The sequence below is a fragment of the Gopherus evgoodei genome, unplaced genomic scaffold (assembly GCF_007399415.2).
Source record: "Gopherus evgoodei ecotype Sinaloan lineage unplaced genomic scaffold, rGopEvg1_v1.p scaffold_34_arrow_ctg1, whole genome shotgun sequence".
NCBI lineage: Eukaryota > Metazoa > Chordata > Testudines > Testudinidae > Gopherus > Gopherus evgoodei.
Genome location: NW_022060016.1, coordinates 2,976,824 through 3,098,198, shown reverse-complemented (window position 1 = coordinate 3,098,198; position 121,375 = coordinate 2,976,824). Strand labels below are relative to the sequence as shown.

General features: G+C 47.6%; 3 protein-coding genes across 7 annotated transcripts in view; all 3 read right to left on the bottom strand.

Annotated features, from left to right (window-relative positions):
- Nucleotides 1-12,419: 12,419 nt before the first annotated feature.
- LOC115641411 (phospholipase A2 inhibitor and Ly6/PLAUR domain-containing protein-like) lies at nucleotides 12,420-22,662 on the bottom strand. 3 transcript variants are annotated; one of them, XM_030544552.1, is made up of 6 exons: nucleotides 22,592-22,662; nucleotides 19,104-19,261; nucleotides 18,448-18,564; nucleotides 14,325-14,477; nucleotides 13,720-13,860; nucleotides 12,420-12,931 (listed from the first exon to the last, which is right to left on the bottom strand). In XM_030544552.1, the coding sequence occupies exons 2-6, from the start codon at nucleotides 19,150-19,152 to the stop codon at nucleotides 12,552-12,554; spliced, it is 840 nt and encodes a 279-aa protein (XP_030400412.1). In that variant the 5' UTR covers nucleotides 19,153-19,261; nucleotides 22,592-22,662; the 3' UTR covers nucleotides 12,420-12,551. The 3 variants fall into 3 exon arrangements, with proteins under 3 accessions (XP_030400412.1, XP_030400413.1, XP_030400414.1); XM_030544553.1 differs by lacking the exon at nucleotides 22,592-22,662 and adding an exon at nucleotides 21,251-21,326; XM_030544554.1 differs by lacking the exon at nucleotides 12,420-12,931 and adding an exon at nucleotides 12,970-13,137.
- An 18,734-nt stretch (nucleotides 22,663-41,396) lies between these two features.
- On the bottom strand, nucleotides 41,397-52,451 carry LOC115641410 (phospholipase A2 inhibitor and Ly6/PLAUR domain-containing protein-like). The gene is made up of 6 exons (XM_030544550.1): nucleotides 52,417-52,451; nucleotides 45,012-45,169; nucleotides 44,333-44,449; nucleotides 43,419-43,571; nucleotides 42,861-42,998; nucleotides 41,397-41,852 (listed from the first exon to the last, which is right to left on the bottom strand). The coding sequence occupies exons 2-6, from the start codon at nucleotides 45,058-45,060 to the stop codon at nucleotides 41,434-41,436; spliced, it is 876 nt and encodes a 291-aa protein (XP_030400410.1). The 5' UTR covers nucleotides 45,061-45,169; nucleotides 52,417-52,451; the 3' UTR covers nucleotides 41,397-41,433.
- Nucleotides 52,452-109,250: 56,799 nt separating this feature from the next.
- Nucleotides 109,251-121,375, bottom strand: part of AP2S1 (adaptor related protein complex 2 subunit sigma 1) — a 12,689-nt gene continuing 564 nt past the window's right edge. Inside the window, exons 2-6 of one of the 3 annotated variants that reach the window (XM_030544565.1) lie at nucleotides 118,409-118,596; nucleotides 112,855-113,004; nucleotides 111,842-111,955; nucleotides 111,137-111,196; nucleotides 109,251-109,815 (exon numbers count right to left, since the gene is read on the bottom strand). In XM_030544565.1, coding sequence (XP_030400425.1) covers nucleotides 109,714-109,815; nucleotides 111,137-111,196; nucleotides 111,842-111,955; nucleotides 112,855-112,947 — 369 coding nt within the window. In that variant the 5' untranslated portion in view covers nucleotides 112,948-113,004; nucleotides 118,409-118,596 and the 3' untranslated portion in view covers nucleotides 109,251-109,713. The remainder of the gene's footprint in view (nucleotides 109,816-111,136; nucleotides 111,197-111,841; nucleotides 111,956-112,854; nucleotides 113,005-118,408; nucleotides 118,597-121,375) is intronic. The other 2 variants (XM_030544564.1, XM_030544566.1) reach the window with 2 other exon arrangements.

Sequence of the window (121,375 nt, the reverse complement as noted above, 5' to 3'; positions counted from 1 at the left end):
AGGGCACTAAAACCCCTAGCGCCGGTGCTGCCATGACTCCCCGTGCACAGGCGTCCCTCCCTGAATTCTCACATCAGACCACACTCGCCACCCAAAGCCCCTCATCCCCCGTGTGCCATGTGACAGGGACACATTGCTGATGACCATGACGCCGCCTCCATGCGCTTAGCCCCTGCGCCTCCAGTTCCATCACCGCACCCAACCACCAGATCCACTCCCCTCAGAAATACCTCAGAGCACATAGCCAACCCCAAACTGAATCTGTTGCCCTGCCTGTTAGCCAGCGGCTGGACGGTGTCTCCCAACTATCGGCGCCTGTGTCTCAGCCACACACCTGCCACCACCCAGCCACCCAACCGTGCCTCACAACTGCCACCATCCAGCCACCCAACAGTTACTCCCAACTGCCATCTCCCATCCAATAGTGCCTCCCAACTATCACCACTTGTCTTTCAGCCACACAACTGCCCCCACCCAGCCACCCAACTGTGCATCCTAATTGCCACCATCCAGCCACCCAACAGTTACTCCCGTCCCAACTGTCACCTCCCCCGATGGTGCCTCCCAATTGTCAGCGCCTGTCTCTCAGCCACCCAAGTTATCTCACTAGCCACCCAACAGTTTACTCCCATGAGTCACAACAGTTACTCCCACCTGCCATCCCCCATCTTCCAGCCACCCAAATTACTTCCACCTTCTACCTCCCAGCCACCTAAGTTACTCCCACTAGCCACCCAACAGTTACTCCCACCAACCACACAACAGTTACTCCCAGCTGCCATCTTACTTCTCCCACCCACCAAACTGCCACCTCCCTTCCACCCAGCAGTTCCTCCCAGATGCATTCCTTCAGCCTCCAGCTCCTACTCAGTTGTTACCCCCAAATGCTACTTTCCAACTCCCATACCCAGCTTCCCACTCCCCAGGGGGCATTCTGATTAACTCTCAGTCTCTTCTGCTGCTCCGGAGCATCACCCTAGGCACCAGGCTTGGTGCATGACTAGCAGTACCTCTGAGAAGGACATATGGTTGCCACCTCTGAGGGCATCCAGGATGATCCTGAGCCCTTAAAACTGGACAAGTGGCATTGTGCGCTGCACAACATTACAGATTCCCCAGTACAGCTACCTCAACAAAAGGACAATCCTGGGAAAACCTGGGCAGGTGGCAACCCTAGACTAACTCCCTGGTTACTCAGTGAGGGAGGAAGAGGACAGTGGGCTGGGAGAGAAGGAACAGCTATAAGCACAGAGATGAGAAGGAATGGGGAAAAAAAAAGAGAGAAGAGAAGAGGATGGAGAGGATGCCTCATGGCTATGAACAACGAGGGCCTTGATGGACCCAACTCAGACCTGCCACCTGGCCTCAGGTAGGAGAATTGACAGTAACAGGCAGAAGTGAAGGAGAATGGGAAACGTGTGAGCAATATTTCGAGACATTCTTTTTCTGGGTAAGACTCATCACTCCTCTTCCTATTCCCTGCATCAACTAGACTTGTAGGGCCAGACCCTCAGCTGAGGTAAATTGGCATAGTTCCACTGAAGTCAATAGAGCAACACCAACATTCAACAGCTGAGGATCTGGCTGATTATTCACAACTTCAGCAAATTCTGCATCTTTCCCTCTGTCAGAGTTCCTGGGCTAACTGTCTCTCTGACTCCTTCCTGGTCTTTATGGGTGCACTTCCTCCAGGTCTCATGGATAGAGTCATCACATCTTTCAGGGTGGAATCACACAGTTCTCCCACTCTCAGACTGGCCTTGAGCTGCAGTCCACTGGTATTAATCTTGATTATCTCATCAGATTCAATTTAGGCTTAGTACCTACAGTCCACTCCTGTTGGGAGCAATGACCACAAACAGCCTTTTAAAGCAAAGTATTGTTTATTTAGAATAAAAGCATTTCAGGGGAAAAGATCTTAAAATTACAAACAGACTCTATCCATGTCTAGCTTACCAGATGCCAATCTATGTTCCACCTGGAGATTCTGGTAAGTTTAAGCTGTTTACAGACATCCCAAGACCTGTGGGAACTGGGTGACAGTCTGTTCCCTCAACTCACAAACCAGTTCACTCTGTCTGATCCAGTCCATCAGGGCTTTCAGACCGGACCACGGGATTGCCAGTGCTGTGGCGCAGCAAGGCTAAGGCAAGCTCCCTGTCTGCACTAGCTCCGCGCCACTCCCAGAAGCAGCTGGCACCACATCCCTGTGGCACCTGGGGGCAGGGGGGGCAGAAGGTTCCATGTGCTGCCCTCTCCTGCAGGCACCGCCCCCCACAGCTCCCATTGGCCAGGAACAGGGAACTGCGGCCAATGGGAGCTTCGGGGATGGTACTCACAGGCGAGGGCAGCATGCGGTGGAGCCACCTGCCACACCCCACCCTCAGGAGCCACTGGCGGACATGCTGGCCACTTCCAGGAGTGATGCAGGGCCAGGGCAGGCAGGAAACCTGCCTTATCCCCGCTGTGCAGCGCTGCCACCCTGGAGCCACTCAAGGTAAGCAGCACCGGGCTGGAGCTTGCATCCCGACCTCCTCACACACTGCACCCCAACCCTCTGCCCTGAACCCCCTCCTACACCCCAACCCCCTGCCCCAGCCCCAGCCTCAGCCCTACATTCATGGCCCTGCATACAATTTCCCCACCCAGATGTGGCCCTTGGGCCAAGAAGTTTGCCTACCCCTGGTCTAGTCAGAAAGGGAGAAATGGGTTTGCTGCAGAGACTAGTGCAAATTCAGACCTGATGTCCAGGAAAGTTGCACCTACTAACATCAGAGTTGAATCTGGTTCAGTGACTCTTTGCTCAAGCAAAAGAGTACATCCAATATTTTGTTTACAGATTCCATCCCCTCCCTTGTCCTTTTGCAAGACTGTGGGTACGCCTATATACCAAAAGCTCTTTAGCCTATCCATGTTAGCTGGATTCAATCTAGCTCAGGTAAACTAGCCCATACACAGATTTTCTGTGTGGGGACCCATCCTTAGTCACTCTTCAGTTCAAATTATGAACATGGAACCCTTCTGGCAGGTGTTGTTGGCAGCAAAAAGAGCCAGGCTCAATTTTCTACTTGTTCTTTATAAAGATTTAAATAACAGAGTTGAAGCCCGCACTCAGAAACCTGGGAAATCTATACACCACCCAGGGTGTCTGAGTAGGCAACGACTTCTCCATTTGCAAGTATTGTGTCCAGGGGGTTAAAACAAAGAACTTTATGCAAGGGGGCACAACAGAATAAACCTGGGAAAGGCAGCAATTAATAAATTAACAAATTTTCTGAGGTAAGACTCCCAACTGTCCAGCATGTTTTAACAATAATCTCAACCTCTGTCCTCCTCTTGCAGTTGTGAGCTGCTAATGGGTTCTAGCATCACACAGTTTGCTATCCTGGGTTGGTATATTGCAAGGATTCTGGAAGGTCAGTGCTGCTTTGTCACCTGACCTATCTGAAATTATTTCAGCTTTGATTGCTGGGTAGAGAGACCTGCATCTGAGTCTCTTTCCCTTAGGTAAGCTGTGGCACTCTGCAAGCCATTTCAGTTCTGCACTGTCCCTTACCTCAAAGCCATCTCTGCTCTGGGTTGTGTGTTGCCTCCAAACTCTCTTAATTTAAGTCTTTAAAGAAGAATCATTTGTGTCAGGGAGCCTTGACTAAGTCTTTATCACCAAAGAGACAATTGTAGCAGAAGATAAAAACCACTTCTCAGTCTTGCCCAAGCCCCCATATGCCCCTATGCATGACTACAGCTTACTCTCTAGGTGTCAGGGCTTACAAAACTATATTGGCATGATGTGTTATAACTGTTTCCAAAGTGTAAAAAGACCAAAACATCAGGTCCGTCAGAGGTGGATACAGTGCTTTAAGCACTCATTAAGACTGTTTTTCCTTCTGCCTGCAGACTCCAGCAGCCCTCCTCAAACCAGTGCAAGGAACCCCCTGTCCTCTCCCCACTGCATTAGTACAGATTGCTATTGGCATTTTTTATAGTTAAAGAGTTCTTCAAGGGAGCGAGAGGAGGAAAACATCCCACGCAATATCACAATATTGGCCTGTGAGAAGAAATTATTTTTCCATTTTAGGCGCCAGGCAATTTAACTCAATTTCCCTCAGGAAAGGCAATGCAAGACATGAAGCGCTACAGAAGCCCTAAATTGGTTCTGGGGATGATTAACAAGCTGTAAAGCCTTTCACCGCTAGCTTAAGGGATCAGCTCCAACCCCAAGCCCTTTTGAAATGGATAATTTGAAAGAAACAAACCTTTCATCACTGGTTGTTAGTATATTTTGAATGCATCCCCCTAATCCACAGCCTCCAGCCATCAACATAAGACCAGCCATACTGGGTCAGAACCATGGCCCCTCTAGCCCAGTGTCCTGTCTTCTGACAGTGGCCAATGCCAGGTGCTTCAGAGGGAATGAATAGAACAGGTCATCATGAATCATCCCCTATTGCCCACTCCCAGATTCTGGCAAACAGAGGCTAGGAATGCAAACCTTGTTTAAATAAACCTGTTGGTTTTGTGATGTAGAGGAGCAAGGCAGGTGGGTTATTAGCCACAATGAAGAGCAACTGATAGTGAGTTTTGTCTGGTTTTAACTAGGAGTCAAGACATCTGGGGCCAGATTCTTGGTTATTCCGTCCCTGCATTTGGGAGTGGGGGAAAGCCACCTTTATGCTTCTCATATTCTGAAGCTATGGAGAGCCGGGCCGGCCTCAGGGCAGCTCTAACTTACACTCTGTTTCCTATGGCCTCCTATGAGCGTCAGAGAATAGTCACAGCATACTGTACTCCACCGAAGCCCCTGTTCCACCCTATATGGGCCCTGGAAAGCAGAGAATAGCCATAGCAGTGTGCTCTGACCCTGCTCCCAATCTACCTCCTGGGGGCCTTGGGAGCACAGAATAGTAACAGCACAGTGTGCTCCACCCCGACCTATGAGATCTGGGGAGCAGAGAATAGCCATAGTACAGTGTGTTCTGGCCACACACCCCAAACCATATACACCTGGGGCTGGGAACGAGGTCAAGGCAGATCCCTTATGCCAGCTGTATACCAGCCAATGGGCTGTTTGTGCCCAGTTTAAGATCAGAGCAGGGTAAAAGGGCCTTAGTGTAAACAAGAATCCATTCCTGGCTCTGCCACTGATTCACTGTGTGACTCAACAACTCAGTTCCTCCATGTCTGTCATGGTAAAATGGGGGAACTATTACATAGGCGCCAACTTTTCCCTGCACTGTTGGGTGCTCAACCCCCCCTCAGCTGTTTCCTGGCAGGAAGCGCTGGCAGCTAGGGGGAGAAGCGGGGAAGGCACCCTCAGGGGAGGAAATGGAGGTGAACTGGGGCAGGGCGGGGAGTTGCTGGTGTGTGCAGAAACCCACCAATTTTCCCCCTGGGTGCTCCAGCCCCGGAGCACCCATGGAGTTGGCGCCTATACACTATCACACTGGGGAGGTTGTGAGGCTTAACTCATTCATGTCTGTAAAGCTCTCTGAAATCCTCGAACAGAAGACACCAGAGAAAGGGGAAGTGCTTTATTTTATTAAATGATTCATAATCACAGGTTCTACTCATTGTACTACTGGGGTCACAGGTTCTACTCATTGTAAAGATAGAATCACAACTCAGTCAGGATTAGATTGTGGAACTCACTGCCACAGGAAGCAATTAAGGCCAAGAATTCAGCAAGATTCAAATACAATTGGACGTTTATGTGGATATCAACAACATCCAGAGTTATCATAATTAATTATAACAAAAACATTGGAAGGGGTATAAACCTCATGTTTCAAGGCTTAAGACAATCTCTAAGTATTAGATACTGAATGAGACCTAATGGGGGGGACCAGAATACCACAAATCTGTTACTATGGGGATCTTCTACCTTCCTTTGTAGCATGATTGGGTTTGACACAGGAGTAGCTGAATGAAATTTGAGGGGCTGTGCTATACAGGAGGCCAGACTACATGGTCTGTTAGTCCCTTCTAGCTTTAAACTCTATGAATCTGACATTGGCTATGGTCAGAGACAGGATACTGGGCTAAATGGACCTTGGGTCTGATCCAGTCTAGCAATTTCTCATTCCTAGAATATCTAGGATCACAAGATGGGACATGGTAGGTCACCAGTGCCAGCCCCGTGAACCTACCTACTGCAGAATAGCTTATAGAGTCCTAAAATGTTACCATTTCCCTGTAAGTGCAAGGGAGGACAAATCTGACCAACTGCAGTTTTTTATTGCTGGTGAACTAACGCAGCAAGCAACTTCTGCTCATCTACAAAGAAAGGTAATGATACATGCAAATATTAGGCTTGTGAGCATTTATTTTTGCTAAGATTAAATACACAAATAACACAAATTGGGTGTGGCTGCTCTGGCTCTTGACAAGTAGCCAAAATGGCCATACTATTCCTCTGAGATATCTCATATCTTCTTTGACTCTTTCCATTGCTGAAGCCTCAACACTCACTCAGTTATTGTTCCATTAAGACAGTCTCATCTCAAGATGGGTGTGAGCTGTGCAGTTCTTTCAGACCCTAAGGGCAAGTCTACACTACAAAATTAAGTTGACCTATACAAAAACCTGTAGGAGAACACTTCAATCTCCGTGGACACACAATAGCAGATTTAAAGGTCGCCATCCTGAAGCAAAAAAACTTCAGGACCAGACTTCAAAGAGAAACTGCTGAACTTCAGTTCATCTGCAAATTTGACACCATCAGCTCGGGATTAAACAAAGACTGTGAATGGCTAGCCACCTACAAAAGCAGTTTCTCCTCCCTTGGTTTTCACACCTCAACTGCTAGAAGAGGGCCTCATCCTCCCTGATTGAACTAACCTCGTTATCTCTAGCCTGCTTCTTGCATATATATATACCTGCCCCTGGAAATTTCCACTACATGCATCCAACGAAGTGGATATTCACCCACGAAAGCTCATGCTCCAATACATCTGTTAGTCTATAAGGTGCCACAGGACTCTTTGCTGCTTTTACAGATCCAGACTAACACGGTTACCCCTCTGATAGTTGACATAAAGACACCAGAGTAAGTACTACGGTGGCTCATGTTCACACTATGTCCCCTCTGTCGGCGGTGTGCATCCTCACCAGGAGCACTTCCACTGACTTAAATGTGTGAGGCATTGTGAAGCACTGACAGCTGGAGCCATCCCACCTCGCCCTGGGGCTGACAGCCTGATTTATTAACTACAGAAATATAGATTTTAAGTGATTATAAGCAGCAGGCATAGAGATCAAAGTTGGTTACTTAAGAAATAAAAATAAATTTGCAGTCTAAGTTCTACAAACTACACAGGATTTATCTCAGGCAGTGTCTCCCTCTGACAGGTGGTACAAGCAGGTTACTGGTCTTCAGAACACAGGCTTGGGACTCATTTACAGCCTGGGGCCACCTTCCTCCAGTTCAAAGTCTTTGTCCTCCAGCCGTGTTTCCTGGTGTTGAGTTGTGGGGGGAGTGAGGTCAACTGATGATGTCACTTCCCCTCTTTTATAGTTTCTTCCAGACTGTTGGAAAGATCTATGCTGTGATGTGGGGGTCAATCAGTCCCCATTGGTCAAGCAGTCTCCATTGCATACATGCTTTCTCTGAGAATTCTCCATTGCATACAGTCCCTGGGATAATGGATTCTTTCCCAGATGGGTGTTGATGAGCCATTAACTCTGTCTAGCTACTCCACTGTTGTACCTGAAAGGCTGGTTGTGGGTGTTCCCAACCTCAAAACATATGTCAGTAACATATATTGCAATTACAATCCAACAGAATGCTAAACAGATCAAGACTTTTAAAATGATACCTCGCAAGGTATACTTTGTACAAAACCTGTCATAATCATATCACCATGGTGAATATGGGGGTGCCGTGGTGCTACTATGAAGTGCAGAATGTCACACTCTCCCTCAATCTGCCTTTCCTGTAGGAAGCCCCAAACTATGTTCATCTCCACTTTCTGTCTGTTGCTGGCAGCAATTATACTGTGGCTTGGGTTTGTAGCTTGGGCTAGTAAAGTAGTAAACATTAGAGCTAGTCAAAATATTTCCAACACAAGAGGTCCCTCCCTGTCTCCACTCCCCAGAAAATGCTGAATCATGAAAATCAAAACTTCTGAGGTATCAGATTCACTAAAATGTTTGACAGCAAAATTATCACAATATTTCAACAAGGTCAAAACTTTTCATTTTGACTTTTTCATTTGGACTTTTATATTATAACATCATTTAGAATGAAATATAAAAGCCAGAGGAAAAAACTGGAAATAGGAAATTTTTGGTTCTATCAACCTTTTATTTCCCTCCCTCACGCCCATTTTGCTGCTGAAAAAAGGAGTGGAGAAATGGGTCAGAAATGGGTGGATGGGAGGGAATGTTTCCCCACAGACAATTTTTTTGTTGAGAAAACATTCCATTGCAAAGGTTTTCTGGACCAAAAGCTTTCATTCCCCCTCCCGCCCCAAATACACATACACACACACACACTCCCTAATTTTATCTGTCGATGTCAATGGGACAACTCATGTCAGCAAAATTAAGCATATCAGTGAAATATGTGCAGGATTAGGGTCATGATTAAGGCTATTAGTCATGGAATCCATGACTTCCAACAACCTCCGTGACTTCAGCCTGTGGTGGTCAGGAGCTGCAGGGTCCCCCACACCACCCCCAGGGGCAAGGAGCTGTGGGGTACCCCCACTGCATCTGGTGGCCCCCAGAGCTCCCAGCCTCTGGAGGAACCCCCAGAGCTCTCCCGGACGCCAGGAGAAACCCGACAGCTCCTGGCCATCAGGGGCAGCGGCAGCAGAACCCCCAAGCTCCCGGTGGTCGGGAGTGGCAGTGGAAGAACCCCATAGCTTCTGGCCCCCAGAGCTACGGGTGGTGGGGTACCCCACAGCTCCAGCTGCCTTGGGCAGTGTGGGAATCCCTGAGCTCCCAGCTGCCATGGCCCCTGGAGCTGTGGGCAGCAGAGGTACCCCACAGCCCCCAGCTATTGCAGGCAGCTCCTAGCCCCTGCACAGCTGCCCCGCTTCAGGCAGTGTGGGGACACACAGATCCCCATTTTGTCATGGATATTTTTAGTAAAAGTCACAGATAGGTCACAGCTTCTGTGAATTATTCTTTTTTGCCTGTGACTTGCCCATGACTTTTACTAAAAATATTCATGACAAAATCTTAGCTTAGTCATGATCTCCAGAGATGGTTGAAAAACAGAATAATTTTGGGGGAACATTTTCAAAATAATTTTTAAAAGGGAGATTTGTTTGTTTCTTTTATTATTTTTTTTGGTAGAAAATTTTAATCAGAGGTTTTCTGCTTTCAAAAAATGTTCAAAATGGACATGTTTTAGTGTTCTCCTCGCACGCTTCCTTTTTTTCCATTTTACTGCTGAAAAAAGAAGAAAGGAGGAAACATCCCTGGAATTTGGAGGCTTCATCCCCAAAACATGGAGAGTTTTAAAAAAAATACAAAAATTTCAGTTTTTTTTTTTAAAAGGCCAACTTTCAACATAAAGACTGTCGAAAAAAATTCAACCAGCTCTAATCATGGTGTTTGTTACACGGGAGCTGATTGTTCCTGGCATAGGCACTGACTTTTATTTTTCCTGGGGGGGCTCCACCCCTGCTCTGCCCCAAATCCCCATCACCACTCCGCCCCTTCCCTTGAGGCCCTACCCTCCACCTCTTCCTGCCCCGCTCTGCCTCCTTCCCCAAGGCCTTCGCCTGCCCACCCACCTGCCACCACTCTCCTCCCCGCCCACCAACCTCTCTCTGTCCTCCCCCAAGCACCTCCCTCAGCCACCAAACAGCTGATGACAGCAGCACAGAACAGTTGTAGCTGGTGGGTGCTGAGCACCCACTTTTTTTTCCCATGGCTGCTTGAGCCCCGGAGCACTTATGGTGTTGGTGCCTATGGTTCCTGGCATGGGAAATTTCCCAGAACAGAAATCCTCCTTCCCCCTTATTCTATTTGCTTCCCCTCCTTGTCCATCTAATTATGCTCCCTCCACCTGCTTCTGTTGCTTAGAGGAGACTAAGTGGGAAAATCAAGGGCTTTTTCTTACCACAGAGAAAAGCTCCATGTGCCGAAAACATGAGCTAATATACTGCCACCTTAGATCCCCCTTCAGGAAGCTATTTAAGGGTGATGCCTAAGTATAAACATGAGTAACTCCAATGCAAGTGCTCAGGTGGGGCCTGGGAGGCTAGGGTTCTGTTCCCAGCTCTGCCACAAAAATCTCTTCCAGATTTTGAAAAATAATTTCCAGATTAGACTGTAAATTTACAGCTCCCTACTGTAGGGTGCACCACCAGTAGAAGTGGCAGGACTTGGCTTTGATGAATAGAGGATCTTTCATTAAGGCTGCTGGACACAGGCACTCCCTCAGGGTATGTCTACACTATGAAACTAAGTTGATTTTATAGAAGTTGATTTTTAGAAATCGATTTTATACAGTCGATTGTGTATGTCCCCACTAAGCGCATTAAGTCAGCAGAGTGCGTCCTCACTACTATGGCTAGCATTAACTTATGGAGCGGTGCACTGTGGGTAGCTATCCCACAGTTCCCGCAGTCTCCGACACCCATTGGGATTCTGGGTTAAGCTCCCAATGCCTGATGGAGCAAAAACATTGTTGCGGGTGGTTTTGAGTACATGTCGTCAGTCGCCCCTCCTTCTGTGAAAGCAACGACATACAATTGTTTCATGCCTTTTTTCCTGGGTTACCCATGCAGACTTCATACTACGGAAAGCATGGAGCCCACTCAGCTCACCGTCATGCACTTTAAAAGCTTGCTGGCGCTGTTTGCTGACTAGGTCAGACCTTAGTGCAACCAACATTCCCATTGTTATTGCTGCTTGCTATGTGCTCTATAATATCTGTGAGAGTAAGGGAGAGACATTTATGGCGGGGTGGGAGGTTGAGGCAAATTGGCTGGCATCCGATTTTGAGCAGCCAGACACCAGGGCGATTAGAAGAGCACAGTAAGGTGCACTGCACATCAGAGAGGCTTTAAAAACTAGTTTCATGACTGGCCAGGCTTCGGTGTGACAGTTGTGTGTTGATGCAAACCCGCCCCCTTTGTTGATTTTAATCCCCTGTAAGCCAGCCACCTCCCCCCTTCGAAATAAGGGAACTATTGTTTTGAAACCATGCATTTTTTCTTTATTAATTAAAAAAGAATGAGATAACGGACAAGGTAGCCCCAGTCGGATGGGGGAGGAGGGAAGGACAAGGCCACATTTGTTATTGTAGCCACACTAAAAATCAAACTGTTTGAATGACAGCCTTCTGTTGCTTTGGCCATCCTCTGGAGTGGAGTGGCTGGGTGCCCAGAGCCTCCCCCCCTCGAGTTCTTGGGCGTCTGGGTGAGGAGGCTATGGAACATGGGGAGATGGGTAGGCGGTTATACAGTGGATGCAGCGGGGGTCTGTGCTCTTGCTGGCTTTCCTGCAGCTCCAACAGACGCTTCAACATGTCCGTTTGTTCCTACATTAGCCTCAGCATCACGTCCTGCCTCCGCTCTTCACGCTCACTTAATTCTTTCCTGGCCTCTGCCACTGAATGCCTCCAGGCATTAAGCTGTGCCCTATCAGTGCGGGAGGACTGCATGAGCTCGGAAGACATGTCATCGCCAGTGCGGTTTTTCGCCTTCTCCTCTGCGATAACCTCAGGGACTGAGATGATAAGGGGAGCAGAGAAACATTCCATGCTCTACGATTCTGGGAGGACTGCATGGTCACCTCTGCTGCTGAGTGCAGCCGAGTTCACCATGCTGACCAAACAGGAAATGAAATTCAAAAGTTCCCGGGGCTTTTTCTGTGTACCTGGCTAGTGCATCAGAGTTCAAAGTGCTGTCCAGAGCTGTCACAATGGAGCACTCTGGGATAGCTCCCAGAGGTCAGTACCGTCAATTTGCATCCACACTACCCCAATTTCAACCCTGCAAGGTTGTTTTTAGTGCTACTCCCCTTGCCGAGGTGGAGTGCAGAAGTCGATTTTCAGAGCCCTTTAAGTCGACAGAATGGGGTTGATTGTGTGGATGCATCAGGACCACCCAGAGGATTCAGGGGGCCTAGGGCAAAGCAATTTCGGGGGCCCCTTCCATAGAAAAAAGTTGCAATATTATAGAATACTATATTCTCGGGGGGCCCCTGCGGGGCTCGGGGTCTGGGGCAAATTGCCCCACTTGCCCCCCCCCCGGGCAGCCCTGGGATGCATTCATTTTAAAATCGACCTAACGTGGCTAAATTAGACCTAACTCTGTAGTGTAGAGCAGGCCTGAGTGTACTGTCTAATTTCATCACTAGGGGTCTCCATAAATCTAATCACCTTTTTGACAATTTTTTCCTGTCAAAATAATTCAGCCAGTTCCAGAGTTTTCTGATTTCCAGTTTGTTTTATTCACTGCAATAAACTAAAGGGGAAACAAATCCGTCCAGAAAGGAAAAGTCTCTGGAATGGAAAGGCAGCAGCTGAGAAGGGCAAATGGAAGCTGAACAGGCGTTCTTCAGTGCAGTGTCACCAGTGCATGGTGTGGGGATCAGGAGAGGAGCTTCAACAGGAATAACCCTGTGAGGACTGGGAGGAGGAGAAGCCCAGATGGTCCTGGAGTCGTGCCAGCCGCAAAAAGGGCTGGACCCCTACTTTGGCTGGCTGCACCGGAGGCTGGTCCCTTAGCTGTGCCACTTGTACGGGGGGCTGGTCCCTTAATCGGGCTGGTTACACTAGGAGCTGGTCCTTTAGCTGTGCCACTTGCACCCGGGGCTGGTCCCTTAGTCGATTCAGACTTGCCAGGGGCTGGCCTGCATGTGGCCGTGCTTAGGTCTATGTTGTCTCCGAAGATCCCTGAATTTCCTTTTAAATGGGTGCAGACAGATTCAGTGGCACAACCCTTCATGGTGATCTGTACAGGAAATAAAACTGGCCCAGGAAAAAGAAGCAGCTGGTCAGTGTCAGTCCCCCTCCTCTGCTCTGATGCAGGCTCACTGTGTGCCCTTCGACAAATCACTGGGATCCCAAATCTAAAACCCACTGACGACACCCATTCACTTCAGTAGGCTTTGTATTAGTCCCATTCTTCATTGAGCAACGAAACAATTCACAGTTGGTGGCAGGGAGAGGGATCTCTAAGAGGAGAGTCTTTGTGTTAATGAAGGGACTGGGCTAGGACTCAGAATATCTGAATTCAATTCTTGGCTCTGCCACAGATCCCTGATTGGCCTTGAGCACATCACTTAGGTGCAGATTTTAGGAGTGTAACATAGGCGGGAGTTTAATTTTAATGGGATCTGGGTCCCTAGTGCCCCAAACTCCTTTGAAGATTCCAGCCGTAATCTCTCCATGCCTCAGTTTCCTCATCTGCACAATGGAGATAATAATCCTTCCTTTACTATTTAAATGGTAAAATCTGTGCAACGGTGAATGGCTGTGTCTGTGCAGTGTCTGGCACAATGGGAGACCCTTCCAATCTCAGTCAGGATCTGTGCAGCGCCTAGCCTAACAGGGCCCCAATAGCAAGAGATCTAGTCCAAGGGAAAACAGACACAGAGGGTTGCCTGAGGTGAGACAATAGGCTGGTTGCTGTCTAATATTAGAACTCAGGTGTCTGGAGTCCAAGCCCAATCCCTTATCTACCAGCCCATAGGTGTCATCTGAGAGAACATAATAAGAAAGCAAATAGCATACCAGAATAAATAAATTCCAATTACCTATTGTTATGCTTCCGGTTACTGCGATGCAATGGGTCTCAGATCCAGTGCAAGCTAAGGTCTCTTTGCTGCATGGAAAGTTAAACACAGAAGAGCAGGCGGGGCAATGCTGACCATTTGGGATTGTACTTGCTGGGGGCACTGTGAAGAAGACAAGCAAATGCAGTCAATTTAGGGGATATTCCAAAATAGGCTTCAGGACAGAGAGAGCAGGTTAGGGTTGAACGGCTCAGCCCCACATCCCACATACAGGAGCTCAGGAGACACTGGAGGTAGCAAAGTTTGTGGCATCAGTTTGCAGCACAGACCAGTTGAACCATGCCCCATGTGGAATCAGCTGCAGTTTTTGGCAGTCTAGAGCCACATTCACTTAATTCCACCTCTTCCCCCAGGAACCTAGTGCTATTCACTGCCGGCAGTGGGACTGTTCTTAGCGCTTAGTGTAATTCACTGCAGCACCCCCTGCGGGGTAAGAGACTGTTCTCAAGGGCTCATTGCTGAGACTGTTCTAGAAAAGAGGGGTGTAGGTGGGCAGAGGGGGAATGAAGAGGAAGAATTGGTGCGGGAGTGGTAGTAGGAGGGAGGATAGAGAGAGGGATACGTACTTGTAACGGAGGCTGTACTGCAGGCATCCCCCACACAACAGGTGGTGCTCTTCCTTATTGCCATTCCCTCCCCAAACCTCGTAACAACAGGGCTCGTTCCACACTCACTGGATGCCATGCAGGACTTGATTACTTTCTGTATATCCAATCCCACTGTACAGAAGGAGAAGACCAATGTTTACTCACCAACTCTGTCACCCTGTCCCACATGCTCCTCAAAAAGATGTCTGTGTCTTTATCTTTAGTCTACCCAGGCGGAAACTGAAGCATGGAGACTTGCCTGAGCTCACGGAGTCAGTAACAGAACCCTGGAGGCCTGAGTCCTAGCCCACACCTGCTCCACCCCAGGGCTGGCCTTTGGGAAAATGGTGCCATGGGTGAACTTGTATTTTGGTGCCTCTGGCCCCCGTGGGCACGGTGCCCCCCCCCCATTTCCCCTGGCCACCATGGGCTCCCCACCCCCCCATCACCTCTGGCCCCCAAGGCTTCCCCCTCCACCAGGGCCCTGCTGCCTTTACCTCCCCCCCCCGCCCACCAGTGCTTAATTGATTTTGAAAGAGGAGCTCAGCCCCAGCAAACCTCGGCACAAATTAAGCACTAGCTGGGTGCCTGGAGAGCGGCAGCTGCTAGCTGGGTGCCTAGCTATGAAGACCGGCACCAGCAGCAGCAAAGTAAGGGTGCCATTGTATATGGTGTATTGCCACCCTTACTTTGTGCTGCACTGTACCCCCTTCACCCCAATCCCTGCCCCCCCTGCTGTGCCTCTAAACCCTGCACTGTACCCCCTTCGCCCCAATCCCTGCACCCCCGCCTGTGCCTCTAAATCCTGCATCCCCCTCCTGTGCTCCTAAACCCTGCACTGTGCACTTAAACCCTGCACTATGCCCCCTTTTTCCCGAACCCATGCACCCTCCTCCTGCGCGCCTAGCCCTTGCACTCTCCTTCTGTGCCCACATGGGGAAACTGCCTTGGATGCAGGGAGCAGCTGACACTGCTGCTCACTCCCCCCACTCCAACACTGCTCATCCATGCACCCCTAGCGAGTCATGGGTGGAAGCGACAAGCAATGTCAGGGCTCCCTACACCCAGGTCACTTCCCCCCCCTGCATAAGGGGAGAGTAGGAGAGCCACAGCTCCTGATGCTTGCCTCACAGCACAGCTCAAGTGGGGAAAGTGACCTGGATGCATGGAACCCCTAGCGTTGCTTCACATTCCCCCACATAGGTGTTGACTGTGTGGGTGCTCTGGGGTTTGAGCACCCACCAGGAAAAAAAGTTGAGTGCTGAACACCCACCAGCAGCCTTCCTATTAGCTTACGCCTCCTCCCCAGCTACCCCATGGATCAGTATCTCTCTCTCCTTCCCCATGCCTCCTTCGCGCCACAATCAGCTGTTTTGTGGCATGCAGGAGGCTGGGAGAGAACAGGAAGAGTATATGTGTGTCACTCTTTGCACCCCCATTCCTCCGCTGGGAGAAAGCAGGGAGAAATCTCGGCACGTCCCTCCATGTGTCATAAGAACATAAGCACGGCCATACTGGGTCAGATTAAAGGTCCATCTAGCCCAGTAGCATGTCTTTCAACAGTGGCCAATGACAGGTGCCCCAGAGGGAATGAACAGAACAGGTGATGATCAAGTGATCCATCCCTGGTTGCCCATTCCCAGCTTCTGGCAAACAGAGGCTAGAGACACCGTCCCTGCCCATCCTGGCTAATAGCCATTGATAGACCTATCCTCCATTATTTTATCTAGTTCTTCTTTGAACCCTGTTATAGTCTTGGCTGTCACAACATCCTCTGGCAAGGAGTTCCACAGATTGACTGTGCATTGTGTGAAAAAATACTTCCTTTTGTTTGTTTTAAACCTGCTACCTATTAATTTCATTTGGTGGCCCCTAGTTCTTGTGTTAAGAGGAGTAAATAACACTTTCTTATTTACTTTCTCTGTACCACTCATGATTTTATAGACCTCTATCATCTTCCCCCTTAGTCGTCTCTTTCCCAATCTGAAGAGTCCCAGTCATACTAATCTCTCCTCATACGGCAGCCATTCCATACCCCTAACCATTTTTGTTCCCCTTTTCTGAATCCAATATCCAATATATCTTTTTCGAGATGGGCAACCACATCTGCATGCCGTATTCAAAATGTGAGCATACCATGGATTTATATACAGGCAATATGACACTTTCTGTCTTATTCTCTATCTCTTTCCTAATGGTTCCCAACATTCTGTTCGCTTTTTTGACTGCCCTGCACATTGAGTGGATGCTTTCAGAGAACTATCCACAATGACTCCAAGATCTCTTTCTTGAGTTGTAATAGCTAATTTAGACCCCATCATTTTATCTGTATAGTTAGGATTATGTTTTCCAATGCGCATTACTTCGCATTTATCAATATTACATTTCATCTGCCATTTTGTTGCCCAGTCACTCTGTCTTGAGAGATCCTTTTGTAGCTCTTTGCAGTCTGCCTGGGACTTAACTATCTTGAGTAGTTTTGTATCATCTGCAAATGTTGCCACCTCACTGTTTACCCCTTTTTCCAGATCATTTATGAGTATCTTAAATAGGACTGTGTCCAATACAGACCCCTGGGGGACAACACTATTTATCTCTCTCCATTCTGAAAAATGACTATTTATATCTACCCTTTGTTTCCTATCTTTTAACCATTTACCAATCCAAGAGAGAACCTTCCCTCTTATCCCATGACAGCTTACTTTGCTTAAGAGCTTTTGGTGAGAGACCTTGTGAAATGCTTTCTGAATATCTAAATACACTATATTCACTGGACCCCCTCCCCTTGTCCACATACTTGTTTTATCTGTATTCAGTTTTCTTACTGTACTAGGCTTAGACTTGCGTGTTTTATTTTATTTTGCTTGGTAATTCACTTTTTTCGGTCTATTATTACTTGGAACCACCTAAATCCTACTTTTTGTGTTTAATAAAATCACTTTTTACTTATTAATTAACCCAGAGTATGTATTAATACCTGGGGTGGGGGCAAACAGCTGTGCATTCCTCTCTATCAGTGTTATAGAGGGCGAACAATTTATGAGTTTGCTCTGTATAAGCTTTATGCAGGGTAAAATGAATTTATTTGGGGTTTGGACCCCATTGGGAGCTGTGTATCTGAATGCTGGAGACAGGAGCACTTCTTAAGCTGTTTTCAGTTAAGCCTGCAGCTTGTGGGGGATGTTATCCAGACTTGGGTCTGTGTTTGTAGCAGGCTAGTGTGTCTGGCTCAAACCAGGCACTGAAGTCCCAAGCTGGCAGGGATAACAGCTTAGAGGTAGTCTCAGCACATCAGTTGGCAGTCCCAAGGGGGTTTCTGTGATCCAACCCATCACAGGCATCACATTAGCTATCCTCCAGTCATTTTGGTACAGAAGGTTAAAGACGACAGTTAGTAGTCCTGCAGTTTCCCATCTGAGTTCTTTCAGAACTCTTGGATAAACCCCGTCTGGTCCTGGTGACTTATTACTGTTTAGTTCAGGGGTCTCAAACTGGGGGTCTGGACCCCTCAAGGGGCCATGAGGTTATTACATGAGGGGTCGCGAGCTGTCAGCCTCTACCCCAAACCTCGCTTTGCCTCCAGCATTTATAATGGTGTTAAATATATGAAAAGGTGTTTTTAGTGTATAAGGGAGGGGTCGCACTTAAGCTTGCTGTGTGAAAGGGGTCACCAGTACAAAACTCTGAGAACCCCTGGTTTAGTTTATCAATTTGTTCCAAAACCTCCTCTTATAACACCTCAATCTGGGACAGTTCCTCAGATTTGCCACCTAAAAAGAATGGCTCAGATTTGGGAATCTCCCTCACATCCTTGAGGGTCACCTCTGTGAGTTTGTGGCCCTCTTCTACCAGTCAGCAGCGCACACCTCTGCGCTGCTGCACAGCACCCCCCTGACCATATCACCCTTGACGGTTCCTCAGGTGGTCCACCCCTAAAACTATCGCTGCTCCAACCCACTGGCCCCATTCCCCAAGTTCAGAATAAAACCCAGTCTATCTCCTGCTCCAACCCACTAGACCTCATTCTTCACCCAGAACTGGGAATAGATCCGAGTGTGCTCTGAGCACTGGACCAGGCTGATGTGAGATCTGGCTGATCTACCTATTAGGGTTTCAAACACAGTGATGGCACAGGAATCTTCTCCAGAACTGCAGGTCTCCATGCTGCCCCTGCAGTCCCTGCCGAACTCAGAGCAAACCTCACACTGCAGACAGGCACCTAGAAAAGGAGAGAGACATTTGTGTAGATTTGTCCCTTGCCTCCTCACCTTCCCCTGGGTTCTTAGGGAAACCGTCTGGTGCAACCTGCCAGTGCTTTCTCTCTCTCTCTCTCTCTCTCTCACTCTCACACACCAGCTCTGACCCTGGCTACATAGTCCCCATTTTTTAAATTTCATACAGGAAAATCAGCATTTCCCAACAGGGGATTTTCAAAAGTGGATTTTTTCCACAACATTTTTTGTGGGGGATGAAACACCAATTTTCCAGCCATTTCTAAAAAGGAACCAATCAGAACATGTCTTGGAGGACCTCAAGTATCAATATTTCCTCTTATTTCTAGAATATTTCAATGTGTTGTCATGCCAACTAGGGACTTCACAAGGAATCTGTTCTTTTCCCTTCGACATGTCCAGTTGGCCCATTTTTCCCGATACTGGCTTTTTGGTGACATTTATAAACAAATTTATACGAAGGACCAAGTTGCTATTTTATACAAACTAGATTGCAAGTTCCTGCAGAGAAACAGCCCTGACTCACCCAGACCTAGGAGAGCAAAGAGAATGCAGAAAAAGAAGGGAGCCTTCATGGTGATAGGAAGACCGTGAATTGGAGCTGGGGTCTCTGATGCAACAAATTCTCCGTCCAGAGGATTTATACAAGCAGGGGATGAAGAGAAGTCACAAGAGGAATTTCACCTGCAAAAAGGAAATAAATTGAATGGTGTGATGTAAGTGTCATTAATAGGGCTCTATGAAATCACAGTCCATTTTGGTCAATTTCACGGTCATAGGATTTTAAAAATGGTAAATTTCATTATTTCATCTATTTAAATCTGAAATTTCATGGTATTGTAATTGTAGGGATCCTGACCAGAAAAGGAGTTGTGGGGTGGTCACAAGGTTATTTTTTGGGGGGTTCTGGTACTGCTACCCTTATTTCTGCACTGCTGCTGGCATTGGGAGTGTCTTCAGAGCTGGGCAGCTGGAGAGCAGTGACTGCTGGCTGGGAGCCTAGTTCTGAAAGCAAAGCCATTGCTAGCATCAGTGCAGAAGTAAGGGGGGCATGGTATGGTATTGCCACCCTTAATTTTGCAGTGCTGCTGGTGGGGTGCTGCCTTCAGAGCTGGGTGACCCCCCTGCATCTCCGTTTTGGATCAGGAACCCCAATTTGGGCAACGCTGGTCTCCCCCTGTGAAATCTGTATAATATAGGGTAAAAGCACACAAAAGACCAGATTTCACAGGAGGAGACCAGATGTCATGGTCCATGACGCATTTTTCATGACCGTGAATTTGGTAGAGCCCTAGTCATTAAACATCAGATTAAAGGTGCCCAGGAACTATTAGCATTTCCTGTGGCAGGGAACTGCACAGGTTAATGACAGGTTGTGTAAAGCACCCAAAGGTTTTTTTCATCTGCCACCTTTACGCTTGTTGCCTTTTATTTTCATAGGGTGCCTGTTTGAGAAGAGAGAGTGAATGCTCATTCTCAGCTCTTGCCCCCTTGCCCTGATCTCAGGGCCATGTACTCGGCCATGCACCGAGCATGTGTGCTGGGGCAATATTATCTATAATTATTACACTCACCATCTTCCTGCACCTCTGCATAGCCCTTTGCTGAAGCACAGGCCAGAGTTCTGTCTTTTGTGAAACCATTTACACAGAGTTCAACTTTAGGGCTATATGTAAACCCCTGATAAATAGGTGTTAATAGTTCCCAGTCAACCACAAAGAGTACCACACAGTTTCTTAGGTCAGGTCTACGCTACAGACCTATATCAGTATAACTGTGTCGCTCAGGGGTGTGGGGTGATGTAGTTTAGTTATACTGACCTAACCCTCTGTGTGGACAGCGCTTTGTCAGTGGCAGAGCTTCTGCTGTCGACATGGCTATTGCCTATAGGCACCGACTCCGTGGGTGCTCTGGGGCTGGAACACCCAGGGAAAAAAATAGTGGGTGCTCAGCAGCCACCCACTGATCAGCTGTTCAGCAGTCCCCACCGATCAGCTCCTCCTTCCCCTCAGCACCTCCTGCCCATCGCTGATCAATTGTACGGTAGTGGGTGGGAGGTGCTGGGGCAGGGGCAAGAGGCAGAGCGAGGGCAGGGTGCTCTCGGGGAGGGGGCAGACTGGAGGCAGGAAAAGGTGGGGATGGGGCCTTGGGGAAGGAGTGGAGTGGGAGTGGGATTGGGATTGGGGGTGGGACCTCGGGGTGGAGTGGTCGTAGAGCACACCGGGGGAAAGCTGAAAGTTGGCACCTGTGTGTACTGCCTCTCAGAGAGGTGGATTAATGGTGCAGTAGCATCTTCACTAAAGTGCTACCCTACCGCAGCGTTGTATATGAAGACAAGCACTCAGTAAAACAAAGATTTAATGCTCAAGAAAATATTGTAAATAGCATTTGGAACACTATCAATAACTTCAACAAAAACTGTTGGGCAGTAAATGCACTGGTGCTCCTTACAGAGACAAGATGGTTCTTTTACTGAACAGACCTGACATGCTTTTGAGCCACACAGAGCTCTTCCTCAGGTCAGAGGTCTCTATTATCCTGGGGACTAACACTGCTATACATATCCTGCATACAATTCGTGCACCTAATACAGACTTCCTTCACACTTTGTTCCTCTCATATACATTCAAATATAAGGTTTCAATCTAACATTTCCTATATTTTAGTACATACATCAAAACACCCCTCTGATGATGATTTCTCAGTCTGTAATCATAATATGCAAGCGTGTGTCCAGGGCCGGCTTTAGGAAGTGTGGGGCCCAATTCGAACAGTTTCAACAGGGCCCCAGCAGAGATGACTAAAAAAAAAAAACCACACACATGTAAAAAAACATATGGGGCTTATACTCACCGGGCAATGCTCCAAGTCTTCAGAGGCACTTTGGCTGCAGGTCCTTCACTTGCTCCAGGTCTTCGGCAGCACTAAGACCCAGAGCGAGCGAAGGACCCGCCACTGAAGTGCTGCCGAAGACCCAGAGCGCAGCCAGGTGAGTAAAAATTAAAAAGGCGCCTCTAGCCAGGGAAGGGATTCTCACTGGGTGCAGGGCCCTCTTAGACGCGGGGCCCGATTCGGGGTAATTGGTGGAATAGGCCTAAAGCCGGCCCTGCATATGTCACCTGAACTCTTCAGAGTTGGAGGAGAATGGCAGCATCTGAGTCTTTTAAAATGTCTGAGAACCCTATTAGTAAACAAACTGTCTGGAGTAATCTCCACAGCTAGCAGCATTCCAGCATTTGGGCTAATAGCTGACCGGTCCTCTCAGTTGCAGGTGATACAGAAATCTATAGCCTGTACTCAAAGGGGTCTAGGCATTGGGAGCAGCATATAAAATATCCATTCCTTGGATTCTATAAGACTCTCACTCCACAGGGCAATATCTTTCCCCCATAAACCCAGCTATGTCAGGCAAGAATGTACAAACCCCCACCTCTCTAAGTGCTGCCCCATGCTCTTTAACTGAGACAGAATCTCCAACTAAAGCATTAGCTAATAGCTAAATGTCAATTCCACCGGTTGTACAATCCCCTCAGAGTTCTCCCTCTAAAGCAGGGGTTCTCATTCTTTTTCTCTCAATCCCCACCCCCCAACGTGCTATAAAAACTCCACGGCCCACTTGTGTTGCAATAACTGGTTTTCTGCATATAAAAGCCTGGGCCAGCATTAGGGGGTAGCAAGCAGGGCAATTGCCTGGGGCCCCGTGCCAGAAGAACCCCCACAAAGCTACATTGCTCAGATTTTGGCTTCAGCCTCAGATGTCATGGCTCAGGGCCCAGATTTCAACCCCATGCAGCAGGGCTTCAGCTTTCTATTCTGGGCCCTTGTAAGTTTAATGCTGGCCCTGCTTGGTGCTCCTCCCCCCGCCCCCCCTCTGAAACCTGCTCTCAGGCCCCCACGGGGCCTTGGATCCCAGGTTGAGAACGACTGCTCTAAAGGTCTGTAAGACACACTGTGGTGGACCAACCATTTTAATGGAGGGCTTTCATAGTAAAGTAAAGCTGGAATAGCACTCACCTATAGCCAAAGTAATACCAGTATTGGGAACCAGTCCTCACAGCAGACACATCTCCTGGTCCTGAATTGATAAGCCACAGAGTCTACCAGGCTGTCTTTTATTTATAAGTGTAGCCAGACGCGCCCCCATTCCCCACTCAAGTGCAGTTTGCACAGTTTCCTGTTGTGCTGTTACAAAGCCACAAGCAGCGGAAGCTCCCCAATGATGTTAGATGCTTGCATGGGGTAAGGACAGGGAGGAGACCCTGACACTGAAACCCATTGCGACTCTAGACCCCATGGGGATCCTGACCCCAACATTGTGGGTCTGGGGAGCAGCCAGGATCCCAACCCAGGACCCAACCAAGATCCCAGACTCAACCGGGGCCCTGGACCCCAAGCTGCTGTGCAGGGTCATGCAGCAGTCTAGAGCTTGCAGCCTTTAGCACACAGCTAAGCTGGGCCGCGCCTGCAGCTGTCTGCTAATTGAGCTGCATGCAACCCATGGGCTGCAGGTTGAGAACAATTGCTTTACTGTCATACCCATTTTTAGGATAATTGGATAATATATGTAGATTGCTGAACACTTAAAATCAGATTGTAACAAAGAGCCTGATGGAACCTTAACTATGGTAGGGCTGCTTCCATCCCAAAAGTAATAATATTTAATGAGTGGCAACTCTTCATTTAAGGGGGAAATTTTTCATGAAAAATTTCAAGCCATTTGCATTCCGTTTCTTACTTTTAATTTCATTTTCACAAAAAAATCCTGGAAATGTTTTAGTTTGACATTTTTTGTTTTTCATTTCCCCTCCCCCTTTTCAACCCTCCATTTCACTGTGAAATGGGGGGAATTGGAAAGATAACAAAGCAAGGAATAACAAGCAAACATAAAAGGCCCAAACAGGCCATGACTTTTTTTTGTTTTCTGCTTTTGCCCAGAAAACTGATTCTAGTTGAAAGATCCATTGTCAAACAGCTGTTAATCTATGGAAGAACAGAATCCCAGAATAAAATAGTTCTGGGGCAATTGACCCTATCAGGATCATAAGGGAAAGCAAAGCTGACTAACCTCAGCGTTGTGTTCCCAGCTCCAGACAGGGAATTGAGACTAAGGTTCAGAGAAGGGGAGCTTGAGAGTAGTATAACCTTGATAGCATTCATCACCATGTATTTTTGACAGGTGTCTATGCCTCCTTTAATGCTTATGTCCTGCCCTCCGTTCCTGTTTCCATTGATATCGAGGTTTGGCAGTGTCTGCCATTTTGACTTTTTTTTAAATTATTTTTCATGTTTGAATAGGGGGAATGTTGCATGCTTGTGCTTTGATATATTTGGTTGATTGTTTAGAGCAGTGGTTCCCAAACTTGTTCCACTGCTTGTGCAGGGAAAATCCCTGGCGGGCCGGGCCAGTTTGTTTACCTGCTGCGTCTGCAGGTTTTGCCTGTTGCAGCTCCCAGTGGCCACGGTTCACTGCTCCAGGCCAATGGGAGCTGCTGGAAGGGGCAGCCAGTATGTCCCTTGGCCTACGCCGCTTCCAGCTGCTCCCATTGGTCTGGAGCAGCGAACCATGGGCACTGGGAGCAGGCAGGTAAACAAAGTGGCCCAGCCCACCAGGGGCTTTCCCTGCACAAGCGGTGAAACAAGTTTGGGAATCACTGGTTTAGAGAAAAAGGTTGAAAGAATAGAGTGAGAGAGCTTAAAGATTTAAAAAAAAGAAAGATTTGGTAAGGTTTAAAGGAGAAAAGGAAAGAAAAGTTATTAAAGAAAAGAGATTTTTGGTTAGGTTTAGTAAGGAGAGATTATTTTAAAGGCCTAGTTTGGCATGTTATTAAAGAATAAAAAGAAATTAAATAAATTAAAAAAGTTGATTAAATATAACATGAGGTTAAAAAAGAACACGGCAAAAAAAAGGAAACTGTATAAAGCAGAGACTGTGTAGTAAGCACATGGTAAAAATATAAAGGCAGGTTAAGAAAGAAACATTTAAAATATGAAATATAAGGATAGGTTAAGAAAAGAGTGTTTTAAAAGAGTTAAATAAAAGAGAAACATATAAAGATAGGATAAGAGAGAACAGGGCAAGAAAGGGGAAAAGAAAGCCCCTTTGCAAAGGGCAAAGATAGACAGCACATGGTTGATTAATAGGATGACCAGATAGCAAGTGTGAAAAATCAGGACGGGGGTGGGAGGTAATAGGTGCCTATATAAGAAAAAGCCCCAAAAATCAGGACTGTCTCTATAGAATCAGGACATCTGGTCACCCTATGGATTCAGGGAGAGAGAGAGCTTACCCCTTGTGGCTGCTCCTGGGTAAAGAAAGTGCTTCCAAGACTCACAACTCCTCAGGCTAGTTATGACTACCTTTGGATCGGACCAATCAGATGCTTTTCTACAGATGTGTGATAGAATACATTTTCCTGAACCAATCCTATAGTCCCAAGACTTTTAAACAAGAGCCATTTCCTTCTCCTCCCACTCCTTTACCTGCCTTATTCTTATCTGACAAAACTGACCCCAAGCATCTTTCCTGCCATGTAGCACTTTTACACAGGTGCTTTAACAAGGGTTAAAATCATAAGCCCTTAGTAACAAACAATTTTTAAAAGTTTTCCCCTATGTTTTAGACTAACATTGGTCAATTTTTAGTGAGGACAATTTGAAGCTGCAGCAAAGCCCTTGTTAGCAAAAACAGCGTCTTTGAGTCAGTGGATCAGAGATAAGAAGGCTGCTTCTTCCCCCATTTTTTAACAAAAGCAAATAAAAGTACTATTAAGTTTTGTAAAGGAATAAAGCTCTGCTTTCTAATCACTTGAAAAGACAAGTCTATATGAAGAAACTGCCCTTTATTTAGCACATTTGCATATGTTTTAATAAAAAATGAGCATGCAGAAACACCCCACGGTTAAACCCACAAACCCTTACTACTAAAGTTTTTAAAAGCTTTTCCCTCTGCTTTTAGTGAGGACAATTTGAAACTGCAGGAAAAACAGCATCTGTGAGCCAGTGGATCAGAGAGAAGAAGATTGCTTCTTCCCCCACTTTTCAACAAACACAGGTGAAAGTTAAATTAAATTTTGTAAAGGAATAAACACTAGAAAAGACAAACCTATATGACGACAGAGACCTTTATTTAACATTTTTACAGGCGTGTTTCAATAAAATAGAGCATGCAGAAACACCCTAGGTTTAAAACTACAGGTCCTTAGTAATAGCCAGTTTATATTCCCCTTATTCTGTAATGCAGTGGATCAAAGAGAAGTGTAGAGATTTAAGTAAAGACTATAGTGCATGGATCACTGGCTAGCCTAATTAGTCGTATCTGGTTTTAAAATATAGAGAAAGCCAAGGCTCCAGCCTGTGATGTATTATTTTAATAAAATCTATAGACCCAAAACAAACATAGGAGCGTGTACCTGTGTCTCAGCACATGGTATTTCTTTAAAAATAAAGACATTCTGATAATGTAACAGAAAAATTCATACTTAAATCTAAAAGTCCTAAGAAACTGAAAGCTTAATATAACTTTTGTTAAATTTGTTAAAAAGTGTGGAGGAAAATAAACTTCTCTCTGATCCACTGAATTACAGAATAAGGGGAATATAAACTGAGGACCTGTGGTTTTAAAGCTGGAATGTTTCTGTATGCTCTGTTTTATTGAAATACACCTGTAAAAATGTTAAATAAAGAGATGTGTCTTCATATAGGCTTGTCTTCTCAAGCGCTTATTCCTTTACAAAACTGAATATACCTTTCAGTAGTATTTGTTAAAAAGCGGGGGAAGAAGCAGCCTTCTTATCTTATCTCTTATCTTCTTAACTCTGATCCACTGACTCACAGATGCTGTGTTTGCTAACAGGGGTTTTGCTGCAAAAGCACACTGCTTCAAATTGTCCTTACTAAAAAATGACCAATATTAGTCTAAAACATGGGGGGGGGATCTATTTTATCATTATAAATTACTTGTATAAAGAGATTCTCTGTGTTTTTAACCCTGGGATGTTTCTGTATGCTAGCTTTTTATTGAAACACGTGCAAAAGTGCCAAATGAAGGGATGTGTTATCATATAGGTTTGTCTTTTAAAGTGTTTATTCCTGTACAAGACTTAATCTAACTTTCACCTCTATTTGTTAAAAAGTTGGGGAAGAAGCAATCTTCTTCTCTCTGATCCACTGGCTCACAGATGCTGTTTTCCTGCAGCTTCAAATTGTTCTCACTAAAAGCAAAAGGAAAGGCTTTTATAAATTTTTTGTTAGTAAGTGTTTGTGGGTTTAACCCTGGGGTGTTTCTTCATGCCCATTTTTTATTAAAACACATGCAAAAGTGCTAAATAAAGGGCAGTTTCTTCATATAGTCTTGTCTTTTCAAGTGATTAGAAAGCAGAGCTTTATTCCTTGACAAAACTTAATATAACTTTTACTTGCTTTCATTAAAAAGCAGAAAAAGAAGCAGCCTTATCTCTGATCCACTGACTCACAGATGCTACTTTTGCTAACAGTGGCTTTGCCGAAAAAGCACGCTGCTTCAAATTGTTCTTACTAAAAAGTGACCAATGTTAGTCTAAAATATAGTGGAAAACTTTTTAAAATTTTTTGTTACTAAGGACTTATGGTTTTAACCCTTGTTAAAGCACCTGTGTAAAAGTGCTACATGGCGGGAAAGATGCTACAAGTCTGTTTTTTAGATAAAAATAAGGCAGTTAAAGGGGGGTGTAAAGAGGGGAGGGAGATGGTTCCTGTTTAAAAATCTTGGGACTATAGGATTTGTTCAGGAAAATGTGTTCTATGACACAGCTATAGAACAGCATCTGATTGGTCCCACCCAAAGGTGGTGACAACTATCCTGAGGGGTTGTGAGTCTTGGAAGCACTCTCTTTACCCAGGAGCAGCGGCGAGGGTAAGCTCTCTCTCTCTCTCTCTCTCTCTCTGACTCAACCACGTGCTGTCTATCTTTGCCCTTTGCAAAGGGGCTTTCTTTTCCCTTTTCCTGCACTGGTCTCTCTTTTAACCCATCTTTATATGTTTCTCTTTTATTTTATGTTTTTAAATGCTCTTTTTTTAACCTACCCTTATATTTAATGTTTTAAATGTTTCTTTCTTAACCTGCCTTTATGTTTTTATCATGTGCTAACTAAACAGTCTCTGCTTTATAAAATTCCCTTTTTTGCCATGTGTTCTTTTTTAACCTAACTTTATATTTAAAAAAATTTTAAATTTATTTAATTTTTCTTATTCTTTAATAACATGCCAAACTAAGCCTTTAAAATCATCTCTCCTTACTAAACCTAACCAAACACTCTTTCTTCTCTTTAACAACCTTTCTTTCCTTTTTTCCTCTAAACATAAGATCATAAGAACGGTCACACTGGGTCAGACCAAAGGTCCATCAAGCCCAGTATCCTGTCTACTGACAGTGACCAATGCCAGATGCCCCAAATGGAACGAACAGACAGGTTATCATCAAGTGATCCATGCCCTGTTACCCAATCCCAGCTTCTGGCAAACAGAGACTGGGGACACCATTCCTGCCCATCCTGGCTAATAGCCATCGATGGACTTATCTTCCATGAATCTATCTAGCTTCCTTTTGAACCCCCTTATAGTACTGGTCTTCCCAACACCCTCTGGCAAGGAGTTCCAGAGGCTGACAGTGTGTTGCATGAAAAAATACTTTCTTGTGTTTGTTTTAAACCTGCCACCTATTAATTTCATTTGGTGACCCCTTGTTCTTGTATTATGAGAAAGAGTAAACAACACTTCCTTATTTACTTTCTCTATACCACTCATGATTTTATAGACCTCTATCATATTCCCCCTTAGTTGCCTCTTTTCCAAGGTGAAAAGTCCCAGTCTTATTAATCTCTCCTCGTACGGAAGCTGTTCTATACCCCTAATCATTTTTGTTGCCCTTTTCTGAACCTTTTCCAATTCCAATATGTCTTTTTTTGATATGGGGTGACCACATCTGCACACATATTCAAGGGGTGGACATACCATGGATTTATGTAGAGGCAATATGATATTTTCTGTCTTATTATCTATCCCTTTCCCAACATTTTGACTGCCACTGCACATTGAGCAGATCTTTTCAGAGAACTCACCACAATGACTCCAAGATCTCTTCCTTGAGTGGTGACAGCTAATTTAGACCTCATTATTTTGTATGTATAGGTGGAATTAAGTTTTCCAGTGCCCATTACTTTGCATTTATCGACACTGAATTTCATGTGCCATTTTGTTGCCTAGTTACTCAGCTTTGTGAGATCCCTTTGTAAGTCTTTACAGTCTGCTTTAGACTTAACTATCTTGAGTAATTTTGTATCCCCTGCAAACTTTCCCATCTCACTGTTGATCCCTTTTTCCAGATCATTTATTAATATGTTGAACAGCACTGTTCCCAGTATAGATCCCTGGGGGATCCTGCAATTTACTTCTCTCCATTGTGAGAACTGACCATTTATTCCTACCGTTTCCCATCGTTTAACCAGTTACTGAGCCTGAAACCGAATGTCAGTGCAAGTGCTCTCCACTGGTGACTTTTCTCATGCATTGAAATCTCAAATGGAGTGAAGCAAGGCTGCGTACAAGCACTAAGTGTGACTGATGCTTGTGTAGAATTACTCGAGCTGGCTTTGATCTGCATGCTTGTGCTATTCTGTTGTACTCATTGTGACAGGTTCGGTCACAGAGACCCCCTTGGGACTGTCACCTGATGTGCTGAGACTACCTCTGAGCCCATTTTCCCTGCCAGCTTGGAACTGCAGAACTCTGCCTTGTTGAGCCAGACAGACTAACCTGCTGCAACACAGACCCAGGGTCTGAACCATGTCCCAATGCTGCAGACTTAACTGAAAACAGCCTAGCAAGTACTCCTGTCTCCAGTACCCAGACACCCAGTTCCCAATGGGATCCAAACTCCAAATAAATCTGTTTTACTCTGCATAAACTCATAAATTGTCCGCCCTCTATAACACTGATGAAGAGATATGCACAGCTGTTTGCTCCTCCAGCTATTAATCACTTACTCTGGGTTAATTAATAACAAAATTGATTTTATTAAGTATAAAAAGTAGGATTTAAGTGGTTTCAAGTAATAACAGACAAAACAAAATAAGTTACCAAGCAAAATCAAATAAAACATGCAAGTCTAAGCCCAATACATTAAGAAACTGAATACAGATAAATCTCACCCTTAGAGATGTTCCAATAAACTTCTTTCACAGACTAGACTCCTTCCTAGTCTGGGCCCAATCCTTTCTCCTGGTACAGATCTTATTAGTTCCAGCAGGCATCTTAAGTGAAAAGCAGGGGATTCCACATGACTGGGCACCTTTGTTCTGTTTCACTCCATTTTATAGCTTTGGCATAAGGCAGGAATCCTTTATCTCTCTCCAGGTTCCCACTCCTCCTTCTAAATGGAAAAGCACCAGGTTTAAGATGGATTCCAATATCATGTGACATGGTCACATGTCCTGTGAGACCCCTAGTCTCCATTCTTCCAAGGCTGGCTGGCAGGTACCCAGGAAGTTCTGCAAGTAAATAGAGCCATTCACAATAAATTGTCCTAGTTAATGGAAGCCATCAAGATTCCAAGCCACCATTAATAGCCTACACTTTGCATAATTACAATAGGACTTCAGAATAATACTTCATATTTCTAGTTTTAAATACAAGAATGATATATACATATGTGACGGGACAGAGTGGCCCCGCACCAGTACCACAGAGGTTAACCCTTCGTTCCTAGCAGAGGGAGCCACGCCCCAGAAGCTCTGCTGGGCATGCTCCAACTGGAGAACAGGTATAAAAGCCTGCAGAGCTGCTCTGTCTGCGCAGACTGCTGGAGGGGAAAGAGGCATGCTGCCAGCTCCCGAGGAGGGACAGCCTGTGCTCCAGGATCCGAAGGCCATCCAAGCTGGGATGCACCCTGAGACCCAGAAGGAGTATGTCACAGGAGAGGAACAGACCAAAGGACCCCTCTGAGAAATGGAGAACCCGACGTTTATGATAGGAAACGACCCAGGGGAACTTTGGAGGCAAACGGCATTAGAGCTGCACAGATGCTCAGTGTGTTGCAGGTGGATTCCCGCTGGGCGAATTGCAAGGGGAACTTGCTGCTATCAGGGCTCTGGGTGGGGACCCAGTGGAGAAGGTGGGCCCGGGTCCCCCTATCACCTCACGTGCTCACACACATTGGAAGTATATGGACTCTGGCCATTGGGCCACACTGCCCTGACACTTGGGGTGATTTACATGGACTGTGGCTGCTAGGCTGCATTACCCACCTGCAAGGGGGGAGTTGTATGGACTCTGGCCATTGGGCGACATGGCTCTGACTCTTGGTGTGAGCTACTTGGACTCTGGCTGCTAAGCCGCACTACCCCACCTGCGAGGGGGGATTTATATGGCCTCTGGCAGTTGGGCCACACAGCCCTCACTCTTGGCGCGAGCTACATGGACACTAGTTGTTAGGGACCACTACCCCGACTGAGGGGCAATTGCATAGAGACAGACCATTAGGCTGCATCAGGCTGCTCACAGAGAGGTGAGCGCGTGAACTTGGGAGTGATGAGGTTCCGACACCCCATCCCTCCCTGCCATAAAGGGGCGATGTGGTGCCAGGCCCACCACAACATACAAATAGGATGAACGCACTCAGTAGATCATAAGTTTTGTAATGATACCTTACAAGAGACCTTTTGCATAAAGCATATTCCAGTCACATTATATTCACAATCATAAACATATTTTTATAAAGCATATGGAGTGCTTGTCACACTCCTGCTTAGCAATTTGTCTTTAGTTTTTCTACAATTCCTTTTTGATTTTCAGGTCAGTAAAGAGCTGCCATATTTGTCTCTTACTATTCTTCCTATCTTTTCCTCCCCAGCGGGGTACTTTGCTGCTGTGCTTTTTATGTTTGTCTCTTGTAGAAACTGCCAGCTTTCCTGAATTTATTTATCCCTTAGATACCCTTCCCATGGGACCATCCTACCAGTGCTCAGAGTTTGTTAAAGTCTGCTTTGCTGAGGTCCACTGTCTTTATTCTGCTGCTTTCACTTCTTCCTTTCCTTAGAATCATGATGAAATCTACAATTTTGGGGTCACTTTCACCAATTACCTTCTATCATCAGATTCGCAACCAGTTCCTTCCTAGTAGTCAGAATCAAATCTAACATAGAAATCCCTCATGTTACTTCCTCCATCTTCTGAAACTAAAAGTTCTTCTTCGAGTGCTTGCTCATATTGATTCCAATTAGCGGCACTTAACCCGGAGCCTTTGGTACCACGCGCAGACCAGACACCATCGGTCCGAAACGCACCTCTGGCACCGGAACGACCTAGCACCAGCAAAGACTCTCGGCGCTGGACATCTCTGGCACCGGTACAGTCTCGACATTGTTCACTGTCTCTGTGGCTCAAGAAACAGCACAAACCACTTGCTGCTTCCATACGGTTGCAGACACCTCCTGTGGCCCCATTGGAGCAACAGCCTGGATTGGACCATCCCACTAAGGCTCCAACTCTGGCACTGCTGATTTTGGCACCATCGATTCCGGCGCCGCAAGAGCCGTTGAGTCCGGTGCACACAAGCTCCCCAGTGCACACCGTGATTGAGCTTGGCCTGCCGCCCACCCCAGGGACCTTCTCCACCACTCGCAACCTGATTGTGCAGATAGAGCCTGGACCGCCTCAGTCCCCGGCACTGCCGGTGTGGACTGTTCAATCCATACAGAAACCTGCCTTCATGCGACTCTCCTCACAGAGTAGGACAGCTCGGCACCAATCTCAGTCCCGGTCCAGGTCATGGTCCCGATCCCGTCAATGGTCCTGGACCCAGCACCACTTGCAGTCCCGGCACCGATCCCCATCTCTGCACTGGTCGTACTCGTGGTGCCGCTCCGCCTCCCGCAGATCTCCCTCCCAGTACGATCGGTACCAATCCGGCTCCCGGCACCGGTCCTGGCACCGGTCGCCTCGCAGCTGATCCCGACACTGCCCAGACCATAGATTCTCATCCAGATCTAGATTGGCCTCCCGGCACCATTATGGCCATTGGTCCCGATCCTGATCGCAGTACCGCCGAAGATCCCAGCACCAGTCTCTAGCTCCCAGGCACGAACTGTCCGAGCGGAACAGTGTAACGCCACATGGGCATTTGGCTCCTCCTTGGCCTTCACGACCGAATTCATCGTCGTCCCAAGCGGGGAGTGGCTACCACACCCAGGGCCATGACGCTGATGGTGCTAGACAGGGACAATATGAAGGACACGATCCTGATTAGGGACCCCCACGATGGTCCTTCTGGACTCCTTGGGCATACCACCAAGCCCAAGGTGTCCCCTCAGGCACATCTCGATCCGCTCATTTGGAGCATTGGATGCCTGAGGGCACTGTGAGCTGCCCTCTCCCGGTAGACTCGAAGGCGACTGTCCTGCCACCAGATCAGGCCCATGCCACCAGCGCAGCAGGACCCTCCCCAACCAGACCTTTCCCAGGATCTGCTTGTCCTAGGGGTATCCTCTTCCTCCTGACCTGACGAGGCAGTGGCAGGCATGTCCTCCTCTGGCCCACCATCTATGGATCTTCGTGTACACCAGGATCTCCTGCGAAGGGTGGCACAGAACATGAACTTGCAGGTGGAGAAGGTGAAGAAATTGGAGGATCCGGTGGTGGACATTTTATCAGCCGATGCCCCCACACGTGTCGCCCTACCTTTCATTAGGACTATCCAGGCTAATGCCGATACGATCTGGCAGTTCCCAGCATCTATTCCTCACACAGCCTGAGGGATGGAGAGGAAATACATGGTGCCCTCCAAGGGATATGAATATCTGTATGTTCACCACAACCCTTGCTCTCTCGTGGTGCAGTCGGTGAACGAGAGGGACAGACGTGGCTATCAAGCGCCCGTCCCTAAGTCCAAGGACGCTAGGCGCTTGGATTTATTCGGGCGCAAGATTTATTCTGCTGGTGGTCTACAGCTCAGGGTAGCTAACCAGCAGGCCTTCCTGAGCTGTTTAACTATAATACCTGGACCTCGATGGGGAAGTTCAAAGAGCTGGTCCCCCAGGAGTCCAGAGAGGAGTTTGAGGCCTTGCTCGAAGAGGACAAGAAAGTGGCGAGGACATCCCTGCAGGCATTTTTAGATGCGGCAGACTCAGCGGCTAGAACTCTAGCCTCTGGCTGGCTATGTGCTGCATCTCATGGCTACAAGTATCCTGTCTTGCACCGGAGCTACAGCAGACCATTCAAGACCTGCCCTTTGATGGCCAGGGGCTATTCTCTGATAAAACTGACCCCAGGCTTCAGAGTTTGAAGGACAACCACTGGGCATGCATACCCCGGTGACGCAAAGCAGACCCTTCCATCCCCAGCTGCAGCACACCTACCCTAAATCTCGACCACGGCAAGACTTCACTAGAAGGCGTGGCCGTGGTAATAGGAGGAGACAATCTGGACCGCAATCAGGCCAGAATCAGGACCCTCCAAAACCATCAGCGGGGCCCAAACAAAACTTTTGAAGGTGCTTGAGGATGGAGCACCAGTCTCCTTGCAGGATCCATTCCCACCTTTCTTCAACCACCTCTCCTATTTCCTCCCTGCGTGGTCTCGCGTAACATCAGATTGCTGGGTACTATGCACGGTGGAAACTGGATACCATCTTCAGTTTGTTTCGCCCTCCACTTCCCACCCTCTCTCCCTGTCCCTCTTCAGGGACCTCTCTAACGAGCAACTCCTCTTACAGGAGGTTCAGGCACTCCTAGCTATCGGAGCGGTAGAAGAGGTCCCAAAGGATTTGAGGGGCAGGGGGTTTTACTCCCATTACTTCCTAATCCCCAAGGCAAAGGGGGTCTACTGCCCATCCTGGACCTGCACGGACTCAACAAATTCATGGTAAAGTTGAAGTTCCGCATGGTTTCCCTGGGGACCATTATCCCTTCCCTGGATCCTGGAGACTAGTATGCCACCCTCAACATGAAGGACATGTACTTCCACATAGCGATTTACCTGCCTCACAGGCAATTCCTTTGCTTTGTGGTCAACCAGCAGCATTTCCAACTTACTGTCCTTCCCTTCGGTTTGTCCACAGCACCAAGAGTTTCACAAAATGTATGGCTGGCGTAGCAGCCTCGCTCCGCCGACATCGGATACAAGTGTTTCCGTACCTCGACGACTGGCTCATTCGAGGTTCCTCCGAGCTGCAGGTGCGGTCTCATGTTCATTTCATCATGAGCTCGTTCAAGCAACTCGGCCTGCTGCTCATCATTGAATAGTCCACTCTGGAACCTACACAGAGAATAGACTTCATTGGGGTAATCCTAGACTCAAATCTTGCCAGGGGACCATCATTCATGGCCTCCAAAACTTCCCGACCTCGACAGCACGCACGTGCCTCACTCTTCTGGGCCACATGGCCTCGTGCACTTTCATGACCAGACATGCCAGACTACGCCCCCATCCACTTCAGATCTGGCTCTCATCAGTGTACCGTACAGGCCAAGACAGCTTGGACACAATTCTCACTGTACAGACGGAGGTCTTAACCTCTCTGGGTTGGTGGCTAAACCCCACCTTGGTTTGCGGGGGGATGCCATTACATGCCCCACAGCTCTCTGCAGCCCTGACCACGTACACGTCATCTCTGGGCTGGGGCGCTCACTTTGTGGGACTTCGCACACAAAGTCTTTGGTCCGCACGAGAAATAACCGTACACATCAACATAAGGAAACTGAGAGCAGTACACCTCAGGTCAGGTATTCTGCGAACACCTTCAAGGCCGTTGTGTCACAATCTTCACAGACAACACAACGGCCATGTTTTACATCAACAAGCAAGATGGAGTGTGGTCGTCCCTCCTTTGTCAGGAGGCCATACATCTCTGGGAATTTTGCATAGTCCACTCAGTCGACTTGGTGGCGTTGTTTCTCCCAAGAGTCCAGAACATCTTGGCAGATTGCCTCAGCAGGTCCTTACTAGCTCACGAATGGTCAGTTCTCCCGGACGTTATCCACTCTGTTTTCCGGAAGTGGGGGTTTCCCCACATAGACCTTTTCCCCTCTCGTGAGAATCGGAAGTGCCAGGTGTTCTGCTCTCTCCAGGGATGCTGTCCGGGCTCCCTGTCAGACGCCTTCCTGATAATGTGGAAAGACCACCTGCTCTATGCCTTTCCTCCATTGCCACTTGTCCACAAAGTCCTTTTCAAGTTACCCAGGGACAAGGCTCGCTTAATCTTGATCACTCTGGCGTGGCCCAGGCAGCACTGGTACACCACACTCCTTGATCTGTTGGTGACCAAATCAATTCCTCTACCTTTGTGGCCGGATCTGATCACTCAGGAACACAGCAGGCTCCGCCATCCAGACCTACAGTCCCTCCATCTCACAGCATGGATGCTGCATGGTTAACTCAGTCTGAGCTGCGTTGCTCCAGTTCAGTGCAGCAAGTACTCTTGGGTAGCAGAAAGCCCTCCACGAGATCCACATACCTGGCCAAATGGAAATGCTTCTCCTGCTGGTGTGCCCAGAACGATGCTGTCCCTCTGGAGGTGCCAGTGCCTACCATCCTAGAGTATCTCTGGTCTCTGAAACAGGAAGACCTAGTTGTCTCATCCATCAGGGTACACCTAGCAGTGGTTTCCACGCTGGCAAGAATTGGCGCTCAGTCTTCTCCAATCCTATGGTCAGCAGGTTTCTCAAGGGCTTGGAAAGTCTGTACCCACAAGTTCATCATCCACTCTCTGTGTGGGACCTCAATCTGGTCCTATCTAGGCTCTTGGGTGCCCCCTTTGAACCGATGGCCACTTGCTCGCTTCTGTATCTTTCCTGGAAAACAGCTTTCCTCATCACTGTTACATCGGTGAGGTGCTTGTCGGAACTTCGGGCCCTCACAGTGGACCCACAGTATATGGTGTTCCATAAGGATAAGGTACAGCTGCGACCACACGCCGCCTTCCTCCCTAAGATGGTGTCTGCCTTCCATGTCAACCAACCAACCAACCTCCCAGTCTTCTTTCTGAAGCCGCAGGCTTCACGATGAGACCAACAGCTGCAATCTCTAGATGTTCATAGGGCTCTTACCTTTTACATCATGCAAACAAAACCTTTTAGAAAAATATCCCAACTGTTTGTAGCAGTGGCAGACCGGATGAAGGGCCTCCCAGCCTACTCACAGTGAATCTCATCTTGGATTACGTCATGCATTCATGCGTGCTATGACTTGGCTCACATCCCAACTACCTGCCTCACTGCCCATTCTACTCGGGCTCAATCTTCGTCTGCTGCCTTTCTGCCCATGTGCCCATACAGGAGATCTGTAGGGCAGCGACTTGGTCATCTATACACACCTTCGCTTCCCACTATGCCATAGTGCACCAGTCAAGGGATGATGCAGCATTTGGTTCAGCGGTCCTTCACTCCGCAACATCTCACTCTGACCCCACCACCTAGGTATGGCTTGGGAGTCACCTAATTGGAATCGATATGAGCAAGCACTCGAAGAAAACATGGTTACTCACTTTTGTAACTGTTCTTCAAGATGTGTTGCTCATATCCATTCCAAACCCACCCTCCTTCCCCACTATTGGAGTAACCAGACTCCTGTACTCCACCGGTCTGGGTCTGTCACACCGGCAAGAAGGAACTGAGGGGGTGCTGGGTCAGCAGGGGCATATATCCGGCACCATAAGGGTGCCACTTCAGGGGACGCCTCAGCAGACCCATTGAGTGTTGCTAAGGTAAAAATCTTCTGACGATCATGCACGCGGCATGTGCACACCTACTTAGAATGGATATGAGCAACACATCTCGAAGAACAGTTACAAAGGTGAGTAGCCGTCTTTTGTCCCCAACACATCTTGTGTCCTGCTGTGTTGTTTTTCCAACAGATATATTGGTAGTTAAAGACCCCTATTACTATCAGGTCCGGTGCTTTGGATACTTCTGTTATTTTTTCTAAAAATATCTCATCCAACTCCTCCTGATTAATCAATAAATAAATAATAATAGTATCTACTGTGTCAACTACAGGGAACAAATCCTTCTGCTTGAGGCTTTTTACCCAACAAACTTCAATTCACGTCTACCACCTCCAGTCTTGCTTGATGACTTACCTAGTGAACAGGATTTTAAAGAAAGTCTATAGGCACCAGATGTCACAGACTGTTTCTATTTGGGGAAAGTCTGTTTCAGAAAAATGTTGATGAGAGCTTCTCTCTTTGATAGCTATCAGTGTTTTTCATGATAGGAATTCCCTGCTAGTGTCTTATTACCAATGATGTGCAAAAATGGCAACAATTTTGAAAAATGTTCCCCTCCTCCCTACTTCCTCATAATTAGTTTTCCCAGTTTTGTTGCAGGGCCAGAAATTTCACAAATTCTTGCACAATGGCTGATTTGACACAGAAATCTCATAGCTTTCAGTCTAAAAACTGATCTTGGTCCAAACTGAATTTGGAACACTTTGAGGGTTTTTTGTTTTTCATTTTTTTCTCTGAAATGAGATTTGTTTCTTTTGAAATTAGTCCTGTTGATGAATCAGAAAAACTGAGACATTTTACAGGTTTTTTAAAAAAATAAAATTGGTCTGTTTTGGAGAATTCACAATTAACTGCAGAAACCTCAAGTCCTGAGGGTTACAAGAGTTATTGCAAACATTTTGAATGGTCCTAATCTAACATTTCTTGGCTCTTTCATGGCATCTTGTTATCATTAGCTAATAGCTAGACTAATCTTTTGCAGGGTTGTCTGGATGACAAGGTTGCCCTGAGGTCCCTTCCAGTCCTGTGTTCCTGTGGATGTTTCTCAGCTTCTGACTGATCCAGTCCAGTCTAACTTGGACTCACATGCTAATACAGACCATAAATATGCAGGCCGACATCTCATTAATTTATCATAACAATCTCTAGCTCTTATTAATCCATGGATCTCAAAGCACTTTATGACGGAAGATCAGTCTCATTATCCCCAGTTTAGAGGTGAGGAATCTAAGCGACAGAGCTGTAAAGTGACTTGCCCAAGGGCACTCAGAAGGCCAGGGGCAAATCTGGGAATAGAAGCCAGTTCTACAGAGTCCCACTCCAGTGCACTAGCCGCTAGACCACACTGCCTCCCTCAGTGGGGCCCACATTATGAAAAGTGGTCTTTGATTCTCAGCACTTCCGTTTCTGGCTGTCTGTAACCAGTGATGTTTGGTCTCCAGCTTAAATAGCACGCCTCTTTTGTATCCAGTCCCACTATCATTGACTTATCCACAAGTCTTTCACTCTACCCTGTATGACTTTCATTCACCTAGCCGTGTCTTTCAGTTAGTCTGTTTCTCAGCAACCTTCCCCAACTTGGTTGGGTGGCATCATCTGATGGGACATCCCTGTTAAGCAGCATTCAAACAGAGAGACAGACAGAAATAGAAAGCATTGGATGGGGACGGGGCAAGATGATCTGTAAAGAGAAACATGATGAGTCAGGAACAGAGGCACTGCTACTCCTGTTTTATATTTTTTCTGTCTCTTGGATACTGTCTGCTAATAACCACTGAATCCTTTGTGGGACTTGTCAACATCATGAAATGTACCAGAAAAACTATACCAATGTGATTACATCCCTAAAGCTGTGCCAGTGTAACTCCCCATGTGGAATTCCTAAATCCCAAAAAAGTTACATCTACACTTTGAGCTGGAATGGTGATTGCCAGCTCAAGGAGACATACCCGTGCTCAAGCTTATCAAGCTAGCATGCTAAAAATAAAGTGCAAGCAGCAGGAGGGGCTAACCGCCCTGAGTATGTATCCATCCAAGACACTAGGCATGAACTACAGGCAACTAGCCCCTCCCACTACTTGCACTGTCACAGGGACACTGTTTTTACTATGCTAGTTCGATCAGAGCTAGCGCAGGCATGTCTCCTCGAGCTGGAATTTACGCCTCCAGCTCCACATGTAGACATGCCCTAGATCCGGAAAGTGTGTGTCCACGAGGGCAGTTACAGCAGCACAGCCCTAATGTACAATCATACCAGTAGAGCTCTACTGGTAAATGTCTCTGTGCAAACCGGGGCGGCTCCAGGCACCAGCGTACCAAGCATGTGAGGGTCGCTGTGAGGGCGGTAGGCAGGCAGCTTTCAGCAGCATGCCTGCGGGAGGTCTGCCAGTCCCGCCATTTCGGTGGCAATTCAGCGGCGGGTACACCAATGGCGCGGCACTGGTGGACCTCCCGCAGGCATGCCGCCGAATCTGAGTGACCAGCGGACCTCCCACAGGCGCGCCGCCAAAAGCCGCCTGACTGCTGTGTTTGGGGCAGCAAAAAACATAGAGCTGCCCCTGGTGCAGACAAGCTCTCCTTCCCTTGTGTTTCTCTTTCACTCAGGAAACAGGCAGAGTCAAAACTCCATAAACCACTTACATGACAGTTCCCCTTTCACCAAACAAGGCATATGCCCGTGTCCAAGCCTGGACAGGCATTGCATCTGGTTAGCAGGCGTGAAGGGGTCCACTCACTTCAGATGCACCTCCTTGTAGCTGGGTCTGGGAATTAACTGTCACCCCACCTGGCACCCCTTTCCATTGGCCGTTCACGTGTGCCCACCCCTCAGCTCAGGGTGCCCCCTCTTCATGCCTCAACCCTCCAGCCAGACCACTATGTGGTACCCTCCTTCTAGGGTAACAAAGTCTCATCGGGAAAACTGTCCAAATGCTGCTCTGCTTCAGGCACTGTGGGGAAACCGCAGATCCCCATTTCGTCACAGATATTTTTAGTAAAAGTCACGGACAGGTCACGGCTTCCATGAATTTTTATTTTTTGCCTGTGACCTGAATGTGACTTTTACTAAAAATATCCATGACAAAAACTTAGTTTTGTGGGAACATTTTCAAAATAATTTTTAAAAGGGAGATTTCATTTTTTTCTTAGATTTTTTCGGTAAAAAATTTTAATCAGCTTTTCTGTTTTCAAAAAAATTTCAAAATGGACATGTTTTGGTGTTCTTGCACGCTTCCCTTTTTCCATTTTGCTGCTTAAAAAATAAGAAAACAGGAGATACCTCCTGGAATTTGGGGACTTCATCCCCAAAACATGGAAAGTTTAAAAAAAAACCCACAAAATTTTCAGTTTTTTAAAAGAAGGCCAACTTCCAAATAAATTCAACCAGCTCTAATCACAGTGTTTTGTTACACAGGAGCTGATTGTTCCTGGCATAGGCACTGACTTTTATTTTTCTGCAGGAAAATATTCCACCCCTGCTCTGCCTCAAGGCCCCACCCCCACTCCGCCCCCTCCCCTGAGGCTCCACTGCTTGTTGCCCTGCCTGCTCCATGTCCTCCCCTGAGGCCCCTGCCACTCTCCCACAAGCACTTCCCTCAGCCACCAAAGAGCTGATTGGCAGCAGCATGGAACAGCTATAGCTGGTGAGTGCTGAGCACCCACTATTTTTTTCTGTGGGTGCTGGAGCTCCAGAGCACTCACGGAGTCAGGACCTATGGTTCCTGGTATGGGAATATTTCCCAGGGCAGAAATCCTCCTTCCCCCTTAATCTATTTGCTTCTCCTCCTTGTCTGTCTAATTATGCTCCCTCCACCTGCTTCTGCTGCTTAGAGGGGACTAAGTGGGAAAATCAAGGGCTTTTTCTTACCACAGAGAAAAGCTCCATGTGCCCAACACATGAGCTAATAGACTGCCACCTTAGGTCCCCCTTCAGAAAGCTACTTAATTTTTTCTGTCAAAATAATTCAGCCAGTTCCAGAGTTTTTTGATCTCCAGTTTGTTTTATTTGGTGCAACAAAATAAAGGAGAAACAAATCAGTCCAGAAAGTGAGAGTCTCTGGAATGGAAAAGCAGCAGCTGAGAAGGGCAAATGGAAGCTGAACAGGTGTTATTCAGTGCAGTGTCGCTGGTGCAAGTGTGTGGGGATCAGGAGAAGAGCTTCAACAAGGAATAACCCTGTGAGGACTGGGAGGAGGAGAAGCCCAGATGGCCCTGGAGTCGTGCCAGCCGCAAAAAGGACTGGACCCCTAGTTTGGCTGGCTGCACCGGAGGCTGGTCCCTTAGCTGTGCCACTTGTACGGGGGGCTGGTCCCTTAATCGGGCTGGTTACACTAGGGGCTGGTCCTTTAGCTGTGCCACTTGCACTGGGAGCTGGTTCCTTAGTCGGTTCAGACCTGCCAGGGGCTGGCCTGCATGTGGCTCTGTGTATCTTTACTTTGTCTCCGAAGGTGCTTGAATCTCCTTTCGATTGGGTGCAGGCGGATTCAGTGGCGCAACCCTTCAAGGTGGCCTTGAAAGAAAATGAACCTGCCCCAGGAAAAAGCAGCAGCTGGTCAGTGTCAAGGGAGTTTTGTCTCCTTCTGTCGCCATTACCCATAAATCCACAGCTCCTGCCCTTCTAAACCACAACAGCCTCAGCCTTCTCCTCTGCTCTGTTCCCTGAAGTTCCATCTAGGCCTCTCCTTTGCTCCATTCCCCAGATCTGCATGTAAGCACTCCATGGTCTTTACTTCTTCGTCTGCTCTGCTTCCCCCTTCTCATCTAGGCCCCAACAGCCTCCCGCTCTGCAGCTCTGATGCAGGCTCACTGTGTGTCCTTGGACAAATCACTGGGACCCCAGATCTAAAACCCGCTGACGACACCCATTCACTTCAGTAGGCTTTGTATTAGTCCCACTCTTCATTGAGCAATGAAACAATTCACGGCTGGTGGCAGGGAGTGGGATCTCTAAGAAGAGAGGCCTTGTGTTAATTAAGGGACTGGGCTGGGACTCAGAATATCTTGATTCAATTCGTGGCTCTGCCACAGACTCCCTGATTGGCCTTGAGCACATCACTTAGGCGCCGATTTTTCAGAGGAGTGTAACATAGAGGTCGGTTGAATTTTAATGGGATCTGAGTCCCTAACTCCCCAAACTCCTTTGAAGATCTCAGCCTTAAATCTCTCCGGGCCTCAGTTTCCTCATCTGTACAATGGAGATAATAACCGTTCCTTTGCTATTTAGATGGTAAAATCTGTGCAATGGTGAATAGCTGCATCTGTGCAGTGCCTGGCACAATGGGGGACCCTTCCAATCTCAGTCAGGGTCTGTGCAGCGCCTAGCGTAACAGGGACCCAATAGCAAGAGATCTAGTCCAAGGGAAAACAGACACAGAGGCTTGCCTGAGGTCACACAATAGGCCACTTGCTGTCTGACATTAGAACCCAGGTGTCTGGAGTCCAATTCCAATCCCTTATCTACCAGACCATAGGTGTCGTCTGAGAGGAAATAAAAAGAAAGCAAATAGCATACCAGAATAAATAAATTCCAATTACCCATTGTTATGCTTCCGGTTACTGCGATGCAATGGGTCTCAGATCCAGTGCAAGCTAAGGTCTTTTCGATGCATGGAGTAAACACAGAAGAGCAGGCAGGGCAAAGTCGACCATTTGGGATTGTGTTTGCTGGGGGCACTGTAAAGAAGCAGAGCAAATGCAGTCAATTTGGGGGATATTCCAGAATAGGCTTCAGGACAGAGAGAGCAGGTTAGGGTTGAACGGCTCAGCCCCACATACCCCATACAGGAGCTCAGGAGACGCTGGAGGTAGCAAGGTTTGTGGCATCAGTTTGCAGCACAGACCAGTTGAACCATGCCCCATGTGGAATCAGCTGCAGTTTTTGGCAGTCTAGAGCCACATTCACTTAATTCCACCTCTTCCCCCAGGAACCCAGTGCTATTCAATGGAGCACCTTCTGCAGGCAGTAGGACTGTTCTCAGGGGCTCATTCCAGAAAAAAGGGGTGCAGGTGGGCAGAGGGGGAGGAAAGGGAATGAAAACGAAGAATTAGTGCGGGAGTGGTAGTAGGTGGGGAGATAGAGAGAGGGATACGTACTTGTAACGGAGGCTGTACTGCAGGCATCCCCCACACAACAGGTGGTGCTCTTCCTTATTGCCATTCCCTCCCCAAACCTCGTAACAACAGGGCTGGCTCTGCACTGACTGGATGCCGTGCAGGACTTGGTTACCTGCTGTATATCCAATCCCTCTGTACAGAAGGAGAAGAACAATGTTTACTCACCAACTCTGCCACCCTGCTTGTTGACTCCCTCAAAGAATTCTAGTAGATTGGTGAGGCATGATCTCCCTTTACAAAAACCATGTTGACTCTTTTGTTCTTTACTATGGTTTCAACCAGTTTGCCCAGTACTGAAGTCAGGTTTACTGGCCTGTAATTGCCAGGGGCTCCTCTGGAGCCCTTTTTAAAAATTGGCGTCATATTAGCTGTTCTCCAGTCATTTGGTACAGAAACTGATTTAAATGACAGATAACAGTTAGTAGTCCTGCAATTTCACATTTGACTTTCTTCAGAACTTGGGTGAATCCCATCTAGTCCTGGAAACTTATTACTGTTTAGTTTATCAATACGTTCCAAAACCTCCTTTAATGACACTTCAATCTGGGACAGTTCCTCAGATTTGTCACCTAAAAAGAATGGCTCAGGTTTGTGAATCTCCCTCACAACTTCTGTGAGCTTGTGGCTCTCCCCTACCAGCCAGCAACACACATCTCTGCACTGCTGCACAGCTCATCCCTGACCATAGCACCCTTGGTGGTTGCTCAGGTGGTCTACCCCTGCTCAAACCCACTGGTCCTATTCCCCAAGATGGGAATAGAATCCAGGAAGCCTGATTCCCAGTCTACCTCCTGCTCAAACCCACTAGACCCCATTCTTCACCCAGAACTGGGAATAGAACTGAGTCTGCTCTAGTCACTGGACCATGCTGGTGTGAGATCTGGCTCATCTACCTATTTGGCTTTCAAACACAGTGATGGCACAGGAATCTTCTTCAGAACTGCAGGTCTCCATGCCGCCCCTGCAAGTCCTGCCGAACACAGAGCAAACCTCACACTGCAGACAGGCACCTAGAAAAGAAGAAAGAAAATTATTCATGTAGATTTGTCCCTTTCTTAGCCCTCACCTTCCCCTGAGTTCTTCGGGAAAGCATCTGGTGCAACCTGCTTTCCGGTGCTGAAGTTTCTCTATTTCACTTCACACACACACCAGCTCTGACCCAGGTCTCAGCTGGATACATATTCCTCATTTTTAAAATTTCCTGCAGGAAAATCAGCATTTCCCAACGGGGGATTTTCAAAAGTGGATTTTTCCCACAACATTTCTTGGCGAGGGATAAAATACCAATTTTCCAGCCATTTCTAAAAAGGAACTATTCAGAACATGTCTTGGAGGACTTCAAGTATCAATATTTCCTCTTATTTCTAGAATATTTCAATGTGTTGTCATGCCAACTAGGGACTTCACAAGGAATCTGTTCTTTTCCCTTCGACATGTCCAGTTGGCCCATTTTTCCCGATACTGGCTTTTTGGTGACATTTATAAACAAATTTATACAAAGGACCAAGTTGGACTTTTGCTATTTTATACAAACTAGATTGCAAGTTCCTGCAGAGAAACAGCCTGACTCACCCAGACCTAGGAGAGCAAAGAGAATGCAGAAAAAGAAGGGAGCCTTCATGGTGATAGGAAGAGCGTGAATTGGAGCTGGGGTCTCTGATGCAACAAATTCTCCGTCCAGAGGATTTATACAAGCAGGGGCTGAAGAGAAGTCACAAGAGGAATTCCACCTGCAAAATGCAATACATTGGATGGTGTGATGTAAGTGTCATTAATAGGGTCCTATGAAATTCACAGTCCATTCTGGTCAGTTTCATGATCATAGGATTTTAAAAATGGTAAATTTCATTATTTCATCTATTTAAATCTGAAATTTCACGGTGATGTAATTGTAGGGATCCTGACCGAAAAAGGAGTTGTGGGGTGGTCACAAGGTTATTGTAGGGGGGGGTTGTGGTACTGCTACCCTTATTTCTGCACTGTTGCTGGCAGCCCCACTGTCTTCAGAGCTGGGCAGCTGGAGAGCGGTGGCTGCTGGCTGGGAGCCCAGTTCTGAAAGCAAAGCCATCGCTAGCATCAGTGCAGACGTAAGGGGGGCATGGTATGGTATTGCCACCCTTAATTTTGCAGTGCTGCTGGTGGGGTGCTGCCTTCAGAGCTGGGTGACCCCCCTGCATCTCCGTTTTGGATCAGGACCCCCAATTTGGGCAACGCTGGTCTCCCCCATGAAATCTGTATAATATAGGGTAAAAGCACACAAAAGACCAGATTTCACAGGGGGAGACCAGTTGTCATGGTCCATGACGCGTTTTTCATGACCATGAATTTGGTAGAGCCCTAGTCATTAAACATCAGGTTGAAGGTGCCCAGGAACTATTAGCATTTCCTGTGGCAGGGAACTGCACAGGTTAATGACAGGTTGTGTAAAGCACCCAAAGGTTTTTTTCATCTGCCACCTTTACCCTTGTTGCCTTTTAATTTCATATGGTGCCTGTTGGAGAAGAGAGTGTGAATGCTCATTCTCAGCTCTTGCCCCCTTTCCCTGATCTCAGGCCCATGGACCTGTGCTATGCGCCAAATTTGTGTAAGGGGGTATGGGTGTGCTAGGGCTATATTATCTATAATTACTACACTCCCAGTCTTTCTGCACCTCTGCATAGCCCTTTGCTGAAGCACAGGCCAGAGTTCTGTCTTTTGTGAAAACATTTATACAGAGTTCAACTTTAGGGTTGTATGTAAAACCCTGATAAATGGGTGTTAATAGCTCCCAGTCAACTACAAAGAGTACCACACAGTTTCTTAGATCAGGTTTACACTACAGACCTATATCAGAGTAACTGTGCCACTCAGGGGTGTGGGGTGACGTAGTTACACTGACCTAACCCCCTGTGTGGACAGCACTTTGTCAGTGGGAGAGCTTCTGCTGTCGACATAGCTACTGCCTATAGGCATCGACTCAAGCAGCCACCCGCTGATCAGCTGTTCACACTTGCACCAGCAACACTGCACTGAATAACACCTGTTCAGCTTCCATTTGCCCTTATCGGGGTATGGGCTACACTTGAAATTTCAAAGCGCTGCCACGGCCGTGCTTTGAAGTATGAGTGTGGTTGGAACGCCAGCGCTGGGAGAGAGCTCTCCCAGCGCTGCACATAAACCACATCCCTTACGGGTGTAGCTTGCAGTGCTGGGAGCTGTGCTCCCAGCGCTGCGGCACTGATTACCCTGAGGCTTTACAGCGCTGTATCTTGCAGCTCTCAGGGGGGTGTTTTTTCACACCTCTGAGCGCAAAAGTTGCAGCTCTGTAAAGTGCCAGTGTAGCCAAGGCCTCAGCTGTTCAGCAGGCCACACCGATCAGCTCCTGCTCCTTCCCCTCAGCACCTCCTGCCTGCCCCTGATCAGCTGTTCGGTGGCGGATGGGAGGTTGGGGGGGAGTGAGGAGAGGAAAGAGGCAGAGCGAGGGTAGGGCAAGCTCAGGGGAGGGGGCAGAGTGGAAGTGGGGTGGGGCAGGGCGGGGCCTTGGGGAGGGGGTGGAGTGGGAGTCAGGGTTGGGCCTCGGGGTGAAGTGGGGGTGGAGCACCCCGGGGAAAGCTGAAGGTTGGCACCTGGGTGTACTACCTCTCAGAGAGGTGGATTAATGGTGCAGTAGCATCTCCACTAAAGTGTTACCATACTGTAGCACTGTATATGGAGACAAGCCCTCAGTAAAACAAAGATTTAATGCTCAAGAAAGTATTGTAAATAGCATTTGGAACACTATCAATAACTTCACCAAAAACTGTTAGGCGGTAAATGTACTGGTGTTCCTTACAGAGACAAGATGGGTGAAGTAATATCTTTTACTGAACAGATCTGACAAGCTTTCGAGTCACACAGAGCTCTTCCTCGGGTCAGAGGTTTCTAGTATCCTGGAACTAACACAGCTATATACCTGCACTGCATACAATTTGTGTACCTAATAGAGACTTCCTTTCCACTTTGTTCCTCTCATATACATTCAAATACAAGGTTTCAGTATAACATTTCCTATACTTTAGTACATACATCAAAACACATTCCCCGCTGATGATTTCTCAGTCTGTAGTCATAAAATAGGGTGACCAGATAGCAAATGTGAAAAATCAGGACAGGGGATGAGGGGTAATAGGAGCCTATAAAGAAAAAAACCCCAAAATCGGGACTGTCCCTATAAAATCGGGACATCTGGTCACCCTATCATAACATGCAAGCATGTGTCACCTGAACTCTTCAGAGTTGGAGGAGAATGGAAGCTTCTGTCTTTTCAAACGTCTGAGAACTCTGTCAGCAAACAAACTGTCTGGAGTAATCTGCACAGCTAGCAGCATTCCAGCATTCGGGCTAGTAGCTGACTGGTCCTCTCAGTTGCAGGTTATACAGAAGTCTATAGCCTGTACCCAAAGTGGTCTAGGCATTGGGAGCAGCACATAAAATATCCATTCCTTGGATTTCTATAAGGCTCTCATCCCACAGGGCAATATCTTTCCCTTATAAACCCAGCTATGTCAGGCAGGGCCGTCCTCAGGATTTATAGGGCCCTATACAGTATTATTAAATTGGTGCCCCTATTCCTGATGGCAGCCCAGGCTTGCATGTGTATTTTAGATAAGGGGGTCTTTTGAAGGATTTATTTAAAAACTATAGGTCTGAAGATCCAAGCCTTTAACTCTAAAGAAGAATACTCAGATTGTGCATCTAAAAATCTATGCAAGGATTTTTTTTAGAGATGTGATTTTTATAATCTTCAGCAACACACCAATGAAATATTTTTAAAACAAATTTTAAACTAAGGTCCTGTAGACTAACATGTTCTGAAGAGTAAGCACAACTGTTTTTGTCAATACATTCAGAAACTGACAGGAGATACCTGGGGGTTGGCAAATGCCTGTTAAATGGCTTCATTACCACTTGAATGGCTCTTTGACAGTTTCAGTGTTGTGCTAATAGGTCTCGCAGGCCTTTTAAGTACTAGATCCCTTCCGGAGGAAGACTCACCAGGGTGCAGCAGCCAGCTGTGGTGGGAGCCTGCAGGAAGGGTCAGGACAGGGATAGGAAGAAGTGGAAGAGTGGACACTAAGACCCAGGGGTGCCCCAAATTTTCAGGTGCCCTACGCAGCGTATGCTGCGTATGCCTAAGGATGGCTCTGATGTCAGGCAAGAATGTACAAACCTCCACCTCATTAAGTGCTGCCTCATTTTCTTTAACTGAAACAGAATCCCCAACTAAAGCATTAGCTAATAGTGAAATGTTAATTCTGTCAGTCTCTAGGGGCAACAAGTTCTTCCTCTAAAGCAGGGGTTCTCAACCTTTTTCTCTCTGTGGCCCTCTGAACATGCTATTAAAACTCCATGGCCCACCTGTGTCACAATAACTGGTTTTCTGCATATAAAAGCCAGGGCTGGCATTAGGGGGTAGCAAGCAGGGCAATTGCCTGGGGCCTCATGCCACAAGAATCCCCACAAAGCTACATTGCTCAGGCTTTGACTTCAGCCTCGGTTGGCAGGGCTCAGGGCCCAGGTTTCAACCCCATGTGGCAGGGCTTCAGCTTTCTATCCTGGGCCCTTGTAAGTCTAATGCTGGCCCTGCTTGGTGGCCCCCCTGAAAGCTGCTCATGGCCCCCCAGGGGGCCTTGGACCCCTAATTAAGAACCACTGCTCTAAAGGTCTGTAAGACACACTGTGGTGGACCAACCATCCTAATGGAGGTCTTTCATAGTAAAGTAAAGCTGGAATAGCACTCACCTATAGCCAAAGCAATACCAGTATTGGGACCCAGTCCTCACAGCAGACACATCTCCTGGTCCTGAGTTGGCCAGCCACAGAGTCTACAAAGCTGACTTTTATTTATAACTTTCTTCCCCCCTGCGCTCTGATTGGCTCCACTCTATAAGGGTGATTGGGAGTGACCTGCTCGGTGAGTTGCACACAATGAAAACTTCCTATACAGCTTCTGAAACAGCTACTGAGCATCTTTAGTAACCACCCCACCCTATTTCTCTATGGTCCTGTGCCCTTCTGGCCAAGTTATCCTGCCTTGCACTAGTATGCATGAGCACCCGACACGGTGTGTCTACAATGCAGCTAGGAGCATGCTTCCCAGCATGGGTAGAGAGATGTGCTAGCTCTATTTGAGCTAGCGTGTCCACAGTCATCCACCTCAAATCCACATTCCCTCTATTCTACTTCTCTTACTTTTTTTGAGCCAAAGTCAAATGCTGCAGTACAGTAAAGCCTGTGGGTTACACACACTCATTCTCAGCAGTCTCTGGTCTCGGTACTGTGCCGTGGACTGACCGTGCTCTTGGCTCTCCCACAATCCCAATGCAGAAACCAATTTTCCAGCTTACCCAACTCTGCATTTAAATTTTAGCACACGTTAAAAATCAAAAGTAGATCATTTGGGGTGGGCCTGTATTTCAGGGATCCCTTGATCAAGTGACCCAAATTTACATCAAAAGCTCCACTCTGGGCTCTCAACTGGCATAGCAACTATCAAGTCAATCTGCATCAGCATGGGGATTTCAGATTTCATTTTAAGGAGGCTGTGTTTTGGGAACCCTTTAACCAAATTACTCCAAATTTGTACTCCAATGTCTACGCTGGACCCTCAACTAGCATAGCAATTTTCCAGCCAATCCAATTGTGTACGTGCATTTTAGAGCACTGTAAAAATTCAAAGGATGTTGTTTTAGGGAAGCTGTATCTCAGGAACCCACAGTCCAAAATACCCCAAATTCACTCCACTAATTTGTTGCAGTTTCGCATACGTGACCCACAAAGTGTTAGCTGGGCCATAGGTTGAGAATCACAGTGCCCTCCACCTAATCTCGCCCCCAGACTCCTATATTCTGGACTCTCCACCCAGAGACCCCTCCACAGAGTGGGGCCAGGAGCGGAGACCTAGGTATGGGGCAAGGGGCAGGGAGGAGAACCCGACTCTGGACCCCACAGGGACCCTGACTCCTGCCTTGTGGGGCTGGGAGGCAGCCAGGACCCCAACCCAGGACCCAGTTAAGATCCAAGACCCTGTCAGGATCCTGGACCCCAAGCCGCTGTGCAGGGTTGTGCAGCAGCCAGAGCCAAGACCCCACCGGGACCTCAGAGGCCAGAGACCGCCGCACGGCAGCCTGGAGACGACCACGTGGCAGCCCAGAGCCTGGAGACCATCACATGGAAGCCTGGATCCCAGAAACCACTGCGCAGTAGGGCAGTCCAGAGCTAGCAGCCTTTAGCACACAGCTGAGCTGGGCTGCAGTTGTGTGCTAATTGGGCTGCATGCAGCCTGTGGGCCGCAGGTTGAGAACTGTTATACCCATTTTTAGGACAATTGGCTAATATATGTAGATTTCTGAACACTTTGAAAAATCTAATTTTAATAAACAGCCTGATGAAATTTTAACTATGGTAGGGCTGCTGCAATCCCAAAATTAATAATATTTAATGAGTGGCAACTCTTGGTTTAAAGGGGAATTTTTTCATGAAAAATTTGAAACCATTTGCATTCCATTTCTTATTTTTAATTTCATTTTCCCCCAAAAAAATCCTGGAAATGGTTGTGTTTGACATTTTTTGTTTTTCATTTCCCCTCCCACTTTTCAACTCTCTATTTCACTGTGAAATGGGGGGAAATGGAAAGACAACAAAGCAAGGAACAACAAGCAAACATAAAAGGCCCAAACAGACAGTGACTTTTTTTTTATTTTCTGCTTTTGCCCAGAAAATTGGAGAGTTGGAAACAATTTTTTTCCAACAAAATTTCCCATTTTAAAAAAGTCCATTTTTCATGTAATCATTAGCTGATTTTAGTTGAAAGATCCATTGCCAAACAGCTGACAATCTGTAGAAGAGAATCCCAGAATATAATAGTGCTGGGGCAACTGACCCTGTCAGGATCATAAGGGAAAGCAATACTGACTAACCCTAGGGTTGTGTTCCCAGCTCTGAGCAGGGAGTTGAGTCAAAGGTTGAGAGAAGGGGAGCTTGAGATCCAGGATTCCTGTTTTTTTCCCCTTTAAAGTCTGGAAGGGGAGTGGTGTCTCAGTGGTTAGAGCAGGGGGCACTGCGAGTCAAGATTCCTAGGTTTTGTTCTCAGTTCTGGTGGCAGGGAGGGGTCAACTGAAATAGAGAAGTGGGGCTGGCAGTCAGGACCTCTGGGTTCCATTCCCTTGCTCAGGATTAGCCCTAATTAGTTCCTTATATTTTCTTAGGATAGTGAGAAGGGGGTCAGTATATATGGGGATAGACAAAGTGACAGCCAGGCCCCACTCTAGTAATTTAAAGAGGCCGGTTTATAGGCTGAAATGTATTTAATCCCACTTGAATACTCCTGATTGGTGCAGGGCTGTGTTAATGGCAATGCAGGTTACACCCCAGGAGAATAAGGCACAGACTGCTAGGGAATCACTTACCCAACACTCCTAAGTCTCCAGTCACTGCAGGGATGGAAAAGAATATTTGTCTGATGGGGATGAAACATGTCAGTTTCTTAGTTACAGGGTGCTCTCTCCATTTATATCAGGATTGGGTGCTGACTGATTGCATAACAGGCCCTTTCCACCTTCTATATATGTTTTATTTTCCCCCACTTTGGCAGTTTCTGTTCCCCTGCCTTGCCCTTCAATGACTGCTGCCAAAGTTTCATAACTAAAGAGGAAGTTGAAAAATCCCCTTTTCGTATATATATTGTGACAAAGTTCCTCCTCTACCTTGGTGGGTCCTGCACTTATTGGCAGATTTGCTCACCTCAGTGATCTTCCCCACAGTCTGAATCAACTCCTCCTGTGTCTGATCAGGAGTTGGGAGGTTTGGGGGGAACCCAGGCCTGCCCTCTACTCCAGGTTCCATCCCAGAGTCCTGTGGATTGCAGCTGTCTATAGTGCCTCTTGTAACAGCTGCATGTCAGCTATAACTCCCTGGGCTACTTCCCCATGGCCTCCTCCAAACACCTCTTTATCCTCACCGCAGGACCTTCCTCCTGGGGTCTGATAACGCTTGTACTCCGTAGTCCTCCAGCAGCACAGCCTCTGTCTCAGCTCCTTGTGCCTCTTGTTCCCAGCTCCTCACACGCACTTACTTCCTCTCCTCTGGCTCCTCCCCACCTGACAGGAGTGAGCTCCTTTTTAAACCCAGGTGCCCTGATTAGCCTGCCTTGATTGGCTGCAGGTGTTCTAATCAGCCTGTCTGCCTTAATTGGTTCTAGCAGGTTCCTGATTACTCTAGTGCAGCCCCTGCTCTGGTCACTCAGGGAACAGAAAACTGCTCAGCCAGTGACCAATATATTTGCCCTCTACCAGACTCCTGTACCCCACTGGCCTGGGTCTGTCACATATCCCTCCCCCCTGCTCAACACCAAGGGGTTGGGCAGCTTGGGATGCCAAACAGTGGACACGTGACAAGCCATTGGCATTACCGTGACGGCTCCCTGCTCCGTGTTGCACACGGAACTGGAAAGGTTGGAGGGATAAGAACCACCTGGTCACCCTTGCGTTCTTCTCCTTGTTCCGCTGCATCCATTAAAGAGGGGCATGGTAGGTCACGAGGACAAATCTGCGCCCGAGCAAGTAGTGCAATGCTTCTATTGCCCATTTTACGGCGAAGCACTCTCTCTCCACCACTGCATATTTTTGTTCCCTCGGAAGGAATTTCCTACTGAGGTAGAGAATTGGGTGTTCCTCCTCCCCGACCATCTGTGATAGAACGGCCCCCAACCCTACTTCCGATGCATCTGTCTGCAGGATAAATTCCTTGGTGAAATCAGGGGCTATCAGTACAGGGTTACTGCAGAGCGCAGTCCGTCGGTCTGTGAATGCTTCCTCTGCTGCGTCAGACCATCTCACCAGATCAGGTCCACAGGCTTTCACTAGGCCTGTCAGGGGGCTTGCTCTTGTGGCAAAGTGGGGGATAAATCGTCAGTAATACCCCACTACACCTAGGAATGCTAGGACTTGTTTCTTGCAGTGTGGTCAGGGCCAGTTTTGGATGGCCTCCAACTTGTTCACTTGGGGTTTTACCAGACCTTTTCCCACAATGTAGCCAAGATATTTGGCCTCTGTAAACCCTACAACGCACTTGGCAGGTTTTGCTGTAAGGCCAGCTCTCCTGAAGGTATCAAGTACTGCCTCCACCTTCTCTAGGTGGGTTTCCCAGTCTGGGGTATGAATGACGACATCGTCCAAGTAGGCAGCAGCATAACTGTTATGCGGGTGTAATAGCTTGTCCATGAGGCGCTGGAAAGTAGCTGGGGCCCCATGTAGTCCAAAAGGGAGGACAATATATTGAAAAAGACCCTCTGGTGTAGAGAACGCAGTCTTTTCCTTTGCGTCTTCCGCAAGGGGAATCTGCCAGTACCCCTTTGTCAAGTCTAGGGTAGTCAAGTACTGGGCATTCCCCAGACGGTCCACTAGCTCATCTATGCGAGATATGGTGTACGCATCGAACTGGGATACTTCGTTTAGTCACCGGAAGTTGTTGCAAAACCTTGTGGTGCCATCAGGTTTGGGCACCAGCATGACTGGGCTGGATCACTGACTGTGGGATTCTTCGATGATCCCCAGCTCCAGCATTTTTTTTACTTCTGCTTTTATTTCCTCTCTTTTGGCTGCTGGCACCCAATAGGGCCTCATTGTTATTCTGGCCCCAGGGTTCGTGACGATGTGGTGATATGTCTCGGTTGTTCCACCTGGTTTTGTCGAGAACACATCTTGGTTCTGGAAGATCATCTCAGACACCTCATTCTTCTGGTCTGGTGTTAAATCGGGAGACACTCTCACCTGTTTGGAAGGCTTGTTTTCCTGGGTTAGATCTTTTCAGATAGTTATGCATGCCTCTTGTGCATGCCAGGATTTCAGAAGGTTGATATGATAAATCTGTTCTTGTTTTTGGCATCCTCGCTGCCGCACCTTGTAGGTTACTTCCCCCATGGATTCAACCACCTCATAGGGCCCCTGCCATTGGGCCAGAAGCTTGCTTTCTGCCGTGGGTACCAACACCATCACCCGATCCCCTGGTTGGAACTGTCGGACTTTTGCCTGGCGATTGTAATAGGTTCTCTGGGCCTCCTGTGCCTTTTCCAAATGTTCCCGTACAATAGGGATGACACAGGCTATCCGGTCTCGCATCTGTATTACATGTTCTATTATATTTCTCCCCTCATTGGGTTCCTCTTCCCAAATCTCTTTGGCGATATCTAGTATGCCACGGGGGTGACGTCCGTATAATAACTAGAATGGGGAAAACTCAGCTGAGGCCTGAGGTACCTCCCAGGTAGCAAACATAAGGTAGGGCAGTAAGGTGTCCCAATCCTTCCCATCCCGACTTACCACCTTCCTTATCACAGCCTTGAGGGTTCGATAAAACCTTTCTACCAACCCATCAGTCTGCGGATGGTAAACTGAAGTTCTCAGGGTATGTATATGGAGCAGTGTACAGAGGTCCTTCATTAGCTTTGACATAAATGGGGTTCCTTGGTCAGTTAATATCTCATTTGGTAGCCCCACTCGGGCAAAGATACCCACCAGCTCTTTGGCTATCATTTCAGAGGCTGTGTTCCGCCGGCGGACAGCTTCGGGTAGCGAGTAGCATAGTCCAAAACAACAAGTATATATTGGTGGCTCCAAGCCGTCTTCTCCAGGAGTCCCACTAGGTCCATGGCTATTCACTCAAAGGAGACCTCTATGATGGGAAGGGGTACTAAAAGTGTTCTCAAGTGGGGACGGGGACTGTGCAGCTGACACTCCAGGCAGGACGCACAGTACCTCCGCACTTCTTCATGTACTCCGGGCCAGAAGAATCGTCGTAGGACTCATGCCAGGGTCTTCTCTACCCCCAAGTGCCCCCCAAAAGATGACTATGTGCAAGACTTAATACAGCATTCTGGTGTTTTTGAGGTACTAAGATCTGCTGTACCTTCTGCCCCTGTACTGATGCAACTCGGTATAAGGGATTCTTCTTCATTATGAAGTAGGGTCCTCGTCCCTGTGTTCTCCCTTCCATGGGGACCCCATCTATTTCAGTCACCTCCTTTCTAATGTTGTTGTACCTTGGGACTTCAGCCTGGTCCCGTCCAAAATTTCCTCTTCCGGGGCTAATCTGCCCAAGATCTAGGGGCCCAGTCTCTATTGCCTCTACTGGTTCAGAAGCATTAGGGTGGGGGTCAGACTCATGTGCTTCTCCCTCCTGGGTGGCCTCCTTTTCAGCTGCTCGGGTCCGCCTACCTATGAGAGCGACCCTCTGGCTTTGGGCCAGTATTCGGGTTCCCAAGGCCTTAGCTGCCCTCCTTTCCCTTTTCGACTTTCTACCCTGTCTGGGAATGGAAAATAAATCTGGGGATATTTCAGAGAAAACTGGGGGTTGACAGTCTACTGTGGATGCCTCACTAACTTCAGGGTTCCCCTCTTTCTCCAATCCTCCTACTAGGAGTAAGTCTCCAAACCCTGGGAAGTCCAAACCTGCTGGAAAGATATAACAAGTGGGGTTCCGCAGGGGTCTGTTTTGGGACCAGCTCTGTTCAATATCTTCATCAACGACTTAGATGTTGGCATAGAAAGTACGCTTATTAAGTTTTCAGACGATACCAAACTGGGAGGGATTGCAACTGCTTTGGAGGACAGGGTCAAAATTCAAAATGATCTGGACAAATTGGAGAAATGGTCTGAGGTAAATCGGATGAAGTTCAATAAAGACAAATGCAAAGTGCTCCACTTAGGAAGGAACAATCAGTTTCACACATACAGAATGGGAAGAGACTGTCTAGGAAGGAGTATGGCAGAAAGAGATCTAGGGGTCATAGTGGACCACAAGCTAAATATGAGTCAACAGTGTGATACTGTTGCAAAAAAAGCAAACATGATTCTGGGATGCATTAACAGGTGTGTTGTAAACAAGACACGAGAAGTCATTCTTCCACTCTACTCTGCGCTGGTTAGGCCTCAGCTGGAATATTGTTCCAGTTCTGGGCACTGCATTTCAAGAAAGATGTGGAGAAATTGGAGAGGGTCCAGAGAAGAGCAACAAGAATGATTAAAGGTCTTGAGAACATGACCTATGAAGGAAGGCTGAAAGAATTGGGTTTGTTTAGTTTGGAAAAGAGAAGAGTGAGAGGGGACATGATAGCAGTTTTCAGGTATCTAAAAGGGTGTCATCAGGAGGAGGGAGAAAACTTGTTCACCTTAGCCTCTAATGATAGAACAAGAAGCAATGGGCTTAAACTGCAGCAAGGGAGATTTAGGTTGGACATTAGGAAAAACTTCCTAACTGTCAGGGTAGTTAAACACTGGAATAAATTGCCTAGGGAGGTTGTGGAATCTCCATCTCTGGAGATATTTAAGAGTAGGTTAGATAAATGTCTATCAGGGATGGTCTAGACAGTATTTGGTCCTGCCATGAGGGCAGGGGACTGGACTCGATGACCTCTTGAGGTCCCTTCCAGTCCTAGAGTCTATGAATCTATGAATAAGTCCCTCCCTATGAGCACCGGGTATGAGAGTTTAGGGACTACACCTGCTGCTACCTCAGTAGTGTTCCCCTGAATCTCAATTTTTACTGGGATGGTGGCGTAATAACCAACTGTCCCATGGATGCATGTTATCCCTGTACGCTTAGCCCGCAGCAGCTGACTACACTTCACAAGCTTCCCCGAGACAAGCGTGATAGCACTCCCCGAATCAACCAGTGCTGTGGTCTCTACCCCATTTAGCTTTACTGGTCTGGTGTACATATGTGGGGTTAGTGAGACCCCCACAAGGTGGATTAGGAAGCATGGGTCTGCCCAGTTCCCCAGGTTACGCTGCATAGGCTCCTCAGCATTGGGACACTGTGCAGCTATATGTCCCCACTCCCCACAGGCATAACATCTGTGTGGGGCCTTAGGGATTCCCCGGTCTCTTGGTTTGGGCAGTCTAACATCATGACCCTCTTCTCCCGCCGTGCTCCGACTCTTTGTGGCTTCTGGTGAGCCTTCAGCCCCTCTCTTTTTCCACTTGGGCTCTCCTGGTGGCCCCGTCACTCGAGCTCTAGGGCTTGGTGCTGCTAGTTTAACCCGGGGTGCCTCTTCCTTAACTGATCGGGTCAGCTCCCTTGCTGTCCTTCACCTTTCTACCAGTGCAACAACCTCATCGTAGGTGGAGGGTTCGTTCTGGCTTACCCAGGCACGAAGGTCTGGCGGTCGTCCCCTCATGTATCGGTCGATGACCAGATCCTCTAGTATCTCTTCTGGATTCTGGGACTCCGTTCACAACCACTTTCGTGCGAGGTGGATGAGGTCATACAATTGGGACCGCGGGGTTTTATATTCCTGGTACCTCCACTCGTGATACCGCTGGACCCTACCTGCAGTCGTTACCCCAGATCTGGCCAGGATCTCTGCTTTCAGCTGGGGGTAGTCTGCTGCAGCCTCTTCAGGTTGATCATAGTAAGCCTTCTGGGCCTCGCCACACAGGAATGGGGCAAGGATGCCAGACCACTGATTTAGAGGCCAGGCCTCCCGTAGGGCTGTCCTCTCAAAGGCCAGAAGGTATGCCTCTACGTCATCCTCCTGTGTCATTTTTTGCAGCCAATGGCTGGCCCGTATGATCTGCGTCCTATCATGGCCACGGTTCACCTCTGTAAGGGTCTTTACCTGGTTTACCAGTTCTCGCAACATACCTCGGTCTTGAGAAGCCTGGCCCATCAGCAGGCAATTAGTCTCTTGCTGCAGCCACACTGCCTCCTGTTGGGCAGCTGCCTGGACACATGGGTGGCCTCCTGCTGGGCTGCTGTAGCTTGTACTCCGTAGTCCTCCAGCAGCACACCCTCTCATTTTCAGCTCCTTGTGCCTCTTGCTCCCAGCTCCTCACACGCACTTCCTCTCTTCTAGCTCCTCCCGTCCTGACTGGAGTGAGCTCCTTTTTAAACCCTGTGACGAACTGGGAATGTTCTTAATGTTTGCTCTGAATACTGTGTTGGTGCCTCAGTGTCCCCTATGCAGTTCTTAATATCAAGGTGGTGCAATAAGGGTGTGTGATTGCTGCAGAGGAAGGGGCCAGTGCACCTAAATGTCTGGCACTCTGTCTCCTAGCAACTGATGGCCTGGGCCCCTCCTCTGCAAAGGTGCCAGCTGAAGGTGTTGGAGACAAAGAGATTGGGTGACCTCCTGGCCCGGGAAAGGAGCTGAGCAGAGGAGAAGGGGCTGGAGGGGGTGGTTAGTCTGGAGCTGGCTGGGGATGAGGAGTGAAGTGCAGATGTGGGGGTCTGGCTCACTGCCCCCCAGAATGGACCCAGCCGAGGGGTCCGGTTCGCTGTATCTACAAGCTCTGTTTTAGACCCTGTTCCTGTCATTGAATAAACCTCTGTTTTACTGGCTGGCTGAGAGTCACGTCTGACTGCAAAGTGGGGGTGCAGGACCCTGTGGCTTCCCCAGGACCCCACTGGGGCGGGCTCACTGTGGGAAGCGCACGGAGGAGCAGAGGATGCTGAATGCTCCAAGGAGAGATCCAGGAGGTGAAGACGTGTGAGCTTCTTGCCCTGAACAAGTCTGCTCCAAGGGAGAGGAGGCTCCCCAAAGTCCTGCCTGGCTTGGTGGGGAGCAGTTCCAGAGCATCGCCCGGTGACTCCGTGACAAACCCAGGTGACCTGATTAGCTTGCCTTGATTGACTGCAGGTGTTCTAATCAGCCTGTCTGCCTTAATTGGTTCTAGCAGGTTCCTGATTACTCTAGTGCAGCCCCTGCTCTGGTCACTCAGGGAACAGAAAACTATTTAGCCAGTGACCAGTATATTTGCCCTCTATCAGACTCCTGTACCAAACTGGCCTGGGTCTGTCACAATATCCTAGGACTAACAACACTGCAAACAACAACGGATTTCATAAATGTCTATCCCACCTCTCAGTCTTTGAGAGGCAGTGCAACATGTTGGTTTAAGCACCTAAAGGCTTGATACATCCCAACAAGTGCAGAAGGGAATGTCTCAGAGATTCACATATCCTGCCATTGACATGAGCAATAGCTCTTGTTCCAGGCTGTTCATAATCAGCACATGGACTCCATAGCCAAGTTGGTCTAATGGTCAGGGCCTGCTACTCCAGTCTTACTTTTAGTTCCATGTGTTCAGGACCTGCTGAACAGGGTTCACTTATCCGGCCTCCTCATTGGTGATCTCCTAGGCAGGGCTACGCGTAGGGAAATCTGAAGTAGGTGGGGGTCCCTGGGCCCTCGTGCTCCACCAGGTCCCAGTCCGGGACCCTAAAAGTGTGACAGCTTGGGCTGGGCTATACTCGGCCCAACTTCTGCTCACCTTCCCCTGGGCTACTTCTTCCCTGATGCCTCAGTTTGGGACATGGCTGCTGTTTAATAAGAGTCCTTTGCTCCAAACCCAGAGACTTGGGACTGATGCAGGTAACCCTCTGGTGCTCCCACACATGGTTCTCCCTACCACTGGGGGGTAATGGCTCAAAGGAAGAGAAGGGAAAGACTCACAGCCTGGCCTTCTGTCATAAACATACAGCTTAGGGTAGCATAAAATCCCTCCTTTACCTGTAAAGGGTTAAGAAGCTCAAGTAACCTGTTTGGCACCTGACCAGAAGGATACTTTCAAATCTTCAGGGGAAGGTTTTTGTTTTGTGTTCTTTTGTTGTTCTCCCCAGGTCAGCAAGGAACCAGGGCAGGGAAAATACACCTCCCAAAGCCATATCTGAACTAAAGGCCTCCAAGATTACAAATTGTTAGTAATAGCAAGGAAATGCATTAGATTATCTTTTGTTTTAGCTTGTGAATTTTCCTTGTACTAAGAGGGAGGTTTAGCCCTCTTTTTGTAACTTTAACGTTTTGCCTAGAGGAGAAATCCTCTGTGTTTTGAATCTTTTTGTTATCCTGTAAAGTTATCTTCTATCCTGATTTTACAGAGGTGATTTTTTGTATCTTATTTTAAATAAACTTCTTTTAAGAACCTGATTGTTTTTCAGTGTCCTAAAGACCCAGGGGGGTTGATCTGTGCTCACTTTGTAATCAATTGGTTAGGATATTATTCTCAAGCCTCCCCTGGAATGGGGGTGTAGAGGTTTAGGGGGATATTTTTGGGGAGGTAGGGCTCCAAATGGCCCTCCCTGAATCTTTGTCTAACTCACTTGGTGGTGGCAGCAGTATTCATCCAAGGACAAGGAAGGATTTGTGCCTTGGGGAAGTTTTTAATCTAAACTGGAGAAATACGCTTAGGAGGTCTTTCATGCGGATACCCACATCTGTACCCCAGAGTTCAGAGTGTGGAAGGAACCCTGACACCTCCTCAGTAAGAGCTTCTTCGTCATCTGTCCCAGGGCAGTGCTTCTTTTCTCCCCTGCCTGGGCTGCTGGAGCTCCCCTTCTGCTTCTCTTTTCCCCAGGAGCATGGTTGGCAGTGCCTGAAGGCTGGAGCTTGCCTGGCCCAGTACTACTCATGCCTTTTCCCTGCCTCGGCCTTAGTGAGGGGTTTGTAAACCTCACCATGTGCCCTCTCCACCACGACTGTCACTTGTAGGATTGCCTCGTGCAATCGAGTCCTTGCAGTCTCTTGAGAAGAAGTCTGCATTTTTATGGACCTTACCTGCTCGATGTAGTACTTCAAAGAAATATGGCTGGAGCGCTAAATACCAGCTCATTATTAATGGGTTATGGTCCTATGATGTTGCACCCCATGATGCTTTATAGAAATATGCTTATGAATGTAAATATGACATAACTGGAATATGTTTTACGCTACATATGCCATATAACATATCTCTACAAAGGCTATGATCTACTGAATATATTCATCCTATTTGTATGCATGTATCATTTTTGTATTCGAAGTTATGAATATTGGCTGTGTACTTGTTTGATTTTAAGTAGCCTCTGTGAAGCATTTGGTCAGCTTCTTGAGAAAAGACTATTTTCAGTAAGTGCCCAATCAAGAAACACTTAATCTGACAATAGTCTTTCATAGATGCCAATCCACATCTGCGGTTTCCTGGGAACATTCCTGTAAAGAACTAAGTCATGCATGGACATGTGACTTGTCCAGATGACTTCAAAACTCCATCTTGTAGAGGGGATTCTACATAGGAGGAGGCAGGGAGGGGTTTCCACCCACAAAAGATAAACTATATAAATTCATGGGAGACCCCTCCATTTTGTCTTGTGATAAAGAAAATGGTGATCTATTATTATCCATATCAACCAAGGGTAGGATAAGAAGAATCAGCTACATGTGCAGCAAGGGAGACTACCTCTAAGCCCATTTTCCCTAGCAATTTGGGACTTCAGAACCCTGCCTGGTTGTGCCAGACATACTAGCCTGCTATGAACACAGACGTAGATTTGAACTGAAAGAACTGTCCAGTGAAATGTGATCCCTGGTCCAATTCCACCTTTGCAGGGATCCCCCATCAAGAGAAGACTTGCTCTATTAGGACTTCAGTGGTGGCTTTTGCAGTATTGGCTTTAAGTATTGGCCCAATTTGAAAAAGGATCAACAATCACTAACAGGTATTGTTTACTTCTTTGAGTCCTTGGCAAAGGACCTACAAAGTCAATCTGCAAAGCCATTCAAGGACCTTCACATACATGAGATTTTAATGGCACATTTCTTGTGGATGGAGTTGGATTGGCTTGAGCACATGCCAGACAGTTATCACAATATTGTTGCACATCCATCCTAAGAAGTGGCCACTATTCCACAGATGCAAGACACTGGAGAGTTTTGTCCACTCCCTTGTGTCCTCCTATAGGAGTGTCATGAACCATGTACATCATTTTCCTCCGTAAGTGAGCTGGAACTACCCATACAGGGAAAGGACCTTCTGTACATAGGAGAACTCCGTCCACTACCTGCAAATGATGCTCATATCTTCTGTACAAAGGATCTACTGTTAGCAACCCTTCTCCTTCTGTCTTGGAACGCTCTCACTATGTCTCTATCTGATTTTCCATCTCTTTTAAATCCAGTATGGCAGCCTGTACAACTTTAGTTGTGGCAATAGGGCATCTGGGACTAGGAGTAGTAACAGAATATTCCTGATCTTTTTCTTCCCTGAATTCCCTTGATCAGGCTCCTTCTTGGGCTAATTTATCAGCCTTCCCATTTTCTGTAGTGTAGGGTTCTAATTTCTAGTGAGCTTTTATTTTTTTTACTTTAATCGGCCACCCTGAAACAGTGATTGTTACTGCTAACCAAAGGATGTATTTCACCAGTGATGCATACCTAATAGGTGAGCCATCAGAAGATGTGAACCCATTTGTCTCCCAACATGGTAGAAACTCTGTGAGAGAATTGCATACCCATGTGGAGTCTAAAAACAGACAGATACTTTGGTATGTTGTGGTGATGGAGAATTGCACGCAATACTCCAGCACACAAGCCACCGCTGCTAATTCAGCATATTGAGCCAAATGTGGAATGCATGAATATGCCTTTTTCCAAGGGCTCTCCTTTCTCCTTGGTAGGAACTGCATAGATTCCAAACCTGTTATAAGATTTGCCTTGATGGTAATAACTAGAACCGTCAACAAAGACATGATATCTCTTAACGGAATCTGTCTTCTGGATCAATGGTCGGAAAAGCTTTCTTTTTTCCTCCCTCCTTAGATCCAATTGATCAAGATCAGGGCACACATCTGGCTCCCTTTGGTACAGTAGGGCAGTTGGTAACAAAGATGGTGTCCTAACAGGTTTCACTGCAATATCTTTTCCTTGCAGCAGCAACGCCCTGTGGGCTAGGTGAACATTCTTGCCCATCTTTTACCCTATTGGACAGTAAGAACTGGAGTATGTGATGAGTGTAATATGATTGGGCTGAGGACAATTAGAAAAGAAAAGTGTTGTATGGCCCAACTGGTGGCCAATAGGTTCTTTTCACAATTGTCATACTTAAGTTCAATTGATGACATTAAATGTGATGCATAGGCCACATGTTTGATTTTTCCAAGTCTCTCTTGTGAAGCCACAGCTGCTAATTTATTAACGCTCACTGCTACCACCAGATGATAGAGTATCTCAGGATTTGGAGTGATCAGCACTAGAGCCTTGACAATGGCCAGTTTCAGCTGGGATACTGCTTCTGTGTGTTGCTCAGTCCATTTCCATTGGACACTCTTCTTTAACAGTTGGTACAAGGGACCTGCAATGGAAGCAAAATTGGGAATGAAATCCCTGTGGTATTCAGTTAAACCCAAAAAGGATCTTAAAGCTGTTGGGTCCTGCGGTAAAGGCAATGTTTCGATTGCATCTGCTTTCTGTTGCGCTGGGGCTCTTCCCCATTTTGTCAGGATGAGGCCCAAGAAAGAGACACAGTTGGCCATTAGCTGTGCCTTGGCCGGATTGCATTTTAGCCCTGCTTCCTTTAGGATTTGCAGGAGCTTGTCAAGCCTTTCCAGATGCTCCTTCTTGGTCTGTGTTGCTAAACAATGGTCATCTACATATTGAAACAGAACAGATGGTTTAGAAAATTGCGACAGTACCTGCCTCATTTCTGCATGGAATAAAGCTGGAGAATTTTTATACCCCTGGGGTAAACATTTCCAGGAATATTGGACCCCCTGGAAACTAAATGCAAAATGCTACTGTGAAATGCAGGCCAATGGTAATGTCCAAAAGCTGTGACTGAGGTCAAGGACAGTAAACCACGCAGCCTCTGGATCAAAGGACTTGATTAGATTCAGTATCTTAGCCACTGTAGAGGCATACATGGGTGTGACCTTATTCAGGTGTCTGTAATCAATTGTGAGACACCAAGAACCATCTAGTTTCTTCACAGGCCAAATAGGGGAATTGGCAATGGAAGTACATCTATGTAGTACTCCCTGTGTCAGTAAAGACTTGATAGTCTCTCCTATGTATGAGTTTGCCTGGTCTGGGTAAGGATATTGTCTTTGGGCTGCCAGACTCCACAGTCATGCTTGTGTATAGCAAAGGCATCTGCATGCTTGTGAAGTAAAGCCTGTAACTCAGGTTGATCTGCACGATTAGCCACTATTTTGTTCAAATCATACCCCTCACGTTCAGAGTCCTTCACTGGAGACACCATGCCACACTCAGGTATGATCACTGGTGAGTCATCCTTGCCTGTTCTACAGTAAGACATAACAATCGGTTAACCAAATCAAGAACACATGCCTGTTTGTATAGGAAATCAGTTCCCAAGAGGCAGTTCCTTGGGTCTGCTAATTTCATCAGTGCAAAGGTATGAACCTTTAAGTGACCTTTCTGTACTTCATTGGGTTTAGAAAGTGTAGTAACAATCTGATTGCTTGCAAAAGTTGAAAGTGTTTTTGTGCGCCCTGATGACAGAGAAGAGGATCTAGGATCCTCGACATGGATAATGCTAATTGCTGCCCCAGTATCTATAATAAAATACCTGTGGTGGCCGTCTTCTACTGCAGATACTGTGGGTCTCCTGCTTGCATCCCTGCCTAAAGGGGCTATGATTATCCACGGGGTCAGTTGGCATCATGCCGAGTAATTTGTAGAGTATGCAGACAAATAATCTACTGGGTTTCCTTCTATCTATTCAGAGGCAGCCAAGTCTAGAGAAGGAGAGGCTGGGAAATGAGTCAACGGAGGCCACCAGAATTTAGGAACACCTCGGCCTAACCCTGGGGGTCCCTCAATCCTCACAGTGGAATTAGCTTCTGATTCCTGAAGTATTGCAACAGGGCCCTCTCAATAGCTAAGGGTTAATGTCTCTTTCACCTGAAGCACCTGACCAGAGGACCAATCAGGAAACCGAATTTTTTTCAACTCTGGGTGGAGGGAAGTTTGTGTCTGAGTCTTTGTCTGTCTGCCTGCTTTCTCTGAGCTTTGGAGAAGTAGTTTCTGCTTTCTAATCTTCTGTTTCTAAGTGTAAGGACAAAGAGATCAGATAGTAAGTTATATGGTTTCTTTTCTTTGGTATTTGCATGAATATAAGTGCTGGAGTGCTTTGATTTGTATTCTTTTTGAATAAGGCTGTTTATTCATATTTCTTTTAAGCAATTAACCCTGTATTTTGTCACCTTAATACAGAGAGACCATTTGTATGTATTTTCTTTCTTTTTATATAAAGCTTTCTTTTTGAGACCTGTTGGAGTTTTCTTTTCTGGGAAATTTCAGGGAAATTGAGTCTGTACTCACCAGGGAATTGGTGGGAGGAAGAAATCAGGGGGAGATCTGTGTGTGTTGGATTTGCTAGCCTGATTTTGCATTCCCTCTGGGTGAAGAGGAAAGTGCTTTTGTTTCCAGGACTGGAAACGGAGAGGGGGAGTCACTCTGTTTGGATTCACAGAGCTTGTGTCCGTGTATCTCTCCAGGAGCACCTGGAGGGGGGAAGGGAAAAAGGATTATTTCCCTTTGTTGTGAGACTCAAGGGATTTGGGTCTTGGGGTCCCCAGGGAAGGTTTTTCAGGGGGACCAGAGTGCCCCAAAACACTCTAATTTTTTGGGTGGTGGCAGCAAGTACCAGGTCCAAGCTGGTAACTAAGCTTGGAGGTTTTCATGCTAACCCCCATATTTTGGACGCTAAGGTCCAAATCTGGGACTAAGGTTTGACAATCATGCCGAGTAATTTGTAGAGTATGCAGACAAATAATCTACTGGGTTTCCTTCTATCTATTCAGAGGCAGCCAAGTCTAGAGAAGGAGAGGCTGGGAAATGAGTCAACGGAGGCCACCAGAATTTAGGAACACCTCGGCCTAACCCTGGGGGTCCCTCAATCCTCACAGTGGAATTAGCTTCTGATTCCTGAAGTATTGCAACAGGGCCCTCTCAATGACCTCTTTTAGAGCCTCCCTGAGAATATGCCTTGGCCAATAAGACTAATGCCTTACTGAAAGAAGTACTATCATTTATATGCATGTTAACCTTTTCCTGCAAATGGGCGAGAGAGTTATTGACCAACAAACTAACATATGGTGGCTCCTCTGTTTCCGCTTTCATGTGACTGTGCCATGCTGCACTTAACCACAGGTGAAATTGATGTGTGAACTCATTAGGTCTCTGCTTTAGGTTAGACAGGATGGCCACTCCAGCTTGCCCCAGATACTGATTATGTTCCAGTTGGGCTACTGTGTCTTAAAAGATCTCTCTCCTACCCTAAACGCAGGTGGCAAAGTACTCCATAATGCTCGATTCACTGTGAGTTGTAAGATTTTAATCCAAACTTCCCTTGGTAAGCCAAACACTTTTGCTGTTTTTTGTACACATTGTGCATGCATTGCAACCGAAAAATCATCCATCATCTCTACTTGCTTAGCTACCGGATCTAGGGTCTTAATATCTGTAACAACTGCTGCAGGGCAATCAGAATTAGAAACTGAGGATCTTCTCTCCAGATCGGGATCTGAGCTTCTATCTGAGTTTGAATCTATAATTTCTGTGTTTTGACTTCTCCTACCCAAATCCACATTTTCCTCATCAGAGTTATCAGAACTTTCCCCTGGAAATAATCCTGGATGAGCAGGGTAACTTTTCATAAAACCTCTACGTCTTACACTCAAGGCATCTCCACCCTGACACAGGACATCTCTCAGTCCATTTAGATCTGGTGTAGTAGGGTGTTCTACTGGTACAGCAGGCAATACCAGCATATACTAAGGGGGTGTAGAGTGTCCACGAAATTCTAGGGACCTAGTCAATGTTGAAGATCACCCAAATGTCAGTAAGTGTCCACCCAAAGGGGCTGGGTCTCCTGATCTATATGGTGCCAATGTAACACTGGGAGGAGGAGCAGGAATTGCATCCCTTGGTTGTTGTACCTCTCTCTGTTGTAACCTAGAGATTACTACATCACAGGCACTAGCTACTTGTGTCACTTGTGACACTGCATCTTCTAGTCCCTGATCAATCACAGTCTCTAAAGGCACTCCCTCTTTATTATCAGGGGCAGACACTAATAGAGGAGAGAATATCTCCTCCCCCTTTGCTCTGCTCATCTCATCCTTTACATCACTAGTTGTCTCCTCTATGATGACACAACTCCACCTCTTGTGATGCCACTCTGGGACTTCCTTTTTCTATCTGCAGACTGCAGGGCCACCCAGAGGATTCAGGGGACCTGGGGTCTTCAGCGGCTGGGGGCCTCTGCTGCCAAATTGCCGCCAAAGACTCGGCACTGCGGCAGGGGGGTCCTTCCGCCCCAGGACCTGCCGCCACAGGTCTTCGGGGCACTTCTGCGTCGGGTCCCAGAGCGGAAGGACGCTCCGCCGCCGAATTGCAGCGGAAGATGCTCTGGGGGCCCAGACCCTGCAAGAGTTTTCCAGGGCTCCTATAGCGAGTGAAGGACCCTGCTCCAGGGGCCCCGAAAAACTCTCGTGGGCGCCCCGTGGGGCCCGGGGCCTGGGGCAAATTGCCCCTCTTGCACCCCCCCGGGCAGCCTTGGCAGATTGCTAGTAGCTTCTGCACTGCTAACTTCCTCTTTTGACTCTTCCTGTGGCTCCTGAGACTCAGTCTCCAACTCTGCTCTTAAAGGTACTGTATCAGCCTGAACTAACTCTCTTGCCCTACTTCTAGTAATTGGCCCTGCAGGTTTCTCTATCTCCATCGGTTCGACCACGCCAATAGGGATGGGAACCGATTCTTTGTCCTCCTCTAATACATCTCCTATCTTTTCCAACTCTTTAATTCTTTCCAACAGCCAACCTCAGCCTGATTTATAGCTGTCCAGCGATTTTAAGCTGGCATCCACTCACTCCTGCCAACAACGTGTTCTTCTCCTGCTTCCTGTATCTGGTACCTACATCATTCTAATGTTTTCTCTAACTCCTACTTCTTTTGGAAAAGTACTGATTGCTCCTCTGATGCTACATGTAGCCAATCTATTAAATCCTGAATAACCTTTCCTCCCTCATGCCAAGTTTGCAGGGCTTTCCTGAGTAACTCTAATTTTTTTATTCAATTTCTTTCCCAGTGAACTACAAGCCACGAGCAGACATTTGACAGCTATTCCCTTCACCAGTTTAGCCTTTCTTTTTTTCTGCTCTGTTTCTACATCAACTACCTCACTCACAAAACCCCATGGGTTACAATGCTCAGAGATCATTTCACTATTTCTTAGTTGTACTAAACCTCCACCATGTTCCTGAATGTATTTTGTGGCAAAGTTTTCTAAAGCCAGACTGCAGGTAACTCCAACAGACTTTACTCTTGCCTTTGCTCCACTCATCTTAACACGTAACATACAACTCATTTCAATTCTAAAACTTCACTATTGACTAGCAAACTACATAATCAACACTCTGCTGTTCTTTACTTTGAAACCAAAGGTATTCCTTCACAGAAATAACAGGAAACAACAAACCGGTTTTTACATTTAGTTCAATAAGTCCCAAGTAAACAATAGAGGGGTGGGAGCGCGTTCCCCTCTCTTCCCTTGATGGTGCATAGCTGATTGAGAGGTCTCTTTTCCTCTGTTGGGATCTGCCAAACAAGTGTGGGAAACTGAGGCAGACAGATCAGACGTGCAGCCTGGGAGAGTTGAGAGGACTGAAATAAAGTAGCTCGAACCATCTGCAGCCTCTACTGCGGTCTCTTAATACATAGATTTATGAAATCCCTCGCTGCCACTAGTGTGGGTCATTGGGTCTGATGCTACTTCTAATATCTTATCGGTACCATCTGTTATAATTTCAACTTTCAACAAAGCCCCTTAAACATGCGTATCACTTTAAATAATAACGCCATTACTTTTTCTCTTGTAAGATTAAATTCAAAACTTCTAAGCTAAAACTCTGAGGCCTTGGCTACACTTGCACGTTATTCCCCAATAAAGCCTCTCAGAGTGCTCTACCTTACTCCCCATTCGCACTGGCAAGACACATAAAGCACTCTGACTCCCTGGCTGGAGCGCTCCTAGTACTCCACCTTGGCGAGAGGATGAACGGCTGTTGTGTATTGGGTGAGATGCTTCAGTGCCAGTGTAAATGAGAAGTAACGTTACAACGCTCTAATTGACCTCCGGAAACGTCCCATAATCCCCTTAACTGAAGTGGCCTCTCTTGTCTTTGTTGTGAACTCGGCATGCGGAAGTGCCCTTCCAAAGCTCCGTTTCGGAGTGCCGGCTGCTTATCTGGTCTGGGAAAAAAACAAACAGCTTATGTTTGCCTTGAGTGAGTGAGAGAGAGGCAGGGGAGGTAGCGGGGTCTGAACTTACAAGACAACATGCTGACAGACTCTCAGCACCCCAAAAACCCACTCTATCTCCCCCCACACTCCCTGTCACACTCCACCCCCCCCTTTGAAAAGCACGTTACAGCCACTTGAAAGCTGGGATAGCTGCCCATAATGCACTGCTCCCAATGCAGCTGCAAGTGCTGCAGATGTGGCCATGCCAGTGTGCTTTCAGCTCTCAGTGTGGACAGACTGGAATGCTTTCCCTAGTGCACTCTCCGAAGGCTGGTTTAACTTAAAGCGCTCTACAGCTGCAAGTGTAGCCAAGCCCTAAGTCAAACCACAGTACATAACAGGAAATTCTGGGATTGCTGCCAAGGAGCAGTCACAGGAAATTGGGTTCCTGTGTTCTTAAGAATGAGTGAGTAAGACACACAAAAAGATTCTTGTCCCAAATCAAACTCCACAGAATTTACAAAGGATCCTCGTGGGTATGACAGGAAGCTCACACTAAGACAGAAATAGCCTTTAAAACTTTTTATTAAGATAAATGAAGTAGTAATTATATGGTAAAATAATCTGTTACAAAGTTACAATTGTATTACTGCTATTCAAAAGATACATATGGTATTATATGCTACAAAGCTTTGGTTAATATACTCACACCCTTCCTTGATAACCTGGTGGTGAGAGACGCAGGACCAGCCTCACCTCTGGCGGTTCAGGTTCCTCAATTCTTGAGTGAGAGGTGCAAAGCTTAGAAGAAGCTAGAGCTAAGAGCTGTTGAAGCTAACTTTGAGTTTACTTAACTAGCTTAAACTTAAAATCAAAACCTAATACACAAAACTAAGAACAAAAGCTTAGGGAAACCAAGCTTAGCCTAGCCCCCTTGGAGCTTAGAAAGTTTTAAGAAAAACAAGTACAGGCTCTCTAGCGAGGCCCTCTTTTATAGGGCTCAGGTGTCTGAGCCCTCCTTCTATGCCCAAACTTCATTTCTCACCCACAAAAATGTTAGGGTCAATTACTCCATAGGCTAGTATGTTTGTATGTATTAATGACATGTACATACATTTTAATAACATTAGATCATACACACATATGTTATTTTTGTTCTCCCGGTTATTTCGGTTCTTTCCTTGTAGTGTACCTGTTAAATTTGAGTGTACAGACTTGGAAACCCCCTATGCCATTCTACCATTATCTATCTATCTAGATGAAAGGTCTCAGACATATGTATGTGTGTGTGTGTGTTGACTTTGCTATCAGACATAGATATGCTAACTTTGCCTTAGCTCAACATACAGGATATGGCCTGTAGGTCCCTTGCATTACAGCTGAACTTACTTTAATATAAATCTACAAACCTGTTACAATAAACCAAATAATTAAACTATAAGAAAATATATATATATATACATACACACAAGCAAGCAGGTTAATCCTATAGGCTACACAAGGCTGCATACTTGCTCCAGTGCAGTTCAATTTGTTCTTTGCCTGTGTCCTCAGCCATGCCACAAAGGACTTGGATCAAGGACACACATTCACTACTGACTCAATGGCTCCCTCTTTGATCTTCGAAGACTTAACACTAAGACCAAGATGCTGGAGAGACTTCTCATCGAGGCACTTTTTACAGGTGACTGTGCCCTGATGGCCCATAGATATTGTGATGAGCTGTCCCCCGCACTCCGGGGTGCCACCTGATGTCCTGGAGTACCCACTGAGCTCGCCTGTTCCACCAGCCAGGGCTCCCTTACACTGTTCTGCTGAGCCAGACCGTGAAGCCTCCTCCAGCACACACATAGGTAGGATCAGACCCAGCTGCAGAAAGACACAGACATGAGATCAGCTCTGCATGGGAAAGCTCAGCTAGGCAACTGCCCAGCCCTCAAGTGCACGCCCCCCACTCCGGAGTGTAAGCTCAAAATTATATTGTCTCGTGCTGCAGAGAACTTTACAGTGTAAGCTCATGAAATTTGCTCCCTCCCTCAATGTAGAGGAAGATTTGCACAGCTTATTGCCCCTCCACCCAGTTATGAATTCCACAAACTGGTTTTAGAGACAATAAAAGCAAATTTATTAACTACAAAAGAGAGATTTTAAGTGATTATAAGGGTTAGCAAAAAGATCAAAGCAGTTTACCTATTAAATGGAACAAAGATGCAAACTCAGCTTAATACACTAAAGAAATTGGTTCCAAGCAGTAATTTCTCACCCTAAATGTTGTTCTTGGCAGATTGTAGAGGTTTTTGAAGGCAAGGTGCTCTTCCTAATACCTAAAACACCAGGTATTTCTTTCACAGGCCACACACCTTTCCATCCTGGGCTCCCCCCTCCCTTTGTTTCTTAGATGTTTCCAGTAGTCATCCTGAGCAGGTATTCAGTGAAAATCAAACTCTCATTATCTCACTTCCCTGCCTTAAATAGGTTTTACATATGGGGGGGAATCCTTTGTTTTCCAGTGTGATTTCTCACTCCGCCCCCAGTGGAAAAATGCTGGTATTCTATCATGGAGTCTGGTACCAGGTGACATGATCACATGACCTGGCAGTGTCAAAGCAGCCATGAGTCAAAGGCCCTTTGTAGCATCTCAGGGCTTGCCTACACTACCAAGTTTTGTTGATAAAACTTATGTCAACACCCAAAAGTTGACAAAACAAAAATCATCAAAGGGTGTTCACACTTGCTCCTTCTGTAAACAGATCATATCCACACTAGGGGCACCATCATCAACACGGTGAGCAATGCACCATTGGTATGTATCTCACAGTGCAGTGTTGTGGGAAGGAAAAGTTGATCGCTGCGCATCTTGGGATTCCCTCTGAGTTCTCCCACAGCCCCCTTAGCTGCCGAGAGCAGCATCATGAGTAGCTCTTTGAGATCTCCATGATGAGGAATGGCAAAGCAGCAGAGCAGTCTGGCTGCTGCTGTGTTCCTAGGGCAGGGCAGAACAGGAGCAGTCCAATGATTTGCTCTTTGTTTGTTCCCCCAGTGGAGCAGCACCTAGATACTCCCCGGAGCTTTGAAAGGGGAGGGGCGCATGCCTGCAAGGCAGCGGAGATCAAAACACTAAGCACAGCAATCAGGGCAGGCACTGTGGGATACTGGGGGAAGCCAGTTCTGTTGACAAAACAATCAGCAGTGTCTACACTGGATCTTTGTGGACGATAAAGAGAGGGGGAAAGACCAAAATCTCTGGTAGGGGTGGAAGTTTTCCTGTAGTAAAACCAATTTCTTTTATAAATATTCAGAAGTCTTTATTCTTCCAACTTGAAGCAGCATATTTTTAGGTGGGGAATTGTTTTATAGAAGTATTAGTTACTTCTAACGTTTCCTCTTAAACTTCCTCAAGTGTTTTTTTTTTTCCTTTTTGTTCCTCAGATGCTATAAGCTTCTTCTGAGATGTTTATTTGCAAATGTTTTGTATTTAAATGCAATCCCTCATATAATAACTTTTGACACAATGTGAATATTGAGATGTTTTATGTACAAATATGGATTTAAATTTGATGCTACAGCCAAGTGCTAATATGTCATCATCTGAGTCTGAGAAATTTACATTGATTGGGAAATTACTTCATTATTTGGCAATGCCTAAGCAACTTCTTACCAAACTCGGGAAGACAAGAATCTGTTACCAAGGACTGGTAACAAAGGCAACAATACCTTCTTTGATGGCCTTTTCATAAAATAAAAGTCATAATGATAAAGTTGAAATGAATTATTTTGACCTTTTTCTAATGTTTTGAAAAGACCCACATTCTTTTTTTTGCAATATTTCATTTAGCAGGAAATTCTGTTATTTCAACTTCTCATTCCAAGTTGGAACAAAGTCAAATTTAAAAATGATGGAATTTCCCACAAAAGGGAAATCCTATTTCTTTTTGTTCAGCTCTAGTAAATGCTAGAGCTACAGCACCTGCAAGCGAAACCAACAAATTCCAGCTCAAAGTCTAGAACTGGGAGGCAAAATGAAACCCTTTTGTCTCATGCACTTGGAAAGAAGGGTGGTGAATCTCAACAGAAGATGGCAGAGCAGGTTGAATGCACAAGAGCCTCCCCGGTCAGACTCCTCCAGTGCTCCCATACTTCCTGAACAAGGCTGTCCAAAGCTTCATCGCAACTCTGCAGGAGGTGAAAACCTACACTGTCAACTTCAGGGTTTCACGACTTGTTTCAAGACTGAGCTTGATGATCTTATGGAGTGGATGATCTAATGAGGTTGCTTACAATGGCATATGGCCCATCCACAACTGCTATTAGCAAATACTGTATCTTCAACAACCAGAAATGGGATAGTAGATGGGGGGGCCTCTGAGTCAGTACAGAGAATTCTTTCCCAGGGGTCCGGCTGGTGGGTCTCACCCCCATGCTCAGGGTTTAACTCAGGGGTAGGCAACCTATGGCACGTGTGCTGAAGGCGGCACGTGAGCTGATTTTCAGTGGCACTCACACTGCCCGGGTCCCGGCCACCAGTCCGAGGGCGCTGCATTTTAATTTAATTTTAAATGAAGCTTCTTAAACATTTTAAAAACCTTATTTACTTTACATACAACAATAGTTTAGTTATATATTATAGACTTCTAGAAAGACACCTTCTAAAAACATTAAAAATGTATTATTGGCAGGCGAAACCTTAAATTACAGTGAATAAATGAAGACTCGGCACAGCACTTCTGAAAGGTTGCCGGCCCCTGATCCAACTGATATTTGGGGTTGAGAAAGAATTTTCCCCCAGATCAGATTGGCAGAGACCCAGGGCTGTCTTTTTGTTTGTTTTTATTTTGCCTTCCTCTCCAATGTGGGGCATGGGTCACTTCCTGGTTTGAACTAGAGTAAATGATGGATTCTCTGTAACTTGAAGTCTGTAAATCAAGATATGAGAACTTTAGTAATTCAGCCAGAGGTTATGGGTCTATTACATGAGTGGCTGGGTGAGATTCTGTGGCCTGTGATGTGCAGGAGGTCAGAGTAGATAATCACAGTGGTCCCTTCTGGCCTTAAAGTCTATGAGTCTATGAGCCAGGGGGAGGAGAGGCTGTTTTATGGAAAACCCAGGGAGAAACCTCTACTCCTCTCTCCTCCCATCAAAAGGGAAGATTAAGTGCTCCTGGCTCAGACTGTGTGATGTACTCTTGATCCTAACAGGAACAGTGGATAGAACCAAAGAAAGTTGGAAGCTGGAGCCATCAGGATTATGAGCAGTTTCTCAGCAGGTGCCTGGTGATGGATTATAGAGAACCCCCTTTTTAAGAGAGGGCATGTGGCATGTTGTACTTTCAGATGGAAATCCAAAGAACCAGATCCTAATGTCAGGACTTCCAGGGACTCTAAGCCAGCAAACTCCCATTGGGGCATAAGCGCTGAGGAACCTGGATGGACCTGTTTCTTTCTTGACCAATTCTGCCTGTTTTTCAGTAGATCCCCTTAAAAGGGAGCTGGAAAAAACACTAAATTGACTGGGCTACCTAGAAGGAAAATAAACATATTAGCCAGCTGCTCCTGTAGTGGGAATAAAAAAGTGCTTCGATAAATAGCTTACTGTGCTCTGAGCCAAGGCAAATAACCCACAAGATCAAACCATAAACCATAAAACCATGGAGACGCCTTCAGACTAGGATGCAGGCAGACAGTGGGCAGGGCCTAAGCGCCTTCCCTCAAAACTTATGACGAGAACTTCCCTGGAAAACGTGAGGCCTGATTCTTAGTTATAGGGAGAGTATGACTATTCTGCAAGCCCAAGGTGTGACTGATGCTTGTGTAGAAGTACTCAAGCTGGCTTTGATCGGCATGCTTGTGCTATTCTGTTGTACTCATCCTTAGCAATTTGTTTTTGTTTCCATTTTTCTACAATTTCTTTTTGATTTTCAGGTCAGTAAAGAGCTGCCATATTTGTCTGTTACTATTCTTCCTATCTTTTCCTCCCCAGAGGGGTACTTTGCTGCTGTGCTTTTTATATTTGTCTCTTTTAGAAACTGCCAGCTCTCTTGAACTCCCTTGTCCCTTAGATATCCTTCCCATGGGACCATATCTACCAATGCTCAGAGTTTGTTAAAGTCTGCTTTGCTGAGGTCCGCTGTCTTTATTCTGCTGCTTTCACTTCTTCTTCCTTTCCTTAGAATCATGATGAAATCTACAATTTTGTGGTCATTCACCCAAGTTACTTTCCAACATCAAATTCTCAACCAGTTCCTTCCTAGTAGTAAGAATTAAATCTAAAATAGACATCCCCCATGTTACTTCCTCCATCTTCTGAGACTTAAAGTTGTCCCCAACGCAGCTTATGTTCTACTGTGTTGTTTTTTCCAACAGATACAGTATATTGGTAGTTAAAGTCCCCCATTACCACCAGGTCCTGTGCTTTGGATACTTCTGGTATTTGTTCTAAAAATATCTCCTCCACCTCCTGCTGATTAATCAATAATAATAATAATAAATAATAATAATAATAGTATCTACTGTGTCAACTACAGGGAACAAATCCTTCTGCTTGGGGCTTTTTACCCAATGAACTTCAATTCACGTCTACCACCCCCAGTCTTGCTTGATGACTTATCTGGTGAACAGGATTTTAGAGAAATATATCCTATAGGCACCAGACATCACAGTCTATTCCTATCTGGGGAAAGTCTGTTCCAGGAAAACGCTGATAAGAGCTTATCTCTTTGATAGCATATCAGTGTTTTTCACAATACTTTCACTATTCCCTAATAGTGTCTTATTACCAATGACGTGCAAAAATGACAACAATTTTGAAAAATGTACCCCTCCTCCCCACTTCCCCAAAATGCTTTTTCCCAGTTTTGTTCCAGGGCCAGAAATTTCACAAATGTTTGCACAATGGCTGATTTGACATGGAAATCTCATACATTTCAATGTAAAAACTTATCTCTGTCCAAACTGAATTTGGAACGCTTAGAGTTTTTTGGATTTTTTGCTCCGAAATGAGATTTGTTTCTTTTGAAATTACTCTTGTTGATGATTCAGAAAAACTGAAACATTTTATAGTCTTTTTGTTTTGTTTTTTTAAATGAAATTGGCCTGTTTTGGAGAATTCACAATTAACTGCAAAAACCTCAAGTCTTTAGGGTTATAAGGGTCATTGCATACATTTTACATGGTCCTAATCTAACACTTCTTGGCTCTTCCATGGTATCTTGTTATCATTAGCTAATAGCTAGACTAACTTTTTGCAGAGTTGTCTAGATGACAGGATTGCCCTGAGGTCCTTTCCAGTCCTGTGTTCCTATGGATGTTTCTCAGCTTCTGACTGATCCAGTCTGGTCTAACTTGGACTCAAATGCTAATACAGACCATAAAATATGCAGGCAGACATCTCATTCATTCATCATAACAATCTCTAGCTCTTAATAATCCATGAATCCCAAAGTACTTCATGACGGAGGGTCAGTCTCATTATCCCCATTTTAGAGGTGAGGAGTCTAAGCAACAGAGCTGCAAAGTGACTTGCCCAAGGGCACTCAGTAGGCCTGGGCAAAGCTGGGAATAGAAGCCAGTTCTACAGAGTCCCACTCCAGTGCACTAGCCACTAGACCACACTGCCTCCCTCGGTGGGACCCACATTATGAAAAGTGGTCTTTGATTCTCAGCACTACTCTTTCTGGCCATCAGTAACCAATGACGTTTGGTCTCCAGCTCAAATAGCACCCCTCTTTTGTATCCAGTCCCACTATCATTGGCTTATTACAGGTCTCTCACTCTACGCTACATGACTTTCATTCATCTAGCCCTGTATTTCAGCTAGTCTGTTTCTCAGCAACCTTTCCCAACTTGGTTGGGTGGCGTGGTCTGATGGGACATCCCCTGTTAAGCAGCATTCAAACAGAGAGACAGACAGAAATAGAAAGCATTGGATGGGGACGGGGCAAGATGATCTGTAAAGAGAAACATGATGAGTCAGGAGCAGAGGCGCTCCTACTCCTGTTTTATATTTTTTTCTGTCCCTTGGATACTGTCTGCTAATAAACACTGAATCCTTTGTGGGACTTGTCAACATCATGAAATGTACCAGAAAAACTATACAGATATGATTACAACCCTAAAGGTGTGCCAGTGTAATTCCCCGTGTGGAAATCCTAAATCCTGAAAAAAGTGTATGTCTACACTTTGAGCTGGAGTGGTGATTGCCAGCTCAAGGAGACATACCCGTGCTCAAGCTTATCAAGCTAGCATGCTAAAAATAAAGTGCAAGCAGCAGGAGGGGCTAACCACCCTGAGTATGTATCCATCCAAGACACTAGGCATGAACTACAGGCATCTAGCCCCTCCCACTACTTGCACTGTCACAGGGACACTGTTTTTACTATGCTAGTTCGATCAGAGCTAGCGCAGGCATGTCTCCTCGAGCTGGAATTTACACCTCCAGCTCCACATGTAGATGTGCCCTAGATCCTGAAAGTGTGTATCCGTGGGGGCAGTTACAGCAGCACAGCCCTAATGTGCAATCATACCAGTAGAGCTCTACTGGTAAATGTCCCTGGGTAGACAAGCTCTCCTTCCCTTGTGTTTCTCTTTCACCCAGGAAACAGGCAGAGTCAAAACACCATAAACCACTTATGTGACAGTTCCCTTGTCACCAAACAAGGCACATGCCTGTGTCCAGGGCTGGACAGGCATTGCAGCTGGTTAGCAGGTGTGAAGGGGTCCACTCACTGCAGAGGTACCTCCGTGTAGCTGAGTCTGGGAATTAACTGTCACCCCACCTGGCACCCCTTTCCATTGGCCGTTCATGCTGTGCTCACCCCTCAGCTCAGAGTGCTCCCTCTTCATGCCTCAACCCTCCAGCCAGACCACTATGTGGTCCCCTCCTTCCAGGGTAACAATGTCTCACCAGGCAAACTGTCCAAATGCTGCCTCAGAGAGCCTTCTGTTCCACATCTCTAGGTCCTACGCCCCTTTCCCATTGGCTGGTAGGGGGACCTAGGTCTGCCCCACTACTTTGGGTTCCAGGCCAGGGAACCTACGACTAGCAACCTAAGTCTACTTGGTCTCAGATGCTGTTGTGTTTTCCCTGGGCTCCTTCCTACCCCACCTCTCTATCTCTTTGCCTGGCTCTGGGTTTACCACTGGAGCTTCCTTTGCTCCTCGAGGCTACTTCCTCTTCTAGGACTTTTGCAAGACTCCTTAGTCCAGGACAGAACCCCAGGGTTTATTCTTCCCCTGGATCCCCTCCCTGTCCCTAATCAACTCCCTTTCCCTGTAGGGAGGGACTGCAGACCTCCTCCTCCTTCTCTCTTCCTGCCCTCATGTCCTGTCTTTATCATGCTAGCCCAGCTAGGCTTCATCTGCCATTAGGTCTTATTAAGCCCTGATTCCCCTCCAGGTGCAGCATATAAGGTTAAGGCCCCTTCTGGCCCCAATTAACTTTCTCAGGGCTTGTGTGGGGTGGACACCCCATCACAAGGGGATTAAAAACAGGGGGAGGAGGTTAGGATTGTTCGTCATGGTGCTGGAAACGGCAGCTGGAACAGAAGGGGCTAGTGAACTGAGAAGGCTACCTGGGGAGATGCACTAAATCAGCACATTTCTTGGCTGCACTGGTTGGCTTTTGTGCCCTTGGGTAGGTTGCACGGCTGCTCAGAGTGCAGTCTTGTTAGAGGCTCACATGCCCCATTTGGGGCAGTGAATTGGACTTGCTATGGTCATTAGAGGCCTATGCAAAGCTGCCAACTCAGACCCTAGCTACCAGCCATCAGCAGCCGGGCCCTGTTGATCAGCAGAAGGCCTCACAGGGATGCTGGGGAAACAGAGGGGAGAGAGGGTGAGGAATGGTCATAGCTGCAGGAAAGGCGAAGATCAGATCTATATTTCTCTAATTTGGCTGGGCAGCCCTGTACGAGTGCAGAGTAGCAGTATTTGCAGCTGCCTTTTCTTACATGCTGGAAATGAAGTTAACAGGCTGCCAGCAGTCCACCTTCACCAGCAATTGCCTGAACACACGGTCTGCATTTGGTCCCGCATGCTGGAAAGAGCGAAACTCTCATGCACCATCCATACTCTTAGCAAGATGCTGCTGAGATACGGGACTATGGTGCAGGAGGAAGCCAGAAAGACAATAACGTGAGCAAGCAGGAACGCTACATACTGGAGTGGTAGTGGGCGGACAATGTCTGGAGTCTGAAGGACACTATCTCCACCAGTCCCGTGACCCCCAGTACACTGCATGGGTATTGGGACACAGAACACATTCAGCTGAAGAAGGAGCCTCCTGCAGCACACTGTCCCCAGATACCAGATCAAGATGTGCAGAAGTAAGTCAGGGAGCTCCTGTCTCCTGAGAGCCTGGAAGAGACACTGGGTCAGTCCATCTTTCTCAGCTGGGATTTGAACTTGTAAGCTCTTGACTCAGCACACTACCTACAAGGGTCCTATTACTTAGCATACACACACGGATACCATAGGAAAGTTCAAACCTGAATATAAATATCTGCTGATACAAGATTCAGGTTGCTCCTTCCCTGGTGAACATCATCTCGTTTTGGAAGGCCTTCGGTGCATGGCATTTAAATACTCACACAATAGGGCTATGCAGAGAGACTCAGATCTGACCCTTTCCATGCTATCTGCTCTATATGGCAGTGGCATTTTTCAGTGTTCAGCTGGAGCACCCATTTCAAACGGGACATCCCAGGTTTGTATTTTGCCTTGCACTCATATTGTTATGCAGCAGAGAAATGGTTCATCCTGATGGCTTTGTAGGAAGCATCCTGTTTAAGTGGAATCTGGATATTAATGAATCACTTGGATTTCCTTAAAGTGCTTAATTTTGGTTAAAGAAAAGGTTGTTGGGGAGGGGCAGATTACAATAGCAGTCCCCCCCAGTTTTCCAGGAGGTCGCACTGGTCTTAGCACAGCTCTGCATAGAACTCTGGCGTGAAAGCTCTGGGAGTTGTAAACAACCGTTTCCTTTTGACATTAGGTGTTAGGAACAGTATGCTCACAGGACTCCAGTTTAGTCCATGTGCAAATGCTCTGAGGTAATAGGCTCTTTGGTTTCAAGGATGAAACCATGGCAGAAAGCACCTGTTATGCTGAAAGGGGCTAGTGGCTGCCATCTGGTGGGTGTGAGACCTGCAGACAATCACAGCCCTCATTAAACCCAGTGGCTGTGCCACACACCCTATTTCAGGCTCCACTGAAGGAGCAATCAAGCTTCTTTATGTTGCAAAAAGAACACCAGACAATGGAAGCGACTGCCCAAGGCCTCATGGCACGTCACAATTAGTGGGACCTGAGGGATCTCCCTGGCTGCAAAACACAGAGGCTAGGAGACTGGCCGTGGGGATAAGTAGCAGAGAGCCTGGGGAAGGAGCTGTGAGCATCAGCTTGAGAGTAAGCGCACAGACAGGGCTTCTTGAGCACAGAGCTTGTTGGAGGTTGCAGGTGGGGGATTTCTGAGCAAGGAAACTGCCTGCAGCTGTTTGTTTCCACAGCGTTTGGGGAAACAGGACTCTGGACATTTTCTGTACATAAACAAAGTTACAGCCATGACTATACCTGACTCATCTGACCAATTTCTCATCCTAATGGAAACAACCCTAGAAGGCCCTGGACCTGCAAACTGTTCAGGCCACAGGGGCAACACACAGATCTAAGTATCAGCAGCATCAGGACTATCACTTCTGGGACAAATATCTGTCCCAAACCAAATCCATGTAAAGACTACTGACCCCAACTGGTACATTTCATAGTGTGTGTGTGTGGGATGGGGGATTGCCATTAGCTGAATGGGTGTCGAATATTTCAGTGGAAGACAAGCCGAGGATTGTGCTCTGGGAAGAGGGCACCCTGCTACCAGCCTGGTGAGGGCATCATGCCTGCAAAGGAATTGCCCAGATAGCAGGCTCACAAAGGGGTTGCCCGGGCATGGGTCTGTGCATGAGGCACCCAGGTTATTCTCTGTGTGGGTGAAACAGCCAAATATCACCACACTGGTTGGCTGCTTGCTTCCCCCTGTCCCTTACCGAAATTATACTTCCTTTTTCCCTGCTTTTGCTGCTTCCTGTGAGCACTTCAGATCCCCAAAACAAGGCCCTGAAATAGACCATGACATTCCTCTGCGTTACGCAATCTCTTCCTTTTTATAGAGGGTAATTTTAGATGTTGGCATCTCGCCTCCCTTTCCCCAGTTCCATGACTTCTTCAGATTGCAGCAATAGGTGGTGAGAGATGCCCCCAGGGCTGGAATCTCTTCTCCTGAGCCTGCCTGGGCTGGCTGTTTCCATTTTGGACTCTTGGCCTGCATCGTTCCAAGTGTCCTGTTTCAAACCTTTCCCTCCCATCCATCTGCTGAAGGAAGTGCATTCCAGGGAGGGGGAGCTGAGCATCCAAAGAGACTAGGCCACATGGCGGAAAGAGAGTGGGACTTCAGCACTTTGATCCCTTCATATCCTTTCCTCCCACATGGTCTGATGCCCCCTCCTGCAGTTGCTCAACCTGTTGTTCCACTCACTTGCTCCGTAGCCTCTCTCCTGGTCCCCGAGCTGCAGTGCTTTCCTCTTCGTAGCTTAGCCTCCCAGCCAAGCCACACTGATGTTCCACCCCCTTGTGAGCTGTTATCAAAGTCTCCTTCCAAACTATCCCCACAGACCCCAAAGAGGCTGCCCTTAGTCTGCCACCGCAGGGGTTTGTAGGGGAACCCAGGCCCACCCTTTATACCAGGTTCCAGTCCAACCAGCAGTTCAGGGCTTTATTGTCCCAGCCCTTATTGCTCCTTCCCTGGATTGCTTCCCACACTGCCTGTTACAGGCTCCTGTGCTCATGCTCGCGCTCGGTCTCTGTCTGTCTCTGTCTCTGGCCATGTCTACATCTAAAATTTTGCAGCGCTGGTTGTTACAGCTGTATTAGTACAGCTGTATAGGGCCAGCGCTGCAGAGTGGCCACACTTACAGCAACCAGCGCTGCAAGTGGTGTTAGATGTGGCCACACTGCAGCGCTGTTGGGCGGCTTCAAGGGGGGTTCCGGGACGAGAGAGCAAACCGGGAAAGGAAACCAGCTTCCCCGCGGTTTGCTCTCTCGGTCCCGGAGCCAGCCAGCAAACCGCAGGGAAGGAGACCTGCTTGCTCGGGGTTCCGGGACCGAGAGAGCAAACCGGGAACGCCGCGGTTTGCTCTCTCGGTCCCGGAGCCAGCCAGCAAACCGCAGGGAAGGAGACCTGCTTGCTCGGGGTTCCGGGACCGAGAGAGCAAACCGGGAACGCCGCGGTTTGCTCTCTCGGTCCCGGAGCCAGCCAGCAAACCGCAGGGAAGGAGACCTGCTTGCTCGGGGTTCCGGGACCGAGAGAGCAAACCGGGAACGCCGCGGTTTGCTCTCTCGGTCCCGGAGCCAGCCAGCAAACCGCAGGGAAGGAGACCTGCTTGCTCGGGGTTCCGGGACCGAGAGAGCAAACCGCGGCGTTCCCGGTTTGCTCTCTCGGTCCCGGAACCCCGAGCAAGCAGGTCTCCTTCCCTGCGGTTTGCTGGGTGGCTCCGGGAACGCGAGAGCAAACCGCGGCGAAGCTGGTTTCCTTTCCCGGTTTGCTCTCTCGGTCCCGGAACCCCGAGCAAGCAGGTCTCCTTCCCTGTGGTTTGCTGGGTGGCTCCGGGACCGAGAGAGCAAACCGGGAAAGGAAACCAGCTTGATTACCAGAGGCTTCCTCCTTCCACGGAGGTCAAGAAAAGCGCTGGTAACTGTCTACATTGGATTACCAGCGCTGGATCACCAGCGCTGGATCCTCTACACCCGAGACAAAACGGGAGTACGGCCAGCGCTGCAAACAGGGAGTTGCAGCGCTGGTGGTGCCCTGCAGATGTGTACACCTTCAAAGTTGCAGCGCTGTAACTCCCTCACCAGCGCTGCAACTTTCTGATGTAGACAAGCCCTCTGTCTCTCCCTTGTGTCCAGGAGTCTGATTGTAGTGCCACATAGGCCCACTCTCTGTCACCACCTCTCTAGCTTAATAGAAGCCTCACCTGTTTCTGCCCAGTTGAGCTTCATCTCCAATTAAGCCTCATTGCATTCTAGCTCCCGCTCCAGATGCAGTCTGTGGCTAATTGGCCTCTCTTGCCTATATTAACCCCTCCAGGGCTAGAGAGGACTGAACGCCCCATCACAGCACCCTTTGGGTGTTGGGAAGAATCTCAGCTCTTCAGGTATACAAACCACCTATTTGGCACTAGTGTGACCCCTGCAGAATCTACTATTAGACTGTAGGCTCCTTCGGGTAGGGAGCTTGGGAGAGATTCTGAGAACTGGGCTCAGTCTCAGTCTCAAGACAAGAAAGAGGATATGTGGAGAACTGGGGGAGAAGGAGAAAGAAGGAATGGGGAGGGGGCTTCTTTCATGATCTTGCTGCCCAGATTCCTAAAGGAAACCCAGAGAGAAGAGCCCACCTTGACATTACCTTTCTGCCACAATACATGCATGCTGCCACAAGGGAGGTGGCATGCTCTGAAGGTGATTACAGGGCTTGGAAGCAGAGCTGAGAGAATCCTTGATTTTTTGATGCAGGGACTAGACTGAAAAAAAAATTAGTTTGGATCAAAAAACACCCACAGTGGAAAAGAGAAAAAAAAACCCACCCTGAAACTAAATGAAATTTGGGCGGTTGGTTTTGTTTCTCTTTTGGTGCTTTTCACTCTTTTGTTTGTTTGTTTTGAGGAGATTTCTGAAAAATAAATCTAGCTAATTTTCAAAATGAAACATTTACTTCTAAATGAAAAGTTGAAATGTTTTGTTTCCAAACGGTCAGGGGGTTTTTGGGAGAAAAAAAAATCTGTGCTTTTTTTTCCAGCTAGAACTATGAGCCAAATTTGGCCCAGATTTGCAAATAATTTCTGCACCCTGAAAAATTCTTTTTTGGGGGAATTTACTATTCACCCCAAAAAATTCACCCACCTCTAGTTGCGAGTCAAAAAGGCCTGTGTTGTATTCCTGGCTCTCCCACCTAATGACTGTGTGGCCTGAGCCAAGGCACATCTCTGCCCTGTGCATCAGTTTCCCTAGCTATAAAATGGCTGTAATAATACAACTTTCCAGGTGTGTTGTGAGGATGACTGTAAAGTGCAGTATGAACACTCAGTATGATTGCTCCCTCTAGGTGGGCCACACACTTTGTGCCTGACTGAATACCTCTAAAGACACCAGGTGGAGGAACCAACGACTGATAGCTGTGCAGTGTAGAAGAGCAAGTCCTGTATAACAAGATACAGGAGATCAATTTTACATTGTCCAAGACAACCTCCAGCCAGATTTCCAACTGAAGCAACACAGGATGGTTTTATTTTTAGATTCAAAGACAGAAGGAACCGTAATGACCATCAGGTCTGGCCTTCTGCATAACACAGGCTATAGGACTTTCCTGGATTAATTCCTTGCTTTACTGCTGCCACCTGGATCAAGTACGTCAAACCAAAACATCTTGGAGTCAGTGGTAGGGTGACTAGATAGCAAGTGTGAAAAATCGAGGTGTGGGGTTGGGATGGTAATAAGAGCCTATATAAGAAAAAGCCCCAAATATCAGGACCGTCCCTTTAAAATCGGGACATCTGGTCACCCTAGTCAGTGGGCTCTTCACCTATTTAAGTCGGGATGAATTCAGCGGATGCTTTGGCATTCGGATTGCCCATCCCTCCCTCTCCATCCTCACTCACTTATATCCTGCCTCAAAGCTGCATCAGAGGTGATAGATGGCAGGTCCCTCCGAAGGCGGCTGCTAATGTCAGAAACTGGGACACAGACATAATGAGCCGATGAAGGTATCACAGCAAAGTGACAGCTGCAGGAGCACGGAGTTGGAATAACTCACCACAGCAATTAGAAGGGTGACTGGGGTGCTCAGGAAAGCAGCCCCACAGCCTCTGGCAGGAATTACAGCAGGGTGAGGGACAGATGCTGGATAGCATTTCAGGCCTGTTGTTGTTCCATGCTGCTGGAGGAGAGAGAATCAGAAATTCATTGGCTTATTGACAGGGAGGAAGAAAGGACAAGGACATCATAGCAAGCAGCACATGGGCTAGAGAAGGAGAGATCATTAACAATGACAGGCCAGAAATCCACAGAGGGGGGTTGTCTGCACATGGTGGAGGGGCGGGAGAGGAAGAGGAGTGGCAGGGACCTTGTCTACACTAGAGACATGCTGGTCTGACCACTATTATGGATTATGTGTATTACCCTGGAGTCTAGGAGCCCCAGTCATAGGCTAGGACCCCATTGTGCCAGGCACTGTACATTTTTATTTTGCTGTTGAGTTTATAATGGCAGCATCTAGGAGCCCCAGTCACTGACCAGCTCCTCATTGTGTCAGATGCTGTGCAAACTCAGAGCAAAACGACAGTTCCTGCCCCTAAGAGCTGACAATTGAAGACAAGAGACACCAGGTGGAGACAGACAGACGGGAGTTCAAAGAAACAGATAATACTGATTAGCAATATGTGACTCTCCACTATGCCTGTCCTATAGAGTGGGAGGTAGTATGGCCCAGAGGCTAACACAATGACTGTGGCTTAGGAGATCTGGATTCTATGCCTGGCTCTGCCACTGACCAGCTGGGTGACGTTAAACAAGTTACTGGGGTGCTCTCTGCCTTGGTTTTCCCATCTGTAAAATTGGGATAATGATACCAGCCTCCTTTTCAAAGTGTGTTGAGATCTACTGTTGCTAAAAGCTAAGGATTATTATTATCTGGCTTTCACACACAAAACCCTCCCAGCAGTGAACTCATCTATTTAGATCAGACTTGCTTTGATCCAGGAGGGTCCCTCTCCCAGGCTCGTTTTCATAGTGCATCACTGGTGTAATAGCCATAGAGCGATGCAAACAGCCCTGCCACCTCGCAGCAAGAAGGGATGTCAGGCTCAGGTATGAAAGGAGCTGTTTCCATGGCAGTAATGTTCTCTGCAGAGGCATCCTCCATGGCTGGTGCTGCAGTCTCCATGGCAATGTACCTCGGACGTCTCAAGGCTCACGTTTCTGTGCGTGGGTTTTCTCTGCTCCTGGGGGCGGTGTCTGAGTGACTGACTGACAGCTAAGTCTGGACCAGCCTAGAGAGAATTCTCTGTGTCCCACTGTACAACAGGCCCATTAGTTCTCTGTCCTCCTCCTTTCATCCACAGCCCGGCTCTGGCAAGAATGTTTCGGCATGTGGTCAGGCTCAGCTGGGTCTCTTGTAAAGCGGGCCGCTAGCACGGTGCAACCTGCCAGCATATCACTGAGTTGAACAGAGGAGCATTATACAGACTCGAGGAGTGCTTAGGCCTGGTCCCCCATTGCCTTGCACCTTGAGTTGTCATTCACACCTGTGCTGCCACACACATATGTCTTATACCCACTTTGCCCCTGTGTACATCACAGAGTCATAGAAACATGGAGTGGGAAAGGGTAACCTACATCCATCCCCCTAGATCATCTCTGACAGGTGTTTGCCTAGCCTGTCCTGAGAAACCTCCAACCATGGGGAATCCACGAGCCCCCTCGGTAATCCACTCCAGTGCTTACCTAGCCATGGAGGTGGAAAGTTTTTCCTCATATCTAATCTAAATCTCCCTTGCTGCAAACTAAGCTGATTCCTTCTATAGAGGAGTGTGTCCATAGAAAGAGGACACAAGGCAGTGAGGAGTCTGGCTTGTGACATACTGTGGCAGGGCCTTCTAGGAAGAGAATTATAATGAGGTGTGAGGCATTGACATAACACCTTCTCTTGGAGGACCTTGGAGCCCTTTTGGAGTCAGTCTCATCCCCATGGGAGGGGGGCAAGAATCAATAGTGTCATTTTTAAAAACAGATGGGGAAACTGAGACACAGAGCAAGGACATGACTTCCCACAGTCACCAGGGAACCTGTAACAGAGCTAAGCATTTAACCCACAGCTCCTGAATCGAAAGCCTGTGCATGAAATACAAGGCCATCCTTCCACTAGGACAGCAAGGTGTAAAGAATGTGTTATGTGGGGGAAGGGACAGATGTGACACTTCCTGGGGGTTGTGATGGGATGTTCACCCCACACCAGTCCTGAAGAAGTGCAGGTAGCTAGATGGGCTAATTTACCACAAAGGCTGCACCTGGAGGGGAGCCAGGATCCATAATGCTTAATTAAGGCTGACGCTCACCTGGGTAGGAATAGGTGGGGTTTCTGTAAAGCTAAGCACAGCCTGAAGCTGCTCCCTGGCAGGAGGGAGGTTTGTTCGAGATTACAGAATCGGGCAAGGAGCCAAAGTGGGAAGTAGCCCCGGGGAAGTGATGGAAGCTCGGACGGGGGGTAAACCCTGATGTGCGAGGGAACAGAAAAAGCAAATAGGAGGGAGTGCAGGGAAGTAGCAACCAGGTCTGGGAGTAAGTAGACTACCTAGCTGTGAAGCATAGGGTCCCTGGGCTGGAGCCTGCAGTAGAGGGCAGGCCCGGATTCCCCCCTGGGGAAGTGATACAGCCCTAGGTGTAGAATGGAGGACAGCCTGGCATGGCAGAGGGACAGCTTGTCCAGAGAGACACTGACAGACTCCTGGAAGGGTAGAACTGAAGTGAGCTGGCCAGAGGGCTGAGTCACAAAGAAGGAGACTATCCTGAGTCCTGGAGGGTGAGATTGAGACAATGAGCTGAGCGACTGCAGGGCAAAGGGCGTCCGTGCCAGCAGTGAGTCGTGAGCCCCATTACAGGGGTTCCCAGGGCTGTGAGGCTCCTCGCTCCCATCTGTCCTTAGCATGAGAACAAGCCCTGGTCTGTGCCTGCCAGCGATCAGCTCCCTGACTCGATGGGCAACACAAGGACTGCCCTCTCCACCTATATCAGCTTTGCCGTCCTTCTGCAGGCCAGCGATAGGTGCCAGAGTGTCTCCCTGGAGCATCCCGCCCTTGTTTCGCAGGACGTTTGCAGTAGTCACAGATCCGCTGCTCTTAAAAGAACAGCGCAGCCCAGCTTACCAGTTACACCATGGATCACAGGGCCACGTAACTGACCGCACTCAGTATAGTGAAAACAAGTGTAACTTTATTGAACAAAGGCTCAAGGGTCCAGAAGTCGCGAGTGACAGGATTGCAAATGAATGGTTGCAGGTAAAATAAAACCACAGGACATACTCTAGAGGCTTGACTTAATTAGCAAGATACTTTCCTGTCTAATGAAGTTTAGTTCACCCAATGTCCTGGCAGTGTTTTCCAGCCAGGCTGGCTGTCATGCTGCATCATAAGACAGAAAATGTGGATTGTTCACCTCTGTAGAGAAGGATCCTGGGTGGACCTCACTACACCCAGTTATATTCTCCCCTCCCCCCACACAAATCCATTCTCTTTACTTGTAAACCGGATACTCCCTGCTGCTTTTGGTTTTTTTCCTGCAGCTCTCCTCTCTTGTGATTCCACAATCTCTTGATCCACATCAGGCTCAGTAATGCAAATAGGCCTTTGTTGGGAATATGTACAACCAGACAGAGAGAGAAACGTGTTTGCTACTCCCTGCCAGAACAGCACCTGTCTGAGCCCTGTCACGTCCTGGGCATCTGCCTTTAATTTCAAGGCTTTAAGAACATAATTTCCAGGGTAGATAAATAACTTCTTAAATATTTCGCAATGACTATGATGACTAACAGGCTACTGGCTTTCAGTAGAGGCTTCACATGTCCCTCTATGATGCTTATATCGGATCCAGAGGATCCCTGTAAACCTCAGCACCCCCCATGCTCTCTACCTGTTGGCGTCAAGAAGTTCCTGGGTCGCAGTGGACAGAGTAGGGGGTAGGGGAGAGAAGGGAATATTCATAGATTCCAAGGCCAGAAGGGATTACTGGGATCATCCAGTCTGACCTCCTGTATAGCACAGGCCAGAGACCTGCCCCCAAACAATTTCTGTTGGAATGGGACTGTAAGGGAATATAACTTTATTCCGAAGTAATGCACACTGGAAAAAATAATTCCAGCTACACATACAACATGATGGGGTCTAAATTAGCTGTTACCACTCAGGAAAGAGATCTTAGAGTCATTGTGGCTAGTTCTCTGAAAACATCTGTTCAACATGCAGTCAAAAAAGCTAACAATATTAGGAACCATTAGGAAAGGGATAGATAATAAGACAGTAAATATCATAATACCACTGTATAAAGCCATAGTACACCTGCACTTGAATACTGCATGCAGCTCTGGTCGTCCCATCTCAAAAAAGATATTTTAGAATTGGAAAAGGTACAGAGAAGGGCAACAAAAATGATTAGGGGTATGGAACAGCTTCCATATGTGGAGAGATTAAAAAGACTGGGACAGTTCAGTTTAGAAAAGAGACATCTAAGGGGGGATATGACAGTGCTCTATACAATCATGAATGATGTGGAGAAAGTGACTAGGGAAGAGTTATGTACCCCTTCACGTAACACAAGAACCAGGAGTCACCCAATTAAATTAATAGGCAGCAGTTTAAAACAAACTTCTTTACCCAGTGCACAGTAATCTGTGGAACTCATTGCCAGGGGATGTTGTAAAGATCAAAAGTATAACAAGATTCAAAAAAAAATTAGATTGGTTCATGGAGGAAAGATTCATCGATGGCTTTTAGCCAAGATGGTCAGAGATGCAATCCCCTGATCCGGGTGTCCCTAAACCTCTGACTGCCAGAAGCTGGGAACGGATGATGGGATGGATTGCTCGGCAATTGCCCTGTTCTGGTCATTCCTTGTGAAGTATCTGTCGGAAGACAAGGTACTGGATGAGATGGCCCATTGGTCTGACCCAGTATGGCTGTTCTTATGTTACATAGAGATAATAGAAAGCATGGGCTGAGGGAATGCATTATAGAAGTTGAGGGGAGTGTTCTCCCGAGGCTGGTGAGCATTGTATGAGGTGATGGGATGTTGTACAGCAGTGCAATGGGGTATTAGAAGAGGACAAGTGGGGGTTATACAGAGTGGAGCATATGGCCAAGGGGAGCAACATAAAGGTTAGTTACATGGAGGTGACAGAGGAGACAGAAGCATTATATGGGGCTGAGGCTGGTGGTGTTATACAGAGATGGAGGCAGAGGAGAGTGTTACGTAGGGACCGCAGAACATATAATACAGGAGGCTGAAAGAACAGAGATGTGTACCATTTGGGGATCCATAGCAGGCGGTAGAGCAATAGCCCCATGGGCCCATGGAACCTACCCATAGCTCAGGAGAGGACCGTGCTGGCACAGGACTGTGGAAATACCTCCAGGCATATTAATTCAGCCGGGAGAACTTTGCTAAGACCAAAGAATCCTAAATGGGTTGGCTGGGAATTAAAGGTACAGTGCCAAACAGCTGGCAGCCTAGGGAAATACATTTCTGACGCCCTCCCACTCCCAGGGATACATTAAAGGCTTCCATCTCTCTTCTTTTCTCTGCAGCTTTTTGTCTCCCGCCACCTGTTCCTCTGCTGCCCTTTCCCTGTCTCCTGTATTTATAGCCCTATCTCTCTAGAGCCTTTTGCTCTGTAGCTCTGCCTGCTTCTGTCTGCCCCCATCCTTCTTCCTCTGTACAGAAGGGAGCCCATGGAAAATGGGTCAGGTGAGCCATGTAGAGAGGAAAGGACACCCCCCCACACACCCTCATGTGATCAGCACTGGTGCCTTTGGGGCGGCCAGGCTGCAAATCATCTGGGTGCAGCGGATAGGGGGTATGGGCAAATGTGTTTCAGTGAACATATTGTGGCATGTTTCCCTTTAATGATATCCCAGCTTATGATGCGTGTTTGGAGCAGTGATCTCTCTCCCTCTGAGTTTCTGAGGAAGGCTGGGAGAGTTGGGAAGGGGCAGCCAGAGTCCCGTGTGGTTGTCGCTTGCAGATCCCGGCACCCACAACTTTAGCAGGCCATGACCACACAGGTACAGATCTCTCCCCCAACAGAGGGCACCACAAATCCAAGAGCTGCAGGTCAGACTCTGGACTACAAACCCTAAACATTTAAAGATCACAAATCTGGCCTCAAAAATCATCAGTGGCTGAATAATAATGAGCTGTAAAGTCCTGGGGTTCTTTGTTTTTTTACCTTCTGGTTTAGGGTCACACTCAAGCCATGTCTTCAAGCTTTTTGCTGCCACCACAATGGCTAGAAACTTACTTATTTTTAACATGGAGGCTAAGATGTTTCCTGAAATCCCACGACGCTGGGTTCTGGAGATTTAAGAAAAACACGATAAAGCCACAAGAGCTGGCAACTCTGCAGATATCTTAGCTGTCTATGAAGGGGAGGATTTGGCCCTTTGTCTTCTGCATACACCTCTTTTCTTTGTGTGTCAGCCACTTGTCTCTTCTCTGCTACAGACAGCTCAGCTGCACTAAGCCAAAAGGTATAAACTGTTACAATGGGAAGGGAAATTAAAGCCACAGCCTCTCCAGCGCAAACCCAAGCAGCTGCAGAGGTTGCACCATCAGCAGGGATGCACGACCTCAGTTCCTTCCTCACCTGATCCTGCAGCTGACCTCTGAAGCCCCCAGGAGCTGAGGATGGCTGCAGGATGGAGGGGACAGACCAACCCAGTTGCTGTCTAGGAGAAATTTCTGCCATCACTGCGTCCAGGGAGCAGGAAATGTAGCAGGAACCAACTGGGCCCATGGAACTCTTGCATCTCAGTGGGGCCTTATCAACACAGCGTTCTTGAGAGAGTTGGATCCTCTTGGACTGAACCAGGGACCAGACTCACCTTGATGAGGTGAGACTTCAGTTGAAGCTCTTTTGATTTATGACTTCATCATCTCTCACTGGTGACTGGAACCTTCTCCTCCCTCCTTCTCCCCACGTTGGTTGGCCCAAAATACTGCTTTGGATTCTCCAGGCTTTGTCCAGTCTGATTTTCAAATGTCCTGACTGGGCTCCCCCAACCTGTTAGACATTTCATCTGGCTGGCCAGAAGCTATCCCAGTAGTAATTATCCTAACTTCTCCAGTTCTTAATTGCATCCTGCTACAAGACTTGCCACCCAGACTGCCCTCTCCTGGCAAGACCTGACATTGCAGAGACTCCACCCATCTCTCATCCTCTGGGCTCCAGTGGTCTGTGCAGTGCCTTGCCTCAGTTTCCCCAACAAAGTGAGTCCTCTGAGTCTACCCCACAGAGGTCGGTGCTGGGGACATGGCTGTGGCCCTCCAGCCACACCACTAAACTAATTTAACCTCTTTGAGGGAACCAAAGTCCAAAGAAGAAAGCAATTCCTCCATCCCTCTTCAGCTGCTCTTCAACCTGCTTTCTGGGCTCCCATCTCAGTCCTTTCTGAGCTATAGTTAAGGCTTTCCCTGCAACACTCCCAGGGCTTTCTCCCTGGAGGCTCGTTTTCTCCTTCACTTTCCCACTGCCTTCCCCAGGGGACTGTGCCAGCCACTCCCAGAGACTTTCCTATTCCCCTCTCTTTAATGACAGACCGTTGTTTTTTATAGGGAACACCTGTCCCCTTCACAGTCACATCACTGTGTAGCTCAGCCCTCAGGCCTTTAAAAGAGCAGATCACTCAGTCATACCTCCCAGTTGGCCAAGTTATAACCTCAGGAACCATCCTGAACAATTTGTTGGTGTGTCACGGATGGGGACGGTTTGGCCTAGTGGTCAGAGCTGGAATCAAGATCCAGAGGTTCAGGGTCAAGCCGGGATCAGGAACCACAAGTCCGAAAAGGCTGGAGCAAGGCGAGGAACAAGGCTGGCATAGGAACGACCACAGCTGCCAACGTCAGCATTGAGCAGCCACTAACCAAGTGCTACTGCTGGGCTCAAGAGAAGTCCCGGGCTCCCCTCTGCTGCAGCAGTGGTGACATTCTGTCCTGAATTACCCCCCTGCAACTGTTATTCGTGGCCTCCCACCCTGAGCAGGGGTCACCTGCTGTGGGAGTCTGCTCTGGGAGACGCCACCAGAGCGCTGTGAAAAGTCAGCTCCTCCTGAACGTATCTCTGAGAAGGGCAGATGGTGCCAGGCAAGAAGAGCTGGACAGACACATTCTGCTCACATCGCACACAACCTGTGAACTCCGGGCCCAGCCGAGCCTGGCAGCAGCTGTGTCCCTTGCCCATCTTGGCCTTGGCTTTCAGACACCACCCTCCTCCCCGCCATGGGATCCCACGTGAGGAGCCCCTTAATGAGAAGTTGGATGGCTGACTCAGCAACCGGCTACTTCATTAGCAGGGTTCAGCTTGGGAACATCTTTGTCCTTACAATGGGATGGGTGATTAGAGAATTTCCTGGCAACCAGCTCGAGGGTTGGCAACGAGCAGGGCTTGGGCTTGGGATTCTGCAAAACCATGGGGGTCCTGTGCCTCTCGGAAGGGCCTTCGGAGCAGAAGGGACAGAAGTCCTGAACTCAAACCCCTGGCATAAATGGCCCCAATATCCAACAAGGCTTCTGGTCTGGTGGCACTGCCCCTGCCTCTGCAATTAGATTGTCCAGCACTAAGGGGGGATGAATAACAGAGTTTAGCACTGATGGGTCTGTTGGGTGCTTTGTCCCTGGGTTCTAGTTAACCTCGCCAGCTCTGGCAGCGGCGGGCATGCAGAGCGCTTGGAAGAGAGCCGCAGCCTTTCTGCACTAACTGTCCACCTTCTCACGCTAATTACGCAGTCATTATTGGCTCAGCCCTGGTGCCGGGGGCAGGGGAATTTTCTGCGCAAGATGCAGCAAGAAATAAGCATCTTAATTATTCTGCAGTTTTTATGGCATGCAAACAGTAACACTCCCTTCCTGCCATCAGCACGTGCCCTTTGGCATCCACTTGTGCCAAGGCTCTGGCGCCATCAAATGCTCTGGTCCTGATTTCGTCCCCAATTAAAGCTTTGGGTGGGGTTTGGCTTTTGCAAAGTTATTAAACCAAAACAGCTGAGGGCACTTGGCACCTCGTGGGGCTGAGACTGCTCTTCGAACGCTGGGTTGAGGCAGGGTCTGTGGTACCCTCTGCTGGTCCCCAGGAGGGGAGGCGGACAACCCCTGCTGTGTCCCGGCTGGAGAGAAGAGGAAGATCCTTTCCAAAGGCTGCCCAGCTCCCATCTGGCAGCAAACCAGAGGGAGGGACTTTGTGACCTGGAAAGACTTGGGAGTGGGGGAGCAGGGTAAGGGGTTAATGGAGGCCACACTTTGCCCTGAGTGCTGAGATTTCTTCATGAAAATGTGGGGCAGAGTGTTCCAAATGCTTCAGTAGGAGTCTGCAGTTGAATGGCTCAAGGCACGTTTTGCAGCCAGCTTGCCCAGAAAGGGAAGGAGCCAAATCTAAGCCCCAGAATAAGACTGAGAGGTGTTATTGGACATGCTTGGAGACAGACTGCCGTGGGATTGCTAGACTCCTGGGCCAGAAGGCACCATCTCCTGTGTAGCACAAGCCATCACACTTCCCTAAATTAAATCATGTAGGTGCTTTGGCAACGACTGGATGCCTTTCTAAAGGAGATGCTCTAGCTCAACCAGAAGTTAGGGGCTAGATGCAGCAATCACTGGTTGAATTCTCTGGCCTGGATTATGCAGGAGCTTAGATTAGATGATCATATGGTCCCTTTTGGCCTTGCGCTCTGTGTATCTCCATTTTTCCCACCCAGCCCGGGGCATCCCCTTTGGTAAGAATGTTTCTACAGTTACCTAAGAAACACCGTACCGAGTAAGAGGTGCAAGGTCTGGCTTGTTGGGGCATATTCCTTTCAACTTGGCCTTTCGCTAATTGCTGCTGAGCTGGCTTTGCAGAGTGCTTTATAGATTGTTCTCCCCGACAAATCCAGGGCTCCAGGCTCTTCTGGCATCTATTTATTCAGCCGCTTTTTTTTTAAAGCTCGGACTTGCAGTTTGTTTTACATTTGCCTTGGCTTCAAACCCTGGAAAAATCTGTCACCTTGATTCTGCTTTCCATGGCACACAAGTGCAGCCTTAAGATAAAGGGGTCGATCTAGGTTTGATCCAGCCTGGCTCAGGTAGCTCTAACACACCTGTTCTCGCTCCCTGTCTGTGACCATATGAAAAGCCTTGCAGTGTAGCTGCCTTATTTGCATGGCTGGCCAGCTAGCAAGCAGATTTAAATGTGGGCAGAAGGCTTTTTGCTTGGAGCTGTGGCATTTGCTGCCATGTTGGGCAGGTTTCTTCCCAACACCCAGTTTGATTTGCATTGGTAGTGTGGCTAAAGAGCAGCTTGTTACATCCATGGTGAAAACTGTATAGACTGATGGAAGGAGAGACATACTGAGGCTAGGCTGGTGTCTCCAGTCCAGTCCTGAGAATCCATGTAATACCCTCACCCATTTTCATTCAGCGGCTTATTGATCTGCTGGACGGTGTTCGTAGCTGCCCCCAAGCAGGTCTTTTACCATCAGACATTACAGACCTTAAGTGCTAAGCACCCTTCATTCAAGCTAAATGTGAGAAGCAATTACACCCCTTTTACATAGTCAGGGCTAGAAAAAAATAGAAGCCACCACCCAAGGCACTGATCTGCATAGCAAGGTTGGAGCAAGAACTAACCCAGGGAGAATAAGTGGGGATTTCATGGCTAAAGGATTGTTTGGAAAGCTGTCTCTGTGGTAAGAGAAACCCAGCAGACAGCGAGAGACGCAGTCATAAGCGTAGCCTGAGGGAGCAGAGAGAGAAAGCTTCTTGGGCACAGGACTGGCTTGAGACACAGGCGTGGGAAATAGTGAGCAACCAAACTCGCGGTGTTTGTTCCTGCAGCATGGAGGGAAACAGGGTTTTGTACGAGGATTACACCAAAGAACATACCTGGCTCCATCATCAATTTCTTCTCCTAATGGAAGAAACCTGGTAAGGCCCTGACTACTGGCTAACTTCTTGGTCCGCTGAGGTACTATTAAACCCATTGCTGGGTTCTCAAAATGGTTCATCTTGCAGCAGGATTGTGCAGATAGCAGCTGAGCCATGGACCCCACTTAGAGAACCCCCCATCGAGCTGTTAGCTGGGGAGTACAGGAGCACTATGTCTGTAGCAGAAGCTCTAATCTGCTCCAGCCACAGCCCCTTTGAGCTGCAGGGAATAGGGCAGGAGTGCCAGTTACCTTCCTCTTCATGCCCATCCTCTCCCAGCGGTGGTTGCAAGCTGCCTGTCCCAGCAGATGGGGCTGTAGGAAATGGGCCACTGGCAGCTGAGTGCTCTTAACCACTCCAGTGCCAGCTGTTCCACATCTGGAGCAGTAAAGCCTAGTGGATAAAGCACTGGACTGGGACACCAGAATCCTGAGTTCTGTTCCTGGCTCTGCTGCTGGGTGACCTTGGGGAAATGTTGCTTCCCTGCTCTGTGCCTCAGTTTCCCCCACAGTAAAATGGGGATAATAATATTGCTCCGCCTCCTTTGTAAAGTGCTTAGATTTCTACTGATGAAAAGCACTGTCTAAGAGCTAGGGATTATTCTCTGGTGGTGTAGAAGCTGACAATGAATTGCTTTAACTCCCATCCCACTACACACCTGAGAAGAAATACAACCCGTCATTCCATCTCCCATTTTTAGTAACCACCCTCCAGCCATCCCCGGTCCAGTCCTCATGGAATTTCACCAAAGGGAGCTGTGTCCCTGACTGCCATTTGAACTATAACTATTTGGGGGAGGGGTGCAGGAGATCAGCTGGACCCACTCTTGAGTGCAAACACCCAGGCTACACCCTCTGGGGCAGGAAATGGGGGGTGGCATGAGGCTAGTGCATGTGTGGGCTCGAGCCACAAGGGACAGGAAGAAAATGTATTCCTGAGGCTGCCCCCTCCTGAAATCAACAAAATGGTGTTTCAGGGACTGGAGAGAGATGAGGCAACAACTGGCCTGGTCTTATGAATCTAGTGAAGTGAGCATGGAGCTGGGAGCCAGGACTCCTGGGTTTTGTTCCTGCTTGCAATGGGGAACTAGCTGTTTAAGGCCAGAGGAGGTAAGTTCCGCCATCCCATGTGTCCAGGGAAGCAAGTGAAGGCGTCATTGGGAGAGAAGATGATGGTTTGGGGAAGCAGCTGGGGAGTGGGAAGGTTTAGGGCTACGCCAGGCCATTTGTTCCTTTAAGGGCCCTGGGACCAGAGCCTGTAGATGGATGGGACAAGGCTCCCTCTTCTCCCAGCCAACACAGATAGGGGTTTGGGGGGGCAGGGAGGGGAGTGAGAACTCAGCTGGGTCAGCCCCAGCAAGGGGAGTTGTGAGACCCCTTGAACTGGGGGGGAAGACTGGAGGCCAGGGCTGGAAGCACAGTCCCAAGACAGAGGACTGTGACACCCTAAACTTGAGGGGGGAGCAGGAAAGGGCCTTTTGAAAGCAGAATGTTATGTAATAGATTAGGCCTTAGGTGAAGGGGAGCATTGTTTCAAAGAACTTAGCTGTGACTGCATTATTCTGGGAACTCAATGGGAAACTGAGGCAGGGAACCACAGGGGCCACCTCGGACCACAAGGGGGGACCTGTTTATACTGCATCTACCACCAAGTCTTTCTGTGGCCTTCAGCCAGTTGCGTCCCCCTCCGTGAAAGGGTAGTGGAAATGTTTGCCCATCTCACTGTTGGGCTGTGTAACTAGCCTGTGTGAAGTACATGCAGCCCTGTAACTAGGACAGGGACTAGGAGGGGCAGCTATGCTTGCATTTGGAAGTTCATGTGCTTGGTGAAAAACACCATCTCAGGCAGAAGCCTTTTTTAGCTTTATTTTTATGAAATAAGAAACAAAAAAGATGCGTCTTGATGTGATCATTCAGTCTCACAAATATTCAGGCGTTCAAAAAATTCAAAGATTCAGAAATATAAAAACCTTGATCTTCAGATGAAGGTGCTGAGCCATGTCAAGGCTGTTCATAAACTCACACTGAAGTCTGCTTGAATAACAAGCCTCTGAGTTCTACAGTGCCACCCCAGCTGAGGTTTGAAGTCAGATCCCGGTCGTATGACAGGAGAATTAGGTTGCTCTCTCTCATTCCTGGGTCACGCTCAGCCTGTGGCATGATACAGTTCTTTACCAACAAGAAAGGGAATGCTCCCAAGCTGCAGCTGATGCTTCAAACATGACAACTCTATTTCCTGTGAAGGAGGCTGTGGCACTCTAGTGTAACACTACCTATGCTGACCGGCGAGGTCATCCACCTCCCCGAGGTTTTGGCCCTAAGGTTGACCAAATAATTCTTCCGTCGACTTAATGCTGCCTATAAGGGGACGTAGGTGGCTTAACTACATTGCTCAGGGATGTTAATTTTTCACGCCCCGATCAGTGTAGTTAAACCAACCTACTTTTCTAGTATAGACCAGACCTTGGTCAAGACCTCACAGCAAAACTGTGGCAGAGCAACCAGGAATCTAGACATTCACTGTGTCTGTTCTTCAACACCCTGTAAGCAGGGCCGTCCTTAGGCATAGGCAACATAGGCAGCTGCGTAGGGCACCTGAAAATTTGGGGCACCACTGGGTCGTAGTGTCCACCGCTTGTTTTCCTATCCCTGTTCTGACCCTTCCTGCAGGCTCTCACAGATGGCTGCTCTAGCCTGGTGAGTCTTCCTTGGGAGAGAATCTAGTAATTAAAAGTGAAAAAACCTCCAGCCTGCCAGACCTATTAGCACAACATTGAAACTGTTAAAGAGACATTCAAGAGGTAATAAAGCCATTTAACAGGCATTTGCCAACCCCAAGGTATATACTGACAGGTTTCAGAGTGGTAGTCCTGTTAGTCTGTATCAGCAAAAACAAGGACGAGTCCTTGTGTCACCTCAAAGACTAACAAATTATTTGGGCATAAGTTTTTGTGGACTAGAACCCATTTCATCAGATGTCCACGAAAGCTTATGCCCAAATAAATTTTTATACTGTCAGTTTCTGACTTTACTGACAAAAACAGTTGTGCATTAATGTAATATTTACACAGGACATGTCAGTCTACAGGACCTTAGTTTAAAATTTGCTTTAAAAATATTTCATTAGTGAGCTGGTGAAGATTATAAAATCACATTTCTAAAAAATGCTTGCATAGAGTTTTAGATGCACAATCATCTTTAGCCTTAAATGTGTGGATCTTCAGACATAGTTTTTTTAATAAATCCTTCAAAAGACCTCCCTTATCTAAAATACACATTTTAATTACTATAGTTAAAAAAAAAGTGCTTCCAAGTCTTCCTGTCCTTTCTGTCCATCCCTTCACCACCTCTCCCCCCACTCCCCACTGAAGAGAGCCCTTAAAGGGACAACAGTCCTTCCCTTCCAGATAGCTGGACAAAGAATTCCCTTTCTTTACTTCTGACTATCCGACAAACTAGTTTTAAAAGAACCCTCCAGCAAAATCAGTACCTTAGTAAGACAAAATCCTTGTTATACCTAAAATCTTTGGAAACATATTTTTTTAAAGTTGGTGAAATTTCATAACCATGTCTCTTGTTATGGAGATCACACAAAGTAAATTACTGTTCCCTTTTTCTAAAAGCAATGAACATTGTTATGAACACACTAAACCTCTCTGATTAATTTAAAAGAATGTCTTTGTTTCAGTGAGTTAAATATGTAGTAATCTGGAATGCTGGCTTAAGATTTGAGTACATTTAAAATATAAATTCAACTTAGAAATACTGATGAAGAAAATGTAAAACAGAGAAGAGCTGCATCATGTATTCCATTATATGTAATGTTGTATTCAGCAGGACAGCTGACTCACCCTTACTATGAAGTTTTTGCAAATAAATCTCTGACAAACTTTAAGGCATATCAAAAAACCTGTGACTGACATTTTTTATTCCCAAATTTTAGTGTTTTAATTAGGTACTTTCTTCATGTCCATTCTGCATGAGGGAGAGTGCATGGAAGTCTCTGCGGGGAACTGTGACTCTCTGCCACCATGAGGCAGGCCAGGCATCTCATTATCCTTTGCTGTCAAGTCCCTCCTCCCCCTCCCCCACCAGGCTGTGAGCTTGGGCTGCCATCTGGCATAGGGGCACCAGTTTAATAATACTGCGCAGGGCCCCATAAATCCTAAGGACGGCCCTGCCTGTAAGCTACACTCCATCTCAGAGCCAGAATCAGCCCAGACACCCTAGCCTCCCTACTCCATTCAGGGTATGTCTGCTCCGATCACCAGGTATGACTGGCTTGGTTAGACATACCCAAACTAGCTTTAATTGAACTAGCTCAAGCACTGGAGCAGGGACGCTGTGGCAGCAGGGGCTGTATGAGCTCACCGGAACTCTGTGCTGACATGCGCTGCCAGGACCCATGTAGCTCAGGTCTGCTCACTTGAGCTGCAATCACACCCTGTGATTGCAGCATAGACCTACCCTGAATCACGCTGCCTCTGAGCCAGGCAGAGAACCCAGGAGTTGCCCAGCCTCCCTCTCCCCACACACCGGGTCTATTCAGTTTCCTCCTCTGACACATTCAGAGCTATATGCTGTTATTTCACCCACATATTGCATCACCTCACCAAGGAAGTGGAAATCCGGGGGCTGGGCAGGGTTCCACTGTAATGGAACTGCGAGATGCGACGGTAGCCACATACTAAGTATGAAACAGCCAGCTAGGTTGCATCAGCAGCAGTAACATCTGTCGAGCTGCCAGGTCTCTCACTCCTGCTGAACAGAGCTCACCCTGGGAGCTGAGAGGAGTATTTGCAGCCAAGGCCCAAAACACCTGCCCCCTCAGAATTAAAAGGGCAGGTTTTCAGGGAGCGTTTAAAGCCAGAAGGGACCATTATTAGATCATCTAGTCTGATCTCCCATAGACCACAGGCCAGAGAATTCCATCCGCTTACCCCTGGATTGAGTCACATAACTTGTGCTGAACTAAAGTATCTCCTAGGAAGGCAGCTAGCCTGGATTTGGAGACATCAACAAACGGGGAAAGCCCCTCACTTCCTGGGGCAGTTTGTTCCGGTGTTCAGTCATCGCACTGTACAAAATCTGTGCCTTGTCTTGAGTTGGAATTTGTCTGGCTTTAACTTCCAGCCACTGGTTCTTGTTCTTTCTCCACTGAATTGAAGAGCCCTTTACCACCTGGTATTTTCTTCCCATAAAGTTAAATGTACAGGGTAATCAAGCCACCTCTCAAATCTTTTTCGATAAGATGAACAGATTGAGTGTTTATGCCCGTCACTCTACAGCAATTTTCCAGCCCTTGGATCATTTTTGTGGCGCATCTCTGTGTCCTCTCCAATCTCGCAATGCCCTTTTAACAATGTGGACACCACACCACAACCAGATGCAGTATCCCAGCCTCAGTCTCCCCAGTGCCATACACAGAGGGAAAATCTCCTACAGACTCCTACTCACCTCCCCCGTTTATACATCCAAAAATCATGGTAACCCTTTCTGCAAGAGTATCTCACTGGGAGCTTCCATTCAGTTGTGTGTCCAGTATGATCCTTGAGTCCCTGCTTGGCAGGATATGGTTCCCCATTCTATGCCTTGTAGAGGACTTTACAATGAGATAACTATGGTATGTTTGTTATCTTGCTTTTAAAAAAAAACCCACCTCAGGGCCAAAACCTGGCCAGTTGAGAGCAAGGTTTGCTTAAGACATTCCTCCTTCTCAGAGCCAACATGCTCTGTGAACACAGGTAATCCAGCATGTCTGTGCGTCACAGCCTACACGGGGCTGCTGACTCATAATCTCCACATCCTGTTGGCCAGGACTCTTTCCTTGAAAGGTTTATTTCTAGGCGTGGTCTACAGCACAGTGTTAGGGTGATATAAGGCAGCTTACGATGTCAGTGTCTACACTACAGCCTTGCTCCCACGATGTAAGTGCCCTACGACACCGACATCATAACTCCACCTCCGCCAGAGGCGTAGGGGTTTTGCCAATATAGTTAGGGCAATGCAGTGTCTCTGTAGACACTGCCTTACTTACATGGGCTGTTGGCTGTCACTCTCGTCAATTTCACAGCTGGGCTCTGCAGCTCTGGGCTCACAGCTGGAGCCATGAAATTGACATGAAAGGCTGGTAGGCTCCCTGCTGTGAACCCTCCCCCAGGCTGACAGCTGGTGCTGTCATGCTGGGGCGGGTGGGGGGCTCCAGCTTTGAGTCCAGCTGCCACCTGGGCTTTCAGCTCCTTGCTCCCCATGGGAGCCAGACTCCAGCTAGTTAGCTCTGTGGGGAATGGGAAGCTGAGAGCCCAGGCTCTCAGCCCCGAACACTGCCCCTCTTAAGTCAGTGCAAGTGCTCCTGGTGAGGATATGAACCAACAACAGAAGGAGGGTAGCGTGGACATGAAAAACTGCAGCAATTACTGAGGTGGCTGTATGTGGACTTGACTTAAGTTTGTAGTGTAGACATGAGGCTGACCCTCATCCCAGGCCTGTTTCTCTTCTGGGACACTTTTGGCCTGGGGGATTCTCTAGCAGGCTCTGAACTAAAAGGCGAACAGATGTGATACCTGTTTCCACGGCTCTGTGACCTCCAGAGACCCTACAGCCCTCTTGACACATGGGGAGAGCTTCAGACAGGAAGGCTCTCCTGCTAGTGGGCATGCAGCAAAGCAGCCAGGGAATCATCAGAACACGGGATCAAAGTGGTCTGGGCCAGAGCGAGGGATGCGACCAGTAGTTTCCCCAGGAATTGAAATTGGGGGGGTGTTCGAATTTACAAGGGCGATGTCAAGGCCAATGAGAGAGAGATATATAAAAGAGATATGAATAAAGTAAATATTTCGTTAGGATAATGCAAATTTAACATAAGGATAATGCACGTTACACCAAAACACATAACAGGTTTAGATTTCTAAAAATATATAATTTTTTTTAAATGTATTTAATTTAAATTGACTTTTGAAAAGTAAGCTATCATGGGATAAGAGGGAAGTCCTCTCATGGATCAGTAACTGGTTAAAATATGGGAAACAAAGGGTAGGAATAAATTATCAGTTTTCAGAATGTAGAGAGATAACTAGTGGTATCCCTGAGAGGCTGGTACTGGCACCATTACTATTCAACATACTCATAACTGATCTGGAAAAATGGGTAAACAGTGAGGTGGCAAAATTTTCAGATGATACAAAACTATTCAAGATAGTTAAATCCCAGGCAGACTGTGAAGAGCTACAAGGGGATCTCACAAAACTGGGTGACTGGGCAACAAAATGGCAGATGAAATTCAATGTTGATAAATGCAAAGTAATGCACATTGGAAAACAATCTCAATTATACATACAGGATGAAGGAGTCTGAATTAGCTGTTAACACTCAAGAAAGAGATCTTGGAGTCATTGTGGATAGTTCTCTGAAAACATCCGCTCAATTTGCAGCAGCAGTCAAAAAAGCAAACAAAATGTTGGGAATCATTAAGAAAGGGATAGATAATAAGAGAGAAAATATCATATTGCTTCTATATAAATCTATGGTATGTGTACACCTTGAATACTATGTGCAAATCTGGTCAGCCCATCCCAAAAGAGAGAGATTGGAAATGGAAATGGAAAAGGTACAGAGATGGGCAACTAAAATGATTAGGGGTATGAAACAGGAGGAGAAATTAAAATGACTGGGAATTTTCAACTTAGAAAAGAGACAGCTAAGGGGGAATATGATAAATGTCTATAAAATCTTGACTGGTGCGAAGAAAGTGAATAAGGAAATGTTTTTTAATCCTTCACATAACACAAGAACTAGCAGATTTCAGAGTAGCAGCCGTGTTAGTCTGTATCCACAAAAAGAACAGGAGGACTTGTGGCACCTTAGAGCCTAACAAATTTATTTGAGCATAAGCTTTCGTGGGCTACAGCCCACTTCATCAGATGCATGGAATGGAACATATAGTGAGGAGAGATATAAACATACAGAGAACATGAAAAGGTGGGAGTTGCCCAATCAACTCTAAGAGGCTAATTAATTAAGATGCGCTATTATCAGCAGGAAAAAAAAACTTTTGCAGTGATAATCAAAATGACCCATTTCAGACAGTTTGACAAGAAGGTGTGAGGATACTTAACATGGGGAAATAGATTCAATGTGTGTAATGGCTCAGACATTCACAGTCTCTATTTAAGCCTAAATTGATTGTATCTAGTTTGCATATTAATTCAAGTTCAGCAGTTTCTCATTGGAGTCCGTTTTTGAAGATTTTCTGTTGCAAAATTGCCACCTTTAAATCTATTACTGAATGGCCAGAGAGGTTGAAGTGTTCTCCTACTGGTTTTTGAATGTTATGATTCCTGATGTCAGATTTGTGTCCATTTATTCTTTTGTGTAGAGACTGTCCAGTTTGGCCAATGTACATGGCAGAGGGGCATTGCTGGCACATGATGGCATATATCACACTGGTAGATGTGCAGATGAACGAGCCCCTGATGGCATGGCTGATGTGATTAGGTCCTATTATGGTGTCACTTGAATAGATATGTGGACAGAGTTGGCATTGGGCTTTCTTGCAAGGATAGGTTCCTGGGTTAGTGTTTTTGTTCTGTGGTGTGCGGTTGCTGGTGAGTATTTGCTTCAGGTTGGGGGTGCTGTCTGTAAGCGAGGACAGGTCTGTCTCCCAAGATCTGGGAGAGTGAGGGATCATCTTTCAGGATAGGTTGTAGATCTTTGATGACACACTGGAGAGGTTTTAGTTGGGGGTTGAAGGTAACAGCTAGTGGCATTCTGTTATTTTCTATGTTGGGACTGTCTTGTAGTAGGTGACTTCTGGGTACTCTTCTGGCTCTGTCAATCTGCTTTTTTCACTTCAGCAGGTGGGTATTGTAGTTTTAAGAATGCTTGATAGAGATCTTGTAGGTGTTTCTCTCTGAGGGATTGGAGCAAATGCGGTTGTACCTTAGAGCTTGGCTGAAGACAGTGGATCGTGTGGTGTGTCCTGGATAGAAGCTGGAGGCATGTAGGTAAGTATAGCCGTCAATATGTTTCCAGTATAGGGTGGTGGTTATGTGATCATTGCTTATTAGCAGAGTAGTGTCAAGGAAATGGACTGCTTCTGTGGATTGGTCTAGGCTGAGGTCGATGGTGAGATGGAAATTGTTGAAATCATGGTGGAATTCCTCAAGGGCTTCTTTTCCATGGGTCCAGATGATGAAGATGTCATCAGTGTAGAGTAGGGGCATTAGGGGAACGAGAACTAAGGAAGCGTTGTTCTAAGTCAGCCATAAAATGTTGGCATACTATGGAGCCGTGCGGGTACTCATAGCAGTGCCGCTGACTTGAAGGTATATATTGTCCTCAAATGTGAAACAGTTGTGGGTGAGAACAAAGTCTCAAAGTTCAGACACCAGGTTTGGCATGTAACTAGTTCACAAAACTGGGAGGGGGTGTTGGGGAAATTCAAGGGAGGTGTAGGGAAATCACTGGACGCGACGGTCCTCGCCCACAGGCACTCTGCATAGGAATGAATGCAACTGGGCTGGGAGGGCAGCAGATGTGGGCTCAGGGGAACATGAGAGCTTTCAGAGGGGCTCGCACTGTGGGAGCTGGAGGGAGCACCGGGCATGAGAGGAGAGATGAAGGGAAAAGGGAAGATGGGGTTCGTTGGCAGGGGGCTCAGGAAGAAAAGCAGAGACAGCCAGCAGGATTGCTGTGAAGGGTTTGCACATAAGAACGCTCATTAGGTGCCATGTCATCCTTTGGTGGAGGCCAGCGCACAGTTGTTCTCCATTGTACTGCCTACGCTAGTTTTACATGGACCAAGCAAAGGGGCTGTTGATGAGGCAATTGCTGGGACACTGGATGCCACCAGGCACCATAGGGTTCTGTTCCCAGCTCTGCCACTGACCTTGGGCAAGGCCTTTCCTCTCTGTGCCTCAGTATCTCCTCCCACTTTTTGTCTGTTGAGAGTGTCCGCTCTTTTGTCTGTCAGGGACTGTCTCCTATTGTGTGTCTGGGCAGCTGAATGGCATGACAGGGCCCTGATCTCATTCACTGTGTGTGTGGGTTGCTGCCCGGCACAATAGGGCCCTGATCTCAGTCACGGTGTGTGTGGGCTACTGCCGGGCACGACAGGGCCCTGATCTCAGTCAGTGTGTGTCTGCAGCACCTGGGGCGACAAGACCTGATCTTGGTCACTGTGTGTGTGCAGCGCCCAAGACGACAGGACCTGATCTTGGTCACTGTGTGTCTGTGCAGCGCCCAGCACAATGGGACCCGTATCTCAGTCATTGTGCGTCCCTGATCTCGGTTCGTGTGGGACTGTGCACCATACCGCCTTAAAGGGTCCTGCTCTCAGGACACTCAGTACTCAGTATAACTAATAATAAGTAAATAATCCATTTTATGCTCAGGCTGCTTTGCTTGATCATCCGGATAGCAGCCATGATCCAAGGGGAGAATAAAGTAGTTAGGAGGGAACATTCTGACACATGGTTAGAATACATAGTAAGGGTTCCCTCTGCTGGCTGAAGATCCAGGTCTAGCTGGCGCTTGGATCAAACATGGACCAGCCTGCATCTCTCCAGAGCAGCAGTCTTTTAGGGTCGGGCCCGGTGTTGCATCGCAGGACACATGTAAACATAAGAACAAGCGGGTACATGGTTATAGTAGAGGGGCATTCACCTGTTTGAGAAGGAATAAACGTGTGGAATTCGCTGCCTGGGGGTCTGGGCATTTTCTGACCCTTCACAGATCTAGTTTTGCATGTGAAGATGAGAGGTGTGATTAAACACTCATAGTACGGGGATGAATTGTTCCTCTCTATCCTCAGGTGTGGCATTAACTTCCTCTGGGCCTTCCCTTTCCTTTGGAGCATTCCAGCTCAAGTCATAGATTCCCAGCAACTATTGTGACCATCTGGCCTGACCCCCTGGATAACGCAGGTCCTAGGACTGCCCTGATTGATTTAAAGCAGATCTTCTAGAAAAAACATCCAAGCCAGAAAAAATGGCCAGTGATGGAGACTACAGTGACCCTTGGTAAACTGTTCCAATGGTTAATTAGTTTCCCTGTTAAAAATGTACGCCTCACTTCCAAAACTGAATGTGTCTATCTTCAGCTTTCAACCATTGGATCATGCTGGACCTTCCTCTGCCAGACTGAAGAGCCCATTATCAAAGATTTGTTCTCCATGTCGGCACTGATAGACTGGGATCAAGTCACCCCTTAACCTTCTCTTTGTTAAGTTAAACAGATTGAGCTCCCAGAGTCTATCACTTTAAGGCAGGTTTTCTAATCCTTTAATCATTCTCGTCGCTCTTCTCTGCACCCTCTGCAATTTATCAATGTCCTTCTTAAACTATGGGCACCAGAACTGGACACAGGATCCCAGCTGTGGTCACACCAGTGCCAAATCCAGAGGGAAAATAAAATCTTTGCTCCTACTCAAAATTCCCATTTATACATCCCTGGATCGCATTAGCCTTTTTGGCCACAGCATCGTGCTGGGAGCTCAAGGTCAGTTGATTATCCTAGGAAGCAGAGACTCTGAAAAAGGTAGAGTCTCTCCTCGTGTACGTACAGCTCCCATTTGTTCTTCCTAGATGTCCACAGTGACAGTGGCTGTCGCTGGGGGCAGGGTACTACCGCTGCAATTAGGGAGAGGCAGAGATGCCTAGTGGATAGAGCACCAGACTAGGTCACAGGAGAGCTTGATTTTATTCCTAGCTCTGCTGCTGGCCTTAGGCCAAGTCCCGCTCTATTAAATAGGGGATGGTGACACTGTCCTCATTTGAAAGCTATGGGTGATAAGAGCTAGGTTTTATTATTCAGGGTAGGCACCATCTCTTTAGTATGGCACTCGTACAGCTCCTCACACAACGAGATCCTGAGCCATGACTGAGCCATTACCGAGATGCATAAGGAGCAAGATACCAGGCTACTACCTAGAGGGATCTACAAGTATCATACAGGATCCTGGGCCCAATGAACCAATGATCTATTACCCCAGCGTGGTTCCAGTTGAGATGGGGTAGTGGTTCACCGCAACATTCATGCATGGTGAGAGGACAGACCTTCCTAAAAAGAATCGGGCCTCACCTCAAGGAGAAAGGACCTTTCCCTGCATTCTGGGCTGCCCCAAAACAGCCTGCATTCTCCAGGAAAACAGCATGAGAGAAAAGCCCTAACAGGGCACAATGCCAAGGGGACACGATTGCTCCTAACTGAGAATGGCACCAGTGGCCTCTTTCATGAGACACCAGGGTAAATTCCTCAGCAGTAGATAGTCCAAGCTCTGGAGAAAGCTGATTAGAGCAACACATCCCCGTGTCTATGGTGAACTCCCTACAGCATCTGAAGGTCGCACAGCAGCTCCTGACCAGATTCACTTAGCTCAAAATATTAAGTATTACAGCCAAAATATTTCAGTCCTGAAATAGCAACTGTGCATCATGGCTCCTGTTCTCTATGGGCTGGGCTTTGCAGCCAGACTATATCTCCCATGATGCACTGCCTCCCTCCAAAAGAGAAGACTCTGGTGCATCATGAGAGTGGCCATTGAACCAGGGAGTCCAGCCTATGGGGAGAATGGGAGCATAAAGGTGCCTGAACTACAAGTCCCATGATGCATGACAGCAACATTTCAGAATTGAAATAATTTGACCGAAAACATAGGGGTTTTTTCTGGTTTGTGTTGTTTTTTTTTAAAAAAAGATTTTCCATTCAAAATTTAGTCAAAACAAACATTTTTCCATGGGGGAAAACCTACCCTCTCCCCCATGTACCTCTTTCCCCACCAGCTCCGATGACTGACTGTGCTGTTGAACCGGTAGAGGCTCTGAAAGTGGGGAATACCTGAGGCCACTAGACACCGAGCTCGCTGAGGACACGAACTGCTCCCAGTGCCAGACAGCAACACCCAACAGGAGTTTCCTGCTTGCACCTCAGAGCCTCATGTCAAATTTACCTCCAAGAACTCCACCCCCACTTCCTCCCTCCTGCTTCTGCAGGGCCCTTCAGAGACCACCACAGAGGAAGGAGTGTTTCACAGACGGTTTACTTCAATACATCACTAGCCATATGGTATGGCTACCACTCACCAATGCATAACACACAGTTGTGGTCCCACTTCTAGTGCAGACTCAGCACACACACTGACATGAACAGAGGTGTGAGGGGGAGACAGCACGCTGGTTATATGGAGGGAAAGCACAGAGATCGGGGATGGTTGTGTCAGGGCCCAAAAACATTGTGTTTTGTGGTTTTTTTTTCAAAATACAGTTGCTCTCTTCCATTAGACCCACCCACCCGGGATCTCAGCTGCCACATTCAAGCATGGGGGAGGTGGGACTGAAATTTTCAACTTGTTCTGATCCATTTGAGGGGGCGTCCCTTCCCCCCAATGGAGAGTGGCTAAATTTGCTCTGAGACAGTCATTGATTCAGGGACAAGGAGGAGTCCCGGGCAGGGTAGGGGATGGGGCCGATTCGATCCAGTTCTCTCATTCCAAGGACTGCAGCATAAGCAGCTGTTTCAGGACTTTCGTTTGGCTCGTCTCGCGGATCTCGCCAGCTAGGAACATCTCGTCCACCACGGTGTAAACCTGCCGCAAGAACAGACCACCTGTGAGCCAGGTGCCCTGAGGACAGCCTCAGCACTGCCTCTCCCTCTGGGGAAGTCTGCAGCATACCGGCAGCCTGGTGTTCAGCACCTGGGTTCGTCCATCAAGTGGCATCGAAACGCATTCCCAAGGACAGCACTGTGACCAGTTCTGCCACTTGCTGCATCCCAAGTGCCATGGGAGGATAAAAAGACTGGCACCTGTGTCCTCCCCCAGAGCAGAAGAGTGACCCTGACACAGCAGGACCCTCACAGAACTGAGGCCTGGCAAGTGGGTCCATAGCCATCAAATAGAGACCAGCATGCTGAACCTCTCCCTGCTACATTCCAGCCCTCTAAAATCCCCCAACCCACAAGGGGGGATTTATCTACCGGAATGCCACAGGGTTGCATGGGATCTGCCCTGTGAAGCTGGAAGGGTCATCAGGGACAACACATTATATTTTGAATGTTTAAACCTCCCTCCCCTCCCACCCAGGAAAGAGGGAGGCCAAGCATGCTCTGTGCAGCAATGATTCATAGATTCCGCAGCCAGAAGGGACCTTTGGGATCATCCTGTGTAGCACAGGTCCCATAACTCCTAGAGCAGATCTCTTAGAAAAACATCCACTCTTGATTTTAAAATTGTCAGCGATGGAGAATCCACCACAATCCCGGTCAAATGTCCCACTGGTTATTGATGCTCTGTTAAAAATGTACATCTAATTTCCAATCTGAATTTGTCGGGCTTCAGCTTCCAGCTACTGGATCATGTTAGACCTTCGCTTGCTGTGCTAAAGAGCCCATTATTCAATATTTGTTCCCTGCGTAGGTACTGACAGGCAGTGACTTGATCCCTGTCTAAGAGTTGCTTTGTTAAGATAAATCTGTCACGATAAAGCATATTTTCTAATCCTTTAATCATTCTCGTAGCTCTTCTCTGACCCCCTCCAATTTATCAACATCCTTCTTGGATTGTGGGCACCAGAACCGGACACAGGATTCCAGCAGTGGTAGCACCAGGGCCAAATGCAGAAGTAAAATAATTTATCATAGAAACAGGATTCTCTCCACTCCTGCTTGAGATTCCTCTGTTGATGCATCCAAGGATTGCATTGGCCTTTTTAGCCACAGCATTGCAGGGGGAGCTCATGTTCAGCTGATTATCCACTCCCTTCCCCCACATCTTTTTCAGAGTCACTGCTTCCCACAGTATGGTCCCCCAGCCTGTAGGTACATCTGACACAAGACCATGTTATGCAGCACCTGCATGGAACCGCAGAGCGACTGGCCCCTTGCTTCCCTCCCCGCCGGGCTGAGCTCACCTTGTAGAAGTTGAAGACCAGGTCCAGTTCACAGACGTTGTGGAAATATTCATTCAAAACCTGGGCCAAGAGAAAGGAGAGCTGGATTTCAGAGACTGTGAGAAGGAGGGAGCCATGCCACCTTTTGGTCAGAGATGCTAAAGCCACAAGGGACCATTGTGATTGTCCGGTCTGATCACCCGCATAGCACAGCCCACAGAATCCCACACAGGATCCCTGCCTGAGCCAGCCCAGGTTGTTTAGAAAGACACAGCCAGCCTGGATTTAAGACTCTAAGGGATGGAAAATCTACTCTGTCTCCAGGTCACTTGTTCCAATGGTGTCAACCTTTCCTCTAGTTTCAGCTTCCAGCCGCTGCAACGGTTCAGACCATTGCCTGGGCAGGATATGCCTCTGCCTCAGAAAAGGGTCACCAAAGGAGATCCCTTACAGCCAGTGGAATCTGCAACCCTGACCCCCTTTAACACACGCACAGTCCCCAGTCTACCTGAAGGACGAGGCACCATCTTTATGTCCCATCACAGCTGACATCAGAGGGGCAGGAACTGCTGACTGTCCTGCCAGCACAGAGAGGGGCTGCTGAAAGCAGCTCACGGTCCTTTTAGGGCTGCCGTCCCTCTGAGGAGCTGACACAAAGGACCAGGCCTCGAGACAGCTCAATTGAGTCATACTAAGGGAAGGGCAGAGGCTGCAGACAGGGCTCACCTCCACGAAGTTGTGGATGGCCTCCAGGTAGGCCAGGTTGTTGTCGTTCACATCCACACAGATGCAGAAGTACAGCCCTGCGTAGCGGCGGTAGATGATTTTAAAATTCCGGAACTGGAAGAGAGAGGAAGAGGACCTGCTGATGTCTGTGCTACCCACTGAGATGCACCTGAATCAGACAACTCCCCCTCTCCCGCTCACCTTCTGCTAGCCCCCTTCTGGAGCCCAGAGCAGCCAGTCAGAGACAGCACAGCCCGAGGGGTCACCTGTATCGCCAGCAATTCCCAAGTCTGTAGAATAATTCCTAGCTCACGTCTAGTGCTTTTCACCCTTAGACCTCAAAGTGCTTTATGAAGGAGGGGCAGAATCATTAGCCCCATTTTATAGATGGGGAAACTGAGGCAAAGAGAGTGGCAGCAATTTGCTCAAGGTAACGCAGCAGGCCAGGGCACAGCCAGGAATAGAATCCAAGTCCCCCTCCCCCGCCGCCCAAGTCCCAGTCCAGTGCTCCACCCAGTAGGCCACACTTCCTCCATATCCATGTCATCAGATCATGGCAGCTCAGCATTGGCTTGCTGCCCCCAGGCTGATTGGAATGACTCCAATGAGATGAGGCATTAATGGCTTGTGGCTAGAGTAGAGATACCAGGAGAATTGTGAATCCCTATGCAACTGGCTGGGCTTGCCTCAAACAGACAAGCTGGCTCCTTGCTCAAAGAGACCAGGGGCTGAGCAGCTGATGGCTGGTTTTTAGCTATGGTGATCCACCACCCCTTGACTGGATAATGAGCATATTGCATTCGGAGGTGCCTCGGGGGCCATCCACAGGCTGCAGCCACAGCAGGACCCAGCAGCCAGAGGGCTCAGCCATGGAGATCTCCAAATCCAGGGTTGGTATAAATTAAAGGGTTGTACCAGAGAGGACAAGATTACAGCTGCCCCAGCCTCGGAGGCCCTGCAGCATAGGCTGGGGCGTCAGTCGGCCGCCCGTTCGGCATGCCGGGGGGCCTTACCTCCACGAAGTTGGTGTGCTTCGCATCTCGCACCGTGACCACAGCGTGCACCTCCTCAATGAGCTTCTGCTTCTCGTCATCATCGAACTGCATGTACCACTTGGCCAGGCGCGTCTTGCCGGCCCGGTTCTGGATGAGGATGAAGCGAATCTGCACAGAGAGCAGGCAGGGTTATGGGCATCCCACTGAGCCCTCCCCAACCCTGGCACCACACACCCCCGGACGCTGCTGCTTGAACATGGGGCAGCCCGCAGGCTCCTAGGAGGGTGGTGCCTCCCCTCCCCCTCACGTCAGCTGGCAGAGAGCCCGGCTGTTCAGAGCTCGAGCCACCAATGCAGGGACCTTTACTCTGAACCGCAGAAAATTCTGTGACTAGCTAGACTTCCTCTGCCCTGTGCTCACTGGCTGCTTGCTCCCTCCCTCAGCCCCACTCACCCTGTTCTCCCCTGTGCTGTCCCCCTCCTCTTTCCATTGCTCCAATTCCCTCCCTAAGTAATCCCACCCAAAAATAAAGTCATGGCACAGACACATTCATCGCTGCCATCGCTTTATTCACACTCGCCCCCTCCCGGCTCTGTCTGGTATATTTCGATTGCCTGCTCTTTGGGGCAAGAGCGGTCCACTATCGTATGTACAGCGCCTTGCATGACAAGGCCTCGTCTTGGCTAGTCTTTAGGTATGTAATAAAGAGGATTGCTAAGCAGCAGCAGCTGTGGGGCAGAGTCTGGGGGCTGTTGCTCCATGAAGATGGAGCCGTTGTCTCTCTGTGGACACAGCACACCTTGAAAGGAGGGTCTGTCTGACCATGCCAGCATGGCACGTGCCCTCTGCAGACACAGCTGTGCCTTAGCGAGCAGTCGGCAAGAATCAGGCAGTGGGGGACAGGACAGGGCAGATCTCCCCCTCACCAAGGTATTTCCCAGAGGAAAGAGGTGCAGAACTGCCTTCGAACATGGTGTCTTCAGTGGGCGTCTCCCCGAACCTGCCCCACTTTGGGAGCCCTTTGTCAGCTGCTCTCTCTGAAAAGATCATGTCCCTCCCTTTCACCCGCTGGCCTCCTGTGGCTGTGCACATAAAGACAACACGTCCTGCGCCTCCTCCCACCTCACCCATTCTGCCAGGCTGTGTGAGCAACAGATAAGGGAGGCGGTGTTGACGCAGGGATGCCTCAGAGCAGGAGAAACCACAGGCACAGTTTGCGACTCCTCTGTCCATTCCCCTGCTGGTCCCAGCCTCTTTCCTCCACTGGAGCCCACCAGCCTCTGTCTCATGTCAGAGCAATAAGCTAGGCCTGTGTGAATCCTCCTTCCCTTTCTGAGGGTTCCTTCCCGTCACCAGGAACCACACCATAACACTGAGGCCTCACATCCCAGCCAGCGAGATCACTGCTTGCAAAGCTCCTCTGGGGTCTAAGCACCAGACACTGTATCCTGGGAAGCAAGTGACTCAGAGGTGGTGGTGGATGATCAGCTGAACACAAGCTCCCAAAGACCCTGTGGCTAAGAGCTAATGCAATCCTGGGATGCATCAAACAGGGGACTCTTGAGCAGGAGCAGAGAGGTGATTTTATCTCTGTATTTGGCCCTGGTCTGACCGCTGCTGGAATCCTGCGTCCAGTTCTAGTGCCCACCACTCAAGGAGGATGTGGATAAATTGGAGAGGGGTCAGAGAAGAGCCACGAGAATGATCAAAGGGTTAGAAACCTGCCTTATCGTGATAGATTCAAGGAGCTCAATTTATTTACCTTAACAAAGACAAGGTTAAGAGGTGACTTAATCCCACTCTATCAGTATCTACAATGCAAATATTTAATAATGGGCTCTTCAATCTAGCAGAGGAAGGTCGAACGCGATCCAATGGCTGGAAGTGAAAGCAGAACAAATTCAGACTGGAAATAAGGTGTCAATTTTTAACAGGGAGAGAAATTAACTATGGGAACAAACCCACCAAGGGTCGTGGTGGATTCTCCAGCACTGACCAAGTTTAAATCAAGGATGGGATGTTTATCTAAAAGATCTGCTCTGGGAACTGTTTTGGGCCAGTTCTCTGGCTTGGGTTATCCATGGGGTCAATCCAGATGATCACAACAGCTCCTGCTGGCCTTGAAATCTATGAATAAGCAGCACTATCGGAGGGGTCACAGCAGATGGCTCCTCCCCAGAAGGAGCTGCCTCACTACACTGCAGGACCTTGCTAAGCAGGGAAGGGCATGAGTCCTCCAAGCAGCCTGCAAGGTCTTACATTCTGAGCCAGGAGAAAGGGCTTGATCAGAGGAAATTCAGACGAGCAGCTGGCATGGCTCCAGCACAGAGCCGGTTGGTTGCATGAACCCATGGGTGGGGGGGAATCTTGCTCATTTTCAGACTATTGACAGCAGGCAGACAAAACGCAGGAGAGAGGGAGCACTGCACAGACCCCCCACCTCCCGCATTTTAAGCTAGTTTTTCCTTAAATTTCGCTAGGACTCAGCATCCAAAGATCTCAAACCACTTCACACGCTGCCGCTAATCCTCATGCTGCTAGCTGGGAAATAGCCCCATCCCCATTCCACAGATGGCAGGAGGAGGGGACAAGGTGTGTCAGTGAATTAGTGGCAGAGAGAATGGAGCCCAGGAATCCCATCTCAACCTGTGTCTCACATTCAGGCCTCAGCAAGGAGAAGAACAAGCAGGAGGGTCAGAGAGGTGGCCAGTTCCAGCAGCACTCCACTCACCCAAGCTTCGTGTTTGAGGGTAGGAAAGATGATCTCACTCAGTGTGGAGCACTCAATGGCTTTTCCAAACTCCAACTCTCCCCCACAGCTAGACCTACTACTCTGCTTTTCTTGCAGAACCCTGCAATGTCACCAAACAGCCACTTGCTCCTCATCTCTGCACCGAGACGCTGACCTGAAGCAAACGGCGCCAGCCCTGGGTTTGGATCCCATGCCAAGCAAACCTCATCGCTCCCCAGGCTCCAATTCCCCCACCCTGGGGGATATGGCAGCACTCACGCTCAACCAAGATCTGCCAGCAGATCGAGGGACGTGATCATTCCCCTCTATTTGACATTGGTAAGGTTTCATCTGGAGTACTGTGTCCACTTTTGGGCCCCACACTACAAGAAGGATGTGGAAAAATTGGAAAGAGTCCAGCGGAGGGCAACAAAAATGATTGGGGGCTGGAGCACATGACTTACGAGGAGAGGCTGAGGGAACTGGGATTGTTTAGTCTGCAGAAGAGAAGAGTGAGGGGGGATTGCAGTGGGGGAGGTTTAGGTTGGCTATTAGGAAAAACTTTTTCACTAGGAGGCTGGTGAAGCACTGGAATGCGTTACCTAGGGAGGTGGTGGAATCTCCTTCTTTAGAGGTTTTTAAGGTCAGGCTTGACAAAGCCCTGGCTGGGATGATTTAGTTGGGAATTGGTCCTGCTTTGAGCAGGGGGTTGGACTAGATGAGCTCCTGAGGTCCCTTCCAACCCTGATATTCTGTGATTCTATGAACTGACAGCCTCAGATACCCCAGTTCAACCCAACAGCAGCCGTGCTGGTACATCCTCTGTATCCCAGCAATTACTGACCACCAGGGTCTAAGCTGAAACAATTGCTAGCAACATCAAAAGCAAAGAGACCGGGCAGCTACTCCGAGAGGAGACCTCCCTTTATAGCCACACATCACATCAGGTGTGAGAGCTTCATATGGCCTGTAGCGGGATGGTCACCCACTCCTGCCCCGAGGGGCTTAGAACAGCCCAGCAAAGGGCTGGGCAAGCAGCTCCCAGGCTGACTGGGGAAGCAGACACAGCTGGGAGCCACACCCCAACCAGACCATACCCGGCACACACAGTCTCTCTCTAGCTGTAGAGGGAGATGGGCCTGGGTGCAGGGACCTGAGTAGAGTACCGGAGAGGAGCAGGGCTGGGGAAAGGCCAGAGGGACTGGGGAGCTCTAGGCTGGCAACTCGCCAGGCTGCAGGGCCTTGTTGCAGAGACAGACAACAGGTCCAGACCCAACCTTGCCTGTGATGAGTGGATGGCACTGCAGTCTGCTCCAGGGTGTGGTGGCTAGCTGGTGACTGGCAGTAGCCTATGACAAGGTGGGATAGTGGGTGGGGGTTCCCCAGAGACGGGAAACCCTGAGACTGATGAGTGTACTGCCAGGGTGCAGCACCCCAGATAATGGGGCACCGGAGTCCAGGGAGGGAAACGGCGGCGAAGCGGAAGTGGGATACCAGCCTACAGAGGATGTGCCAAGGCTGGCAGAGATAATTCCCAGAAAAGACCAGCAGGGGGCGCCGCAGGGGGTGAGTCCTGCATCGTTACAGGCCCCTATCTGTGTCAAACATCTCTTACAAAGGGCAATAAGGGAGAAAACCATCTCTTTCAGGAGCCTTAGGGCTCAGACTGAACATTATTTGCACAGTTCACTCCCACCAGGGCGAAGGGACTGGCACCAGCCCACCCCCAGTTTTCCTCATCTACTTATGAGGCTCAGAACATCCTTGATTGCGCTCAACACAACAACTCAGAGGGGTGGGCAGACAGAGAATCTCTAGCTGACAACAGACAGTAACACGTCAATTAGATTCTCCCCTCCCTCCCCAAGCAAACATTGGAGTGGGCTTGTTATGTAGCCAAGAGACTTGGTTTTGAGCTTGTGCTGGGTGTGTTAGGACCTGTCTGTGTCAGAGCAAAGGGCTGGGCAGCCAAGAAAACGGATCAGAATGAGGAGTTTTTCCTGCCACTGTTCCAGGACAAGGTGTCTCAGATCCCACTGCAGCTGAGAGGGCTGAACTGTTCCCAGTCCTGAGAGAGTTTATGGTGGAGGAGAAATGCCAGGCCGAGGTCCCTGGAGACTGATTCACTCTAGTGACCCCCACGAGGATGTACAGGATGGGCAGCAGCTGGGCAGGGGACTAACTGGCGCATTAGCCAGGAGGTTAACAGAAAGGGAACATGCAGACTCCGTGTCAGGGTCAGAGCTAGCCAGAACAAATTCACCAAAACGAGATCTCAAAGCCAAAACATTTCACAAAGACCTATCTGCTTCCAATAAACTTTTGTCATGAAGGTTTTTGGGTCAGAAAACTGGCTATAGCTGGGTACTTCAGGCCCTGCCCTGGGATGTGGGTTCAACTCCCTACCAGGTCTGATTTGGAACAACCCGGGATGAAAACTTCTGCTCTGAAGCAGGCAGAGCAGGGAGTCAAACCCACATCGCATGCCAGTGCCCTGTGCACCAAGCTGCACAGCAACACACACACATTTCAACAGCTCTGAGGTTGCCATGAGCATCAGGCAGCTCTCAGCAGGATTCATTTTCCGACCATAAGATCTGCTAGGCTGTGAAATCGCCTCCCTGGGGGAAGTGGTGGAAGCCACATGGCTTAGGGCAGTGATACACAATTAGATTGACCCGCAGGCTGATTTGAGACTTGTATAACAAGAGGCGGGCCATTTGCACAGAAGGCTGACAAAAAAAACCCAAGCAAAGAAAACTTCAGCTGCCAATAAAGACTTTGACTGCAACATAAGTATTAGCGTTTCTGTCTTTTAACAAAGTTTGTCAACGTTATTACCTGTGTTTGAGCCAATCTCTAATGGGAGAGGTGACATCGAGGATCTCCAGCAAGCTTTGTGAAGAGTGGTTTGTGGGGGGTCAGGGCAAGGTGCATACACTGGTGAAGATGCTCATGTCAAAAAACTGTGGTGCTGGTTTTTTATGAAGTTCATGCTAGAAAATCCAGATTTGCAGGGGTCCGTTGATCTAAACATTGTTAAAAGATAGACAACTAGATTTTGGCTACTCTGAAACTGGTCAGCATATTGAAACTAGAAATCACAAAGTCTCACTTCTCTGAATTTTGCCTTCAAGACATCTGAGCTCCAGAGATTTAAATTTTTTTAATTGAAAGGCATCTTCATCAACTGAATCAAGAATGTTCTTTGCTTCAGAAGGGCAAGGTCCATCAGCAGAGACAATAAATGGATCACAAAAATAAAAACAAATCCTTCAGAATTTTAAAAATCTCAAATTGCATTTTAAAATTTTCAATCAGATGGTTTAGGAATTTGTGCATCGTTTTCATCTGTAGCAACAACATGCAGTGTGGGAAAGTGCAACATCTTTCGTGTTAAGTTTGTCTGAAAGATTTCAAGATTCCTTTGAAAGGTGCACACTTTTGCAAACAAATCCCTGACACTGCTTGCATGGCCTGGGATCTGCAAATTGAGGGAATTCAAGTGACCAGTACTATCACACAGAAAAGCTACCTGTGACATAGAGGGGCATCATTCATAAATTCCAGAACTCACAAGCCTTGTTGGTCCTGTGGTTTGAAAGAAATTCTATTATTTCTTTTTGAAGTGCACAAAACCTCTCTAACACATGCCCACTAGAATCATAGAATATTAGGGTGGGAGAGACCTCAGGAGGTCATCTAGTCAAACTTCCTGCTCAAAGCAGGACCAGCACCAACTTAACCAGTGAATGTCACTGTGTGGCAACAGGTCACTGTATTTGGCTGAAATGTCTTGTAAAACAGCTTTAAAAAGACTATGTTGTAAGCGAGAAGTTGACCATATGTAGTTCATTTATCTCGTCACAATACTCTCTTTTTTCCCCAGACAATTTACCGCAGAGGACAGTCTGGTGAATAATGCACTGAGGTGTCTTTAATGAAGGGTGTATCACTGCCAAAGGTGAAGCAAAGCTCTCCTCTTTCCCTGTCATGTAACAAGCAAGTTTACTTCCTACAGACCTAAACTTTTTTTTTTCCCTTTAAAAAGCCTTTTATTTTTTAAAAAATGCTCTCTTCTGAAGTGTAGGTTTCTAATGGTATTAAGCACAAAAATTCTTCCTGACAATTTCACCATCATAAAACTCTAACAAGCAGCAATAAATGGGCAGTGTCACTTAAATGACCGGATTCGTCCACTGCAAGAGACACATATTTGGCGTTTTTGAAACCAGAAAGCAAGCGCTGACAAATAATCCCCATAAATTAGCTCCAATCTTCACACTGTGGTGGAATCAGATAGGGTAACTTGCTTCACACGTTTGACAATGTCATCTTTGTTTTTATCTCCAACAAAAAGCTCCTCCAGCATTTCCAATGGCACTCCTTGACAAGCTTGGCATCCAGGAAAGGCTTTTTCTTTTAAGCTAGAACCAACATATCCGAAATGAAGCAGCTATTGCTTTTTCCTATACAGTCGCTGATGTTATGAGAACGACATTTGAAGTGTGATATAAAGATGTCAGATTTTCAGTGTTGTCACACCTTGCAACATTGCCATGAGGACAGGCCTTATGGAAGTTACTGTGCTTTGATTCAAAGCGGTGCCTCACGCTGATGACCTTACAGAGAGGTGCAGTGGTTTAGCACATTAAACACACAGGTTTTGCGTTTAAATGAGCTGGCATCATAAAAAGAAGATCTCCTGTCCACTTGGGTTTCACTGTCAACTTTGCGACGTTCACTCCCACTCACATTCATTTTTGGCTCCATTTCCATCACTAATGAAAAAATGGGTGGTGTCCAAGCGCAATCATAGCCAATGTTAACGTGAGAACTTAAGATCCAGTAAGTTACTAAGGAAGTCATAGGCAAATGATAGGCAGCATACCACTGTTTGTGAATTTAATAAGAAATCTTTTTTAAGGTAGGCTAGAGGGCCAACCAGGAAGCCTTTGTGGGCCACATTTGGCCTGCAGATGGCCTATTGAGTATCACTGGTGTTTCAAACTCTATTAGTCAAGGCCTCAGGAGATAGACTGAAGGGGACACTCCTGCATTTGCAGGGAAATGGACTGGAGAATCGAATAGGTCTTTTCTATCTCTAACTTTTGCAATTCAATTACACACACAGAATTCAGTCCTCAATCTCCAGGACCAAGCCCATATGTGCTGGTGGCTTTTTTGTGACCATCCCATCAAGATGGTAACAGCTTTGTCTCCCTCAGCCCACCGTGGAACAACTGGATTAGGCACAGAAGTGTCTGGATATCATTATGAATCCCCTGTGCCACTGGGATTAAACCAGACTAGGTCAGATGGGGCCACTCAAGGGGTCCAGGAACCCCCTGATTGGATGATATCAGCCCAAATCTGTGATCATCTAAAATCTCCCCACTTGTCACAATGCCACACCATGTGGCACCTCAGAAATTCATAAAGACAACAGGGACTAGAACTCAGAGCCTCCTACCCTCGCCCCTTAAAGCAGAAGACAATTTCTGTGATCAGCTGGTGCTAGTCGAGGGGACCCCTGAATAAACAGCTTCCCACACCAGAGATGCATCTGCAGCTGCATCCCACACCAGAGATGGCTGCTTGTCAGCAACAGCTGAGCAACTCTCATACGTAGCCCACGCAGCAGTAAGAGCACTGCAGAAACAGCCCCAGTCTTCTTCTGTTACCTACCTCCAGTCCTTGTGCCTATCAAATATCTTATCCCCCAAAAGCCTCCCTCCTCGGGCACTGGGACTGCTCTGTACTTCTGCAGGGGTGGGGGAGCTTATACCCCAATGGTGCATCCTCTTT

Coding starts and splice junctions, on each gene's coding strand:
- LOC115641411 (XM_030544552.1), bottom strand. CDS start 19,152: ATGAAGGCTCCCTTCTTTTTCTGCATTCTCTTTGCTCTCCTAGGTCTG. Junction 18,565..19,103: donor CTTTGCTCTCCTAGGTCTGG/GTGAGTCAGGGC, acceptor CTCCTTTTCTAG/GTGCCTGTCTGCAGTGTGAG. Junction 12,932..13,719: donor AACCGGAAGCATAACAATAG/GTAATTGGAATT, acceptor TTCCTGGGCCAG/TTTTATTTCCTGTACAGATC.
- LOC115641410 (XM_030544550.1), bottom strand. CDS start 45,060: ATGAAGGCTCCCTTCTTTTTCTGCATTCTCTTTGCTCTCCTAGGTCTG. Junction 44,450..45,011: donor CTTTGCTCTCCTAGGTCTGG/GTGAGTCAGGCT, acceptor CTTCTTTTCTAG/GTGCCTGTCTGCAGTGTGAG. Junction 41,853..42,860: donor AACCGGAAGCATAACAATGG/GTAATTGGAATT, acceptor TTCCTGGGGCAG/GTTCATTTTCTTTCAAGGCC.